A 121,896-nucleotide genomic window follows, 5' to 3' on the forward strand; every position below is an offset into this window, starting at 1 on the left:
TGTACCTCATACAGAGCAGGTTCAGATAGTGTGCCGTTCTTCCCCTCCCTGGCCACGTTCTTCACAGAATATCATGTCAAAGATAGTCACACGAGACACAAGGTGAGCCTCATCTGGAGGACCTCTGGCGTGGCAGCCTTGGCCTTCTCCAGCAGGTCTAGGAGTGTGACCATTGGACTGGGCCTGCTGCAGTTTGAGAACTTGGTTTACACGCCCTTCCTGAGGACGCGACACTCATCTGTTGGCACTGGCTTTTACTTGTAGTACTTAGAGTTCACGCTTTCAGAAAACCCCACATAGACAATGGAGTCTTAAGTGAATTTAGGCCCTGTGCTTACTTAAGCAGGATTTCCTTCATTTTCTCACCCACACTGAAACGTTGCACTTCCGTCCTGGCTACTCTCAGCACCCAGCAAGCTCATCTGCCACTTACTATGTTGGCATCTGCTCCTAGAGAAGAAACTAAGCTTGATCTTGAAGCTTGAAGAGTTCAATTCTGGATCACTTACCTAATTCTAGCACAGTTGCTCAACAGCCACTAGCATTTGAAGTCTCCATTCAAAGAATCATCAATACATCCCTAACCTCTGATCAAATTCTCAGTTCTTCTGGGCTGGACTAACTCTGTTTTTAAGGCATAAAATCTATTGGTCTGAGATAATTTGAGTATTAACTTTGGATGGCCATTCCATCTTTATCCAAGATTTGACTTTTACCCAATAAGCTTTTGGCCCCTGAGACCCATTCCCGGGGCTCAGTAAAGTCCTCAGGGTAGAGGGACAGCCCACCCTTACCCCCAAGAGCTGTTACACTAGCGCTCCACACACATGCAGAGTCCCCTGCCAGGGCCACGTGACTAGCAATCCTAATTGTTTTATTGTCTCTATTACCTCGACATTGCTTATCACAAATCAAGTCATGTAGCTGGAACTGATATCTAACTCTGGAGATTTCCAAGTGCCAGATGCCCCCAAGCCACTACATCATACGAGGATTGCTTGCAAAGCTGTCCCGCTGTCTATGGCAGTCATCAGCTGTGAGTTATTAACTCAGTCAATCTGTCAAACCTAGACCTGAAAGTCCCCTTGGTGAACCAGCTTGTCGTCTTTCCTAAGCCAGGTCCGAACTACATGGAAACTACTAGAGCCAGGTTGAGGTAGAAGATCTTTCACCCACACGCACGCACATACGCACACACACGCACACGCGCACGCACACGCACATGCATACACATGCACGCACACACATGCACACACGCACACACGCACACGCCCGCATGCACACACACACACGCACACACACACACAGACACACACACCCCTGCATATACTTATAACTCCCCAAATGCCAAAGCTTGTGTTTTCATGGCCTTTGCTCAGACTTGTCACCCAGTGTCCTTCCTTTATCAGGAACCTGTCTGGGGACAGGAAGAGAAGGATGCTTTCCTGTCCTTCAGTCCTCTTCACTGGCAGCCACTCAGACTGACATCCTGTGAGCCCCTTGGTGTTTCCTTCTGATCTACTCAACAGACTTGGGAGTTAGAAGTCCTAGGAAAATGTTCCCCTGGTCCTGCAGTCTTTAAGGTTCATTCCATGGCTGAGAACAGTAGGTCACACAGTCCCAACACACCTTCCCGCCCCAACACTTCTTGTATTGCAAAATTTCTGTGTGTGTGTGTGTGTGTGTGTGTGTGTGTGTGTGTGTGTGTGTGAGAGAGAGAGAGAGAGAGAGAGAGAGAGAGAGAGAGAGAGAGAGAGAGAGAGAGAGAGAGGGAGAGGAGGTTGGTGTTGGGTGTCTCCCTCAATTGCTTCTCCACCGTTTTGACACAGAAGTCTCACTGAGGCCAGGGCTCACTGATTTGACTAGATTGCCTGCTGGAAGAGCTGACTAGCAGTCCCAGGTATCCTCCTGTCTCTGTCTTCCCAGTGCTGGGATTACAGGTGCATAGTGCTGTGCCTGCTTCTCACGTGGGTGTGGAGGGTCTACGCTCACCTGCACAGCAAGCACGTCACCACACGGAGCCACCCCCTAGCCTCCTCATTCCACAATCTTTGAACATCTCTTAGAAGTGACTGGGCTTGCCCTTCAATACCGTCGGGACAGTTGTGGAGTTAACACAAACAGTCAAGGTTTAATAGTATATGACTGTGTTATGAAAGGCCCCAGCAGCTGACTGCTGAGGCTCACCATTTTGATGGCAAACCTCAAAAATAACACTGAATGTAGTTGGTAAACAAATCTGTGAGCTCTTGGGAGGCCAAATATCATCAACAGTCTTTTGCAATTTGTTGGATTAGGGACAGACATCTGAAAAGTGTTGATATTTACGTAGATGAAACACAATACTCTAAGGGGATTATACTGTATCATGGTAAAAATAAAATGTCTAGTCACCATATTGTAAATTTAATTCCAACCAAAATTCTTATAAAGCCTTTTGGAGAAAGAGGACACGGTACATAAACATTTTTAAATTCAGCTGTTCTCCAGAGGCCAAACTCCAAAATACAGGAAATCTCCTTCAGCTGCTGGAAAGATAATGTCCCATTTGAGTCACATTTAAGTAACTTGAAGTAAACCATCAACTCCTTGGGAGCTAATACTCCAATGTTCATAGAAACCAGTCTACATGCCAGTATTAGACAGATGGCCACAGTTGGGGCGGGTGCCCCTGGTTCTACTTGACAGTGAAACCTCAGTCTTCAGCTTACTCTGCACATTGTAGACCTTCCAAAAAATTGCTAAAGCTTTGACCTTGGAATTCTGATATACCTCAAAGCAAACCTTAAACTTTTTGAGAATCTCACACATTATTTCATATTTACATTATTTTTACCCTTCTGTCTCCCCCTCCAACTCCTCCCATTCCCCATTCCCTCTCAAATCCACGACTTCTATAATTATTATTGATACATAAATACACACAAAACCCTACTGTGACCATTTAGTGTTTCTTATATGTACATATGTTTAAAGCTGACCACTTGGTATTGGATAGCCTATCTCTGGAAAAGAACTGATTCCCTTTCATGGTAGCCTTTGATTTCTTATAGCTCTTCATCTAGAGATGGGGTGTTGTGACATTTTTTTTCCATTCACATTGGAATGTCAACCAGTGTTGTCATTATTCGGGTCGTGTTTAGGCAACCATATTGTTGAAATTTCCTGACACTGCATCCCTGTCATGTCTAGAAGACACTATCTATCAGAGGAATCCTGGTCCTCTGGCTCTTCCAATCTTTCCTTCCCCTCTTCAGTGATGCTCCCTGAGCCTTAGCTGCAGAGGTTGGGTAGTGTAGAGCCCAGTCGGGGCTGAGCATCCCCACAATCACTTATTCTCTGCATTTGATCAGTTGTAGATCTTGGTAACAGCGTCTGCTGCAAGTGAAGCTTCTTTGATAAGCAATGAGAACTACTCTTGTCTATGGGTGTAAGGATAGTCATTTAGAATATAGTACAGAGTGTATTGATTTACGAAGATGAGAGAATGGTTTCCAAAACAAACTTCAAGACAGTGGCACAGTGCTTCTGCAAATCTTGAACAAGATTTGGATTTCCATCATCTTTCCCTTTAAACTCCCCTGAAGCTGATGAGGATCAACTTCAAGATCAGATATTTTATGCATTAAGCTTGCACTGTTTTTAAAATTTTCAGTTTGTATGTCTGTGTAAGTATATACCACATGTGTGTGCAGTACCTATGCAGGCCAGAAGAGGGCATGAACTTTCCTGGATTTGGGGTTTTTAGGCAGTTAACCACCAGATGTAGATGCTAGGAGCAGAGCAAAGATCCTCTGGAAGAGATGCAAGTGTTCTTAACCACTGAGCCATCTCTCTCCAGACCCAAGATACTTCTAACTTTCAATCCTATGATGCTTTTAACACCATGATGATGAAAGCACAGAGAGTTAAGACAGACTAGGTATAGGCAAATCATAGTGTGCTAAAGGACACAAAGGTTTAAATAGACAAGACAAACGTATTTGGAGATCTGCTATGTGACATGGTGGCTATAGTTAATAATAAGGCACAGCAGACTTGGAAATTGCCAACAGTAGATTTTAAATGTTCTCATCACAGAAAAGACAGCTGTGCATGATGGTGAATGTATTAATTAGCCTGATCAATTTATTGCACAGTAAATGCATATATCAACACCATGTGTGCATGAAATAAATGAAGGTTAGACAGACAGATGACAGATAAATGAATAGACAGACAGACAGACAGAAAGACAGAAAATGAGTTCATGTTTTCCTAATAGCTTTGAATTCTTTAGAGATAAAAGCAGTCTTCGAGAAAAAAAATGATCTTTTACTCTTGGATTTTTCCCCCTTCTGTGCCTTTTCCAGGCTTTCAAATCCTTTCCCTTGGTTGCAGTCATTGAACTTTCCAAATATCAGACCTACGTATAAATTTCAGGAAAGAGCCAAACGCTGCAGCATTGAGAATAACTTCAACAAGTTCTTAAATTCTTAAAGATTCTTTTGGGTGCTGTTTGTGAATCAGTTGGGTTTCTGCACCTGGCATCCGGCCTGGTTAGTGTATGCGTGCACACGTGTGTGTGTGTGTGTGTGTGTGTGTGTGTGTGTGTGTGTGTGTGTGTGTGTTGTTGTTGTTGTTGTTGTTGTTGTTGTTGTTCCAAGACTGACAATGGAGTTGGGCCTTGGTTGGGAGGACGGGGTCCACATGCAGCTGGCCGAAGTGGACCAAGAGAGATAGATGACACACAAGAGGAAGGAGGAGGGGCCAAGGGATGCGCAGGCCTTTCGGGTGGTGAAGTGTGGAGAGGAGAGGTTGCTGGTCTTTTTCTCGGTCGCTCTGTGGATCTATCAGGGTTCACCCTAATATCTGACTCCTGACCACTTATTTATTTATTTATTTATTTATTTATTTATTTATTTATTTATTTGTTTTTTTTTCGAGACAGGGTTTCTCTGTGTAGTTTTGGTGCCTGTCCTGGATCTCACTCTGTAGACCAGGCTGGCCTCGAACTCACAGAGATCCTCTTGGCTCTGCCTCCCGAGTGTTGGGATTAAAGGTGTGCGCCACCACCACCCAGCACTTATTTTATTAATAAAACAATAAAAAAAGCTACTTCATTTCTCCTCTACTGCTACCTGCTGGTTGTAGATATGCAATGGTAATTTCCAGAGCAGGCCATGTAATCTCTCTCTCTCTCTCTCTCTCTCTCTCTCTGTGTGTGTGTGTGTGTGTGTGTGTGTGTGTGTGTGTGTGTGTGTGTGTGTGTACATTGCCTGTATGAGTAGACATAAATGTGAGTGCATGAGGAAGCTAGAGGTCAATGTTGGGGGTCTTCCTCAATCACTCTCTACCTTACCATCTTTTGAGACAGTGTCTCACTGAACATAGAACTCATCAAGTGGGTAGGTTAGTTGGTCAATGAGCCTCAGGGTTCTGTGTCCCTGGCACTGGATTATAGACTTGCACTGTGGAAACCAGGGCTTAGTTATACATGGGTTCTAGGGATCCCAACCAGGTCCTCTTGCTTGCATAGCAAGTGCATTACCAACTGAATTGTCCCAGCAGTGTCTATCAATTACATTTGTGAGGTAGGACTCTGCAAAGATTCTCAACCCTGGCTATGTATTAAGATCATATGAGATATTTGCAAATGTTGATGGTCAAGTCCCACTCTAGAGATCTGATTTGTTCTGGTTTGGGAAGGGTCATTGGTATTAGTCTGAAAAGCTCGTGAAAAAATTCTAATATGCAGCTAGGCTTGAGTCTACTGATCTCAGCGATCAGCTCTCACTAGAACACATAATGTGAAGCTAAATGCAACTGTGAACTGTGAAAAATCTGCATTCAACTGTTCCATATCTAGACCAGGCCTCCAATTCATTTCATGCTCTTAATACAACCCACTTCAACTCAATGTGATTTTTATGGCTTAAGAAAAACTGAAATCAATTATTTTCTCTGCAAGCTTTCAGGATTTTCCTCATGACTAAACAGGAATCGGCCTAAACTAAGTCAATGCTATTATTTTATCACATTTCATATTATAAAAACAAATCCTAAAAATAAAATGAACTATGAAAAATGTATAATTTAAAAGGTGGGTTTTCGTTTCACATTAATATTCTTATAAACTTAGCATTCCTTTGCCATGAGTTCTAAGATAAAGAGACCAGAGGCCTGCTTTCTTAGGAGATGGAATGAAAAGGCAATTTATTTGAGATTTGATTTCTGTCCAGTCTTGAGGAAAACTGAAAATTCTCAGAAAAAGAACATATTATAAGCTTCTCTCTCTCTCTCTCTCTCTCTCTCTCTCTCTCTCTCTCTCTCTCTCTCCTCTCTCCCCGTTGTGTGTAAATTATATGCATTTTCACATATAACATTACAAATGAGTAGGGAACGGGGTTGATTTTCTTGGAAGTGAGTTTTAAAAGATGATTCAAAGAACACCAGTTAAAAGAGGCAAGTATTACCTCGGTGTTGCCAAGAGACTCCCACAAGTCTGTAGGTCAGGAAGCTTACCCTTCCAATGCCAATCAAATGAACATGTGACATGCTTGTCCTCGGACATCCAATCAAATGAACATGTGACATGCTTGTCCTCGGACATCCTCAGGATTGCTGGCGTGCTTCTTATCTTGTTGGCACAGGATGCTGGAGTCTTTCCAGCAGCAGCTGCACCTGAGAGGCTCTATGACCTGATAGGGTCCCAATGTTAAGGAAACTGTGTGCTCTTTCTTAGAGGAAAAAAAATCCCAAACAAACCTCACCAAAAGCCAAAACAAATAAGCAGAAGACATACCTAGTGTCAGTTTGGGTGGTTTTCCCCCCCCTCTTCCTTTGAATTTAAAATGTATAAGCACATACACACACACACACACACACACACACACACACACACAAAATCCACATGATTTCTAAGGAGTAATGATTTCTCAGTGTTATGTGTGATGAAAGAGTATTGTCCCTTTCTATTGGGCAAAATCCCCCACCCTTTTAAATAATAGAATATAATCCATTTGTTGAGTAGAGGATCTAAAATTTATTGACATTAAAAAGATTCCTAATAGCCAGGAGGTGGTGGCGCATGTCTTTAATCCCAGCACTTGGGAGGCAGAGGCAGGCAGATCTCTATGAGTTTGAGGCCAGTCTGGTCTATAAAGCAAGTTCTAGGACAGCTAAGACTTACACAGAAAAACCTTGTCTCAAAAAATTAAAAAAGGAGAAATGTAGTTTTCAAAAAATTAAAAATGAAACTTTCAAATAACCCAGCCATCCTGCTGCTAGGCACACAGCCAAAAGAAATTAAGTCACTATGTCAAAGAGACAGCTGCATGTCCATATGCATCAACACACTATTAACAACAGCCTAGAAATGGATATACCTAAGTGCCCATCAGCTGGTGACTGTGTAAAGAAAACATGGTACAAAATGAAATACTTATTCAGCTGTGCAGAAGAATGAAATCGTTTGTGGCAGCATAGGTCACCGTGTTAAGTCAAACAAGCTGGACACAGAAAGGCATGCTGCATGATTTCACTTGTGTTGAATCTGAGAAAGCAGGCTTCACAGCAGTTGAGAGTAGAATGGTGGGTACCAGACACTGGGAGGGAGGAGAGGAGAGGAAGAGGAGAGGGGGCTCAGGAATGAGATCTAGGCTACAGTCAGAGGGGATTAGGAAGCTCTTGGCACTGTGTATTGAACATTTCAAACAGCTAGAAGAAAGGATTTTGGAAAGATATTACCACAAAGAATTGATAAATGTTTGAGATGATAACTACATTGATTTAAACATTATACAAGGTATAACACATATTGACCATCATATAGTTGCTTTTTAATATTTATAACTTTTGTATCTTTGTGTGTCAATTAAAAACCTAAACACAAGGAAATATGAGAAAGAAGAACAGGTTCAGTTTCTTTTATTCTTATTGCCCAATTTCAAATTGGAAAATACTGTGCACTCAATTTTTCCTATGGCTGAAGAAATGAATTGCAAAATGAGAGATGTGATGTTGAAAGAATTTGCAAACACCCCCCCCACTCACTCAGCCTCTTGCCCTTGTTTGATCTAGAAGATTAAATTATTGTCCTGTGAAATTGCAAATATTGTAATGTTGAATTTAACCAACATTCTAAATCTGATCGTTCGGAAGAGAGATAGGCAGGGATGATGTGATTTTAAATTTCCTGTTAAAATTATTTTATACATGGAAGGAAATCATTTTAGTGCCCTCTAATATTGAAGAGTAAACACCTGGTACACAATTCCTGATTGGTGTTGGTATCAACCAAAAATGCATCACTTAAATGCATCAGTGCACCTGGGTTCTATTTAAGACTAAGTAGGATTACTCACAGAGACCCAGTGTACTGAATTTAAGTATCACCAAATTGTTTGAGAGGGAGAGCTAAATTTGGAGAGCAGGATTAAGGCTCAGAGAGAGGGTGATTTAGTGAACCTGCCAGAACTCACAGTGAGTCACCCAGGAGGATTGGACTAAATCTAGATGTTGGCTTACAGGTCACCAATATCTCATTAGATTGAACTCATTGACGACATTACCTTCTTTGTAATTCTTTTCATAAATGTTATCCTCTGCTTTTTTTTCCCAATGCCTTGCCTTTTCCAGGCAGTGCACTTCAATTATTTGAATGTTAAATTCCAGAGCTATTGACATCCAAAGGATGTTGCTAGGGAATGTCTAATCCATTCCAATTACCTTGCAGACATGTAGCAAAATTATGAAGTGAAAAATATTTGGGGCATTTATAAGAGTTCTACATATGGGACTGCTATTTCTCAGGACAAAAACAAGTTATTCAAGAGATTACATTTGTCAGAAAACGAAAGCCAAGACCGTTCTGGCAACAGCAACCACAATTCAGCAAGACTCTGGAGCTCAGAAACAACAGCAAATTCACAAAAAGTTATGATGTTGTCTGTCTGTTAAATGCATTTAAAATTTTTTGTTTGTAATAGGGCTCCATTTAGTCCAGGCTAGCCTCAAATGTGCTATGTAGTCAAGGCTGGCCTTGAATTCCTATTCCACTTGACTCTATCTTCTATGTGCTGGGATTATAGGCACATGCCACCATGCCCTGCACATTTAAATTTTTTGGATGATTAATTTAAAATGTCTGCATTTAACCCAGGGTACACTTGATTTTCATTTGAGTACATGAATAAATTTTAAAATAATGATATGCTAAGCAGTAAGCAGTATGCATGTTGTTGAAAGAATTATTTTCAACTCAGAAGGTCACACCATAAAAATTCTCTAAAAATTTGGCAGAAAACGTAGCCACGCACAGCAATATGGAAAACAGACCCATTGTAACCACTATGATAGTATTATTGGTATTTATTACCAGCACGAGAGCTCCATGAGAGCAGCAGTCTGATTCTTCCATCCATCGCTAATTGCTCCAGTGTGCTGACTATTACCTAGGAGGCAAGAGGTGGTAGAAACACATGTGAAGTTAATGGCTTCCCTTAGATATCAGAACTCACCAAAACTAAGGTATGAAGAATTCATCCTGGATAAATAATGAGCATTTAGTGCTTAGATTTTATTTCCAACTTTAGGTAGAGGTTGATCATCAATTTGGAAATCAGAAAGGGACTTTTTGATCTTCTTCTCCTCCTCCTCCTCCTCCTCCTCCTCCTCCTCCTCCTCCTCCTCCTCCTCCTCCTCCTCCTCCTCCTCCTCCTCCTCCTCCTCCTCCTCCTCCTCCTCCTCCTCCTCCTCCTCCTCCTCCTCCTCCTCCTCCTCCTCCCCCCCTCCTCCTTCTTATTTATGTGTGTACCATATGTGTATAGTTGCCTCTGGTGGCCAGAAGGGGGCGCTGGATCTCCTGGACCTGGAGTTAGGAGGTTGTAAGTCCAGTATGGGTACTGGAAACTGGATCCTCTTCAAAAACAGCAAGCATTCTTATCCACCGAGCCATTTCTCCAGCCCCTAAGAAGGGTTTTAGCTTTGATGTTGACTTGTGTTTTCTAAATCTTTAGACTGTTTGCAGCCAGGAGCTTGTGCTTCTTGACAACTTTCAAAACCAGAAATTACAGTGTTCAGAAGGGTCATGTTTCTGTATGTCTTCAGTGTGGTTTGTACATAGCAGGTATGCAGGTCTGCACTGGGGACTGACAAGTTATAGCCACAGCTTTCTATTTTTCTGGGCATGTGTACATCTGGGAAAGGATTGACATAAGGACTGAACAGATAGACATACTGTTATTCAAGTACTGCTGCAATGATTAAGTTTGGTTTTATTTCCAGACCTGAGGGAAAAGCAGTTAGCATATGGAAAATTTCTGGGCAATTCCTCCCAGCTTCCAGTCATTTTCAAATGAAACACGATCTGCATGATTTCTCATATAGTTCTATGCTAGTTTCATACATACTGTGACAGGATACAATGTTTGCTAAGCATTTTAATACAAGGACCCTTGAGGGACCATGTAGGTTGATGGTCATTGGCTAAACTTGTGCCATGCTGGCACTTCATAGGCAGGACTTACCACAGGGCTGAATTCTCACAAGGGGGCAGCAGAGAGAGTTGGCAATCAGGGAGAGGGGAAGGCTGCACAGAGTGCTTTCAGATTCCTCACGCCAAGTTCCTCAAACACTCTTCACAGTTCAGACTTTCAACTCTTCTTTTTCAAGTAGGGCTCTTCATGTCCAGAGCCTCGGGACCCAGAACTTTCCTATCGAAGAAGACTTTTGCTTTTTCAGAGTACAAACCACTACCACATGACCAAGGGTCTCCCTGAAGGTACGTTTGTGCTTTAAAATTGGGTGACATCTTGACTAGTTGCCATTACTGATAAATAAGAGTATGTGTGGAAGTGCCGCTTGGGCTAGGAAGTGGCTCGGAAGGGAAGTGCTTGCCACACAACCTTGAAGCACTGAAGTCGCATCAGAGCCATGCAAAGCCAGGTGGAGTCATGCCTCTGTAATGCTAGTGCTTTTCCAGGGAGATGGGAGGTGTAAGCAAGAAGCCTGCAGTCCAGCTAGCCTGGGCCACACAGCAGGGAACAAGAGGCCCTGCCTCAAACAAGGTAGAAGGTGAGGACCAACACCTGAGGTTTCCCTCAGCACGTGCTAATACCGAGATTCACTTCCAGACCCCCGAATCCATAGTCAGAGCATTTGATTGTTCCATTTTGTGGAGGACAGTATAGTATAGGTCATATAATTTCCGTACTGGAGGTCTAGCTTTCAGTTCTTGACTTGCTTAGGGGCATAACGGTGACTAATGATGAGGTAAAATCGAAGCCTCTATTCTAAAACTTTCTGATGTAATGATAGATTATGCTGTGTACTAAAGGGCTCAGAGAAATCAGCAACAGACTTAGAACCTGGGAGGAAGAAGCAGGGAAATATCAGTAAGGACATGAGAGAATGAACCCAAGCAGCAACAGAATTTGGAGATGTATGAATGGAATTAAAATAAAAATTCACTATGAAGCAAACACTCTGGAACTATCTTTTCCTAAAGACCCCAGGAGACATATTTCTAGAGACATTATTTGCAGGTAGGTCCTTTCCCCCAGCTTCCATTTGTCAGTTGAATTAAGGAAATAAATGGCCCTGTAAGTCACGAGTCATCTTGTTCTTTTCCACGTGCAACAATGGGTAGATTAATAATTTTAGAAGTTATTAGATACTAACCTAGAAAGAGGAAGAAAGACAACTTTGCAGAGGGAAGGCAGCAGGCTCAGAAAAGCATCTTGGCTTCATGCTGCCCTCAGAGAAAGCAAAGCAAGTGTGACCTCTGCTGATGTCAGCAAAAGTGATGTGCCAACTACCCAAACGGGACTGAGTGACATGAGCCAGGGCTTCTCCTCTTTGGGGTGGGGTCAGGCAAACTCTCCGAGCTTAAGGGAATTCACGTTAGGATACTTCCTCTTGTGGCTCACAGTAAGCCATGTGTTCTTTCCACCCTTTCAGAGGACCCCGAGGTCAGTCGCCAGCACCCGTATTCGATGGCTCACAACTTCCTTTAATTCCAGGCTCAGGGGAATTGGATGCCCTCTTCTGGCCTCCTCTGGCACCTTATGTACATGATCATATAAACTCCCCCAGCCCACACATACACACAACACATAAAAATATCTTTAAGAAGATACTGCCTCTCAGCGTTTTATAGAGGAGATATGTTCACACAGATGTATATTCTTGGTAATTGTTGCAGCCACCTGGCTTTGTGTGATCCTCTGCAAAGAGACCTCTGCCTAATGTGTGTCGAGGCATGGAGTCAGCTCAGTCAACCATGTGTCCTAGGCAAATCATTTTATTTGTTCCAAACTTAGATTCCCTTACAGTAAAATGCAAACAGTTTTACCTCCACCTCCGTAAACCTTGGGAGCCGCATAGAAACGGTGCTCTGAGCTTTGCATGCTTCCTGCCTGCCTTTCCATTCCCACACATGTCAGGCATCTTCTTAGTGCCAGGTAAGCCTTCTCTGCATCAGGCGGTGTCTTAGCTCATTGGCAAGCTCTCTTTCTCCCAATTCCTGAATCACTTGTAGTTTATAGGATGCATCTAAGCACTTTGAATGTGTTCTTTCTTATGTTACATAATGCTTGTCTCATAATTAGTCATGTCTCTCTGAGTGGAGTTAGAAAGAAAGGGCTCAGAGTTACCTTAAAAGAATGCATTATCGGCCGGGTGGTGGTGGCGGCGGCGGCGGCGCACGCCTTTAATCCCAGCACTCGGGAGGCAGAGGCAGGCGGATCTCTGTGAGTTCGAGGCCAGCCTGGGCTACCAAGTGAGTTCCAGGAAAGGTGCAAAGCTACACAGAGAAACCCTGTCTTGAAAAACAAAACAAAACAAAACAAAACAAAATGCATTATCACTTTTCAAAAAAGTGCTCCACCCCCACCCCGCCCTCATTTACCGATGCAGTAATTGGGTCCAAACTGTGAATGTTCCAGGTCAGGAAGACACTAAGGGGCAGCTCAGTGGGACCCAAGCAGTCCATGAACTTGGCAGATAAGTGAGTGGGGTTGACTCTGTGACGTGGAGACAATGACCCAACCTCTGACCTCTCTGAGCTTTGGTTTTCTCTTCTGTAAAGTGGTGTTAACATTATTCACCTCGAAAGTCAAGAGAAAATGGAAAAAAATGATATTTAAAACTTTTTTGTTAGTCCAGTAGATGCTTGAAAAGACTCCTATCCCTAGAGGCTCTGATGTACAAGGCTCCAAGAACCCATCTGTCTGTGTGACATGAACAGAAGGCCTGCCTAATGGACCTGAGTGTACCAGAGTGATTCCTTTGAATGATGCTGCAGGGTGGAGCTGTAACATCCTTTTCGCTTTTGCTGAATAGGCACTTATCATTATTCTTAGCATGATTCAAGAATCTTCAGTGTAAAAGTGATCGAAATATGGCTTTCCAAATCACAAAGGGCCTACAGGTTTTCTTGGAATAACAAATATAGCTAACCTTCCACATCTAAGGGTTCCACATCTGTGCAACTACAAATAGAAAGTATTTGGGGAAAAATTATGTCTGTATTGAACACAGTCAATTTTTTTCATATTGTTGTTCTCTAACAAGACAGTGTAACTGTGTACACAGCATTGACATTAAATTAAGTATTATAGTGACCTAGAGAAGATTCAAAACATCTGTGTGTAGGCTATATGTAAATGCTGCATTGTTCTATATAAGGAACTTGAGCATCTTGGATTTGGGTGTTTCCTGGGGATCCTGGAACCAGTTCCACATGGATGAGAGGCAAAGAAATTGATACAGAAACATAGACAGGGCAATCAGTTCTGCCTGGACAGAGAAGCACGACATTTGAGCTGACTCTTGGGTCCAGTGTTTGCCAAGTAAATAAATCCTGAATTGAAAATGTTCTCAGCATGGCAATGACGTTCCCTGTATTTTTCCTTTCATACCTATCACAGAGAGTTCATAGAGAGTTCTAGAGTTCTCTATGGCCTGTACTCTTCAATCCAGCAAGCTGGGAGAAAGGAGCTGCAGGGAAGAGGTTGTAAGTATGCAAATCCTTTGATGATCATGACTAATGTGTGACTCTCCAACAGCCAACGTGAGCTCTGTGAAGGAGGCCTCCTCCTCAGACAGTTGGTGACACTAGTGTCAGGCCTGTGTATACAGCACAGCAACTAGAGACTCCATCAAAATGTTCACAGCACTAATAAATCCTCAGCCCTGCTTGAGCAGGGCTTATGTAAGCTGGGAGAAAAATTGGCAGAGTCCCTCCAGTTTCGCACACTTTGTTTGGAAGTGTGAGATATTAATTAAAGAAAAATTAGATGACAGCATTCAGCCTGGTGACAGCATCGTGCCAACCATCTGCGGTGGTGGAGACCAGTTTCTTCCTGAGCTCCTGTCCTTGCCTGGGAGCCCCCACCTTCTCCACTTAGCTCATGCCAGGGCTTCTGGTTTCTTAAGGAGAACTCTGAAGATCTTCTAACTGCAGTGTTAAGTGTGTGGTAAGATAGCAGGACTGGAAGATAGCTTGAGAGAATTGAAAATCCGATTTGCATGTTTCTTTCCCTTGGAGTGCAGGAAAATCTTAGTGGTTGTAAGTGTGCAAAACTGAAGTAACAGTCAGGTTTCTCAGCGGCTCCTAGAGCAGCAGCTCTCAACCTGTACGTCTCAACCCCTCTGGGAATTGAAGAACCCTCTCACAGGGGCCGCCTAAGACCATTGGAAAACACAGATGTTTACGATACAATTAATAACAATAGCAAAACTGCAGTTATGAAGTAGCAATGAAAGTAACTTTATGCGTGGGGGTCACACAGCATGAGGAACTGTATTAAAGGTCCACAGCATTAGGACGTTAAGAACTGCTCTCCTAGAGGAATGCTTCCAAGGAGGCACCTGGCAACTGCAGCACTTTGCCTACTGTCAGTGGTGCCCAGCTTTGGAGGAGCAGAGGAATCCATTATCTCAGGAACTCCTTTTGTGCTCTTCCTGCTTTCTCTGTGGTGTAGCTCTGTGCATCTTACATGTAGCCTCTGAAGGTCCTTCTCCTCCTCCTCCTCTTCCTCCCCTCCTCCTCCTCCTCCTCCTCTTTTTCCTCCTTCTCTCTCTCTCTCTCTCTCTCTCTCTCTCTCTCTCTCTCTCTCTCTCTCTCGGTATATCTGTGTGTGACTGTATGTCTATGTGTCTGTGTGTGTTGTGTGCATGCAGGTACAGGTGTGTGTATGAGTGTATGTGTGTGCATGTCTATTTGTCTGTGTATCTGTTTGTATATGCAGGTTTGTATATGCAGATACAGGTGTGTATGTGTGTGTGTATGTATGTATGTGTGTGTGTGCATGTCTGTTTGTCTATGTGTCTGTTTGTATATGCAGGTACAGATGTGTGTGTAGATGAATGGTCTTATTAAATAAGAAACACAGAGTCAACTGCAGAGTTAAAAGCCCAAGAGGTCAGAGCAAGAGCTAAGAGCTAAAAACCCTTTCTTACCCTTTATTGCTGCTGCTGTCCTCCTTAGCAAGAGAACTACTTCCTGTGTATCTGTCTTTTTATTGACTTTCTGTTCTGTCTTCTCGTTGGTTGTAAATCCAACCACATGACCTCCTTGTTACTGTCTGTCTATACAGATCTCCAGGTCTCTATGGTTGGTACTTGGATTAAAGGCTTGTGTCACCATGCTGGCTGTGTCCTTGAACACACAGACTCTGCCTGCCCTGTGATCAGATTAAGGGCTTGTGCTACCACTGCCAGACTTCTGCTAAATGGCTTGCTATTAGCTCTGACCCCCAGGCAACTTTATTAACATACAAATAAAATCACATTTCAGCACAAATAAAATATCACCATATGTGTGTGTGTGTGTGTGTGTGTGTGTGTGTGTGTGTGTGTGTGTGCATGTCTGTTTGTCTATGTGTCTGTTTGTACATGCAGGTACAGGTATGTGTGTGAGTGTGTGTAGGCCAGGAGATAACCTTGGACATTATTTGACTTTTTTTTTTGGTTTTCAAAACAGGGTTTCTCTGTGTAGCCCTGGCTATCCTGGAACTTGTTCTGTAGACCAGGCTGGCCTGGAACTCAGAGATCCACCTGCCTCTGCCTTCTGAGTGCTGGGCTTAAAGGTGCATGCCAGCATACCTAGTGACCATTTGCCTTTTTAAAGGCAGCATCTCTTATTGACCTGGAGCTCACCAAGTGGCTAGCGAGCTGGCCAGGAAGTTCCAAGGATCTGCCTGTCCTCAGGGGCCCAGTGGTGAGACTGGGGAATTCACATGACCACACCCAGCACTTTTATTTTTTCAGATGGGTTCTAGGGCTGGAACTGAAGTCCTCATACTTCCAGGGAGCTCTGCACCGACCGACTTGCTTCCCAGTCCTTTCTCGTCATCTTCTGTCATCCGGCAGCTCTAACTTGACACTTGTGTAGACATTTGTACCTATTCCAGAGCAGTCTTCCCACAGGACCCCTGGTCAATGGGGTTGATTTTATTTTTTTAATTTTATTTTAATCCCCCCCACCCCCAACCCCCGCCAGATTTACTTTTGTGTACATTGGTGCCTTGCCTGCATGTATGTCTGTGTGAGGGCACCGTACCCTTTGTAACTGGAGTTATAGACAGTTGTGAACTGTCATGTGGGTGCTGGGAATTGAACCCAGGTCCTCTAGAAGAGTAGCCAGTGATCTTAACCGCTGAGCTGTCTCCCCAGCCCTGGTTAATTTTACTTTAAGATGCAGTGAGTAAGAACTATTGCCTATAAAGGAGTAAAAGATTCTTATGAAGCAAGTAGACAACTGTCTCTTACACAGGGATGCCTTTTCCAGGTCCCTTCAGGATGCTTGAAACATTCTCTGCCCCTACAGTTAGCATTTGTGTGGCTGTGCACACAATTTGGCCTATGCTAGAATATCAAGTCAATTCTACTCATTCCTTATGAAATGAAATCCCTCTCTCAGGCACTCTTCAAATTTACCCTGCCTATGAAGCTTTTCCAGAACCAACCACAGAGGAGTAGTCTTTACATCTTTTGCACTTCTAACCCTGAATTTGGATTGAGGAGTCAGACTCGGCTCCTAGTTAGGTATGGATGAGTTTGTCTTAGCATATGTATGGACGAGGTTTACAGAGTTAGAATCCATATTACTCTCCCCCCACCCCCAGAACAGCCTAACACTTTTGTCCCTGGAGATGTGTTAGCTGCCAATTAACTGACTGTCACACAGAACCAGGCCCATGTAAAACACATAAACATGTCACAAAGGCGTTGGTAAAGTTCTTGTATTTGAAGTAAAACATATTTTTTTTTATTTTCCTGGATAAAATGTCAGAAGATGAATTTGTTACTGAGACAAGAGGTATATAAGAAAGTTGAGCCACTGTAGGCAAGCCTTGGGAAGTGCACGGCACGTCTCTTCCCGTCTACAGCCCCTCCTCTGTGCATCATCCATTTCAGTGATCTTTCACCTCCTCTTCCATGGGTCTTCCAGTGAGAAGAGTCAGGCTGTGGTCTCCAAATCCCGTTTGTCTGGTTTGATTCCAGCTCTGCCATGCTCTCACCAGCTATGACCTTGAGTAAGTTACTTCACTTCTCTGTGCTTCTGGGGCAGTCAGTCTTGACTTCACAGACCTGTTGTAGGTTTGGGTAGAGTGTGTGGATAGTGCCCTGTGTGCAGAGGCACCCAACAGTGTGAGTCATGATTAGCACTCTGTTTATGGGGGTCTCCTCCCTTTCTGAACTCCTCTGCTACCACACAGTGTGGCAATTTGTAGTTTCTAATTATTCCTAAAGGTAGCTTTATCCCTAGTCATATTTCTGGTGTTCTCTTCTATCATTTAAGAAACAAGAGGCCAAGAGGCAAACACACGGCAATGCCATCACCATCACCCTGCACCATCAAGGCAACCGAGCCCCAAATCAGCATCCCACAGCACCCTGTGTCAAACACGGATGGCCAGCGTGTAGCTAAGCCTCTCACACCATGCACACACTTGGGTCTTAGCATGTGTACAGCTGTAACAAGCCCCAATGTCAGTTTTGTAAGTCCATACTTCAACAAAGAAGAGCAAAGACTGTCAGAAAATGTTAAAGATTTTGGAACGACTATGATTAACAAAATCGAAACCTAAACTTACACCTTGGTGCTTCTCAAATGAAACTGACATTAGCCCCAAGACCATGGTCACTCATTTCACTGTGGTCCGCAATTCCTTGGAGAGTTGTAGACACTGTGGCTTCCTGTTGTTGTAAAAACTCCCAAGTGTGCTGCCAACTCCGCAGAAACTCACTAATTGTTGAGAAAACAGCTTATGTGGAAAAGCCTATAGCTTGGTTTTCAAGTTAATTATAGGATACCAGGGCAAGAAAGAAGCAAGGAAAAAGAAAAGCCAGTGTTACTAGGGCTATGGATGTGAATATTTTATTTGAAAATATCAAAATTAAATCATGTTTAATTAGTACTTAACACGAATTGTAGTGGTTTCTTCTGTTAGCATGTGCTTATCAAGCATTTGCTATAAGCTGTTCACTGTATTTATGGGCTGGTAATATGGTGATGAATAAAATATAATTGTTCTCCTCTTGGGACATAAGATAGGGAAAGTCTGTCTGCTAGAACCTTCTATGATAGAAAATGTCTCTTTCAGTGCTGTCCAATGTTATAGCCAATTACCATGTAAGGTTATCAAATACCCAAAATGTGACTAGTGTTTTTGAAAAGGAATTTTAAATTTATTTAATTTTACCTAATATAAAGCCAAATAGCACACATAGCTGGTAGCTACCATATGAAGCAGGTCAGTCCCAGGGCCAGCACTGTGAGTGCGAAGTTTCTAAGAGCCATCCAGTCAGAGTGACTTGGAGAAGGGCCCCAAGGTCCTGTGGGATTGTTGATCATTTGACAAAGATTTCATTGACTCAGACATTTTAAAGAACTTTCTCAATAAAACACATGTGTTGCTTAGCCACAAATCCAACTTCACCAAAGAACCCTGATTTGATCCAGCTGAGTGTGAAAGCCTCAAGGCCTGTTTATGACTTTACATTCCTCTCATCCTCCCAAGGGAAGGTCACTTGGCACATGCCCCGAAGGGAGGAGGGCAGAATGCTGGCTTAACCACTTCTAACTCCCCACCTGTCTCCATTCCCTGGCATACATGGGCACATATACTACACACAAACATGTGAATGTATGGTAATCTGCCCTCCACACAGAAAAGAATGCCTTCCTGGAATGCAGAAATGTCAACAGCTTTGAGTATGATTGCATGGACTTGGCCTTGCACATTCACCCTCTTTCATAACTAGCTGTTCTTTGGAATTCGTTCTGAATAGTTTGCATCCTCAGCTGAGAGAACCAAATGGAAACCTCTAGATACCCCTGAGGTCTGTTCTGGAGACCTGAGGCACCCAGTAGGAAGTGGAGAGGCAGTACTCCAATGTCCCACTGAGAAAAAGGCATGGGTTGGGAAGTTACGGGTCCAGCATAGAGCTGAGTGTACCCTCAGTAAGTCATTCCACGTTTCTGAGCTCCGACTTCTTCATCAGCCAGACTAAAGAGCCACATCAGATTCAGGCTTGTTCTAGGTTCCTTCCCATTGCGATGATCAAACACTTTAACCAAAGCAATTTAGGGAGGAAAGGATTTATTTTAGTATTCAGGTTACAGTTCATCACTGGGGAAAGCCTGGGCAAAAACATAAGGCAGAAATGTAAATGGACGGTTCTCTCCCACCAGCCAGCTCTTGAATAACCACTCAGAGGTTTAATATTACTTACAAGAGCTTGGCCATTAGCTCAGGCTTGTTACTAACTAACTCTTACACTTAAATTAACTCATAATTCTTATCTATGTTTAGCCACATGGCTCACAACTTGTTACCTCATTTTCTACACATCCTGCTTGCTAGGCAGCTGGCTAGCATCTCCCAGAATCTGCCCTTCTCCTTCCTTCCTTAGTTTGGTTGTCCTACCCATACCAGTCCCACTTCCTACCTGGCTACCAGCCAATCAGCTTTATTATTAACAATAAGAATAATGCATATTCATAGTGTATATAAAGATTGTTCCATAGCACAGAAACCATGGAGGAACCACTGCTTGTGGCTCGCTCACAAGCTATGCTTTCCTACATAGCCCAGGATCACATGCCTAGGGAATGGTGCTGCCACAGTGGGCTGGGCCCTCCCACACCAATGAACAATTAGGACAGCCCCTAAAGACACACTCACATTTGTAGCTAGAGTTTTCCTGCCTGGCCCACAGTCAGGACAAATCTCTCTCACCTGCCAGTCCCACAGTCGCTCAGACCCGACCAAGTAAACACAGAGACTTACATTGCTTACAGACTGTATGGCCATGGCAGGCTTCTTGCTAACTGTTCTTATATCTTAAATTAATCCATTTCTATAAATATATACCTTGCCATGTGGCTCGTGGCTTACCGGCATCTTCACAAGCTGCTTGTCATGGTGGCGGCTGGCAGTGTCTCCCTCACTCAGCTTCCTGTTCTCTCAATTCTCCTCTCTGTTAGTCCTGCCTATACTTCCTGCCAGGCCACTGGCCAATCAGTGTTTTATTTATTGACCAATCAGAGCATTTGACACAAGACCATCCCACAGCACACATTAGACCAACTTATCCCTCAACTGGGACTCTCTTCTCAGGTGACGCTGAGCTATGTCACATTGGCAGGACAAGGCCAGAGGTGAGACAGCCAAGATTGGCTCCAGCCGTTTCTATGTTCTCCTTTATTGTCTAAATTAATCCAGGAGAGGGCCATCTTTCCCAGGGTCAACTGGACCAGGCTCTTCGCAGCATCAGTCATAGTCATCTACTTGAAATGGGGTCAAAATGGACATCAATAAAAAAGATCACAGGCGAGTTTTTCACTGAGACTGTCTGTGCACGTGTCTGTGGGTAGCAGGGAGTATGAGGAAGGTACAATTCCCTCGGGTGAACTTGTGTAACACAAGGTACAGCCTTGGTCAGGCCTGGCCTGACGGCTTTCCCAGGCACCTCTCCACAATTCTTGGCTGTGTTCTCACCTGGATGACAGAAAAGGACAAATATCTCCATTCCTAGGTCTGGAGTTTTCCTTGGGGTCACTGCTGTTCTTAGGAGGAAGAAGTGACATTGCGGCTGCTCCCAGCTCTGGGGAAGGGGGGCACAGAGGACGTGAGGACCTGGACTCTGAGGAACAGCACAGTGAACGGTGAAGGCTGGGTTCTGCTGTCTGCCCCAGCCACCAGCAGCACATACCTCAGCCCAGTCAGGAAGGTTGCTTCCTCCAGGCCCTGGTTCAGCTGCTCTCCACAGACAGGAAGCAGGGGGAGGAGCTGCTTTCTTCAGGCTCCTGTTGGAGGTGGGTGGGGTGACCACCAATTGTCACTCTAAAAACTGCCAAAAGCTAGGTCCTTTCCTCAGAGAGTTCACATTCTGCACGCTCCTGCAGACTCACGAGCCTCTCCATGGATTTTCCAGGATGATACAACATGGACCTGTGTTCCTCAGTCAAATAATCCCCAGGAGTGCCATCAGGGTGCAGAGAAGCTCCCAGAGTGTGGTCCTCACAACAAGCCACCCCCATCCTGTGTCAGGAGGCAAGTTCTGGGGTTGGGGGAGGGTGGCAGGCTGACAGTGGTGGGGGGGACCAGTAGTCCTGTATGCTTTGTCCCAGCATTGCTGTGAGCTGAATGGATGATGGACTCCTGGGTCCTCAGATTCCTCTTTGCCTCCTCGAGGGCACATAGGGATGGGAGGATACCTGGATTTCAGAGCCCAGGAATCCATCCCGAAGGTGGTTTCAGGCAGTTTTACCTTGATGGGTATTTATTTTCTCACTGAAGTGGCTTCATTTCTTATTTATGAGATTTGAAATATTCATGTATATACACTTAATTATTTTCCATGTTTCATACACATATATACATTTTATACTGGCAACAATCTGGATAACAGAAAATGAAATGTATTGAATGTCTCCTCCGAGTGCCAAAGGTCTTTTCTAATCTAAACCCACACACAAGGCAGAGGTCAGGGAATTTCCTTTCTAAACCTGGTCTAGATTCTTAGTCCTGCCCCAACAGCTACAGAACTCAGAGTCATGAAGACTGAATATCACTGAACTTTCAAAGCTTTCCTTTTCTTTCCACGTGAAAGGACAGCCTGCTGAGATGGATTTTCTAACATCCCCTTACCCCACTTTGCACCAACATTCCCCAAGTTGATTAGTGTTCAGCTGACTGCTCCTGCTTTCCTGATTATTAAAAGGACTTTGATCCTTTTGACATCACAGAACTAATTTGGTAATAAGCCATCCAATTAAGAACATATACACATAGTTTCCTGTTTATTTTTAGAGTGAGCAGCACCAAACTTCCTCAGCTTCCAAAATAGTTACTGTATCTTTAAGAAAGCAGGTACACCTGAGACAGAGGTCACTCTGCCTCATCTGATGACCCCTGGGCTGCTGAGTCACAGGAAGTGTCTGGAGGATAACCACAGACTTTCATCTCTCTTGCCTCCCTGGAATGAGTAATTCTAACTGGATATTCCTAACAAAGAAGCAATTGTGACCTCAGAAAGCACACAGTGCTATTAATTAGACCAGAGATTTACTCAATCGATGTCTGCCCTGTCTGAGGCAAAGTCTCAGATAATAAGGCCTCCCATTTTTATCTCTGTTCCTTAGTCATTATCCCATGTGACCTCAATGCAACAGTCAAAGAGGGGCCAATGACCCCCATTGTTAAGGCAGTACAGTGACTCAAAGTAGGACGCAGCCTTGTCTCCAACCGCAGGACCACGCATGATCCAGGGTTCCATCCTTCTTCAGCTGTCATGGGCCTGAGGCAGCAGACTCTCCAGTTACTTCCTTCTGGCTCTTTTTGATGGCCGGACTCCTCTTTGGTGTCCTCTCCAGTCCTGGCAAATCCTGCTGGACAGGCTCCACCAAGTGGTATTTTAAGGGGCACGTGCAGGCGGAAGCATGGAACTTCTCTGAATTGGGGATCCGGCCAATGGAGAGTTTCACTTTCTAAGACATAAGACAGGAGATAATTAAATGACTGGAGATTATCCTTAGGAGCCCATCCTTCATATCCCTTGAATCTGTTCTTGAAGGAAATCCTGTGATGAGCTATGATGAGCCAAAGGCAGCCGCGGATGATCTGCACATTCTGGTGGAACATGGACTTCAAAGTTCTGACATCCATAGGCCCAAGCCTCTAGGCAGGTTCCAAAAAGTGCTGATGACCCACTGTGCTGGCTAGTATTATGTTAACTTGACACAAGCTAGAGTCATTTTGGAAGAAGGAACTTCAGTTAGGAAATGCCCCCCATTAGATCGGCCTGTGGACAAGTCTGTGGTGCATTTTCTTGATTGATAATTGATGTGCAAGAGCCCAGCTCACTGTCGGGGGTGACATCCCAGGGCTAATGGTTCTGGGTGCTATAGAAAGCAGGATGCATAAGCCATGAGGAGAAACCTTGTAAACAGCATTCCTCCATGGCCTCTGACTCAGTTCCTGCCCTCGCTTTCTTTGGTATGGAAGTATAAGAGAAATAAACTTTCTGTCCCAAGTTGTTTTGGTCATGGTGTTTTATCGCAGCAATAGACATCAAACTAAGACACCACAGGGATCCAGTTGCTCCAAGAGCTCTAGCTGTAGAAATCCAGAGGAGACTGCCATCCAGGAAAGCCCCAGACGAAAGTCGAAGGAAATGGAAACTTGACGTTTCTCTTGCAGATCATTGTTTCTTATCCCTCTAAACACACACACACACACACACACACACACACACACACACACACACCACACACACACACACACACACCATACACACACACACTCACACCATACACCACACATACACACACACACACACCACACACACCACACACACCACACACACACACACACCACACACACTCACACCACACCACACACACACACACACACACACGCACGCACGCACACACATACTACCTCCTCTGCCTCTAAAAAGGTGTCACACTGCTCTCACTGTCTCTAGCCCAGCCCTATGCCAGCCTCCCATTTCTCTCCACTGTGGCTAAAGTAGATGTGATTGGCTCAGACTTGTCAGACAGAGGAGATGCTGTTGCTCCCACATATCCTCTTCCAACTTATGTTTCCTTTCAAGAACCAGGTGTTCGAATCTTAAAAGAGGATTGGCTGTCTGTTTTCACATAAAAGAAGTCAGGAGTGTTGAGGAGGAAGGAAAATTTTCTGTTCCTCCAGATCGGTGCTTCTCAACTTTCATAATGCTGTGACCCTTTAATACAGTTACTTCCTCATGTTGTGGTGACCCCCAACCATAGAATTATTTTTATAACTGTAATTTTGCTACTGTTATGAATGGTAATGTAAATATCTAATATGTGGGTTATCTGATGATACGACCCCTGTGTAAAGGTTATTCAACCCACAGTGGGGTTGAGACCTACAGGCTACAAACCACTGCTCTAAATAACCACGTGGTGGGTGTTGCTAGTGGTCAGTACTATGCAGGAGTTGTTCTCAGGCGATCGAGGAAGACAGCAGGAGCTCAGGAGAGGCGCCGTCTAGAGCAGCGGTCATGACGAAGCATCGGCAGCCCACCCAGGTGGAGTTTAGATGCGTGTCCAGTCAAAACTCTTTTCTCGATTGCTGGGCACGTGTGTGTTTTGAGTCAAAATAATAGTAACTTCTGGAAGGTGCACATGGTTTAACCTTTTGGCCATAGGGTGGACCTTTGGCAAATGCCATGAATTATAAGTTACCAGATTATTGGACTAGGTCCCTCAACCAACATCTTCTCTACCACACAAACTCATATCAAGGATTGAACTCTTGAGCCAAACACTGCCTGGCTTTCCTCAGAAGACTGATCTATTCTCCCTCTACACTTTCTGTTCACACCTCACTGTATTCTAAGAAGTGCCTACAATACTCGTTTTACCCACTAATCAGTGAGCTACTTAAGTGCAAGCTGAGGCCACTTTGTAGTCTTAGAACATTACGCAGTATCCAGTATAGAGTAGAAGGATGTTCAGTAATAGTGAGGGAGCAAGTGAAAGAATGAACCCTGGTTGGGCCACTAACTTTGTGTAGCTTTGTGTCTACTTTAGTCACATGCCTGATTGGTCTTACCCTTTCAGATAATAGCAATAATAACAATTTATCCCACTGGCAGGCTTATTGAGTGATGAAGAACAGATGATAGATAACCACAGACTCCCAGGGCCAGAAGAGGGGTCTTTAGTATTGTGGTGGCAGAAATTTCAAGTCAAGGCTCTATGTTTTCTGAGATGTTAACTGGGTGGTCCAGTCTGTAGATGCATCTGTGTTATAGAAGATGAACGCGAATGTCCCCCAACTGAAGTGAACGTGGTGAGCCCTTCCTTCCCTTTCTCCCTAGTCACAGCCCAGAAATCCAAGAAGTACAGTTTGAAAGCTGTAGGAAAGAACAAGTCCTTCTTCTGCTCCTCACTCCAGAGAGAAGAAGCTAAACACAGAGAAGGCAGTGACCTTCCCAAGGTCATCGGGCTAGAAATCAAAGTGGGCTTAGAAGGAATTAACAGCATGAAAACTGTACTAGCCAGGGAGGGCATTTAAATGCGGGTAACCCTTTAAAATCAGATGCTCAGTGTCAAACCACATAGGATGCTGGTTTTTAATAATAACTCCATGCAGAAGACATAGTGTTGTCAGGCTTTAGATGAGAAAATCGACATTCAGAAAAGTGAGCCTCTCAAAGTCACATGGCCCATGCAGGTAGAAGTAAACTCACTGTGTTGAGCACATAATCTGTGCCAGGGACATTGCAAGCATGTTACAGCACATTATATCATTTGATTCTTCAACAACTGGTGCAATCAGTGTCCCTAATTTTACAGAAAAGCAAGACACAGACTGCTTAAAGGGGCTACCTACAGTCCACAAGCCAGTTTGAGTCATGGGAGCTCTTTCTGCACCTCACAGCACCTGAGTCAGAGGCCAGAGCCCTCTCTCCTGGCCTAGTGCTTTCTCCAATAGCCCTTGAAACAGAAGATGGAATTTCACTCATGTTTTGAGGAGTTCCCAGACCCTGATGCTGTTCCCTCCCACACCGACTTGGTCTGGCCAGGGTTGGTCCACAGGACTCACCTCCTTCTGGATACACCGGGTAAGAAACAAGGACACCTCCTCCAGGCTTTGGGGCTTCAGGTCATTCACGGCCAAGATATGATCTCCATGGCAGAATAAGCACCCTAGTCGGGGAGGGCCTTCCCACCGAGCCACACTGCAGTGGGGATACAGCATCCAAGAGGAGAATGAGATGGAGCTCATTGGCTCACTGGGGGGGCAGGAACGGGGCCTGTGGGATCATCTCACTCTGTGCCCCACACTGGGAGTCAATCATCTCCTTCTGTTTGGACTAACTTCCTCCCAGCCCACCCTCCCTCCCAAACTTTGCTCCAAGCAAACCACCTTCGCAAGGCCTTGCCAAGTCCAGTCCCTTGGTTGGCTTGTCATTAATCTCTCCTGTCCCAGGACTTATAATTATGCATGTTGGGAATACTTTCATTGTAGTTCTGAGTAAGATGTACTTTTTATATTTACTTATTCATGTGGCTACCTTTTTATCTGGCTTTGTGACCCTGGGAGTACAGAACTACCTTTTTGTCTCCTTAGTTAGTGTTTAAAAATTTATAACTCCATAGTTACAGAAAACAGGATGCTCGATAAATGTCTGCCAGAGAGAGTACACAGTCCTGCACAGTGAATATCTTGTGAGTGAATAAGCGAACGGACACATGTATAAGCTTGGTCACAAACAAGCCCACAGGCTGAGCAGGTGTTTACAAGTCTTAGGATGCAAAAATTTGGGGAAAATGGAAAGTTACGGCATTAAGGCATTTTCTTTATATTAAAGAATTATCTTATAAAAATTCAATCTTCCCCCAAAATGAATTAAACAGGTTTATTTATTTTGAGATGGGAGAGGGGAGAGGGTCTCCTTATGTAGCTAAAGCTGGCCTTAAACCTGCTATAAAGCTCAGGCTGGCCTAGAACTCTATTCTAGGGAACTAGGATTACTGGCCTGTGCCAATATTCCCAGTCACAGTTTAAGAGGATGTAGAATCAGATAAATAGTAATTATGTAAAAAAAAAATCTGCCACACAGACTTTTGTGTTAGTGTTTTGGAATGGAAGTTTTGACTGGGGTATGGGAATCTTAGGCCCTCATATGCATCTTTTAGACCCTATTAACTCTCTCTCTTGCTTCATTCATTAAATATTCGCTCTGTGGTGCCTGGGAACGGCACCCTGACATCTATTCCTCTTTGAAGAATCAGAAAGATCCTCATCCCTGGCCCTTTTGGTCCCCCTCGAAAGTTGACCTTCCATATAACAATAATCTTTTGGCCTCCAAGCCCTCTCTGTGGCAACACTGTAGCCGTAGTCCTCGTCAACTTTGTCAAATACAGTGTTTCAGAATAAGGGTGTCCCTCCATCTTCGACCTGTTCATTTGGTATCATCCACGGCTCCACCTACCATATCCGTCCTGCTGCTTCTACCAGAGCAAGATAGTTGAAGGCATCCGGGGGAGAGAGGAACACGTTCAGAGTCTCCACTTGGCTCTCATCAGGGACGTTGCTGGGACAGAAGACATCTGTATAAGTCACATCAAACAGCCAACTGTCCCTGGCTCTGAACTATCCTTTCAGAGTATATTTCTGGCCTTCTGTTCCTGAGATGACATTTTCCAGCTAAAGCTTGTTCAAAACATATGAAGGAAGAAATATGGATCTAAGGTACTGAAAGCTATTCATTGCATCCTTCCCTGCCCTCTTGACTGTGGTTGACAGACAGTGAGGAAAGAGGCCGAAGTGGACTAAGTGGGTTTATAACCATCTCCATCAGGTCAATTTGCATATATGCCTTCTGGAAATTATTCCATATAAGAGGACATGGAAAGCAGCTAAAATTCCAACTATCTTGTCAAGTGCCTTGTCAAGTGACATCACCTAGGGTCTACTTTCCTCTTCTCATCTGCTCAGTACCTCAGGAGGCTTGCCTGCCCACATGATGCTAATTCAAGAGGCTGGTGATGCACGCTGATGCTGGATCAGCGTGGTCCAGGTTCTATGGCCCGAAAGGCTGGCCAAGGAAAAAGTGTCAAAACAGTTGGAAAAGCCACCCCCATCCCTGGGGACGACTCTTCCTCCAACTCTATCTTGCCTGCCCAGGTCACAACATCAGTGGCACAGAGAATGGTCACAGCATCGATGACACAGAGAGAAGCCTGTCAGATTTGAGGCTGACTTGGAGATTCTGAAGAACTACTTTGAAATTTGAATATTAAGTGTATTTAAGGCATCTGTCTTGCTCTTGGGGCCCACAAAGTTTTAGGAATCAGAGCTTTACTTGAGTAATATAGACAATTTCACAACAGTTAGTGAGGCGGACCCCTTTTTGTCAGCTGCAGTTTGTGCTTCCGGATCAGCAGGTGAAAGGCACAGATCACTTCCTGTGCCATGTTCTTGCCGGAGAGGCCCCTGCTCTGGAGTCTCCAGAGAACTCTGGGGTTCAGCTTGGCAACCAGCGGATGCAGAGGTTGATTCTTTGAAGAAACTGGAGTAGAAGACGTTAAACAAAGGTCTATTTAAGCACACACAGTAACAGCTTTCTACTCTGCTGTCAAATATGAGCATCTAACAGCCATAAGAAGATGAACAAAGTCCTGAAGTGTGGTTGATATATTGTGCACCCCAATAAACCTATCTGGGGGTCAGAGAACAGAATGGCCACCATATTAAACATAGAGGTTAGGCAGTGGTAGCACATGCCTTTAATCCTAGCATTCCAGAGGCAGAGATCTGTCTGGATCTCTGTGAGTTCAAAGCCACACTGGAAACGGCCAGGCATGGTAACAAGAGCCTTTAATCTCATGAAGTGATGGCAGGAAGCAGGTGTGAAAACCAGGAACTAGAGCCTGGTTAAGCTTTTAGGCTTTTGAGCAGCAGTTCAGCTGAGACCCATTCAGATGAGGACACAGAAGTTTCCAGTTTGAGGAAACAAGACCAGCTGAGGAGTTGACCAGGTGAGGTTAGCTGTGGCTTGTTCTGCTTCTCTGATCTTCCAGTGTTCACCCCAATACCTGGCTCCAGGTTTGATTTTATTAATAAGAACTTTTAAGATTCCTGATACACTGAAGTGTATTCAACTACCAGAACCCCGCCAGAGGCAGAGTCAAACTGAACAAGCTTTCTAAAAACGGACTTGGAATCGAAATAACCCTTTACAGGGTTGAGAGGAAACAGGGTGAGAGTGTGAGACACATAAAAGCAAAAACCAGAAGACTTCTGAAGACAGAAGCGTCCCAGATGTCACATGTGGCTCTCTGTGGGTGAAGAAACCATGGCCACATTTCCTTCTCTTAAGTCACACGTTGAGCCCCCTTCACCTGAGCATCTGAAGTCTAAACTCTGAGGGAGAATAGGATGCTGCAAGTGGACAGGTGCACCATCCAGCTTTCTTTCCTAAACAAAGTAAATTTCAAACATTTTTACATAAGATTATCATCAGGTTTAGTATATAAGATATGTATAAAAATATGAATCATGCATGTATTTCATGTTTAGATGAGTTCTGTTCCCCATAAGATCTCATTATGGATATGCAGATATTCCAAAAACTAAAAAAAAAAATATTCTGAAACCAGAAACACTTATAATCCGAACATTACAGATAAAGGACATCCAATCTGAATCAATCAATGTGTAGAATGGCGTTTTGGTGATGTTTCTGTAGCAATTTGGCAAAAATGAACTGGGGGCCAGAGAGACGGCTCGGTGGGTAAAGAGTTTGCCATGTAAGCAGTAGGACCTCAGTTTGGATCTCCAGAGCCACATAAGGCCGGACGTGGTAGCGTACCTCTGCAATCCCAGTGCTTCTGTGGCAAGATGGGGTATGGGAAATCCTAGGAAGCTCACGGGCCAGCTTGCGTGGCATATGCAGTGGTAAACACCAGGAAACGCTGGTTCAAACAAAGCAGAAGACGAAGACCAACACCCAACGTTGTCCTCTGACCTCTGCATGTGCTGTATGGCTCATGTCAACACCACACACACATACATATATACACACACACACACATATATATATATATATATTACATCATTCATATATACATATGTATATGTATGTATGTATACCCTCACACACAAGTTAACACAGTGAATTGGTGGTAATTTTTCTATTACAAATAGTTAGCGAAAGGCAGTATTTAGAGGGCAGTTACACTCACCAGGATCTCATTGACATGTAATTGCTCTCAGATTTCTTGGAACCTTGATCTGGACTATTGGAGTCAATGGAGTCAACAGAATCATCGGAATCAGCAATGCTCTTTAGCTAAAGGCAAAAAGCACATCTGTAAGGATACAGGTCTGCAGCTGGCCAGGCCCCTCCTCACCTCACACTGTTCTGTATCTGGAATAACACATCTTCCATTGAAAGGATAGCAGTTCTTCAGAGAATATCAAAGGGCCTTAACCACAGGAGACTGAACCACCACAGTTTCTGGTAGATTTTGAAGCTCGGTTTTCCCTTCCTGGGAGCCTTTGTGTCCCATTCCAGACACACGTATTCTATTGGGAAGCTTTGAGTTTTCCTTTCTGCTTCATTCCTAGCCATTTAATGCCATGAGCCTTTTCCCCAGGTGGTTGACTCTACGAATCATGGAAGCCGATTGGGCCAAAGACTAGACAGAGTGGTTGTAAGCAACCACTGACAGACACTTCCTCTCTAGCTGGCCACTGACTTCTAATTGGAGCACTGCCTTCCAGCCAAGCCAGCCTTCTGCACAGCTGTCTCCTCACCAAAGGCTCTCTTCCAGACCTCACGTTCATGCAGTCTTTTTTGCCTGTGACACCCTTTTCTTCTCTTGCCCAGTGAAGTCCTGTTGTTACCCCACATTCCTGAATCACCTCAGCCCTCCTGACAACTTTTGTACAGTTTCATCTCCTTCCCCGGACGCCATATTCCAAAGAGTGTCTACAGCCCATCCTTTCTACACACCTGATTGATTGGTTGTCCCCAGACACCATATTCCACAGAGTGTCTACAGCCCATTCTTTCTACATACCTAATTGGTTGGTTGTCTCAGAGAACACTAGTGTGTAATTATTCTTGGAGAAAGAACATGTTCTATGCTTAAGAAACCATGGGCAATGCCTTGTGCTATCTACTTGGTTACTTACAATGCAGGACTACATACCAAGGGCTCTGAGAACTTTGCTGTGATGTACAGCTTGTTTCAACCACTTGTAATTTAGTACTTCCATAACCAATTTGACTGCAGCCTGCGTCTTTAAGTAATATTGTCACCATCTAGTAGAAACCCCCAATTTTGGGGGTGATGCTAGTATGCTCCCATCATTCTCCCCTCCTGTCATTCCAGTCCACATTCTATGTCCATGTCTACCACAGAGATAACGTCTTGGTCAACATGGCTAAAAGTCAATTCATGTTTCGCCACTTCTCAACTTAGAAGCCGTCTCTGTCCCTATGCTGCTCACAGAGTGAACTCAACTGTAGCTAGAGTTTTCCTGCCTGGCCCACAGTCAGGACAAATCTCTATCACCTACCAGTCCCACGGCCACTCAGAGATTTGTCCAGACTGTGGGCCAGGCAGGAAAACTCTAGCTACAAATGGCATCCAACGTGGTGGCAAGAGTTTCCACCTAAAAACTAAAAAAAAGATTCTAAAACGGAGCTAAAAACAGTTCCTAATTGTCTCTCTCAAATGAGCGGCAGCTGCCGGTTTGAGCTACTGGTGGGTTCCTAGCTTGCGTGCTCGACCTGCAGTATGGCGGGAATGAGGCCTCTGCAAGTGGCACATTAAGCTGCGTGGTGGATTTAGCCTTTGCAGGTACAAAACAAAAAAAGAGGTTTCTGGACTACACGCTGCTTGGCTAAAAGCATAGACCCACGATAGCTCCCAGAGCTGGTGGTAAACGAACCACCGCCCTGTTGGGAAGCTGGGGTGGGCGGAGTCAACAGCCACAGCTGCTGCAGTTTAAAGCAATATATTCACAATAAGACAGATTCAGATGTAATAGTTTACAATGTGTGTAAAAAATACGTAGGCTTGAAAGAGACAAAAAAGGTGATATATACAGTTATATAAACAAATAAATAGTTTTAAAAAATAAAGTCTTTAAAGAGACAGTAAAATTAATATAAAAATAAGCCACGTAAGATGAATATCACACAGAGAATCTGGATTGTGTTGTCTTTGGGATTCTTAACTGCAGAGAGATATTTGATTGTAAAAGAAGCTGAGTTAAGCCAATATGTATATTTTAAAGATACCTTGACTTCAAAATTTGGATATAAGGATATGTTACTTTGGAAAGGAGACTCTGCTTTTGTTCCCACAGAAAGCCAGAGGCTATGGATTTGTTCCAGATTAAGATACATCAGGTTTGACCAGCCAAGACCCCCTGAAAGGTTTCCGATGACACCATGGCCCAGATGATCCAACATCCAGAACGGTTTGAAGACGACTGGCTCAGACAATACAGCCTCATGGACTACTCCATGATCCTAAAATTTTCTTTGTGTCCCCATAAGATACAGCGCCCCCCTCCAGCAGGAAGTAGTAAGAGAAGCTACGCCCAAATTCCCAAATTATATGTAATTTTACTTTGTTAAGGTTAAAACCTTCCTTTTTGAAAAAAAAAGGGGAAGTGCTGTGCGATGTTCTGTATGGCAAATGTGTTGCTGATTGGTCAATAAATGAAACACTGATTGGCCATTGGCTAGGCAGGAAGTGTAGGCGGGACAAGGAGGAGAATAAAGCTGGGAAGTAGAAGGCTGAGTCAGAGAGACATTGCCAGCTGCCACGATGACAAACAGCATGTGAAGATGCCGGTAAGTCACGAGCCATGTGGCAAGGTATAGATTAATGGAAATGGATTAATTTAAGCTGTAAGAACAGTTAGCAAGAAGCCTGCCACGGCCATACAGTTTGTAACCAGTATAAGTCTCTGTGTTTACTTGGTCGGGTCTGAGCGTCTGTGGGACTGTCAGGTGAGAGAGATTTGTCCAGACTGTGGGCCAGGCAGGAAAACTCTAGCTACACTCAACTTGGAATTAAGTGCCCATCATGGGCTGGCTCTATTTTTCTGTTAAATTTCTACTCTACCATTCACACACTCTGCACTGTGGCCTACCTGAGCAGTTCCCCAGACCTGAAGCCTGCTTTGACTCAAGTGGAAAGAAAAATCTACCCTGTATCTGGTGATCCTGGACCACTCTGTGCCTCTTTGTGTCGCATTATCTTTGGTAACTGAGACTGTGGGCTCTGAAATACGAGGACGATGAAGCTCATCACTGTAGCCACCACGCTGAGCATAGTGCAGTGTCTAGCACTCAGAAGGCTTCCAGTTATCAATAGGCTGCTCCATATACACCCACAGCTGGTTACCCACTGACTTTCACTCTTTTTCTTTCGGTCCAGAAAAGAGAAAGACTACTAAATTCTAAATTTTATCCACCCAGTGCTCAAACATCCTCTCCTCTGTAGAACTTTCTCTGGTCTTCGGCTTGAAAACCAGTTCCTTCTTCCCACCACTGGTACAACCCAGGCATCGTATACGCTCATGTCTTGTGCTATGGTTGGCTCCTATTCAAGTGCCAGCACCATGAGCAAGCCCCCTGTCTCTGCCAGGCTTACCTTTGTGCCCTCCTGATCTCAGCCTATTGTCCCAGCAGCAGTGTGTGGCCGAGGCTCGGCAGACATGTAGAAGGAATGATTGGGGTGGTGGGAGGACTTACTTCTGAAAGGATGCTTCGAGGAGTGAGATAGTAATTCTCTTCTTCCGTATCTTGAGTGGGTTCTGAGGAGAAATCGTGTTCATTATGAGGATGAGCTTGCCTGAATCCTTGAAGGTTTTTTTGTATCAAATGCTGAAAAAGGAAGACACAGAAGGAATTAATGAGTTCCTTCCTTTCTTCCAATAGAATTAAACTAATACTTTCTAGAAAAACTATAATATGTTAGTTGGGTTGACAAGATCGGAGGCTGTTTCACTATGACATGCAGAAGCCCACACAAACTGAACTTGCCTCTTCAATTTGGGTCACCTCTAAAGATGTGAATGCATAAGCATAGTTAATATTTGAAATTTTTCTCTACTGTGGAGAGTTACAACTCAGAACAAGAAGTTTTCTACTGTGGGTGGTGTGGTTAGGCACGGAGCTTTGTCATGATGTCCCCACCCCATCTCTTCCCAGTCATCTCTCAGCAGCTTCTGGGGAGGTAATTAGTCTGGAGTCATTGAACCTCCTCCTTCTGGCTCAGGATTCCCCTTTTGTGTTTCGCCTTGTCTGTTTCCACAGCAGTGCAATTAGGTAGTGTTGGCTACACGACAGTATGAATTATAGGCTTCAAGGTGATGTAGATGCAAGCAATTAATTATTGCCTTCCCTCCCCAGCTGACACCATATACTCACTAATGTAGCTGCTCTGCATAGCATAAGAACTGGTATGAGTGCAATTTAATCACTCCAAGAACAATGCTGGATGGCAGGGGGCTTCCATAAGACCCTGAATGTTTGCTAGGAATTCCATGGAAGGTAGCGCTCTCTCTCTCTCTCTCTCTCTCTCTCTCTCTCTCTCTCTCTCTCTCTCTCTTTGGGGGGGGGAGGGAGAAAGAGAGAGCACACCATAACTAGTGATAGTTCAACTTCCCAGGTTTTTTTTTTCTCTCATGGGGGTGTGCAAAAGCAAGACATAGTCAATGGAAACTGCTTTGCAGATTTTGAACTTTAGCCTTTGTGTGGGCTACCAATAAGGGTATGCTAACTTTCTTTTAAGTATGATGGCAGCAGTGAGCCACAGCTCCGGGACAGCCCTGCAATCTTGGTGGTGGTGGTGGTGGTGGGGGACAGCGGGCCCTGCACAGTGTGCTGTGCTGCTAAGCTGTGATGTTCAGAAAGGCGGGTACATTACATGCACTTTCAACTCATGCTGCATTCCATTTATGAGTTTGTCAGGATATGACCCCACCGAGAAGCCCACAAGCATCTAGATAAACTTAAGTCATGTCCATTTTTCTAGCTCAAAGCTCACTGCCATGGTATGACTGTCCCTCTCCAAAACACGTATTGAAATCTGAATGCCATTTTTACAGCAGTGGGTAGAACTTCCTGTGTTCCTGAATGTCGCGTCTGAGAGGCATTGCCCTCTGCCTTGCCTGCCTGCCCGCCTGTCACTTGATGACCAGCAAGAAGGCCCCCACCAGATGAGAATCCTCGACATTGAGCTTCACAACTTTCAGAGCTGTGGAAACCAATTGCTGTCGTTTAGAAACTCATAGTGTACTATGGGATTCTGTTGTAGTTGCTGAAGATGGAGCCTGGAGCCCGATTATGCTGAGTCGGGAGTGAAGGGTTCCCAATGTACCAGCAACATCAACAACAAAACCCAGCAAGATACATGTGGTCTTTAACTTGAGAGGGTTGAAAAAAATATTACTTGATTTCAATAAATAATGGGAAAAGGCAAAAGCAACCAGTAAGGCTCCTCTTGGGGAAAAGGATTCATCATGAATGGAAGCTTTGTTCAAGGTCAGCCTGCCTGCCCTTGTCTCAGACCACTGGTTTTGCTCACTGAATGGCTGAGATGAGGTGTTGGTCCTGGTGGTGCTGATATGCTGAAAAAGCTTTTACAATGTTGGAGAACTACCAGCTAGATAAAGTGGGAGCCCCGCCTCATCGCGTGTGCGTGGTACCCGCAGAGGGAAGGATGCCAGTGGTGGCGTCTCTAGCGGATGAAGTAATAGACGTGCAGGAAACAAATGACCCAGCTCATTTGTTGATAAAAGCCGAATCTAGAATCAGCGAGTCCAGGAAGGGGAGGGCACGGTGGTTCTGTGGCCTTCCAGGGGCAGGCATGCTATTTTACTTCCCCAGACAGATTGCATGAGGAGTGAAGAGGACAGACACACAGACTGAGAAGCCAGACTGATGGATGAGTGAAGGGAAGCAGGAAGAAACTTCACCTTGCCCGAGGGCACGGACAGCACAACAGGAAACCAAGGGGAATTGGGGACCTTTGTGCCGTGTGCGGAAGGAGGAGAGGAATCCGAGTCTGTCAAGAGCATCCAAACTGAATGAAAATCTTTAGTCAGCTAGGCAAGTGGTAAAGCCTACCTGTAGAATAAATAGGAAATGAGTAAATATGCTGTGTGTGTGTGTGTGTGTGTGTGTGCGCGCGCACTTGGGTGTGCACAAATGTGAAGGTCAGAGGACAACCTCAGGTGTGAACTGCTGTGGATATCACTCTGTATAAATAAAATGCTGATTGGCCAGTAGCCAGGCAGGAAGTATAGGTGGGACAAGCAGAGAAGAGAATTCTGGGAACAGGAAGGCTGAGTCAGGAGACCCCTGCCCGCTGTCCAGGGAGCAGCATGTGACAGGCACACAGGTAAAGCCACGGAACATGTGGCAACATATAGATGAACAGAAATGGGCTGAGTTTAAGTGTAAGAGCTAGTCAGTGGTAGGCCTGAGCTAATGGCTGAGCGGTTTTAAATAACATTAGCCTGTGTGTGTTTATTTGGGTCTGAATGGCTGCAGGACCGGCAGGTGAGAGAGATTTGTCCTGACCATGGGCCAGGCAGGACTGGAGAAAACTGCAGCTGCAGTGAACCTTAGCAGCATTCACCTTGTTTGTTTCTCCTGCCCACCGGCCTGGAACTCACCAAGCAGGCCAGGCTGACGGGCCAGTGCAGCCCAAAGACACACCTGTGTCTGCCTCCTCGGCACTGGAGTTATAATGTGCACCACCACATGAGTCCCAGGGCATCAAAGCCGGCCTTGTGCCTACAGGGCAAACGCCGCTCTGACGGAGCTGCCTCCTCAGCCCCAGAAATGATGAGAAAGACGGGCAAGGTCAATGCCTGCTGCTAGCCAGTGGCGCTATTCAGCAATGGCCGACTCCCTGCTGCGGTGCCCTGATGTAGTAGGGGGAGGTTTTGATTACCACGTCTGGAAGGCTGGCCCTTGGTAATGGCAGGCTGATAACCTCCGGAGCACTGCAGAGGCCAAAGAAAGGACTGGGGTCGGAAACTGGCCTTCTGTCACCCAGGGAAGGCTGCTCCTGCTTGGAAAAAAGTCATTCTGTAGTTAGAGTGCGATTGCTCCCCTATTGCTGTCAGCCCCCCACTGCCACCTGGGCTCCCTGGGCTCCAGGGGCTCTCCAAGGCTTTGACTGGGCTGCTCATTGGCCAGTGTCACATCTCTAAGACGAGGGCTGATCTTGCCAGTGCAGCTTCCTCCAGCTCCTAAGTCCCCAAAGACACCCAGCCTGGCCTTAACAGGCACCCTGAGGGCTCCCCAGAGTCTTCTCCACCGCGCCTCTCCTCACACCCTGCTGCTTCTGCTCTGAATCTGTAGGAGGCACAGCTTGATCTCTCCTTCTCTTTGGCATTTGCTACAAGCATGGGACAACCTGGAAAATACATTCATAAATGTAGCTACAGCCCAGTTCCCTCCGTGACAGTCTGTAAGCAAGGATGGGGGAAATTCACAAAGCCCCTTCTGAAGTCAATTAAAAACCTTCAGCTGCTTACCTGACACAAGAGACATTGCATTAAAATGCAAGGCAGGTGAAAACAATGTTTGATAGATGCCTCCCCAGACTTAGTCATTCAAAGGGGAGCTGGTTATGTACCCAGAATCACAATGGTGGAAAAATAGTATACTTCAAGCTACTAGGAAAAATTGCCGCCATTAACGTTCACTCCCCCTACTGCAACAATGACAATGTAATTACAAAACACAAAAGTATTTTTCCTTTTGTTAATTGTGAAAATAACAAGGGCATATGTTTCCTCGCTTATTTATTCCTTGTATTGACACCAGTTGCTAAGGAGAAAGAAAGGGCCACTACTGTTTCTAAGGAAAGAGGGCTGAGTTCAGGTGCCCTGGAGCGTCATTAGGGACATAGTTACCTGTGAATTCTGATGAGCTGTTTTCACACCCCGGCAATATGCTGACATGAAGGACACCCACTCTCTGATCTTCTCCCTGGGGTAGGAACAGAGTTTCAGCTGGCGTCGTCGACACAATCGCTCCCACATTCATTCTGAACCCAGTGGATTCTCTGGTTACACTCGGAACAGCTTTGGGATTGGTTGCCCACAAAATAGAACTCTTTTCCCCAGTAGTTTGAACGGTTCACTGCTCCCCCGCTGTCTCTGCATCTGCACCGCTGAATGAACCCTCATGACATCTCCAGTAGGGAAACTCAGAAATAACGGCGGCAACATGGGGTACAGGGCCTGTCAGCGCCTCGTCCATACCCTCCAGTCTCCTCCGCCCCTCTCAGGAAATGCATCTTTAGGAAGAGTGCTGTAGTGGTTATTTTTTTGTCAACTTGATACAAGCTCAGGTCATCTAGGAAGAGGGAAACTCAACAGGAAATTCCGCCATCAGATGGACCTGTAGGCAAGTCTGTGTGGGTATTTTCTTGATTAAATATCAATGTATTGGGCCCAGTCGACTGTGGGCTGTGCCGGCCCTGGGCAGATGGGCCTGGGTGCTGTAAGAAAGCAGGCTGAGCAAGCCAGTGAGTAGCTCTCCACATTCACGGCCTCTGCATCAGTTCCTCCTCCAGTTCCTGCCTCAGGTTCCTACTCCGACTTCCCCTAATGAGGGACTGTAATCAGGACTTCCCTCAGGAGTCACTTTTTGTCGGTGTTTTCTCAGGCAGACGGAGAAGTGAACAAAGGCATGTGTGTCTGAGTGAACGGACACGTTCCCCACCATCTCTACTGTTGCTTTCTGTGACAATTTAAAAGAAAACTTTGCAGCTTTGGGTCAACCTGAGATAGAGTAAGGCTGCAGCTTGGCTCCAGCCTCAGGCACCTCCTCCCACACTACACTGTCTCTCGCTGGTAGATAAGCGGGTGTGAGAATCCTTGGGCACTCCTGCTGGCAACAGAAGCCTCTGAAAACCCACAGAAGCCTTGAAGGTGAGCACGTCCCCTCACTGCAGCTCCTACAGGTGTTTCTGGTCATGTTGTTTTTCACAGAAGGCATCTGGGCGATAGCGTGCTTTGTGACCCTCTCCTCATCTACCATGTCCTAGTTCTGGCTCCTGGTCCTCAGATGTCACCTATGTTTCTAGAAAGGGACTGTTTGCAGAGATAACTGGTTAAGTTGAGATCACAATGGACTAGCAGTACCTCCTAAACGAGTAAGACTGGTATCTGTGATAAAGGAGAGAAATTTGACCCAGAGGTACATGCATATGTGAAATGCCATGTGGAAGGTAGGGTTGGCTGTTGGAGCCAAGGGACCGCCAGCAGTTCCGAGAGAGAGGTTTGAAAAGAGCCTTCCTTCCACAGTGCTTCCCGGGAGTGGCCATGTCTGCACCTTGTTGCTGAGGCCCAGCCTTCAGAACAGTGGGGTTATCAACCTCTGTTGTTTTAAACACCGTTATAACACTCGTAGGCAGCTAGCATAATGATTCTTAAAACTATTTTAAAAGCCAGAGAGGAAGCTTCGTTGGCACTTGACATGCGGCCGTGAAGATCTGAATTTAATCCCTACAGAAAAGCCAGGCATGGTGGAGTGTTTGCAACACCAGCTGAGGAGGCAGAGGCAGGCAGATCCTGCAGCTCTTTGGCAAGCCAGCCTAATGCAAGACCAGTGAGGGACCCTGTGTCAAAAATCAAAGTGGACAGCTCCTGAGGAATGACAGCCAAAGTGTCCTCTGGCCTCCACATGCACACACATGTGTGCACACACTCACATGTGCAGCCACACACATGCACACACTCACATGTGCAACCACACACACATATGCACACATGTGCACACACACTCACATGTACACACATACACATATAGCCACACACATATGCACATACACATGCACACACACTCACATGTGCAACCACACACATATGCACACACACATGCACACACACACACACACACAACCATTTTAGCACACAAAGAAGACTGCTGCTTTGCATGTTCAGTCCGTTCTCTATTTACCTCCTGTTTATTGTCTACAGGTTATAATGCTTTTCTCCACACACAGCACGCGACACATTGTCATCTCACTGCTCACCTGTCATGGCCAATGAGGAAGTAGTCCCTGTTCACGGTTCTGATGGACATCACCTCCTCAGGGTGGCATTTGAACATCCTCTGCACAGACTGCATCTTCTCCTGGCTGTTGATACCGACTTCTATGGTGGTGCTTCTGTGACAGACACAAAGCATCGGAGCTGATACAGAGAGCAACTCAAGATAACAACAGACTCCTGTTTTAAATCAGGAACGAAACTGAAGATTTCATTGACCCACATTTTAAAGACTGTCTAGTTCACGTCATAAATCTCATTTGAATTCTTTCTGTTTTAGAAGATAACTCTGGATCTGGTTCATCAGTAATTGAAAATACTGTTCTGCTTGAAGTTCAATCCAGAACTTTCTACTTGGGTTGGATCCCCGAGTCCATAAATCACTATATTTTGCAATATTTCTGGTACATGATTTCTTCAGAAAAGACAAAGAATACTTTATCTAAATATTTCTTAAACTCTGCTTTGGCTCTATGAAATTGGATTTCAGGAGCTCTATCTCATCAAAAAACTAAGTGAGACAAAGCCCTCAACCAAATGCTTAGGAATTAGAAATTCACCAGCTATAACATACAATATGAAGTAACTACTTCACTTTTACCCATAGCACTCATTACTTCAGTTCTTTTAGAGACACAATGCTCTAGCAGGTCTGAGGCTTTTGGTCAGATGCTCAGGGTTAAGTTTCTGTGCGGCTTGTTTAGCGTCTGACTTGGGCACATTTGCAGTTGTGCAGGTTTCCTGGTTTGGATACACACCGATCGAGTTCGATGGAGCCTCGATGTTGATGGTCTTTGTAATAGGAAAGACTCAGGCCCTTTCCCCCGTTCTGGGACAGGATAAAAAGGCGCTTTTTCCAGGAGGTCTGAAAAATGAAAAGGGGGTTGGGGATTTAGCTCAGTGGTAGAGCGCTTGCCTAGCAAGCACAAGCCTGGGTTCAATCCTCAGCTAAAAAAAAAAAAAAGAAAAGAAAAAGAAAAAAAAGAAAAGGTTTTGCTGTTCCATTAACTCAGAAGAGCAGGGACTTTTTTTCACATGCTCCTGAGGCTGGTGGGAGGCTGGTTAAACCAGTGATCACTTACTGCAGAGAAGAAGAGCTGAGGAGGCGGAGACTTAATGAAGTAATCTTGTTTGTGGGCTTCACTTTCATAATCAAATGTAAATTGTTTGCCTAATAAAAGAAAGTGAAGAGGATTCAATTTGTTCTCTCATAAATTTCAGAAAAGAACAGCTTCCTTTGGAAAACATTGTTTAACTTCAAATTATTCAGTCATTCAAAAGAACACACACAATAGCTGCTTCCCCAACCCCCACCCCCAAACCCCAACAAAAAACCAAGTGAGGAACAGGGCCATCATTTGGATGTGGGTCACTCAGCACACCTGCCGGACTCCACTTCTGCAGTCTGGCCCTGGGTCCCTAGGTGTGAGCAAAGGGTTGTTTCCTTTCTCATTTCAACAATGAGGTAACCTGTGAATCACCTTTTGACACAGCGAATCAAAGCAGAACCAGTCTGGTGAAAAGAGGCAGGAGGCACTTTTCTCTTTGTTGTGGGAAGAGGGGGTGTGGCCACAGAGAGGGAAGTTCAGTAGAGAGGCCTCATCAACGTGCCGGGTACCACAGTCTCAGCTGCTCTATTACACAACCCGGCCTCCATTTTCACCCAGCAGGCTTTGAGCCTTTGGTAAGGTCTGTCTTTTCTGAACCCAAAGGCAAACCAGACTTACAGCCTGTGATGTGAGAGTAAAATGTGCCCTTAACCACAATTTTAACAGCACCGTTTTCCTAACAGAGAGTAACAGCCTTTTGTATAGACAGTTTAGAAACTACAAAATCATCATCATCATCATCATCATCATCATCATAATAATAATAACTGACTTTAATTCCAGGAATTACAACCAAACAGTTAATATTTAGGATCCTCTTTATGGCTTCTGCCACCCCAGTTTCCACATCAGGTATTTCTGTTTTTATTTGTTAAACTGTGTGTGTGTGCGCACATGCTCCTCCTTCTCACATACCAGGACTATTGATCTACACATGTGTGTGCCACAGAAGGATCAGAAAAGATTAGAGCACCCACCTAGGACAAAAAAAATGCCTATTCCTTCCAGCTCTGCTGGAAAAGGTTGTAATTCATGGGACTGAGGACTGTGCCAGACCCACCTAACAAATCATAAAGGCAAGTCTAGAAGATCAAGTTGTTTCCAAGAAACTTAAGATTTACAAGAATAAAAAAATATTCAGTCCCAATAAGGTAAAATTTGCAATGTCTGGCAAGCGGTCAAAGGCACTAGGCAATCAGAAGAGGCAGACAGAAGTGACAATGTAATAACTAATAACTAATCAATCAAGGCAGACCTTGAACTGGCACCGTCTTAGACATGCCAGAGATTTGCCGAGACATCTACTGCTATTGTCAAATCCTGGGAGATCCATGAGTTAGAAAGACCCAAAATGAACTCCGAGAGACGAAAACAATCTTGAGGCAGGGGGGTTTACACCAGGGGCTGTGAGAGAAAATGGAACACTACAGAAGTGTACCCAAACTCATAGCAATAGGGAGTATCAAAACAAGCAAAGTAAACAAAAGCCCAAAGCATGAAGAGAGAGCCCACGCACCAGGGACAGTCTCAAGTGGTCTGATACCCAAGCAGCTGGAATCCCTTAAAAAAGGGGGGGGGGGTAAAAAATTTTTTTGAAGAAACAATTCTAAAAGTTTTACAAACTTAAAACTATAAACCAAAACCCAATCAATTCAATGAACCTCATGAAACACAAGACACGGGAAAGGAAACACACCCCAAGTTCCTCAAAATCAAGATGCTCAAAACCATGTCACCAGAGAAACATCTCAAAATCAGGCAGTGGAGAAAAGACCGTCCATACATAGCAAGGATAAGCAACAAAATGCTCTGTTTCTTTTTAAAATTCTATTCACGTGTATGAGTGGTTCGCCTGCCTACATGTCTGTGTACCACATGCACGTCTGGTGCCAGAGAGGGCCGGAAGGGGGTGTCGTATGCCCTGAAAGTGGAGTTACAGATGGTTGTGAGCCTCCATGTGGGTGCTGGCAACCACACCTGGGTCCTTCGGAAGAACAGTCAATGCTCTTCACTGCTTGGCCATCTCTCCAGCCATAACTGCTTGATTTCTTATTACAAATATAAACAAGAAAATGCAGAGCATTATACACACCGAAGAAATGCTGCCATTCAAAGTTCTATAAGCAGCAAATACATCTTTTAAATATGGAAGCAATTTGAAGATATTTTCAGATATGCAAATTTTGAAAGAGTTTCATCATCAGGAAGCTTCCATTATCAGAAATGATGCTAATGAAAATCCCTTAGAATGTACCAGAGGCATGCAGAACACCGATGGAGACTACAGTCCTTCAGAATGTGTCAGAGGCATGCAGAACTGGAAACTACAAGGCTAAATGTGTGAGGTGATTTTTCTTATTATTTAAAGCACTCAATAATTCAACTAGCTAAACAAAAATAGCAATGCATTGTGCAGATTATAATGGTGTGTGAATAATGTGAATTCCAATAACAGGCCAGGGAATAAAAATGAGATTACATCTCTGTAATGAGCCTGGATTATTTGTGAACCAATCTACCATTACTTGGGGTTAGACTGTTATATGTTTAAAAATATATAAACACGAAAGTAACATTAAATATAGTATTTAATATAGGCTAAAATAATATAGCACAGTTTAATAAGCTAATAAGAGATGCAGTAAAATTAAAAGTGCTCAATTAACTCAAAAGAAAGCAGAAAAGGTGGTGTGTGTGTGTGTGTGTGTGGAGGGGGTGGATGGCAAATGAGGAAAATAGAAAACAGCAATATGGTACTGTCAAGCCTGAACACAACAGTCACATAAAATTTAAATAGTCCAGACATCTGAATTAAAAGGAAGTTGTCAAATTGGATAAAATAGCAAAATCCAACTCTATGCTGCCTCTAAGAACCACGTAAGTGTAAGAGGCACAAGTAAAAGAAAAAAAATGATGCATGTCTTAGGGATTCCATTGCTGTGATAAAACACCAGGAGCGAGAGCACCCTGGGGAGGGGAGAGTCTGTTCAGCTTCTCCCTCAGGTCACACTCCATCACTGAGCAAGTTCAGGGCAAGAGCTCCAGGCACGAACCTGGAGGCAGGAACTGAAGCAGAAGCCATGGAGGATGCTGCTTACAGGCTTGCTCCTCATGGCTTGCTTAGACTCTTCTTATACAAGTCAAGGCCATCTGCCCAGGGTTGGCACCACCCACAATGGGCTGGGCCCTCCCACATCAATCATTAGCAAGAAAATGTCCCCAGCAGGCTAATATGGACGGGGCATTCTCTCAACTGAGTTTCCTTCTCAGATGGCTCTACTCCCCGTAAAGTAGAAAACAAACAAACAAACAAACAAAATCCTAGGCAGCATAATACACCGTGTTAGCCCAAGTCATTAGAAAGCGGAGTAGCTATGGTATATCATGCAGACTCCAAAGCAAGGAATAGTACCAGAAATCAAAGAAGGTCATCTTATAATAATATAGGAGTCAATTAATCCCAAGAAGATATAATAACAGTAAACATGTATGTACCCAGTAACAGAGCTTCAAACATGAAGCAAAACCTAACAAAATTACAAGGAAAAATAGGCACATTCAAAATGAAAGGCGCCCTCCCCCTTGCTCCTCACCACCTGAGGCAGGCGGGGGGAGCTGACCCAGCTCCCCACCAACTGCAACATTCTGGAGAGTGGGCCCTGGACCTCATTTGGGCAGCACAGTAGAGCTGACCCCGTTGACAGGGGTATGGGTGAACCCACCTGGGAACATGAGTGTGGAAGATCTGGCGTTGCCCCTCATCTGCCATATGGTGGCATGGGCAAGGGAGAGGTGCCCTCCTCACCCTACCTCTCACTGCCCGGGGCAGGTGGAAGAGCCGGCCCTGAGGTCATGAGAGAGAGAGCTGGCCCTGCCTCTCACCAGCGGCAGCACTCAGGAGAGTGGCCCCTGCACCTCATCTGGGCAACACAGTAGAGCTGGCCCTGGTGGCATAGGTGTGGGTGAGCCAGCCCTAAGGGCATGAGAGCAGGAGAACTGGCCCCGCCCCTTGCTGCGTATTGCATTGGGTGAGCTAGCCAGGGCAGCATTGGAGAGCTCACCCTGGTGGTGAGGATGAGGGAGAGCTGGTGAGCTGACCAACCCAGCAACCACCCAAGCCCAGAACCATGAGTTAGCCCATCCAACATCTACCCCATCTATGATCTGCTGGAGCACCTGAAGGGACTGGTCCTGCAGACCCAAAGCTTCAGGATCTCCATGACACAGGACAACAACAGGATATCCAAAAGGAGTCCCAGTGATGGCCCAGTATTAATAGTGTAGCAGAAACCAGAGGCCTTGAAACAGACCAATGACTCATTGCAATGAACACTTGCTAGTAAAGATGAATGGACTAAAGGGCAGACACTACAGCTTCCATGATGAGATTTTTCTTTTTCTTTTCTTTTAAATTTTATTCTGTTTTATCTTGGGGGTGGTTGGTTACAAGGGCAGAGGGCAGATGCGAAGGGATGGGGAGATGAATGGAATCGAGATGTATGATGCGAAATCTGCAAAGAAAAATTAGAAACAAAAACAAAATGGCAGTCACCGGTTTAGAAAGCTTTCAGTAACAGAGAAAACACATAAGGGAAAAATCAGTCAGGATACAGCAGCTCGAGCAACAGCACCAATGGCTTAACCTGGTTGGCATTTATAGAGCACAGCGGCAGACTGGCTGGTCCTGTTCTCCTGTGCACAGCATAACTCTTCGTGACAGAAACTTCGGTCAACTAGAAAGAGAAGGAAGTTCCTTCAACCAAATCCAAGATATCTACTTTTGTTTTAGATCTGTAAATAACACTAAAGACTACGACCTTTTCTCTAAGCTTATGGGCAAGAGAAAAATGTTCGCATTTACCCAATGCAGAGCAGTTGAGCATGCATCTGAACTGGAAAGAAGTAAAACTATCTTTACAGGTGACATGATCTACCATGATTTCCTGTGGTAGAATCTAAGAGGTAATGAACAAATTCAGTGGTAAGTAGAGTCACTATACAACATCTCTCATATTTCTATAAAGTGGCAACAGATAATCTGAAAGTGAAAATAAAGTATTTCCATTTATCATAGAACCTCCCCAAACAAAACACATAAAGATAAATTTAACCAAAGTGGTGAAAGACTAATATACTGAAATTTACTAGAATTTAAGACAAGATAAATAAATGGAAATCATCCCATTCCCACATTCATGTATTGAAATACAATATTTTTAATAATGACATATTAGAAATTACCCCAAAAACAATCTACAGATTCAATGCAATTTTTTAATCTGAATTCTAATGCATTTTTCATAAATGGAAAAGCTCATTCATACTATCATGCAGATTTCTCAATAGCCTTGAATAGCCAAAACAATGTTGAAAAGTAAAGAGTATTCAGCTCTCCAAAACAAACAACACCAAGCCTTACAGAGTTGGAGAGATGGCTCAGTAGTTAAGAGCACTTGTTGCTCTTGCAGAGGACCCAAGTTTAATTCACAGTGCCTACATGGCAGCTCACAACTGGCTGTAACTCCAATTTCTGGGAATCCAATACTCATGTCTGGCTTCCCTGTGTACCAGGCATGCACAAGATGCACATACGTGCACTGGGTATGCACATGGTGTATATACAGACATGCTAGCAAAACACTCATATACATAAAAGAAATATGAATATATTTTTTAAAAAGAATCTTTCTACAAACCTGTAAGAATCAAGAGCATGGTATGAAGACAGACACACAGACCAAGCTAAAAAATGGAGAATCCAGAAATAAACCCACATATCAGTAGCCAAGGCCATTCCATGGACAGAGTACCATGTCTGTCCTTCACAAAACCCTCCTAGAATCACTGTGCATTCACACACAAAACACTGAAGTTGGGCTCTACAAACCATTAAGTTGGTTCAGCGAATGAGAATGGGAGAAGACACTTGTCTGTGTCAGTGGCAGACAGCTGGCTGACATGCACTCGGGGTGGGAGAGCGGAGAGGAACTGCTTTCTGGATAAGGACTGTTATTCTAGAGTGATGAGGATGTGTTAGAATTAGGTAGATGCTGTGATGTACAGCATTGTGGATGTGCTACATCTCACTAAACTGTGCACTTTTCCTTAAATATGTTGCAAAGTTAAAGGAAGGTTAAGGCCGTAGCTCAGAGGTTGAGTGCCTACCTAGCATGTGAATAGTTCTGAGTTAATCCCTCGCATCACACACACACACACACACACACACACACACACACACACATTAAATGCTCTAAAGTTAAGGTAAGTGTGATCACATACAGGTTTTTCACAAATGTTTATGGCAGTTTTACTTATGATAAAGACTGGAAGCAAGCCAGTTCGCTGTAGGTCAATGGACTAATGAATTGTGATAGACCTATGCACAGGAATACTACTTAGGAATGAAAAAGAAACAAACTACTTATATATGCAACAAAATAGGTGAATCTCAAACATTTATATTTAGTGTCAAACTAGTTTCTGGGAATACAGCTCAGTTGGCAAAGTGGTTGTGTGTAGACGAATTGCTAAACAGTCTTATTAATAAAAAGCCAGAGCTAGATATTAGGGTGAAAGCCAAGAGATCAGGGAATAGGACAAGTCACAGCCAACCTCACCTCACCAACTCCTCAGCTTCCAGAGAGAGTTACTTCCTGTATACCCACCCCTATATGTCCTTTCTGTCCCTGCCATCTCACTTCCTTTCTCCATCCAGCTACATCACTTCCTCTTTCTGTCCAGCTCTGTCACTTCCTGTCTGTCTGTACAGACCTCCAGACCTCTATGGTTAACTAGTGTTGGAATTTAAGGCATGTGCCACCATGCCTGGCTCTGTTCCCAGTGTGGCCTTGAACTCAGAGATCCAGATGGATCTCTGACTCCCAAATGCTGGGATTAAAGGTATGTGCTATCCTTGCCTGACTTCTGTGTTTAATATAGTGGCTGGCTTTTCCCTCTGATTCTCAAATAAGCTTTATTAGGCTGAATAATATATTTGGGGGACACAATATATCACCACATGTTTGCCTAGTATGCATGAAGCCCTGAGTTCAATCCCCAGCGTCATATCAATGAAGCATTGCTGTGGGATGGTCTGTATGTCAAATGTGTTGCTGATTGGTCAGTAAATAAATCACTGATTGGTCCGTGGCCAGGCAGGAAGTATAGGCGGGACAAGGAGGAGAATAGAGCTGGGAGTGGAAGGCTGAGTGGGAGACACTGCCAGCCGCCATCAGGACAAGGAAGATGTAAAGTACCGGTAAGCCACGAGCCACGTGGCAAGGTATAGATTAATAGAAATGGATTAATTTAAGCTGTAAGAACAGTTAGCAAGAAGCCTGCCACGGCCATACAGTTTGTAACCAATATAAGTGTCTGTGTTTACTTGGTCGGGTCTGAGTGGCTATGGGACTGGCGGATGAGAGAGTTTGTCCTGACTGTGGGTCAGGCAGGAAAACTCCAGCTACAAATGGCGTCCAACGTGGTGGCAAGAGTTTCCACCTAAAACCTGAGAAAAAAGATTCTAAAACGGAGCTAAAAACAGTTCCTAATTGTCTCTCTCAAATGAGCGGCAGCTGCCGGTTTGAGCTACTGGCGGGTTGCTGGCGTGCGCGCTCGACCTGCAGTATGGCGGGAATGAAGTCTCTGCAAATGGCACATTAAGCTGCATTGTGGATTTAGCCTTTGCTAGTACAAAACAAAAAAAGAGGTTTCTGAGCTACATGCTGCTTGGATAAAAGCATAGACCCACGATAGCTCCCAGAGCTGGCGGTAAGCATACCGCCGCCATGTTGGGAAGCTGAGGTGGGCGGAGCCAGCAGCCACAGCTGCTGCAGCTTAAAGCAACAGATTCATAATAAGACAGATTCAGATGTAATAGTTTAAAATGTGTGTAAAATATACGTAGGCTTAAAAGAGACAAAAAAGGTGATATATACAGTATAGAAACAAATACATGGTTTTAAAAAAAAATAAAGTCTTTAAAGAGACAGTAAAATTAATATAAAAAATAAGCCACGTAGAGATGACTATTACACAGAGAGTCTGGATTGTGTTGTCTTTGGGATTCTTAACTACAGAGAGATATTTGATTGTAAAGGAAGCTGAGTTAAACCAGTATGTATATTTTAAAGATACTTTGACTTCAAAATTTGGATGTAAGGATATGTTGCTTTGGAAAAGAGTCTCTTTTGTTTCCACAGAAAGCAAGAGGCTATGGATTTGTTCCAGAGTAAGATACATCAGGTTTGACCAGCCAAGACCCCCTGAAAGGTCTCCGATGACACCATGGCCCAGATGATCCAACATCCAGAACCGTCTCAAGGCAACTGGCTCAGATGATACAGCCTCACGGACTACTCCATGATCCTAAAATTTTCTTTGTTTCCCCAGAAGATACAGCACCCCCCTCCAGCAGGAAGTAGTAAGAGAAGCTACGCCCAAATTCCCAAATACTCCAAGCTGACTTTGGAGATGTGTAAAGGTTAAAACTTTCCTTTTTAAGAAAAGAAAAGGGGAGGTGCTGTGGGATGGTCTGTATGTCAAATGTGTTGCTGATTGGTCAGTAAATAAATCACTGATTGGTCCGTGGCCAGGCAGGAAGTATAGGCGGGACAAGGAGGAGAATAGAGCTGGGAGTGGAAGGCTGAGTGGGAGACACTGCCAGCCGCCATCAGGACAAGGAAGATGTAAAGTACCGGTAAGCCACAAGCCACGTGGCAAGGTATAGATTAATAGAAATGGATTAATTTAAGCTGTAAGAACAGTTAACAAGAAGCCTGCCACGGCCATACAGTTTGAAACCAATATAAGTGTCTCTGTTTACTTGATCGGGTTTGAGCGGCTTGGGACTGGCGGGTGAGAGAGATTTGTCCTGACTGTGGGCCAGGCAGGAAAACTCTAGCAACAAAGCATGGTGGTACATGTATGTGATGCTGGGGAGGTGGAGGCAGGAGGATCAGGAGGCTGTTTGAGGCCAGCCTGGACTACATGAGACCCTGTCTCCAAAGAAAAAGAAAGAAGGAAGAACCCAAAGCGTATTTGTAATTTATGATTTTATTTATGTAAAATTCTAGAATAACAAATTAGCTTTATATAGAGAGAAAGGAGATCTGTGGTTGCCTAGGAAACGCCACATGTATGGCAGAGAGGGAGGCAGGGTTGATTGTCACGCTCATTATCTGCACTGAGGTGATAGTTTGGGGTATTTATTTATTTATTTATTTAAATTTGACAATATTTGGAATTTAACCTAAGGCATCATGAATGCTAGGCAAGTGTTCTACTATGGTCTACAGTCCCACTTTATGGTATTTCTACAGGGCAAACCTTATCTAATTGTAGATTTAAACACAGGGACCTATTGTATGTCAATTATGCCTCTAAATATTTCTAAAATATCAAAAGCATTTGAAAAAAGCTAAACATAGTTCTACAGTATGACCCAGCCGCTCTACTCCTAAGTAAATTAAAAGAATATAAATGAAAACACTTGATGCCAACCTCTGGGCTCCACTTGTACGTGTGTGTGTGTGCATATATGCACACATCCACACAAACATGTACATACATGACACACACATGTACTGTATGTGCATATATATGTATATGCATATACATTTGTATATAAACACAGATGTTCATATGATCTTTTCATGATAAAGACGGAAAACACCCTAATGTTTCCAGATGGTGAGTGAACCACCCAGTTATGACACACCCATACAATGGAAAAGGGGAAAGGGACCAAGACAATGCCATGGCTGAATATCAATTATGAATTAGAGAATTATGCTGCATAGAAGAAACCAGATGACAGTGTCTACTGTGTGTCCACATTTTTGCAAAACTCTAGCAAACAGAGTGACCGAGAGCCAGGCCATGGGACAAAGGACTGGGTGCTGAAGAGAAGGATTACAACAAGGCATAGGAAAAGTTGAGCATGAGGGAGACATTCACTGTCTTGACTGTGGTAAAGCTTGCCCAGGTGAGTAGGTCTACTGAAACTTACCAGACTATTCACCTCAAATAGATGCATGAATAAACCACAGCAAAGCTGGTAATGGTAAGCCAGCCTAAAATGCACAATCATGCCAAGTCTGTGCTCAAAATACTCTAGTCAGAGGATATGGTGGTATTTTATTTGTACTGAAATGTGATTTTAATTGTATGTTAATAAATAAAGTTGCCTGGGGGTCAGAGCTATTAGAGCCATAGCAAAAGCTGGGCATTGGTGGTGCACGCCTTTAATCCCAGCACTTGGTAGGCAGAGCTAGGTAGATCTCTGTGTGTTCAAGGATACAGCCAGCACTGGAGACACATGCCTTTAATCTCAATACCAACCATAGAAGACCTGGAGGTCTATACAGACAGGCAGTGACGAGGCAGTCATGTGGTTGGTTTTACAACCAATGAGAAGGCAGAACAGAAAGTCTATATAAAGACAAACAGACAAGAAGTAGGTCTCTTTCGGAGAGGTCTCTTGGCTGAAGAGGCTAACTGCAGCAGGCGGGTAAGGCTCTTAGCTCTGATCTCTTGGCTTTCTTCTTTGCATTGGTTCTGTGTTTCTTATTTAATAAGACAATTGGTTACATCTACAAGAGGAGGCCAAGGTCTGGCATCCTCAACCTCCCTTGTCCCCCATCCTACCATATGGCACCATTCTGCTCCGACACATCCTGCCTCTGTACCACTCCCATGCTTTGGGTCTCACCATCTCTTCTGATGAGATGTGTTTCCTTTTCTTGGAGGGAACTCATGCCTGGTACTAGAACTCTAGCCAACCACCTGGGGCTAGCGAGGCCATGCATCTTAGAAGGGAACCTCCACCGTAATTCCTAACTACATGCTAAAACATACCCTTGTTCCCACAGACAAGTAGAACCTTTCACTGAGGAAGCCTTCCTTTACAGCAAATGGAGAGCATTACAGAAAGCCACACCTGGATCCAATGAGAGATCAATGGGCTGTGGCAACCTCAGCCCCAGTAGGTACATCTATAACATAACTCCTACACCTAAGGCTCAGGAAACATACAGGGAGAAGGGGCAGAAAGATGGTAAGAGCCAGAGGACCAGGAGGTCTACTGTGAAACTGTCTCCTAGAAATGGCAGCTTAAGTAAGACCCAAACAATGGCAGTATCAAAAGACTTGCTAATCCTGAAGGGGGACATCTCATGGAGTATCACCCCAATACAAAGAACCACAAGTAACTAATGATTGCTGAGAGAAGGAGAATTAGCATCTCACAGGGATGAGCCCCTTAACTGGCTACCCACCAAAAAGGGATCAGCCCTGAAAGTATATACACATAAACAACAAACATAGACTCAGCAGTTGTATGTATTTATATGTTTGTGCATCTGTGTGTGTGCATGTCATATGTATGTGTGTGTATGTATGTGTGCATGTCATATGTATGTGTGTGTGCATGCATGTTTTATAACACTAATAAATCAAAAAAAAAGCGGCCGTCAGTTAGAGAAGGGGTGAGGGAGAGCCTAAGAGGGAACAAAGGGAAGTGGGGGAAGTGATATGATTACATTTTAATTAAAAATATGTAAAAAAATTTTATATCTCAGCTCCCCAAAGCCCTTTCCACAGAGGACTGGGAAGACAGTTCAGTGTCTACTACCTAAGTACGAGGACCCAAGCGTGGATCCCCAGGACCCATGCAAGGCAGGTGTGGTGCCATGCATTTTAACCTCAGCACTGGGGGTGGAGAGGCAGAGAAGAGCAGATCTCTGGAGCTCATTGGCTGGTTAGCTGAGCTGAATCACTGGGCTTCAGGTTGAGTAAAAGACCCTGACTTAAGCAATAAGGTGGAGAATGATAAGGAAGACACTCAACATTCCACATATACACACATCCACCTGAACACATATATACACCAGACATATATATATACACATATATATATATACAAATAAAATTTTAAAAAGTAAGCACACATGATAAGATGCAGCTCAAACAACTTCTTCATAAGACTTCTCTGGATTCCCATTCCCTCAGCCTTCCCTCCAGTTTCCACAGCGCTTTGTTCATATTCCATGGTTACACTGTGGCCCGATTATATGTGCCGAGCTAAAGTTCTCCATACAGCTACTCGCCCATGTTTCTTCCAATTTCTCAGTAGATTATAAGTTCCTCGAGCACAATGACTCATCTCAACAGATCCCCACAACCTGAAGCACACAGTTAGGGGCAATGGCTTTGTAAACATTTTAGAGTTGAATGGGATGATTTGTTTTCAAGTGGCTACATCCTAAATTTGGCTGTTTTAGCCACTTTCCTGGAGTGAATTATGCGAGTGTATAAGCAATGTGTACTGAGTGTTTGCACAATGTGTACTGAACTGTCCCTCCTAATAAGCCCTAACAGGCGACTTAGGCAGCTTAAGTGAGAATTTTATGCAAAATTAAGGGAATATATCCTAGTCTTAACTGGGTTGTAATTTATTAAAGGCACTGTCTCCAAGATACAAGTGGAACACTGAGCCAATGAAAATCAGAAAATGCTAAATTTCTAGATAATTCAACTTTTACAAATAGTAAGTGAATCCAACAACCTCTACTTTCTCTAGCCCGAGAGTCACTGTCCCAGAATCATATCTGTCATCCCTACAAAACAGACACTGATGTCTGTGTCCTGGGTGACCAGATGGACCTTGTTCATCATTTTTGGTGGAAAGATGTTTCCTTCTGACATTGCACCCCTTAGGTACCTGGACTCTTTGGAGGTCTGGCTTCCATCTGGATGGCTCTTCTTACCTGTCATAAGAGGGTTAAACAGAAGTTAGCCTCCAGCTCTTGTCAGTGGCCACAGTGACTAACTATGGCGCCATCAGAAGTCATGACAGGCCTCACCAATTCTGGTTCTTGCCTTTTCTGTCTGTATTATGTATATGGAGTCCTCAGGTGATATCCAACTTGTTTTTGAGACAGGGTCTCTCATTGGCCTGGAGCTCACCTGACTGGCCAGCAGGCTCCAGGAGTCTGCCTATTTCTGCCTCCCCTACTGCTATTACAAGCACGTGCCACCACATCCCACCTTTCAGTGTGGATTCTGTGGAGAGAAGTCAGATCCTCATGGTTGAGCTGCAAACCCTTTACTGACTGAGCCAGTCTCTCAACTCTAGATCTGAGTGGCTGAGAACCACTGATTAGGGGACTGAGAGGTGGAAGGGATTTCCACAGGGTGAGGGCTGCAGGCCTGATGGGGGCTTGAGAACTAGGACTGTGTCTATGGCCAACCTCTACCTTGAATTAGTAACACCTCAAAATGGAAGGCCCTGAAAAAGGAGGCACCAGGGAGTCTGGGGCAATCAGGGAAGAAGGTAGAGGGCCGTTTCCATCCCTCTGTCCTGGTGTTACTGCTCCTTTCCTGACCTTTGTCCTTAATTACCATCAGCCCATTCAATCCTTGCCTTTGCTGGTGTGAGAGTTTCCCTGGCTATTCAATCTCTCTCTCTCTCTCCCTCTCCCTCTCTCTCTCTCTCTCTCTCTCTCTCTCTCTCTCTCCCTCTCCCTCTCCCTCTCCCTCTCCCTCTCCCTCTCCCTCTCCCCTCTCCCTCTCCCTCTCCCTCTCCCTCTCTCCCTCTCCCTCTCCCTCTCCCTCTCCCTCTCCCTCTCTCTCTCTCTCTCTCTCTCTCTCTCTCTCTCTCTCTCTCTCTCTCTCTCTCTCTCTCTCTCTCACACACACACACACACACACACACACACACACACCCCTCTCCCCACCCCCCACTCTCCCCAACCCCCCACCCCCCGGGCAGGAGGAGCTTTTCCCCTCTTGAGGTGTCCTGAGTAGGAGCATAGGTGATCATCTCAGCGAATCACAACCTTTCTGGGCCATCTTAGGGCATAGTTGAAGAACTGGCACCCTTGGCCCTCACCTGGTGTGATGGGCACATTTCTTTGGATGGAATGCCGAGCTAGAGAGCCCAAAGGCCTTTGCTCCTTTGAAGAACAGCTTTGTACAAGAACTCACAAGATACCCTGCTTAATACTTTACCCTCCATTCCAAAGGCACAAATAATTAGAAATTATAATGAGCATTTTCAAATTACCCTTGAGAATTTTGTGTCAAAAGCATGACTTTCTGGCCACATCTGTAATTCCAACACTCGAGAAGTAGAGGCAGGAAGATCACATTCCAAGGATAGCCTCAGTTACATTGTGAGTTTGAGGCTAGCCAAGACTAATTTGAAATTCTATTTTTTAATAAATACCCTGGGCTTCTTTTCATTGTGAGAATGTCACTGCCTAGAGAAGTCATTAAGAAGAAGTGCTTTTCAACACACCCTTCCTTTCCTCTGGCCTCCGCACGAGAGACTTAGCCGTCCATGCATGCAGTGGTTAGCCTGGCGAGTGACGGTGCATGGAACGTGGATCCTGCAGCTCTTCAAGGGAGACCGGTTGTGAGCAACACATTTTAAAGCAATGTGTTTACTGAAAAATGTTTGGAGGCTGTTCTTTGAAAAAAAATTTTTTTGTTTTTCCTGATAAAAATACGCAATTGTTTTTAAAGCCCCTGTTGTCTGTAAAGGGGAGGGATAAAATCTTCCCAATAACACTAGTCTGAGAACATCCTGATGCTTCACAGTTTGTACAGAATCCATGTTTAATCCTTCCCCAGCACCAGAGCTCTGAGTAAAGCCAGGGAGCGTGCAAGCACCCCAGGCACTGAGCCCTGAAGGTACTTACTCCAGGCACTGAGTACTGAAGGCACTTACCCCAGGCACTGAGACCTGAAGGTACTTATACATTTGCATACTTTGTGACTTGGGGTCTCAGAACTACCTTGTTCTGAGGGGGCTTATTTCACAAATGGAAACCTCCAAAACGTTCCCCTGGGTAGAACTCACATGGATGCTCATGGATATTTCCAATGACATCCACTTTCCTTGTGCACTGTGCATGGCGAAGTCCAATGATACTCATCTAGCCCTATGATACCCATGAAGGGCTCTGATGCTGCTGATGGGGACTGCTCTTCTGTCTTCTCCCCACCCACCACAAGAGGACACAACAGATAAAGCTGTAGGGTGTGATGGCTTGGTATGCTAGCTGTGGAGTCTGGGTTTAAATATCTTCCCCATCAATAAGGAAAGATGGGATTTTCAATCCAGTACAGTAGTACAGTACCTTTCCAAGCCTCCACTCCCAGAATTGCTGTGAGCTTCCGTGGAACCAATCTTATTAAGAGCATATCATAGGTGTTCAGTTACCAGGAACACTAGCTACCTAATCCCGTCTGTCTCGAATAGTCTATGGTTGTATGCTTGTTAATAATTGCTAGCATTTATGGGAAACATAGTACATTCCAGATACTTATAAACAGTGTGCACTCAGATCCTCATCACAACACTAAAGCTTAAATTATTTTTATGATGCTGTAACATCCAGCCACAAACAAGGTAACACTTATTAGAAAGACTAAGCAACTTGTCTTTGCAGAATTAAGAATTCAGAAAAGGAGCCAAAATTCTAACTTGAAAATTGACCTTCAGGATTGTGTACTTCTGGCTATTCAAGAAAGGAGAATGTGAGGGGTATGGTGGCATATGGCTTTAACCCCAGCACTTGGTAGGTGGAGGCAGGGAGATCTCTATGAGTTCTAGGGCAGCCAGGGCTACATAGTGAGACCCTATCTAAAAAATAATAAAGAATGGAGAATGTAATCTTTTTATAGTTTTTCTTATACTCCTTGTCACTGGCCCCAAATAAACAGACAAGCCCCATACCTATGCATACCTTTTCAATTTAGCTCTTTGATCTCATTCAGAAAGCTCTCTCATTTGTTCCGTGACCTACTTATTGTCATGGAAGTTGGCATTTGATAAGCATGATGCCAAGAGGTCCTCTTTCCCTCTGGTCCTATAGCCTAAGAAAATTATAAAGAAAAAGCCTAAAATATCAAGACTTCTCAAATTGGATAATTCCAATTTGCAATTGCTCAATTGTGAAAAAACTCCCAGATCACCATAACCTTGAGAGTCCAAACCCGTCACAGAGCAGCAGTACTTACCAGGTCACTGGGCTGTTCTCTGTACGTGCTGGCCTCACGGCTCCGGCACTCCTGACGTTTACTCTGAGCGCTGGAGTGAGGGTGAGGGTTAAGTACAGGCTCTGTGTGAAATGTGAATCAGCAGGAAGTTCTCCACAGGCCTTGGGAAGATTTTACTTTTGTACCAAACGCCAATGGAAGTCGGTGCTCAGGGGAAGTCCTGGGCTTTCATTCTTCTTGTGGTTTGGCATGGAACTGCACCTGAAGGTACAGGTATCTAGGGGAAAAAAAGCAAACAAATTTTAAAAATTCCTGTAAGACTTTGGACCGTAGTAACAATGACTCTTATTGAGGACAATGCCAACCTAGCCTTGACCTTCTGCAGTGACTACCACTGAAACAACCCTCTGCTTCCCACCCAGCCGTATCTTAGCAACACATCTTCCTGAGGCAGGATTGCTTTGTACCCGGTGAGGAAACAAAAGCCTGGCTTCTCTAACACAGTCGTTCCTTCAAGTGTTTCCAGGAAGATTGGCTCATTCATGCATGCTGGAGCAGTTCTGTCGGTGTGGTGAGGGGCTAGGCATGATGTCCAGCACATGGCCTCTTCAAAGCAGGAAGCTTACATAAACAGTGGCCATTTGACAAGCGCAGTGGTATTGGCCAGCTGAGGGGCTTGCCTGTATTTTAATTCATACTTCAGAAAGTTAGAGGAGATGGCAGAGTGCTAATGAGTTAGCGTGTTACATCACCTTTAGAAATGAAAGTTCGGTGTCTTTGGCACCCTCACAGACGTGGCTCAGCTACCATCAGCTTTGATATATTCACGCTGTAGCCTTTCAGACTTCAAATTTTGTTCTTCATTGGCAAAAATAGGATGGCTAATTCTTTCATTTTTCCTTTGAGCCAAGGTCTCGTTGTTTCTGAGGCCAGCCTGGAACTCACTAGGTAGTCAAGGCTGGTTTTGAACTGAGTCTGAGATTATAGGAAGGTGTAACCATGCCCAGCTTTGGGATAGATAATTCTGACTTCATAGAATCTTTCCCAAGAAAATAAGACTTCAGATACAAAAAAGCAGCCAGCACAGTGCTGGGTAGCCTTCAGCCAAAGTTCTTTCTCTGTTGTTTAACTTTTACACCTATAGAGGGTGTGGGTCTTGTTGGTTCCTTATTTGGCCACTCTTGGGCTCCAGGCATGCAGAAGCGATTGATTTGTTCACCTGCTGCACAGAACTTGCTTTGCTTGTTTTAGGAGAAACCATTTCTTGAAATGTATTTCCTGAGATAAAATCAGCCTTGGACCTGGATGCACTCTGTAGCTCCACGGTGGATCTTTGTCCAGATCTTACTAGTTCCTAGCGCCTTAAGCAGTTCCTCAAAAACTGTGCTGGTCTCCCCTAGCAACCACAGAGCTACTGACCGCCTGTCGCTGATAGCAAGACCTAACTGAGGGAAAGGGGAATTACTTTACAATCTGTAATTCCTTTATGACAATCAAACAGATGGCAGACTCGTGAACTTTCCATCTCCTGTCTGTCTGCTCGTTCACCCACCCATCCCACTGCGTTCCAGTCTTTGTTCTTATTTCCCAATAATCGTACACAACTTTTCAGGGAAGATGCTTAGTATATCCCACAGGTGCCTAAGAAAGCCACTTATACTGTAGATGCAACCTGTAAAACTGAAAATGATGTCTGCTGCTGACATCCAATAACAACCCTGTGAGAAATCCGTACACATGCCACGAGACAGAAGCGTGGTTTTCCTCATTAATCATCGCCAACAATGTGGGCGAGACTGTCAACCAAATATCTTTGCAAGTAAGCAATTTCTTTAAAATTTCAGACAATCAATTTGCTAATTTCATGATGGGACTCTGTCATGAGACCGCTCTTTAACTTCCTGTTCCTCCCTCACCAAATCAGAGCTGAATAGTGTGTGCTACATGACAATACCTAGTGTTTATTGGGGATTTTTAATTCACTTAGCATATCATTTAATCTCAACAATTTTGTAGGGTAGGAATGATGACCTGTTAATTTAAAAAAGAGGGAACTATAATTTAGAGATGAAATAGCTTGCTGAAGGCCATACAGCCAGGGACAGAAATTAAACTCCAGTCTCTGCGGACCCTGTGGCTCGCATGTCCTCCCTTGTAATCTATGAGACCTAAGTTGGGACCAGTTATTCTGGGCTCTCATCTTGCTCTGATACCGACTGGCCAGGGTAACCACATAGGTTGCCATCTCTCTGATCCTCAGGATTTCATTTCTGTCCTTGTTCAAAGCACTCCATGTACCCATTCAGGCCACAGCATGATTTTGTCCTTGGTTCAAAGCCAAGGGCTCATCAGTGTACAGGCGGACCAGCCACATGTTGTATGCTCATTGTCTGTGTGGATAGGACATCCATGTTGATGTCACCAGGAAGTGGTGACATCAATCACACTGCAGGCAATCTTTACTGTATCTCTTTTCTTGGACAAATAATTAAAAGAAGCAAGGCAAAGAAAAGGCTCTACACACAAAACAATAATAATGAGGGTGTCCTAGAGACAGTGTAAAAATGACTCCAGTGAAAAAATCCATTTCCTCTCCCATTTGATGTCCACATCACCATCTTTGTGAAGACAAAGAAATTGGTGATATGAAGCATTTTCATGATTTTATGAGTCCCATGACTGGACTGATGGGCATTGTGGGTAGGACTGTTTCTAATTGCACATTTTAAAAAATCACAATGGCCTATAACTTATTTGTCAGACATCATGCAGGATGTCTGGATGAAGTGGTCCAGAGTCAGTCTGATGAGTTGGTGATATTCTGACACTTGTTTTGTGGTTCTGATTGTTTTGGTTATGGTTGTCTGCCATATTTATCATGTTTTCACAAGAAAGCAGCCAAGCCCCAGGGAAGGGATGGGGGAAATGAGAATCCCTGTTAAGTGCTTTTTACATCAGGGAGGAGCGGAGGAGGATTTCTCGTTACATTTTATTGGACTGGTCATGTCACCTCAAGGCCAGTCTCAGAACCAAGAGGAAATGGAGTCTTCTTGGCTTGGGCCGATCACGGTTCTTTCCACTCCAGGAAGGCAGGGATGGCAGTTGTGCAACAGGCACAGGCCTAGCCTCCTCTCTGGGAAGCCGAAGCAAAGCCTTTCCCCTGAGCTCCATGCTCTGGCTATGGTGGTCTTCCTCCACTCTGTTTCCACTCTGTAGCTTACTCTTCCCTAAATTCCTCCTCTACTAACTCCTGCTCATCTTCCAGATCTTGCTCATGCCTCCCTTCTCAGAGACCTTTTCTCTCTCTCAGGCAAGGCCAGGATCAAAGGACACCATCTGGTCCGGTGCAAACTTGGAAGCACATTTCACTACTCATCATTTTGTATTCATTTGTCTGATCATGTAATCAATGACCGGCTCATCCTCCACCGGATTGTACAATCCACTGAGACGAACACTGTGTGTTTCTGCTGACCAGTCTTCCCATAGCTAGCTGTAGTGTCTACCACACTCCACTCATGACGGTGTGCCTGCTGTATGCCAGTTACTGAATTATGGATATACAGATACTGAAAAGATGAGCATCTTTGGAGAAGTCATCATCGGGCCAGGAAACTAATATCACAGTGACAGCATCCATATCTCCTTTCCTCCCTCCCCCGATGGCCACCTTGAAATGACCTACTCCTGTGTGACCCTCTGTTTCTCAACTGCACCTGCCTAGCTTTGCTGCTCTTCTCATTAGCTCATGTCAAACCAATCGTCTCTTTATCGTCTCTGAGGCCTCAGGATTCTCCACCTTCCTCATTCCTTCGGCATATCAGCTATGCTGACTGACCTTTTATAGCTGAAGCTGGCATTTCCTCACCTCCTGCAAAAGTTGATGAGCTAGGCTGGGCTTTGCACAAGAAGACCACTGAAGGGGTGGGGTGAGCATGCAGCAGACCCTGGCACTGTCCTTCCCCTGGTTGGTGACATATAGAGAGCCTGGATGAAGGATTTTGCTCAAAAAGGAAATGGCAGTTGACCATCCTTGTTGAAGTCCTCTTCACTTTGTTGCTAGGTTGCTCTCATCTGGTTCTAATCCACACTGGTCGGTTTTCCTGGTTTCGTTCATTTTCTTCTCTATCCATGTGAAATCCTCATATTTCAGAACCCTCAGAGGTCCTTCAGAGATGTCCTTCCTCTGCCTCTCCCAAGGCAAGAAGCATTGTAGGTACATAGAGGTTCACAACGGTAAGTGGTAAGGTTTAGATCTGTCTGATGTGTTCCAGAGCAGATATGGGAAATTCATGGGGGCGGGTGCCTCCATTCTGGGCTAGCATTTGCTAGGGAGATGCCACAAAAGAACAAAAGAGCCAAGGAGTTAAGTATACTTACAAAAGGGCGCTCAAGTGATGACCCACGGAGTCAAAGGGATATAAAGAGATAAATGGATAAAGGAACTGAGAAGGGAGTCCTTGGGGTGGAAGTCCTGGTGAGGTCAGAGACTGACGGTCCAAGCTGGCTGGAAGAAGGGTGGTTCTCGGGAAGAACAAGTTTGAGTAATCTTCAAGGCCGAGCAATGTGCCCAGGAGGGTGGTAGATGGTGTGCAAGGCCCGGACTCGCCCACTCCAGAGCAGAGCAACTGCAGGATCAGGGAGCTGAGAAGTGCAGAGGTCAGTGACGACGAGAAGGTCGAGGAACTGAGTGAGGACTAAGGTGTTTCACCCTCCAGATGGGTGTCCAGACAATGGAACAAAATCCTTTTGAAGTTTCTAAAAAGAGTTTTTTTTTCTTGTTTGTTTGTTTGTTTCCTAATATGGTTGTGACTCAGCCTTGCTTGTGGCCTATAAAGGATTTAGAAACAGAAAAACACAATAAAGGTAACAATCTCCTCCCCCTGAAACACCACACACACACACACACACACACACACACACACACACACACACACACACACAAGCACACACTTTTATATTGGATTCATTTGTAAAAGCAAAGACAGATTGCAAAAGATTGCAAAGAGGACTCTTAGATCCAGAGTGCTGAAGTCATGTTTTTCTTTATTTTAAAATGACATTTCGGTCCATGTAGGGGGAGATAAAGGATGAAGATAGGCAAAAAAGGTGAACCAAAGATTCCAGACTCAGGAGACACTATGGTAGTGATGCTAGGAAGCAGGGGGAAGGTTAGGAGGGAGGATAAGAGGAAGAGGCAGGAGGGATGCTAGGAGGCAGGAGGGATGCTAGGAGGGAGGAGGGATGCTAAGAGGCAGGAGGGATGCTAGGAGGGAGGAGGGATGCTAGGAGGGAGGAGGGATGCTAAGAGGCAGGAGGGATGCTAGGAGGCAGGAGGGATGCTAGGAGGGAGGAGGGATGCTAGGAGGGAGGATAAGAGGGAGAGGCAGGAGGGATGCTAGGAGGCAGGAGGGATGCTAGGAGGCAGGAGGGATGCTAGAAGGGAGGAGGGATGCTAGGAGGGAGGAGGGATGCTAGGAGGCAGGAGGGATGATAGGAGGGATGCTAGGAGAGAGGAGGGATGCTAGGAGGGAGGAGGGATGCTAGGAGGCAGGAGGGATGCTAGGAGGTGGGAGGGATGCTAAGAGGGAGGAGGGATGCTAGGAGGCAGGAGGGATCCCAGGAAGCTTCTTCTTTTACTCCCTTCCTTTCTCTTACCCTAAATCTTTATACTGTCTGTCATTGTGGCTGGCTTGAGCTGTGAGGACTTGGTGGACAAGGAAAGGGGCAGTACAGTTCACAGTACAGAAGACAGAGGGAGAGAGGAGGCGGAAGACCCCAGGAGTAGTGGTCTCCGCACAGAAACGTACTTTTTATTGCCCACTACACTGTCCAGGATGTAAAATGACTTCTGGCCCCTGTGAGTCAATGATGGGGCTTTCCTGCTGCTTAGGGTGTGAGTAGCCCAACTGTTAGCTTCAAACATGACAGAACTGGCCATCTTTCATTTCCTGAACCCACAGAAGAGAAAGGAGGCTGTATATAAACTTACATGTATCATAAATTGGAGGAATCAAAACCCTGTAAAATCAGATTATACTCCAGTTGGTATTATGCTTTTGTTCTTCTGTCTTTTTGTATCAGGAAATGTGCTGTTTTTTTTTTTTTAATGTTTTAATCTCTTTCAAGCTCTGTTCTAGTCTACTTCCTGTTGCTGTGATAAACACCATGACCTAAAGCAACTTGGGGAGGAAAGGGTTTATTTCAGCTTACAGGTCACAATCCATTATTGAGAGAAGTGGAGACAGGAAGTCAAGCAGGATCTGAAGAAGAACCCACAGAGAAATGCTGCCCACTGTCTTGCTACCAGGCTTAAATTCAGCTACCTTTCTTATATAATAGCTCAGGCCTACCTGCCTAGGAATGGTACCACCTATAGTGGGCTGGGCCCTCCTCCATTAATTTAGCAATCAAGAAAATGCCCACAGGCCAATCTGAAGGAAGTAATTTCTCAGCTGAGGGTCTCTCTTCCCAAGTATGTCAGGTTGACAACCAAAATTAGCCACCATAATCTCTTATTTCAGTTGATTACATTAAAAAGGAGAAATATTTAATTTCAACATTTATTGGTGTCAATTGGATAGCAGGTACTGGGGGGACAGAAAAAGAAATTAGAGATACAACCTGCTATTGGTGGATATGAGGGGTACAGCATGTGTGGAAATAAACAGTATGTTTGTCAGGATCAGTAGGCTGGGTGGACGTGGAATAGAGTTGCTAAGAGGGGTATTTACAGAGATGTCAATTAGGTTAAGGGAAGCCAGTCAGGCGTGGTGAAATGCCAGGGCCCACTAGCTGCAAGCCTTTACCATATCTAGGTCTGGTGAAATCAGAGGGAAGGGTTACCAGATTGTGAGATTTGTAGCCATGGAAGCAGCACCACACTGCTGCAACAGAGGCTCTGGAAAAGTCCAACATCACTGTCAAAACCACGAGCAGGGTGGAGAAAGTGGAGGTAGGTGGGGATGGGGAGGGATGGGGAGAAGTCAGTAAAGGAGCTGGCACATGGGAAGAGACAGAGTGTGACATCAGATAGAAGCAATGTTTAGGGAGGAGGTCAGCCATGTCCTCTGCCATCAAAAGGATGACTGAGACGCATCACCTGGATTTGGCAAGACGAAGGTCCTAGCTACTTTAGAACTGTTTGTGAAGGGTGGTGACATCATAGTCTGATTGGAGTGGGTGACGAAAGACTCATCTACCTTCTGAGAGTCATGGAGGATGGGAGGAAAGAGCAAAGGACAGCACAGTGCTTCTGGACGGTCAAATGAAGAGATCTAGAGGGGGCATGGTCTGGGGGAGGCAAATGCTGGGGTTAGTTCATCTAGGAGTAAAAGCTGGGGTGTTTCTACACTGCCTCCTGCCAATCATCAGGAAAAAGCAATTCACTGGCACAGGTAACTTTTTGACTTTGGAAGCCACTGGTATTCCCAGGCAAAACCACAAATCCGCTGACAGAGGGTCAAAGGGCACTGACTGTTGCGTTTGGCTGTCTCATCACCAAGAACAACTGCAAAAAGGAGTTTTAACTGGGCACATGAGTATCCTGTACTCAGAGCTTGGAGGGTAAGGAAGTCAGTATAACAGGGGCTTAATATTCTACACTCAACCAACATTTTTGAGAATGAGGAAGCCAAAATATATGCTAGGCCAAATAATAGTTCCCTCCTCAAAGAAGTTTGCATTCACAGTCTCCAGAACTCAGGAATATGTTGCTTTATATGGCCAAAGGGGAATTCAAAAACATAAACTGAGGGTCTGGAGATGTAAAAAGGGGCCAGGCTTATTCAGCTAGACATGACTGGCATGGGTAAGGGAGACATTGTGCTGGAGACCGAAGACTGGGTGGCTAGGAGCCAGGGAATGTGGGCGTCCTCTAGAACATGGAAAGGGGCATAGATTCTTCTTTGGAGTCTATTGAAGGACCCTACCCTGCAGATGACTTGGTTTTATACATCTGACATTCAAAACCAAGAGCACATCTGTGTATTTTAACTTACTAAATTTGGTAGTGCGATTGGAAACTTATGAGGAGAGTGGATATGAAATAGGTTAATGGAAGACCTATCATGGAAACTACTGAGTACCTCAAACATTTGTAACTTGCGGAAATACTGACTTTTGTTCTGTGCACTCTTACTTCCCACAGACATGACAGAGACAGCAGGAACCAGCACCATTCCATCTACTTGTGTAGCCAGATGCCTAGGAGGTATCTTCTGTGAGATGGACTTTGCAGATAATGCATAACTCTCTGTGATGATGATGGCCTTATGCGTACATACCCCATGCTCACTGTGTTGTGTACATTAACTCTGCAAAGCTTTATACATCAGTCACACTTCAATATGAAGAAAGACAAAAGCACAAATCCGAGTGATGATCGCTCCTCCCGCAGGAGCTACGCTCCATTCCATCCTCTTCATTCTCACAACAACCGGACTTCTGCCTCCACATTTTTATTGCCTGATATGTTTGCTGGCGAGTCTTCTGCGGCACCACAGTAGATCTACTCCCCTGCTCAGGTATCTCTAAGGGTTTCCCATTTCAGCGCAGTGAAACCCAGTGTGCTCACATGGCTGAAAGGCTTGCACAATCTGTCAAGGACCCGTTCATCATTATTCCTGGAACACTTTCTTGCTGTTTCTCACATAGGCCTGGCGGAAGCTGCCTCAAGGTCTCTGCACTTACAGCTTGCTCTGCCTCCCTCCCCCACCCCACCCTCTGCTCAGATGTTAATCTCCCCAGAGAAGCCTTTTCCCACCCATTCTTGCCTAGCATCCTACTTCATTGTTTATGGGCTCCATATCTTACTGATCTTGCTACTCAATGCTTCCTGGTACATAAAATTGTATTAACTATCAGTGTTCTTGACAAACATACAAATTCTTCCAGGGCTAAGACTGTTTTATTTCCTGCTATATCCCCAGTAACAGAAGAGTACTTCGCATATAATTCAAGAAATACTTGATTTAATACACACATACACAGACAGGTCACTACAAATATGGTCATTTCAAGTGTCATGGATAGTTAAGGACAAATGGAGACTCCTCATAGAGCTATGGTTTGCTGAGAACATGGCTGGGTAAATTTTTATGTAACCACCCACATCTGTCTTTATTCCTGAAAGAGAAATTGGTCTTCAGCCCCCACAAGCCTTGTCAAGCCGGAAAAGAAATTAGGAGCTACTGTGATTTCGTTGAAAGTAAACCCTCCAACACAACAATTTTCAGTCACAAATTGGTCTTTTCTGTACGCTCAAATGAGGGTGAACTTTGTTTGCACTGGGTGTGGGCTGTAGGGACATGGCCCATGAACTACAGCATTCCTTACCTTGTGCTCATATCCAAATCTGTTTGCAGAGTGGTCATGCTGCTTGGCCCTTGTTTCTATTAGTTACTTTCCTCATAGTGTGGACAAAATACCTCACAAAGACAACATCAGGGGTTATTTGGGCTCACAGTTTGGGGGTGAAGTCTATCACTGCGGGAAGATGTGGGGAAGCAGGAACATAAGGGCTCCACTGTGTCCTGTCAGGTGCTTAGACGGTTAGCTTTCTCCTCCTTATCAGTTGGAGATCCCTGGTGTCAAATGGTGCTGCTCACATTAAGGGTGTTGTCTGTCCACCTAGATGAATGTAGTCTAGAAAATCCCTTATGGACATGCTCAGACGGGTGGCTTCTTGGCAGTTCTGGCTCCGGTCAAGTTGACCATCAGTATTAGCCATCACACCTAGGTTTGATAAGATGACACTTTTTTTGATTAAAATATAATTATATCATTTCCCCTTTCCCCTTTCTCCTCCCAACTTCTCCGGTACACTTCCTGCTCTCGATAAAATCCACGGCTTCCGGCCCTCTTTCCTTTAGTGGATGTTTAGTCTGTATAATGTCACTTGTACGTTTATGATTTCAGGGTTGACCACTGGGATTGGATAACAAGTTTTCCCTCCTCCCAGCATTCCTTGGCTGCTTGTAGTTCTTTGTCTATGGTTGAGACCCCTCAAGATCTTCCCTTTCCATGTTAGCTTGTCTTTTGGTTTCATCCTTGTTCAGACAGCCATGTTGTTGATACTTCATGAGTGTAGCCTCCCTGACCTTTCTAGGAGACTCAGTCTCAGCAGACACCCTGCTCCTCTGGCTCTTACCATCTTTCCGCCCCCTCTTCCCCAATGTTCCTGAGCCTCAGGTACAGGAGTTGTGATTTCTAAAATAGTGATGATGATGATGATGATGATGATGATGGTGATGAAGCTAATTGAAGAGGTCCACTTTAACAAATTTCCTCTGCCCCCTTTCTTCTCTTATCTCCCTTTATCCAGACTCTCTGAAGGTGAGGCCTTCTTCAGGTTCCACTTTCCCATCTATTCAACTCACCCTTTTCCCCAGGTGTCCACCTCCACTGCAGGGACTGAACAACACAGACTCCTGAGCCCAGCCTCAGCCTCCGCTGGGATGAAGTGCTTCAACACCAGGGCTCTCTGGTGGTTCTAAGGCATCCACAGTAGAGAGCCGTCACATCTAGTCCCTCTCCTTACTACGGTCTACAGAGGCCTCACTAGACATGTTCATCCATCTCCTGAGCTCCACAAAAATTGGTCTTTTGCTTGATGAGTCAGAATTTTCACAAGAACACCCACCAAAGGAAATGGGTCCTTACTGATTGTATACTTCTGTGGAGTCTGAAAAGCTTTTTTTTTCTTTGCAAGTTATTTCCCTGGCTCCTCCCAACAGTCTTGTGAGACAACAATGTTAGAACAACGTTCTGCAGCATTAGCGCCAGGGCTACCAGATTCTTCTACAAATGCAGAAACAAATCAGTAACAACAGTAATTTAAAAAAAAAAATAGCCACACCAAAGGAGGAGGAGCACGGAATGTTCCATACAGTATTTGGTGGGTACTTACACTAAAATAAAATTTTATCTAAAATTCAAATTTGGTGTTGACCTGACAGAAAGAGCTTCTCCAAAAATGTTGAAGCTGTTTTGGAAGTGAATCTTGCAATGGAATTATGCTTGCACAGGAAACCACGGATGTGTTTAGGGAAGCAAAGGAGATACGAAGAAATGCTGAGAGCTGCATAAGCATCATGAAACAGCTAGCTTTGTCGGGAGAGCCAAACACAAAGGGCATCCTCCCAGGCTGGAGTGCAAGGTGTGATTCCTCTGTGCAGAGCGGCAGTTCTGGTGTCCTCTATGATAGTTCCTGACTTCAGAAATATACACACGAGCCCCCGGCCATGTGCATGTTGTTGTTGTTGACACAATCTAACTTTGACAAAAGGGACACCATATGGATTATGACAACTTTTTCCCTAGGCATCCTGGAAACTCTAGAGGTGGTCTCCTCTTCCACAGCTCAGGCAAGTGGCATATGCCCTTCTCTTGCTCCAGAGCCCTTCTTTCCTATGCATGGACAATTATTATCCTTAGAGAGTGCATCTTCTGTATATCAAAATCCATTCATACCCCTTACTCCTACCCTCTTTCCCAAGATCCTTTCTGTGTCATACATTATCATAGGATCAGGCATAAACACATTTATTGGGTGCTTCCTGTATTCTATGCATTGTGCTGTGTGTTTTGTCTCATTATTTCATTTACTCTTTACAAGACCCTTGGAGAGAGGTGGGAAGCAGAACAATTTCTATTCTAAGATGGAAAATAGGTTTGGAATGGTTGAGTCCTTTGGGTTACCTAACATGGGAGCAGTGGAGTTGGGACTGGAAGCTAAGGCTGTTTGACACCATGGCCTTTCTTAGCTTTATAGTAGGAGGAAAAGGGGATGACACCAACAGGCACGTAACTTTACTAGTCCAGTCTTATACTTTGCTCGGCTTGGCTTTCTGAAGCTCCCGGGCTCTGAAACAACCACTGAGTAGACCTCCATTCCATGTGGGTGGCTTAGGAGATTAAATGTGTTATCAATATAGCAATCCTTAAGATGTACACATATTCTTGGAAACCTTATTTTTAAACCATGAAAAAGAGCGTCACCACAAAGCTTTTGAAGAAAGACATTGCAGTCACTGCCAGCATGCTAAACTCTAAATTAACCCAGGCACAGTGTTCTTTAAACACATTTGCTGAAGCTGAGGGGCAAATCATTTATAGTTGATTCTGGGTAACGGGCCATCACTCTGTACTGAGAAGCTGTTTTCTGTGTCCTGTATCTTTCCCAGCATAAGCTGCTCTTTGTGCTTTATGTAAATATTTGTGTAATTCATGCATGCTCAAGGAGAAAGCCGGCATCCTCATGCCAAGCAAAATCGCAACTAGCAACCCAAAAGCAAAAGAATTTGTCTGTTCCATCTTGGTAGTTAAAAACTCTGAGTACTTAACGCAGCTGGAGGAGCAGGGTAATCTGCAGGAGCTGTTCCCAAGCGTCTAAGAACAGGTTCGATACCTCCAGAAAAAACGCTTGAGGATGACTTGTTCCCTTCCCTGCTTAGCATTAATCTAGTTAATGTGAACTGTGAAAAGCATTGCAGAAAAAAGAAATCCCTTACAAAACATCAGTGATGGGCCCGAAGAGATGGCTCATGGTGGGTGGCTTCTAACTGCTAGTAACTCCAGCTCCAGAGGCTCCAACACCCTCTTCTGGCCTCCCTCAGGACCCACACTCAAGTGCACACATTCCCCTACCACATACACATAATTAAAAATTAAAAACACGCCGGGCGGTGGTGGCGCACGCCTTTAATCCCAGCACTCGGGAGGCAGAGGCAGGCGGATCTCTGTGAGTTCGAGGCCAGCCTGGGCTACCAAGTGAGTTCCAGGAAAGGCGCAAAGCTACACAGAGAAACCCTGTCTCGAAAAACCAATAAAAAAAATTAAAAACATTTAACTGTCAATATGTACTGTGGAAACGCGTGTCTAGCAGTACCTATCAAAGGGATTTATTCCAGAGGCAAGAGAGGCAGATGTCCCTGGGCTAACCTGTTGAAGGCTGCTGGTTCGGGTCTCTCTTACACTTCACAGCCTTCCACAATATGTTGCCTTGAGCTTAAAATTCCTAGGTAGACTCTCAAAATTCCTTGGCAAGGGCACTCCAGCCCTGAGCGCATCAATCCTCTGACTCCTTTGCCAGTCGGTCTGGGGAGAGGATGCGTGTTAGTTACCTTCCTCACTGCTGTATAAACACACCTGAGGAGCAACTGAAGAAGGGGAAAGTGTCCTCGGCTCACTATCTTCATCCACCATGGCAGAAAAAGCAGGGAGGGGTTCACAGCGGCAGGAACACACAGCGGGTCCCGTCAACTTGGCACCTCGGAAAGCACACAGCCAGCCAGTGTCTTACCTTAAAGGTCAGCTCCTGGTGCCCCTGCTGCTAGCTAGACTTCATGCCCTAAAGGTTCCACAGCCTTCTGGAGCAGCACCGCTCACTGGATGCCAGGTGTTCAAATACACGTGTCTGTGGGGCATTTCACATTCAAACCACAACCCAACAGACAGACAGGTCCACAAACAGCCACCACACGGCGCTTTGATAGTCCTTTCTAGCTGTTTAACTTCGGCTTTGCTGGGACTAGTGCAGATGTTCAGGGAAGCCTTTTGGTAACCATAGGTAGTCTGCTGTTCCCAGAGTGCTGAATCAGAAACTCCAGCTGGAGTGGTTAAACAGATTCCTGGTTTTCATCCTAGACCTTCTGAACTGCAGTGGAGTAGGGAGGCTAAGGAACGGCTTCATAAGCCAGTCCTAAGGATGTTCAGAGATCCCAAAGCTTGGGGATCACCGAAGGAGTCATCTACCTGCTGCCCCAACCTCCACTACCCTCATTCCCTCCATTTTGCTGGCAGCTAGAATGGAAAGCATTTCTTCTAGCAACCTGTCTCAGTCCCAGGCAGAGGGGCAGCCCCCATTTGTATTTAGATTTGTTATATTTGCATTCATTGTATTATATACACACATCTCTCCCAGCCAGTTTACTGGGTGATTTGCTTATCTTTTCTGGGGTGAGCATCATTTCTTGGTCACATTTGAAAGCACCCAATGTAACATAACATTTGGCAGTGAGTTGGGGTTCATTAAATGTTCGCTCCATCAGTCAGTCCCTGCACTTCTGGAAGACTGCAGTTTGACAACACAGATTAAAGAACATGGGCAATTAAGAGGTTTGGGGCAGAGAAAGTAAGTGGATGGTCCATCTTGAGTCTCACATCATTGGGATTATTTCCACCACCACCACCACCACCACCACCACCACCACCACCACCACCACCACCACTACCTCCACCACCACCTCCACCACCACCTCCAACATCTTCATATCATCACTATCTTTGACGTCTACTACTTATTGATCTTGGAGCAAGCATCTCATGAACCCCTCCACTTACATCATTTCATCTTCCTATGGCCTTCTCACACGGATGAGACTGTCCACTTACATCATTTCATCTTCCTATGGCCTTCTCACACAGATGATGAAACTGGAGGGTTACATGAGTATCACGAGGTCAAATGGCACAAATGGAGTCTGATCTTGGACTGAACTCAGTCTAATTTTTAAGCATTTCAATGCTTTTCTGCTTAAAAAGCAAAAAAAGGATGATGATTGCTGACTGAGATATGTCTTAAACACCTGAAGCTAAAACTAACAATGTAGACCAAACCCACCCTGTCATCAATGCTTTCTTCTCCTGCTCCTCCATAAACCTCATGCTATCCGCCCAGGTCAGACCATCAAAGCTCGAGAAGTCCTCGGTGTTGTGTACCTGAGGCTACAACCCTTCCAAATTCATACTCCACTGACACTGTTTGACTTTAAATGCCTGAAACAAATTTACTGAAAACCGTGGTAGCATAAATACTTATAAAACCAAATAATCTAAAACTAATGCCAAAGGCAGCTCATCGTATTGGACCATTGTATTTTCAGATGTTGATCACATACTACAGAAGGCTCTTCATGCATGGATCTACAAGCTAATGGAGTTTCTCTGTCCACATCAGTGGTGAAGTGTTGGCTGGGACTTCCCAAATAATGTCTTTAGTGTGTTTGTGTTCATGATTTATGAATCCAACCAAAATAATGACTTAATATCTGATCCAAAACAAACTCCTGAGGTCTATCAAGAAAGCAAGCATTCTGTGACCCGAGGGCACACCAGTAAGGAGAGAGAATACATGTCTGGGTAGGCTCCAAGGGCAGAATGGGAGGGAGTGGAGGAACAAGCTTCCAGGCTTCAGTGCACAACTCTTGCCGCCAGTGAAAACATGCAATGCAACACCCCCTTCCTATTTCTGAAGACATCTCAAAGTCTACATTCACATGTACAGATGTGTTGAGAGCATACGCGTGATCCTACTGTAACACTCAGCAAATGCTTTAGAATGGAGAAGAGATGAAAAGCTTATAGTATACAGGCCATGGGGGGATGTGTTATGGCTTAAGTGTGACTTCCAAAGCTCGTATACTGGAAGCTTAATTTCCAAATCCATATGCTGATGGTATTTGGAGGTAGGGACTTCGGCTTCTCTAGTTGCTGTGGTAAAATTCCTGACAGAAGCAATTGAAGAAAGCAAGATGGTTGGTTTTGACTGTCAACTTGACACACTAGAGAGTCACTGAGAAAGGAGTTTCCACGTGGGATGACCTTGATGAGATTGGCTCATGGATATGTCTGTTGGGGTGGATTACCTTTATGTTAATTAAGGTGGGATGACTTTCCCACTGTGGATAGAAAAAGATTTTTTTGAACTGCATAAGAGTGAGCGAAAAAGCCAGCTGAGTACTAGCACACATTATTCCACTGCTTTCTGCTCTTGACTGTGGATATGTGACTGTTGCTTCAAGTTCCTGTAGCCTTGACTTCCACAAAATGAAGGTCAGTACCCTGAAATTATGAGCCAGATGAACCTTTCTTCCTTAAATTGCTTTAGTCAGGGTATTTTAACTTTATCATAACAACAGGAAAGTAAACAACAGGATTTATTTTAACTTACAATTTGAGGGTATACAGTCTATCATGACAGGAAAGGCATGGAGACAGGGGTCTGGGATGGCTAGCACATAACATCAGCAGTCAGAAAGAGAGAGAGGAACACTGTTACTCAGCCAGCCTGCTCCTTTGTTCCTCTAAGTCCACGGGACAATTCCAAATCCAGTTAGGCTGACAGTGAAGATATCGAGAGAGGCTTATGTTTCAGTGTCGAGGAAAACAACTATGTGATCTTTCAAGTTGATGAGCACATAGATCTAAATCCAAACTCTTACTGAAGGTGAGACAATCTTGGAAGTATCCCTGAGAAGCTGGGACACTGCTCTTTGCCCTCCTGGCTCACTTCAGCCAGTCCTTTCCACTTAAGCATTTGCAGATCCAACCAAGCAAAGATCAAACATGTCTGATAAAGTTGCATCTGTACCCGACATGAGCAGACGGTTTCTCTCATCCTTCTCCAACATAATATTGTAGTATGACATCTGCAGAGCATTCACATTATATCATGTTATAAATAATCTAGAGATGACTTAAAATATATAGGAGGGGATAGGCAGATGGCTCAGCAGGTATAGCCCCTGGTCCACAAGCACGCTTGGAGTTCAGATTCCCAGCATCCAAGTAAATGCTGGGTAAGATGACAGCCTGTCTGTGACTTTACTGCCTGGAAGGCTGGCTAGCTAGTCTACTAGATGACACAGTAAGCTCCAGGTTCAGGTGAGAAACCCTGCCTCTGTGATAGAGGAAGACTTGAGCTGACAGTCTCGGGCCTGTGTGCACACTTGCCCACACATGGGCACCCATACATACACAAACATGCACAAATATACAAATATAGAGAAATAAAAATATATGGGGGGGATATGCACAAGCTTATGTGCAAATACAATGTCACTTGATGGAATGTGAGCATCCACGGATCTTGGTATCCTGGAGGTAGGTCCTGGAACTAGTTCCCATGGATACTTACAGCCATGGCAACAAAGACCAACTGCTGCTGTAAATTGATGACCGCCACAGCTGCTCACCTAGCCCACTGGTTTTTGGGAAAGGTCCCAAAAGATGAAACACTGGTGGGAAGGGTATGCACCCAGGATACCAGCAGGCAACCCTCGGTGATCAGAGAACCTGCCAGTGAAATATGACAGGTGATGAGCTGCAAGGGCAGACGAAAGGTCAGTCAGAGCCTGTGACCTTTCAGGAAATGCCACATCCTTCTCACAGAGGACTTCATCTGCCTGAGGTTTTAAATGACACATATATAACAAATCCCACCACTTTATCTTGAAATCTGTTTTAAGCAATTCATAAACATAATGGGCTTATGATGGTTTACAGAAATGTACTCAGGAATAGAGCTGAGGACAATCTGTGAATATATAAATAGCCAACTGCTTAAATAGGCTGGTGGCACCCCAAGGAAGAACAGGCAGGAATCCAGATCTGCGTGCATGATGCCCACGGACGCCACACAGAACGCTGCCTCCCTCGTAATACCACAGTCAGACTCATGTGCTGAAGACAGTGCTCTCTCTGATACTCCTGCAAGGAAAGCCTGGGCTCTGTGTACCAATGAGAACTGGGAAGGGATACTCACAGGACTGGATTCGGTTGCCTCCCAGCAGCTTGCATCTGCTGGTCAGAATATAAAAGGCTAAGAACTAGCAGGAAAAGATGCTTGCTAGAGAAGCCTGGCAACCGGAGCTTGATCCTTGGACCCCAGAGAAAGGTGGAAGGAGAGAATGGAGCCCACAGAGCTCTCCTCTGGCAGCCACATGCACATCATGGCATGTGTACAACTCTCACACTAATAGAAAAGGTCTAGCCACAGAGCTATGAATGAACTCGGGCCCACGTGGAAGAGGATCTCTGATCTTGATAAGCAAACTGTCTCTGTGAGTGCCCAAGAATAAAGACGCTTCCCTAACAGGGTTTAAGGAATATCAAGTATGGTCTGCAAATCCCTGAGCGAAATGCCTGGAACCTCAAGTGTTTCAGATTTCGGAACTTTAGCTCTGGGATCATTTATATAGATTTTATTGGTTGGGTATCCTTAATCCAAAGTATCTCACATCTGAGACTTTCTAATCACACGAAACCATTTCAGAACATTTTGGATGCTAGGTGCTCACAACTTGTAATACCCACTGTTTGCAACCTATACACGCAGGGGTCACTTTTCTCTTGCTGTGATAAAATAACCATGACCAAAAGCCACTCAAGGAAGAAAGGGTTCACTTTACCTTCTGGTTTGGGTGGGGGGGAAAGTGAGCAAGTTACAGACCCCCAAAACTGGCTCCCTAGGGCATACTTCTTTTAGCAAGACTCTGCCTGCTAAAGGTTCCAGAACCTCCCCATCAGCACCAACCAGGGACCAGGGGTTTAAATACACGAATCTCTGGGGCCATTTTTTCATTCAAACTACAACACTTGGAAAATTAAAAATAAATGAACTCAACTGTTTCGGAGACCCAAGAGGTGTCTCTGCAGCGAGAAGGGAAAAGTCTGTGCTAACAGTGGACATGAAGAAGGACAGGCATTAAAGCCCAAAGCAGCCACCAATTCAACGTCACTTATGCGCATATGGAGAATGTCACACAGAAAATGAAATAGAATCCAGAGAGCCAATCAGATGCAGAGAATCTGGATACAGAATAAGGTACAAGAGAAGCAAGCCTGGTAGTTGTGATGCACAATGGAACATGGGGATTCAGAACTGTCTCCACTTGTGAGAGCACTGGCCCATTTCTCACTGTTATTTCACATACTTATGAATACAACTACAGGTGCATAATTTCATTTTAGAAACAAGCTTGTGTTTTAATAATTTGTATAAAGAAGGTTTTGGTCCATTAAAATAAATAAATAAACGAAGCTGAGCACTTGGGATCACTTCTTCCCCTTTGGCAGAACTTATAACGTACCCTAGGCCAATAGGGCTTTTACCCCAAGCCTTACATGCTTGGGCATCTTGATTTCTACACTAGCCCACCATTGCTTACAACAGCCTGTGGATTCTGGGAACCGGAGGGCAGACACTTGAGTCATGGTCTCTACTTAAACTGGGACCATCTGGTGTAGTTTTGATGACAGGGACCAGGGGGCAAGTCTAACAAACTGGTGTTAAACGATTTTCTTTGTGGGAAGTCTACTCTTACAATGGTGATTTTTTTTTTCCAAATTAACAGGAGGTTGCCCTGTTTGGACCGCTTTACAGGTTAATTAACCCTTTTATGAAACATTTTGACCTCTAAGTGATTATATACTTACTGTGCTCTAGCTTCCGAATAAATAATGTTTGTACTTTGTATGGAGCAAGGCCATTCTCACCCTGTTTCCTAATTCCTTCTTCTTCTTTTTTTATGTTTTCTAATTTCTAACTGCTCTAAATAACTTCAAGAAGAAAGCAGCCTGGGCCAGTTAGGAGTTACTAAATCACATTTTAATCAATAAATACGAACATTTGTTAACCACTTATTAGGTGGAAAAAAATAGGAATGCATAACAAATTCCAAAGAAAACACCTTGAAAAGAAAGTGCTAAGATCTTTGCCCTAAGCTTCGTAGAATCAGAGGTAACAAAAAATTATTCAGAAAAAAAAATCTTGGAATAATTGAAAGAATTCCAGATGTATTTGAAATACAAAAACATTACTTGGCACATGAAGTGGAAACAGATTATTATTTAGCACCTGTGTGGATGATCTGACAAACCAGTGAACAGATGAACAGCTGCCTACAAGAGACTTAGTTATTTAAGTTCACATTATGGGCCAAGCTCACACCCCTACTCCCCAGCTCAACAGGCCCTGCTCTGCTCTGTACCGCAGGGCATCTCAGGGGCCTCACTAGCTGCTTCCAGGTACCTTGGACTGGTGAGGTGCTGGTGAAGGATACGAGAACAGGCCTGGGGATGTCTTGGCGTCTGACTCAGCTCTGGCTTAGTTTCCATCTCAGACAGCAGCTTTGTCCTTGGCATGGCTCCATTTACCACAACCCTCCATGGTCTTTGCTCCTAGGAGGCAGCGCTACCACAGTTCTTACTGATGAACAGGGAACCAACCTCCTCTCACAGCCTCACAGTCACACATGAGGTAACAGATTTCTACTGCTTGGCTCTTTTTCTTAATTACCCGCTTAACTGAGTTCCCTGTATTGATGCTTCTCCATTGAAACACCTTAGAAGGGCTTGTTTTCTGGATTAGGTCCTGCATACTAGAGTACTCACTGTTTTCTCACTTCCCTGGGAAGGCCTGCAAAGGAATCTGTCCTAAGTCAATGAAAACAACCACTTTACACAGCAGCCACCTTTTCCAGGAGAGGCCAACGAGTATCTCAGCTGTATTTGTTTGTCAAGAACTGGAATCCTCTTTGCCTAGCTCAACTAAGACTTTGACTTTCCATTAATGCCACCACCAATGAGTCTTGTTCAGAGGTCATTTTCATAGCATGCACTCAATGTGATGACCAGGTAAAAGAAATACGAACAGGAAATTAACCTTAAAAGGAAAGTATGAAGCCATCAATGAACAAAATTATTTAAAAAAAAAAAAAAAGAAGAAAGTCTAGAAACCCAGAATATCAGACATTACCAGGAAACTTCCTTCCTGCTCAATCAATATACTTTCCTTAAATTAAAATCTCTAACATTTCTGGATATTTTGAGAGCATCAAAATGATAAACATAACAATTGGATTCATCAATGAGTGATTGCAGGTTCTCAGCTGGAAGGGACGGTCACCGGCCGAAGTAGAGCTCTTTGGTGAGCATGGAGACCATGCAAGGGATCTGCTTCTTCTCATTGAAGCGGGCATCTTCAGACTGGGACTCGAAGTGCCTGGCCACCCTGTCATTCACCCTGGTCAGGATCTGCATGATCTCCAGGTCTTTGCCATGCTCATTCAGGATGGAGCAGAGAGCCTGCACAAACCAGGAACCTTTTCCTGGGTTCCTCCATGAGTAATAGCCTTCAGCCAGAGATGGAAGGGGAGAGGGGGGAGAGGGAGAGAGGGAGGGGGAGAGAGAGAGAGAGAGAGAGAGAGAGAGAGAGAGAGAGAGAGAGAGAGAGAGAGAATCCATTAGCCAACCTGTTAGCTGTCACCCACTGGGAAGAATGGTCTCTCAGCACTGGGGGCCTGGGTGTTTGGAGATTATCTCCCTCTCTTCTGCACCAAAGTCAGCGATGAGAAAGTTATGTTGAGAGCACACATCTCAGGTGTGAAGCACTACATGAAGATGCTCAGAATGCTTTGGGTATTCCAGCACAGAAACCAGTAACAGATGGTGTCACTAAAGGCCAGTGATGGTAGATATTGCCAGAGATCTCCTGTGTCTGAGATCATTGAGATACCCAACAGAGAGTGAGTTATGTGGAGAGTCCCCTAAGGGAAGGTGAAGGACACTTTACAGTTTTGCATCACCTCTCCACCCTTTTGGAATGAGTGCTACTTTCTAGCCCAAGCCCAGAGAACAGAGTTATAAGGGCCGCAGAGATTTCTGAGGTGTGTATTTACTGTCAGGAGACACAGAATGAGGGTAAAGTCTGTTGAAAAAATGTACAGGCAAGTGCTGCTGGCTGCTTTAGGGGCAGAGGCAGGGGAGGCTATTGATCTAGGATGGCAGGCGCTGTCAGGCAAGAAGTGTGTGTCTCATGGACCATACAAGTCTCTGGAAAAGAAAGCTGACTCTCGTGGATTTTCCTGGGCCCTGACCTAAACATCTTAAAAGGAACATCCTAGCAGACCTAGGTGCTGAGGAAAGAACACCTGACATGGAAGAGCAGGTCCCGGGAACCCAGGACCTCACAACAGCAGCTAGCTTTAGTCACCTGAACAATGCAGAGGTCCACTGGACTCGGATCCCTGACCATGGCGCCCTCCTTCTGTGACTTCCTGCCATCTTTAACTCTAAGGGAATCTAAAATTGCTTCTTGCAAATGGGAAAGCCGGTGAGGAAATCGGAAGATCAAGCTCCCCACAGCACTTAGCATGGCTGGTGGAGAACTCACACCTGCATGTTTGAATGGTTACCTGGGAACCCCTAAAGGATAGAGGTCAGAGGACACAGGCCGAGAGTCAGTCCATGCCCAGCCTCACCGGGTCACCATGAAGAATGAGATCCGCAACAACACAATAACATGAGGAATTTCATTCATTATCCTGGGACAGACATACTGGTGAAAGGATAGCCTTGGTTGTGATGCTAAAAAGTCCATGGTGTAGTCTAGTGTCTTAGTCTGAGCAGTGAAGCTACCGATCTGTGGCCCCTTCACCGGGGACAGGGAAGAGTGCATGCCTCTCAATGACAGCAAGAGCCAACGCAAAGCTGCATTCAGTTCACATGATTAGTTGTGTTGATGCTTCATCCTCTCCTGACAACTGGTCCAGGTCCAGTCAGATGAGAACTGGAGCAGCATCACTGTCATCCTTATCACCTAGTTACAGTCTAAGGTTCAATCAGCAGTGGGCACACAGTAGTAAGCTATAGTCAAAAGTGTCCTTAGGATTCTTGTCCGCACTGAACACATTGGCAACTACCAGCCCAAGCCAGGAGCTGGACGGTGCAGTCACAACAATACATTCGTCTGTAGACAGGGTCTCATTCAATACAGTGGCCTGGTAAGGATGCATCTATCATCTCCCTGGGCTTATGCTTGACCTTTGACCTCTAGGGGCTCCAAGGTAACCATTTCAAAGTACAGATGCCATCATCCTATGACTCTTTGACCTGAAAACAGTTTCCTTTCATTTCTTTATCAGGGCAAAGTTCAGACTGCTCGGCAGCCCTCGCAGCCCACAACAGTCTCCTCTGTGTGCTGTCACGGCTTGACCTTTCTGTGCAGCCACGTGTCCAGATATGGACTTAACTGTGCCCCATCCCCACCCTGGAGTTCACATGTTGAGGTTCCAGCCTCCATTGTGATAGCTTTCGTGGAATCAAGTTAACAAGGTCAGAAGGGCAGGTCCCTGACCTAACAGGATTAGTGTCTATGAGAAGATACGCCAGAGCACTTCCTCTTGCGTTTTCTCTGCCATGGGAGGAAGAAGGAAGGCCATTTGTGAAGCAGGAATAGAGTCCTTTTCTGAGACCAGTAGGTCATGAAATAGACGTCTGCTGACCTAAGCCAGCTGCCATATCTATGACCCATCTAGTCTCCGGTCTAGCAAGGACACCGGGCCATTTGACCTAGAAGGGAGCGATAACTGAATTCTGGGGTCAGCTATGGCATTACCATGTAGGAAAGCCTTCCTTATTGGCCCCTATAGAGGAGTTTGCCCTCTTCCTTGAGTTCTCCCAGACTTGGCTTTGAGCATCTACAACTCCACATGACATTTGCCAATCCTCGCACTGCCAACCTCCCAAGAGCAGAAGACCAGTGTATTTTCTATCTCATAGAGTGCTAACAAGTGTGATGTTAGCATCCTCACCAAATCCATCCGTAGATCCTGCAGAGCTGGGGTTTTTACTGATACACTGATCATTTATCGTAACTAACACCATGCCTTTGCAAACTACTACAGTGGGGAATTCTGACTCAGTGAGGGTCTATGCCCAACAAAGAAAAGCTTTGTACTGATCACTCAGGCAAACACGGGGCTTGTTAAACTATGAGAAGCCACACGCATTCTGGGCATTGTGTGGTACCTGCCATGTCCACAGCATAAGGGATCCTGGTCTGAGACACAATACAGAGCATCTGGGTACTGAAATTTGACCCTGGACACATTTCTGAAGCTCACTCAAGTTTAATTAATTTTTCAACTGCAAAAGCAACACTGACTTTCTTCATTACCTACACAATTATTATAAGGATGATGGGGGGAGATGGTTTATAATTATTTAAAATGACATAATTCTTATAATAACATAGCTACTTATATGTATAATTATTGCTTATTGTGAAAGTCTTGCAATTATTATTAATCCTAGTAAGTAACACAAATGGAGAGAATCCCACTTTCCGAGGGAGAGAAATGAAATCTGTGGTAGGCAGATAATGGCCCTCAAAGATGGACACACCTAACTCTGGAACCTGCGACTTGGTTACCCTACATGACAAAAAGGACTTTTCAGATGCCATTAAAATGATATGCTCGAGACAAGAAATGGTCCTGGATTGGCCAGGCAGACCCAGTTCCAGAGAGTGGAAGAAGGATGAGGGGAAAGAATGTGTATGTGGAGAGGGTAGAGAAAAGATGGGGAGTGAGGGAGGTAGGGACAGAGGCCAGGGCAGAGAGATGGGAGGTTTCTGCTTTTTGTGGGAGAAAGCCCCAAGGGATACAGGAGGTTCCAACATGCTAGGAAAAAGAGGAGACAGGTTTCCTCTGAGCTTCCAGCAGAGAAGCAGCCCTGCCAATTCACTTTGGGATTCTCACCTCTAGAACATCAAGAAGACATGTTTATGTGACTTGAGTCATTTTGTCTGTAGGAAAGACTGGACATCTGTTATCCTAAGTGATTGCACATGACAAGTGCTTCAGAACATCTGTATAGGCTTGACTGGTTGAACAACGTTTTCTTCTTTATGTGTGTGTTGTATGCATGTGTACATGTGTACCTGCTTGTGTGCACCTGTGTGCAGGCACCTGGGTCCATGCTGGGTGTCTTCCTCTATTGATCTACACTAATTATTATTTATTCAGTGAATTCTGTCACTGAATTCGGAGCTTCCCAACTCAGCTAGAGTGGCAGGCCAGGGAGCCCTCGGGTACTCCTTTGTCTACACACCCAGTGCTGGGATTACAGGCATACATTGCTATGTCTGGCTTTTATATGGAGGCTGGGAATTCAGCCTTGGGTCCTCATGCTTGAACTGCAAGCAGCTTACCCAGAGCCACATTTCTAATAAGGAAATGTGACATCTGAAATGCTCCAGAATCCAAACTTTAGAGCAGGATACTGCCACTGTTTCAAATTTTGAAACGTTTTGAGTTAGGGGTGCCAAAACTGTAATTAATTACTGTAGGAGACTATTCCAGCCCTCACGCCTGAATGCTGATGGAGGAACATGGATTGGTAAGGTCAGCAGACAGCGGACGGGGTACCTGGAACCGTGGAGTAAGCGAAGAGAAAGTCAGCTTCCACCGGGATCTTGTACCGGGGATTAGCATCGGTGTCGGTGTCGTTGATAGGCCCGGAGTCGGCCTGGATCCCGTTATCGAGCTCCGTCCCTCGGCAAGCCTAAAGCATATCAGAGTAGAGATCAGACTTGGGCTGGAACCAGAACTGCTCATGCTGTTCCCCGCTGTGCCCCAGGAGCTCGGTGGCCAGCTGATGAAGAGATAAACACCCGCTTTGAGTCAAATTACAAAGCAAAGCACAGCGATGCCGTCCAGAAAGGAAGAAAGTCCCTGTGCCAACCACTTCCAGGCAGAAAGCCCCAGCCCCAATCTGCATACCCCACAGAAACACAACACCCCTGGCACTATGGCGTCGCTCCCTGCTCCCGACCCTTTGCAAGGTGGCTTTGCAAGGCACCTGAATGAAGAACAGTTTGGGTTTCTCTAACAGGGTTTTGCATCGATCCCCCCTAAAATGAGCCGTCAGATCCTTTATCGGCGTCACACCATCTTTCCCGTAGATTAGATTCTCCTCTCCGTGGCTCAGCAGGACGCAGGCGAAGCAGGCTGAGTTGCTGTGGTCCTCCTGGGAGGCTGCAGGAAAGCAAGACCAACACTGAAGGCTCCAGGGCCGGGGCTCCAGAAACAGCTGACAATTTGGGGTCGGGGGAGAGCATGCTATCCCCTTTTCAAAGGGCCAGGCTGGGCCACCTCCCCAAAGAGACTGCGGACTGCTGGGGAGAATTCTAGAATATCTCTCAGACAGAACCCAGGCACCCAAACAGCGACTAAAGGACACCGAGGAGCAGAGGAATATGGCAGTCCTGTGGCTGATTCTGTGATGCCAGGTTTAGTTAACCTCTATTTTCTTGTCTGTCTATAAAAACGATGTGGTTAGGGTAGCTATTAAATGAGTTCCTATTTATTTATTTATTGGACACTGGGTCTCACTGTGTAGCCCTGGCTGGCCTGGAACTTGCTATGTAGACTAGGCTGGTCTTGAACTCAGCCTGCCTCTGCTTCCTGAGTGCTGGGATTAAAGGCCTGCTCCACCAAACCCAGCTACAGTTACTATGAGATACATAAGAAGCATTATGAAAGTATTAAAGAAAAGAAACGTTAGGCCAAGCAGAATAAGCCAGTCATAAAAAGGGCAAATGCTGTAGGATTCCACTCTGGTGAGATACCCAAATAGGAAGGAGGGTGTCAGTGGCCGGGGGAGGGGAACAGTGAGTGGTTAATAGATGGGTTGCTGCCGGGCGGTGGTGGCGCACACCTTTAATCCAAGCACTCGGGAGGCAGAGGCAGGCAGATCTCTGTGAGTTCGAGGCCAGCCTGGTCTACAGAGCGAGATCCAGGACAGGCACCAAAACTACACACAGAAACCCTGTCTCCAAAAACCAAAAACCAAAAAAAAAAAAAAAAAAAAAAAAAGAAAGAAAGAAAGAAAGAAAAAATAGGTTGCTTTGGTTATGGAAGATGAAAAGAATTCTCAAAGTGACTGCTTAACTCCACTGAACTGCTCTCTTTAAATTGATTAAAACAGTGACTTTGCATTACATGTAACTTATCACAATAGAAAACAGAATATATATCGAAGGACTCTAAGCCGGCATGCCACAGATACACATGCATATCCGTGTCTACTATTGCGCTAGTCACAGTAGCCACGGAACAGGACTAGCTCACCAACAGAAATCAGATAAGGAAAGCAGGGTCCACAAGCACAACCGAGTTTAGTACAGCCATAAAGAAAACGGAAATCATGACACCTGTGGGGAAATGAACAGAACCAGACACCACTGCGCCAAGTGAAATTAGCTAGCCTCCAACACAAAGACCCTGCGCTGTCTCGGGTGTAGGGAACCTAGTCATAAAAGTATGCAAGCATATACGTGTGTGCTTAGATATGTGTGTATGTAGGTTATAGACAGGGGATCATGAGAGGGAGCAGAGACGTTAATAGGGAGGGGACAGTGGAATACATGGGATAAGAAGGCAGGAAGAGAGGGGCCGGGGACACTGGAATGGAGTGGGGGTAGCAAATGAGAACAAAGCATAATGACACAACATATGAAACCCATTATTTTGGACGCTAAACTAGAGAGTTAATAGAAAAAAAAACCAGATGGCTGTCAATACGGGAATTAGGAAAGGAATCCCAGAGCACACTCAGCTGACTGGCTTGGCTTCAGCTTATCTATGGCCATGACACTAACAATCTACTAGCTAATACCAAATTAGCCATGGGGGGAAAAGATTTAAAATTTCAGAGATACTGCCTATGTGTTGGCATTAATCTAGGTGCTTTAGAATCATATATATATAAAGATTTATTTTATATTTAATTCTGTGTGTGTGTGTGTGTGTGTGTGTGTGTGTGCTCAGCACATGAGTACAGGTGCCTGCAGAGGCCAGAAGAGGGCATCTGATTCTCTGGAGCTGGAGTCCTAGGTGGTTCTGAGCCACCAACATGGGAGCTGGGAACACACTCAGGCCCTCTGCAAGCGCAGTGTACACTCCTCACCACTGAGCCATCTCTCTGGCCCCAAGTGGTCAACTAAAAGGAAAGTAAGAAAGGCTACACAAAATCTTTCTTTTTCAGATACGTAGTTAAGAAAAGCTGAGCCCTCTGCTGTCTGTAGGTCCCTGTCTAGTAACAGGTAGGATTCTAGTTTCAGATACTTGCCCCAAGTGTGACAGAACCCCCATGGCATCCTTTAAGGCACGTCCAACCATGGCTGTGGACAGCATTGCTGCAGGACAGCTGTGAACTCAGACTCAATGCAAAGTGGGAAACTTACCTAAAACATTATGATTCTTCTAGGATTCATTTTGTAACTCTACATGGTCCATGAGAATGAACTCTGCAGATGCCAATGTCATGTCACAATGTTAAAAGGCCTGGTATATAGTAAACGCATCTCTCCTGGAGATGGGCATAAACTTTATAAAGTCTGGTCTGGTCCCTACCTTACTCTCCAGTCTCTCTCTCACCCTTTCCAAAGTCCATCCACACAATTACAATGTGGCGAATCTACAGCCAACATTACAGAGCCCAGATCCTGCTCCTCTTGGCCCCAGGGTAGGACAGACAAGGGCAGTTCATGCCCACTCACCCTGTCTAAGCAGGTCTTGCATCTTTGCACAAGAGCAGTCATTGTAGACAACCACATCAAAACCCAGGCTTCGGAAGCACTTGAAGAGGGCCTCCGCATCTTTGTCCGTCCCATTCCGGACGTCCATACCTGTGGGGGTAAAGCAAGGAGTGGGGTGAGCAATGTCGAGGGCAGGCTCTGGTCAGAGCAGGGGCTGAGCTGCACTCCGGCACCAGTGCCTGGAGCAGAAAACACCTTCCAACGTTACAGCTTAAATGTACAAGGGAGACTAGAGGCATACTCAAGAGGAGGGACTCATCCTCCACACAAGATGAGCTTCCATGGTGACCTGAAACCATACGGGTCTTGTGGTGGCCAGTACTGGCTGCCAATGCCACATGGTCTAGAATCACCCAATTAAACAGGCCATTTTATCACAGCTATAAGAAAAGAAACTGACAGGCTCCTCGATTCTTAGTCTCTAAGCTACAGCACACGGCCTAACACAGAAAATTCTCTGCAGCTCTCCTGGACATGGAGTCCTGCTGCAGAGGTATTAGCTTAGTGGCTCTCTGATGAATGTCTGGTGTAACGTGGAAAATGTGAGAGCATCAGGAGAGGCTGGCCCAGCCCCAGCACCCACCTGTCACTTTGTCAAAGTTCTTGTTGTTTATGATGATACATTTTCCCATCTTCTCGAAATCCATGTTATACAGGTACGTGGGCACTCGGTCCCGGGTGGTCTTGACTGGGCATGTAGAGGCATTTCTCTTCTTTTTCCTTGGGTTACAAAAGTCAGTCAGAGGCTGCAGAAGCAGTCTGGGCAGCTGGGTTCTCAGGGAAGCCATGGAATTTGTGAAGAGAAGACCCATGGCGGACAGACAGCTCTGTTTAACTGTCTTGTTTAAATGGAATAAGGCTCCAGGATAAATTTCAGTGGATGTCAGAAAATGCAAATCATAGCCACAATGTGCCTCCCAGAGTGGCCACAGTGTGAAAAATGGATGGTCATTTTTGGATCTGCCATGAATTTGCGGGGCTGGTGAGGACCTATCAGGGTGTCCACTGTGTACCAAATGTACACAAACCTCACAGCAGAACAACTGCCTGGAGTTAGGCAAAGGTTTACTGAAAGACAGGGCCACACTGTTCATCATGCCCCAGAAAGGAAATATCCCACAGTTCTGTTTACAGTAAGTGGCTGAAATGAGGAATATTCATGTAGCAGAGTAAAAGAGAGACTGAATGAACCAAGACAGCATGAAGCACATGAACGGAAATCATAAATGGAACAGAGCACAGAGCCAACACACAAAGGACTGCACACAGACTTCAGCGCCTCATTCTAAGCCCGGAGAGCTTCTGATACCAGAGGACCATAAAGACTAACCGATTTTCAAATAAAGAAACCGGGATGCCAACCGGATGAGTGCATGTGTGCTCACCTGTGTGTGCCTGCAGATGCCGCCAATGTCAGGTGTCTTCCCTCTACCACTTTTCACCTTGGTTTTTTGTTTGGTTTTTCGAGATGGAGTCTCTCCATGAAGGTGGAGCTCACCATTTCAGCTAGCCTGGCTGGCCAGTGAGCTGCCTGGCCCACCTGTCTCAACCCTGACTGGTGCTTGGATTACAGACTTGGGTTACAGTGCTGCCATGTCTAACTTTTATGTGGATGCAGGGGACCAGAACCCAGGTCCGCAAGCTTGCACAGCAAGCTCTTTACCCACTGAGCCATCTCTTATACCCCATGCTTTCTTTTTTTTTCTATGTATTGGTGGTGGTTATAGACATATGTCAACAAAAGTTTACATGTGTAGACACCTTTTTGTGTGGATGAATATTTTAATGGCACTTATGTTAATGGGGGAGGGGGGAGGAACAGCAATTTTTAAAAGAACTGTTTTTAAAAGAATTGTTCTGCCCCCCACCCCCAACTACTATGGTTCTATTAGGCAAGCATACAGGCACTGTGGTGATAGCATGGACATCATGGGGGAGGGCAGAGGACCCAATGGGCCCTGAGAGGAAGAAGAGGAAGAAGAGTCCGAATGGGACTCAAGAGATGGGGCCGTACTGGTCTCCTCTCCAACGTGAGCTTCAGGGGGACAAGAGTTTCATCTGATCTGAAAATCACCGAATCCCCCACACCTGTAATGATGCCTGCCAGGTAATGTGCTGAGCAAATACTTCGTATACAGCTCTCCCCAAAGACAGCAGAGACAAAGGATCGGTGAAAACCTAGCTGGTACTTGATAAATGTGACTTCAAGGTCAGTGTCCTGGAGTTTTCCTGGACTCTTTGCCATGGTAGTTTCTCAGCATCTCTGAAAGGATGTGTTCTCTCTCTCTTCCCCACTCCTCCTGTGGTCCAGACTGTAGATGAGTTCAGCATCTCTAACTGCTGATTCTTTCCTGTTCCTGCGCTTGAGTGCGTCTCCATCCTCCACTTTTTACAAGGTCACGTTTATTCCATGGTACTATTTCATTTTAAAGACTGTCACCCAGAAGCTGATCTCTGCTTCCTCTTTTGTCTATCCATGCCTGTTCTGCCTCATCTTCCTCTCATTAGACAACAGGGCTATGGAACACTGGGTTTGGGGTAGGTAGAGCTCTGGTCTCTCTGCTGGTGGCCAGAGTGCCAACTTCCTTTCCTATTAAATGGAGCTAAGTCACATCTAGTAGGTACAGCCCATTTGCATTAGTCAGGGCTCTCTAGAGGAACAGAACCGACATAAAGAATATGCGTTAAAGGAGGCTTTATTAGACGGCTGACATGAGGCAGCTGGAGGAGTCCAACAATGACTGTGTCACACAACTGATGTAGAGAACTTAGTTGTCACTCAGTGCATGAGCTGCTGCTGGAGACCTGGGTATTCTTAGAGAGCTGCTACTCCCCAGTCCACACTGGGAGCCTGAAAGCACTGGTTCCAATATCCACAAAGGAATCTTCATCATCAGAAAAGGGGCAAAGGAACTCCGCAGTGAGAGAAAAGGATGAAGGGGCCATGGTGAGCAACTTTACTTCTGCATCCTTTCTATATCGGTGCCACACGATGCTGCAGCTCAGATGGGATGGGGATTCCCACTTCACTCACAGCAATCACAACAGCTCCTCACAGAGGTTCGATGACCAGTGATACTTGGTGGCCACAAGCCAACATTTAAAACCACCCACCCACCACTGTGAAAGGGAGACAAGGTGGCTTGAGTCTACCCACAGAGTGTTTCTGGGTGTAAGCCAAGTGAGGTTCTTTACATTCAAGGACATGCCCCAGGGGCAGGAGTAGAATTCATTTTCTCACCACCTTCTCAGTGGTCCTACAGATGGTGTTCCCTGTGTGCATTAAAATACAGATGCACAGCCCCTACCCCAGGAACATTCTGGTGTTCAGAAGATGTGTGGGAGGTGGGCAGGGGTACAATGCCATTTTATAGGTATCACTAACAACAAGTAACAGTTGTCAGTGCCCATGGAGCGTGCTAAAAGTCCCAGCTGCACTTCCTCACTGACTCTTTTTTTTTTTTTTTTTTTTTTTTTTTTTTTTTGTTTTTCGAGACAGGGTTTCTCTGTGTAGCTTTGCGCCTTTCCTGGTACTCACTTGGTAGCCCAGGCTGGCCTCGAACTCACAGAGATCCGCCTGGCTCTGCCTCCCGAGTGCTGGGATTAAAGGCGTGCGCCACCACCGCCCGGCCTCCTCACTGACTCTTAATTCAATCATAGAGGTTGGTGGATACCACCATGATTCCATTTAAAGGCAGATGACGAAGGCTGGAGTGTTTACCTGGCTGTCTTGGGGAAGAGTGAGCACACAGGGGCCATGTCCAAGCGTGTGGCCTTCAGATCTGCACTCACTGGACGATGGTGACCCTCAGATGGAAAGAAGCAGAGACAGGCTTCTAGATAAAGCAACTGTGACGAGTTACCTGTTCTCAGAGAGGTCATCTGTGGTTTGAGCCTCAGGACTGCCAACGTGGTGTGCAGATGACCCTTGGACAGAGTCCACTAATTCCAGCTCCCAGGCCCCACAGCTGGATCAAGCTGGCTTGGGGAAAATGGAGGTGCGGAGGTTTGATTTTCTCGGTGGTAAATGCAGCCCTTCTTATCACTTAGGATTGTGAAAGTGCTTTGAAACCTACCAAGTTCAAAACGGACACAGCCTTCTTCTTGTTAGCACCTGCCACCTATGGGCCAGGAGCATCATAGATCAGTGCACATTCCCAAGGCCAAGTGCAAGTTCAAGTTCAGATCCGAAACAACCTCCTGGTGTGTGCTTTCTCCACACAGTGACCTCTCTGAGCAAACACGGCCTTTGATGTTGAAATCCAGGACAGGACTCACTCATCTCTCAACCTACTTCTGCGGAAGCTGGTGCATAATCCATGACCTTTCTTAAACCAGGTCTCCTAACTCAGTTAACCTCTCAACAAAGGCAGCTCTGGGACTGGCTTTATCTAGCATTTTCTGTGACTCCTTGGAAAAGACCAGAATGGGAAGAGAATGAGAGGAAGCTCAAGGCAGAATAGAAACCTCATCATTTCAAGCTCACTTTAGAGCACAATTCCTGCACCCTATCGCTGACTGAAGGCCATCCAAGGACTGTGACAGTAGCAGGATGCCCGCAGGCTGGAGAACACACTTCATTCAGGACAACCCTTGAATAGGCACAGTTCTATTTCTGTCTTCTGTGGTGAGAATTCCTATGTTGAGGGGCTAATGAGATGGTCCAGCAGATAAAAAGTGACCTGAGTTGGATCCCTGGACTCCACACAATGGGAAGGAAAAACTGACTCCAGCAAGCTGTCCTCTGATCTCCACACATAGGCCATGGCATGTGCATGCATGTGTACATGTGTGCATGCATGCACAGGTGCCCCCCATACATTAAATGTAATGTAAAATCCCCAACAATCTCTAGGATGGCAGCCATGTCCCAAACACACTGTGGCTCTTACATTATAGCTGTCATTAGTTCATCCCCATTATGAGCAAAACAAAACCAGGAAGCATCTTTTTATAAGAAAAAAGGGTAGGAGAGAAAGGGAAATCAAGGCCTCTGCTTCCGTAAGAATAGAACCTGCAATGGTAACTCATTATTTAAAAAGTAGTTATTAATTTATTTGATTAAAAAAAGGGAACAAGACTGGGGAATAAAAACACACATACTGTAAAGACAATGAAGCACGGTCACAAAAAGTACCTAAAAATTGAATTGCAAATAATGTACAGTTCTCATCCCTAGTAAATATCCCAGAAGGGTGGTAGGGACAATTTCCCTCCCCAAACCTGCCCCTAAATTGAACTCCTCAAAAATTTTAAAAATTATAATTATTAATGTGTGTGTGTGTGTGTGTGTGTGTGTGTGTGTGCGCGCACACACACACACATGCACGCACATGCCATGGCATACCTGTGGAGGTCAGTTTGTAGGAACTGGTTTTCTCCTCCCATGTTTCTCAGGGATTGAACTCAGGTCATCAGGTTTAGTGGCAAAAAACTTTACCCACTGAGCCAGATGGGTATGAGCTATCAGCTATGAACTTGTATTTTTCAAAATGAGCCCAAATCTCCTCCTCTTGCTACTCTGGGTCAGTCACTATCAATGGTTCCTTGTAACTCAAAATAGCTTTCAAGCTGTTCAAGCCAGGTCTGCCCAGGCCACAGATGTATACCAGAGGTGATTATCCATGCAGTTCCATCAAATTTACCTTCCTAAGAAGAGCCAGCGTGGGGCATGCAAATTCTGAAATCAGCTTGCAGCACAGAGCAGAGAAACAAGGAAAAGGAGGAAGTGACTACAGAGAAGTCATCAGGAATGAGCCAGGAGAAGAGGAGAGAGACACCCAGGATTTGCTGCACACAATGATGTCTCCATGAACGAGTGGGACAGTCACCTGCCATCTAACAGCTCTGCAGTTTGGGGCACCCTTTTCTCTGGAGTTCTCTCCCTTTCACACCGTTATCCCTTAGAACTGTGGGGATAGTGGCCACATTGGTACAAATTAATTGCTCAGCCTATCCCCTGACCATTTAGTGACAGTCGCAGGGTCAGTCTCTCACAAGTGGTTAAAAGGACAATTTTCAGTGATCATGTTTGAGCATGTGGCCTGAGAAGACAAGAAGACGGGCTGGCTGAGAGAGGGCAGAGCAAAGGCAGAGGGAAGATGAGTCAAGGTGAGGATGGGGAGGTGTTGCAGGATACTTATTTGCACTGTAAAGATGTGTCTCTGCCTAAGACACCTTCTGATTGGTTTAATCAAAAGCTGAATGACCAATAGCTAGGCAGGAGAATATAAGCAGAACTTCGGGCCAGAGAGAGAACTCTGGGAAGAAGAAACATGGGTTTCGCCAGCTGAATTGGAGCAAGTTGGATGTGCCACATTCTGAGGAAAGGTAAAAGCCACATGGCAGAACATAGACTCATAGAAGCCGGTTAATTTGAGTTACAAGAGCTAATTGGGGACACGGCTATGCTATAGGCCAAGATTTCATAATTAAGAAGTCTCTGTGTTGTTATCTGGATGCTGGTGATCAAGATAATTCAACAAGAAAGCTGGCTACATCTGACGTCTGGTGTCCAGCATATAAATCTACATAAGGCCTGAAAAAGCTGAAAAAAAAAAAAAAGTTCCCAAGTTCCCAGTATGCTTGGTGCTTGTGGTACACAGAGGCGCTGCTCTTTAAAGAGGCCCTGCTACCTACCAAGCACTTGAGTGGGGTTTATGAGCAGCAGGTAGTGGAAGACTAGGTAGAAACTCCTGCAGCAGTGTGAACGCAGAACCCCCAGGCCAGGGCTGTGGGAATGAGGCTCCACTCTCACCAACCTGAAGGGGGCGGAGCTGTCACCAGGCCATGTGCTAAGCGGAGCCACGCATTGGAGGGCCTAGCCACAGCTTAGCAGTTTAAGGTTTGGCTCATGCAGTCAGAGAAGGCTGTAGATGTACAAAAAAGTGCATAGATGCTGAAGAAAAAAAGAATATGGATATACAGTCATAGAAGAATAAATAGTTTGAAAATAATGAAGTAAAGCCTTTAAAGAGAAAGTAATATAAAAAGAAAAAGCCACATAAAGATGAGAAATACACAGGGTGTCTGGATCCTGTGCTGTGGGATGTTCTGTATGGCAAATGTGTTGCTGATTAGTCAATAAATAAAACACTGACTGGCCATTGGCTAGGCAGGAAGTGTAGGCGGGACAAGGAGGAGAATAAAGCTGGGAAGTGGAAGGCTGAGTCAGAGAGACACTGCCAGTCTCCACAATGAGAAACAGCATGTGAAGATGCCGGTAAGCCACGAGCCATGTGGCAAGGTATAGATTAATGGAAATGGATTAATTTAAGCTGTAAGAACAGTTAGCAAGAAGCCTGCCACGGCCATACAGTTTGTAACCAATATAAGTCTCTGTATTTACTTGGTTGGGTCTGATGGCTGTAGGACTGTCAGGTGAGAGAGATTTGCCCTGACTGTGGGCCAGGCAGGAAAACTCTAGCAACAAATGGCGTCCAACGTGGTGGCAAGTGTTTCCACCTAAAACCTGAGAAAAAAGATTCTAAAATGGAGCTAAAAACAGTTCCTAATTGTCTCTCTCAAATGAGCGGCAGCTGCCGGTTTGAGCTACTGGTGGGTTCCTGGAGTGTGGACTCGACCTGTAGTATGGCGGGAATGAGGCCTCTGCAAGTTGCACATTAAGCTGTGTGGTGGATTTAGTCTTTGCAGGTACAAAACAAAAAAAGAGGTTTCTGGGCTACATGCTGCTTGTCTAAAAGCATAGACCCACGATAGCTCCTAGAGCTGGTGGTAAACCACCGCCATGTTGGGAAGCTGAGGTGGGTGGCGCCAGCAGCCACAGCTGCTGCAGTTTAAAGCAATAGATTCACAATAAGACAGATTCAGATGTAATAGTTTACAATGTGTGTAAAAGATAGATAGGCTTGAAAGAGACAAAAAAGGTGATATATAGAGTTATAGAAACAAATACATAGTTTTAAAAAATAAAGTTTTTAAAGAGACAGTAAAATTAATATAAAAAATAAGCCACGTAAAGATGAATATTACACAGAGAATCTGGATTGTGTTGTCTTTGGGATTTTTAACTGCAGAAAAACATTTGATTGTAAAAATTGTTGAGTTATTTCAAAATGTATATTTTAAAGGTACCTTGACTTCAAAATTTGGACATAAGGATATGTTGCTTTGGAAAGGAAACTCTGCTTTTGTTCCTACAGAAAGCCAGAGGCTATGGATTTGTTCCAGATTAAGATACATCAGGTTTGACCAGCCAAGACCCCCTGAAAGGTTTCCGATGACACCATGGCCCAGATGATCCAACATCCAGAATGGTTTCAAGGCAACTGGCTCAGATGATACAGCCTCACGGACTACTCCATGATCCTAAAATTTTCTTTGTGTCAGCATAAGATACAGCACCCCCCTCCAGCAGGAAGTAGTAAGAGAAGCTACGCCCAAATTCCCAAATTATATGTAATTTTACTTTGTTAAGGTTAAAACCTTCCTTTTTGAAAAAAAAAGGGGGGGAAGTGCTGTGGGATGGTCTGTATGGCAAATGTGTTGCTGATTAGTCAATAAATAAAACACTGATTGGCCATTGGCTAGGCAGGAAGTGTAGGCGGGACAAGGAGGAGAATAAAGCTGGGAAGTGGAAGGCTGAGTCAGAGAGACACTGCCAGCCGCCATGATGACAAACAGCATGAGAATATGCCGGTAAGCCACGAGCCACGTGGCAAGGTATAGATTTATAGAAATGGATTAATTTAAGCTGTAAGAACAGTTAGCAAGAAGCCTGCCACGGCCATACAGTTTGTAACCAATATAAGTCTCTGTGTTTACTTGGTTGGGTCTGAGCGGCTGTGGGACTGGCAGGTGAGAGAGATTTGTCCTGACTGTGGGCCAGGCAGGAAAACTCAAGCAACAATCCTGTATGGTGTTTTGTCCACTTTAAATTTTTTAAATGCTAATGAACAAAAAAACAATAGCTGCTGAGAGACTTATTTTTGGAAACTGCTAAATTAAACCAACCTATATATTTTTAAAATGTCCTAACTTTGGAATGAAAGTCAGAAAATGTGTTGCATTGGGGGAGAGGTCTTTCTTTTGTTTCCACAGGAAACAAAAAGTTATGGATTTCCTCAAAATTAATAAAGGCCAGATTTGATTGGGGAGACATTCTGAAAATCTTGGCTATAGACATAAAGAAAAAAAAGTAAGAACAATTACAGGACAGGTGACGTGTAAGCTGATCCCTTAACATAGGAACAGCTCTGAGACTGGATGAAACATGATAAATCTTGTTGACTACAGAGTACTCATGACTTATTACATGCCATCCTTTTATATGGCATGGACAGAGCTTTGGTTTATACAGTCCAAACAGGCTTGCCTTTTATCTGCTCAAATATAGAACAAAAAAAAATCATCTTTAGCTGACTTGTATACACTGCACATTCCATACTTGTGTTAATGCAAGTATGGAATTATATTATATATAATTATATTATATATATAATGAAGATTATATATTATATATATATATAATATATATAAATCTTTAAAAGTTTGTGTGTTTTCAAGAAAAAAAGGGGAGGGGGGAACAAGACACCAATAAGGACAAGTAGCCCAGATGATCCAGCCTATTAGAATGCCTCTGTTGCAGTTTCCTCAAAATTCTGCATCCTGAACAACTTCAAAGCTGCTAGCTGAGATGATCCAGCCTCACAGACTACTCCAGCCAGGATTTCGGATAAGCCCAGCACTTTTACATTACAGAGATTGGACAACAAATGATATAGTTAGATCTCCTAGGACTTGAATTTTCCCAGGGTCCCCTAAAGATGCCATCACCCTCAGACAACAGGAAGCAGTTTAGGGAACATGACACTCACATTCCAAAGAGGTGGGTGGGTGGTTTTTGGTTGTTCAATGGGTTATATATGTCTGTCATCATTTAGGGTGTTTGGTTGCAAATTGTTACTGGTCATAGTAAGGGAGGACACTAAACAAAGCAGAATAGATTCAGGGATCTCATTCTGAAAAGAAAATAGGGAGGATATAGGAATGATAGGGAAAAAAAGGTAATTATTGAATCTACTTTTAAACTAAAAAAAAAAGAGCAAATACTAACCTCAAATTTTTTCACATAGGTATGGATTTTTGCATATTGATATAAATTTAAGGGTATTTTTGTTTTAACATATTATATGTATGTTTCTACTCTTGTTTAAAGTATTATACCTATGAAGTTCATTTTAAAACATAATGTAAAGTTCTATTCCTTAAAGGCCATTATTACAAACTCTTTATGATAATTAAGAAATGTAGGTTAGTAGTTAGTCATCTATAACAATCAAACTTACAGTCATGTAGATATGTTTTCAAGGTCAAACATATTTTAGATAGATAGATGGTCTTCAAACACTTCAGAGACCTACAGGATATGGCATTTAAGATGTTTTAATAACATAAGGCTTTTCATGACAGTGAGACACATCTGCTCCTGACAGCACCAATCTACTTCAAAAAAGGATGGTGGGCATCAAAGAACCTTCTGGGGTCTTTGATGGAGTTGAAGACTAGATAGTTACAGTTTTATAGTTTCCATTGTTACCAAATTCAGAAAAAAAACTTACATAAGAGATGTAAAGTTTATAAGGTTAAGAAACATAAAAGTTTAAATTGTTTATCAAGAAAATGTTTTAGGTACTAAAAAGATATTTTTAGGATGGTAATACAAGTTATGATAGAAAGTGATTTAGGAATAAAACTTTGAACTTACCAAGATAGGATAGCTAATACAGTACTTTTTTTTTTGGTTTTTTCGAGGCAGGGTTTCGCTGTGTAGCTTTGCGCCTTTCCTGGAACTCACTTGGTAGTCCAGGCTGGCCTCGAACTCACAGAGATCCGCCTGCCTCTGCCTCCCGAGTGCTGGGATTAAAGGCGTGCGCCACCACCGCCCGGCAAGTACTTTCTTTGAACTTGCCAAATACACATGTATTGGACATTGTGAATGTAATTATTACCTGATAATTATTCTTATTGTATATATTTTTACTTTGTTAAAGTTAAAAACCTTTCCTTTTTATTGAGACAAAAAGGGGGAAATGCTGTGGGATACTCTTTTTGTACATTGTGAAGATGTGTCTTTGCTAAAGTACCTTCTTATTGATTTAATAAAGAGATGAATGGCCAAAAGCTCGGCAGGAGAGGATAGGTGGGATTTCTGGGGAGAGAGAGGAAGAGGAGGAGTCGTCTAGGCACACAGATATGGCCAGCAGACTTGGAGTAAGTGGGACATGTCATACTGAGAAAAGGTAAAAGCCATGTGGCAGAACATAGATTAACAGAGACAGGTTAATTTAAGTTGTAAGAGCTAGTTGGGAAAAAGCCTAAGCTAAGGCCAAGCTTTTATAATTAATATTAAGTCTCCGTGTCGTTATTTGCAGGCTGGCGACCCTGTCGAGAAAATACTACTACAGGGAGGAGAGTGGGTGACATATAAGCCCAAGACTCCTACAGCTTCAGTGTTCCCTTAAAATAATGACCAGGGGGCTGTAGAGATGCTCAGTGGTTAAGGGTACTTGCTGTTCTGGAGGACCCAACTTTGGTTCCCAATACCTAAGTCAGGTGGCTCACAATCCATCTGTACCTTCCATTCCAGGGAATCTGATGCCCTCTTCTGGACTACACATGTATAATCACACAGACATACATGCATACACATAAATAAAAACAAACAAAATTTTAAAAGATGAATCAGGTCTCAACATGCAGCATGAAACTCCATTCCAGGTTTCCCAAAGGCCTCTGTGGTTTTCTTTCTGTCTTCTGGTCCTGTTCAGTGTTCTCATTCACATGCTCAGGCCTTCAGTGACAGCTCACGAGGCTCTCAGAGCACAGCAAGAGCCACAAGAGCCACAGTGGGCCATGCCTTGTCCAGCTGCCTACCTGCCTCTGCACACACAACTCCTAGCATTTGCCACTGGCTCAGGTAGGACCCTGAAGGCCCGAGACGTGCCATCTCCCAATCTGATGCCTTGTTACCTCCTTACTGGCCACTAGGGTCTAGACACGCTCTCCTGCTCTCTTCTTCCAAGTGAATTTTAAACAACTAAGAACAAACCAAAGATAAATCCATGTTTGTCCCTGCCCAGGGCTATCCAGTGGGTTCCTGTTGCTGAGAAAGATGCTAACATCCTGGTCACCACCACACATATGGCTGAGCCACATCCCACCTCACTTTTTCTTTCTCCTAATCATCCCACTCCAGAAAACCATGAACTTGTCCAGCCTGCGCCTACCACAGGCTCTTGCCATCACTCTTCCCTCTGCCTGGCATCTCATGGTACCAGAGATCCTTCACGTCCCTAGGGCCACCAACCCCTCTTCCACCCACCATTCTGGATCTTGTCTCTGTTTTAGTGTGTCCCTGGCACATGACCTGACCTCAATTACAGAGCCACCATCTGTCCTGCTAGAGGGCAAACACATCTCTCTCTCTCTCTCTCTCTCTCTCTCTCTCTCTCTCTCTCTCTCTCCCTCCCCCACCCCACCTCTCCCTCTCTGGATTCATGGTCTCCATATGTTGCCTAGGCTGGCTCTGAACTTCTGGGCTCATCGAAGTACCTGGCTGAGGGTAAACCTAATTTAGGTAAACCTAAAAGACTAATTGCCTGGTGCCTCCAGCTTGACTGGGTAGGCACCCTGTTCACCTGTCAGCCACTTCAGGTGAGCTGAGGGAGGGGCAATGGAAGCCTCCCACCCCAAGGTCACATGTCTGAAGGGAACTGACTTCAGCAATGGGGATGTTTTGGGAGTTCTGGTGAGCCAGAGACAGCTGTTTCTCTTGGGTCTTTTCTCTGTGTTTAGAATTTCAAGCCACTTGGAAAAGTTTTCCGACCTTTCAGATGTTTCCCTCCCAACCCTTTCTCTTTTCCATCTATTTTGAACCTCTGGGGCAGGAGGTCATTAGGAGCTTCCAAGCAGGCAAAAACATCTTCACTTGGTACCGTGCCCACATGCAGCCAGCAGGGCAGGCACGTGTCCATTGGTTGGCTCAACCTCATCTATGCATGCATGTATGCTTGTGCAGCACACATGTGGAGTGCCTATGGAGGCCACAGAGGGAATTGGATTCCCAGAATTAGTTACAGATGGCTGTGAACTGCCATGTGGGCATGGGAATAGAACCCAGGTCCTCTGGAAAAGTAGCCAGTGCTCTTAGCTGCTGAACCAGCCCCAGAGAGAGAACCTTAAATCACAATCACACCTTCTGCAAAGAATGAGGATGCTCCCATGTGGACCAGTACCAGCAACAGGCATCGAGCAACGATCAAAACAGAGGCACAAAGAGCCACATGCTCCCTTGCAAGGAGGATGAGAGGAGAAGAAGGTATTTTTAGATTGGTTGGTTCATATCTGCAAAAGATTCTTGAAGACAGTGTTATAGAGACATCCACAGATTCTGGGGTTAGACTGATGACTTGAGTCTCTGCTTTACCATGGAGGTGTGTGATCATGGGCACAAGCTGCTCCTCTCCCTCTGCTTCAATCCTTCCCTTTGTAAAGCGGAGGGAAACAGCTTCTAGCTGAGAGTCTGCAGACAAATTAATATCCACAAAAGTGTGTTATGTGGTTAGAAATGTCACGATCATTTTTAGTGTTACTGTGATTTATCATTAAAAGTGTCTAGCTATGCTGTGGCATCAAGAAAAGACACTGTTTCCACGATCCTGGTGGCTATCCATACTCTCAGGTGGGGCAGAACCCCAGCATGCTGCTCTGTATGATTACCTCCCTACATGGCCTCCCAACATTCAGCCCCAGTCCTCTGCTGCCAAGGTCTTCTGGGAGGTGCTTCTCAGCAGCCACATGGATGAATTTCACAAGTGAAGTCCCCCAGCGCTGACAGCAAACTGAACATTAGGTCACTTTACTATTACAGTCAAAAGAGACCCAGGACACGCCACTGCTGATGTCATCTCTCAGTCCTCCTGGTATTTAATATACCATCCCTAGTCCTAATGGCTAAAAGGGAGCCACCTGCTACTGCACATCAGCAGCTGTAGCCAAGCAGATCACTGGACAGACAGGTGTCATTGGACAGCAGGCTCTTGGGACTCCTGGAGACTGTGCTAATTAATTAGCTCCCCGCAGGAGGCAGCAGGTCCCCGGAAGGGACAGGGAAGGAATAAGAAGCTTTGAAAGATCCATATTAGGGACTCTGTCAGCTGGCCATCACCCCTAGAGACAGGGCTGTCTGAATATGGCTGTATTTCTTGCCCCAAGTTCTTACAGGTTTTCTGTATGAGGAGCTAGAACATGAGGGCTGCAGTTACAAGGGCCCCACAGAGTCCCAAAGTCGGTCAAGGGGCAAGAGTCTCTCTGAATCTGACAAAGGGTAGAGACAGCACAGGAACAAGCCCAGGGACTTGTCTTATGAGCAAATGCATGACTATCTCTGTAGCCTCAGGCTTCACAGTCAATCAGCAGTCATTGTCCCATGAAGTCTTGAGAGAGACAAAGACACAGCATAACACTGGCCATGGGCTTTCCTTTGCCTTTGGAAGGGTGGGCATGTGCTGGCACTCACCCAGGCATGATCTTATGGACGCTACAGGTCTATGTCTGGTGGCTTCCTTCACTGCATTCCACCTTTGTGTGTGTGTCTTGCATTGAACCTGGAGCTTGCTCTTTCGGCTGGTTGACCAGCAAGCCCAAGGGATATCTGCCTATTTCCACCCCCTAGTGCTGTGATTACCAACACAACCAATGTCCCTAGATTTTATCTTATTATTTATTTATTAATTATTTATTTTGTTTTTCAAGACAGGGTTTCTCTGTGTAGCCCTGGCTGTCCTACACTCACTCTGTAGACCAGGCTGGCCTTGAACTCAGAGATCTGCCTGACTCTGCCTCCCGAGTGCTGGGTCAAAGGCGTGCACCACCACTGCCTGGCTAGCCCTAGATTTTACACAGATGCTGGGGATTCGAATTCAGGCCCTCAGGCTGAGCAGAGGCACTTCACCCACTTCTCTAGGTCTATGCCCATCACACACACACACCCTCTCCATCTCTCTCTCTCTCTCTCTCTCTCTCTCTCTCTCTCTCACACACACACACACACACACACACACTCTTGACCTCTCTCTCACACACACCCCCTCTCCACCTCTTCCCCCCCCACACACACCCTCTCCACCTCTTCCTCTCTCTCACACACACCTTCTCCACCTCTTCCTCTCTCTTTCACACACACCCTCTCAACCTCTACACACACACACACACACACACACACACACACACACACACACACACACCCTCTCCACCTCTTCCTCTCCCTGTGTTAGTTCTCTGCTGATAAAGCTAACCTTTCTCTTTGCCCCTTTTACATGCAGAAGACCTTCCCCAGGAACACAGAATTCGTGTTTGAAGGCTGTCATACTTAAGAGCAAAATCCAGGATAAAACAGACTAGTGAATTAAAAGTTCTAAATCCTCTTAAAAGCTTGAGTGTTCCACAATTGGCTGCAGATTAAAAAAAAATAAATCTGGCCACTAAATCACTGTACTTAGGGCCAGACATTGGAGACCACAACAGAGAACATCCTGGTGAAATGACTGACCAAGTGTGCTAAAGGATGTGTTTGGAAGGACAAATCACACTGGAGACACACACACACACACACACACACACACACACACACACACACACACACACACAAAAGGACGGACGGACAGACGGACGCAACTGCCTAACCAGCCTTCGTCTTGGTGCTGACTTCCCCACTGACATAGCCAAGCACTACTTTCTTCTTAGCCCGGATAGCCGCAGTGCCCTTCCAGGAACAGATAACACCAGTACTGATTACCAGGAAGGGACAGGATTAGCCTGGCTTCTCAAGCAGAAAGCCATTTCTCGAAGCCTCAGATTTCAGTGTGAGGACAACTCAGTCATCTTCATGACTTAAAAAAAAAAAAAAAGAAGAAGAAGACAATAAAAACCCTGCAGGTTATTTCTATAAAAGGGACAGCGTGAAGAAGCTCCAGCAACTGTTACCAGACAACATTATGGGATCCAAAGAGTATTCTGCCGACTTGACTAGGAACTGGAAAGCTCAGAGCACAACGGACTTTGACAATCCACTCTGGGTGCCAGTATAATTTTCCCCACCACTGGAGAGGATAAATACAGGTTTTATCCTCTTACAGATCCCCTGAGCTGCTCAAAATGTGAATTATGCCTTTCTACATTTGGAAGGGAATATAAGCACACAAACCCATGCCTATTTATTTTCTAAAGTGCCTCCCTGAATAGGATTCCCAGTAGCCCAGTCCTGCAGACATTCCTGGGCACACAGTAAACAGCACCAGGCACTCAGCTCCCTGCTGCTGTTGTATTTGGAACCAGGGCTCTGGCTTTTGTAGCCACTTTGTCTAAATATTTTGGGGATGATTCATTCATGGTTTGAACATTCCAACAGAGGGCATCCCCACAGTCTTTTCCACACCACAGTAGAGGCAGGCCAGGGTGCTGAAAGGGGGGAGCAGAGAGGTACCTGGTATCCCCGTCAGGAAGCAGTCCCCTCTGCAGCAACACCACACTTCCCCCTGAGACCACTGGGAGTGAGTTGCCTTCTTCTCGGTAGTAGTAAAAACTCAACATGCTTGGAGCTCAGCTGGCGACAGGAGGCTGCCACAGGCCAAAGCCCTGAAGGCCTGGGACTGAATCAGCAGTGGCCCGCCCGCTGGAGTTTTCCATAGGACATTCAAGCTGGGGCTGGGAAGGTCACACTGGCCTCTGGCTTCCCTGCTGACAGGCAGAAATGACCAGCCTCCACACTGAGGCCCCCATCCCATCCCATCCCATCCCAGCGACAGCTCCCTATGGACAGAGTGAGAAGTACTGGATCCAAAGGGGAAGAAAGGGGGACTTCCACAAACATGCAGCCAGCAGACCATCTTCAAGAATGATGAGCGATGCATGATGGCTGAGCAAAGGGCTGAGTGTCAACAGAATATAGCATGGCACAGCTCTGTGAAAAGACTAAGCACGTATGCCTGCCCAAGCATGTTCACACACACACCACAGCCTGTCCACCCCAGTGCCAGTCTACAACAGGCTGTGAACAACACAATCTGTAAAACTGAATACGTTTGTAAATGTGCAAAAATAGGCAGTGAGCTCTGGGGGAACCCGCAGTCCAGGCTCATGAGGTTGGCACTTCCTTCCAAAGGTAGTCAGGGGAGGATAAGAATTAACAGACACTTCTAAGGGTTTACAAAGTCCCTTCATTTTCAGGGGAGGCAGGCTGCCAGGGATCTTGCATAAAGGAATGGTCCAGAAGCCATCATGTATCCCAGTCTCAACTGTCCAAATGCAACTGGGAAAATGCAGACAGGGAAGGACCCAAAGGCACAGCTCCTCCAGGGCTTGGCAGAGGGCTGCAAACACTGACAGGGGAGCTGGTGAGGGGTGGTGGCCACACTGTCCCTGTGGCCACCTGCCATCCTCAGCTGTGAACAAGACAATCAGCTCTTTACAACTTTCTCTCACTTTGCAAAATACAGACACAAGGTAGCAATGTGAGTTTCCAAGAGCGAAAAGGGAAGACACATCCCTTTTCTTTTCTCCAAACGTTAGCCTCCACATGTCTCCTTCCTTCCTTCCTCCTGACTAAAAAAGGACGGGAAGACAGACCGCTGACAATCAAAGTCATCAAAAGACTTAAGGAAAAGTCATTCAAAGGAAGAAACAGGCTAAAGTGACAGCATGGTTTCCGGTCCCTCAGGTGGTGAGTGGAGACCAGGCCAGGATCTGGACACAGGAGACCCTACCCAACCTCCGTGGGCATTTACATGAGGCCAATTCAGCATCAAATCCTTATGACTTTAAACAAACCTGGGAAGCAGGCACCCAGCATGGAAAGGTTTGTATACTGAAAACTAAACGCTGTGGATACAATTTAATGTTCCTATCTCAGTCCTGGCCTCTCTGGATCAACGGGTGCCCTGCCTTCGCGGGAACACTTTCCAGCTTGATTTAGCATTCTTTGAAACAGGGGTGGGGTGGGGTGTGATTTGGTGTCTTCTTTCTTGTCTATTAATTCCCAAGCATCATTCCCTCTGAACATCCCTCCTTCTCCCCTGAGTGAAAGGCAGCCACCTGATCTTTCTTAAAATTACACAAGCAACACATTTTGAAACAGGGAGCTGTTTATATATAACACACTAGTGGAGAAACCCAAACTACAGGCTGGGAAGGGAATTATAACCAAGTGGCATTTATTAAACACTCCCCAGGAGACGGACGGAGGCTGGAAAAGCCATATGACTGGAGCCAGCAGAAAGGGGGGTGGTTATCAGATTCTGAGGCAGCCTTTGCTCCTCTTCCACGGGGAGCTGGATGGGCACCGGGACCCTCAGCAGGGACCTGTGAAGGCCCGGAGAAGCCGGGGGATTGACACTGTGTGCAGTCTGGTGGCAACTTTGCTGTGTCTTCTTGAATTCTGCCTCGTGTGGACCTCGTGCAAGCTCTGCAGGTGACGTGTTGGAATACAATGTTTTCCAGGGGTGGGCAGGCTGCTCTAAGGTCTGGGCCTCCAATGAGCTTTCAGTACTCAGGCCACTGACACCATCCCAAGCCTATCTGGTGGCTTCCACCCACTTTTCCGGGCAGAACCTGCACTGCATGGCCTGACCTTTTCCATCTTGCCTGCCCTCCAGCGCCCCCTGGCGATTGCTTGAAAACTAAAATTCCAGTTCCTCTGGCCTTCCCCAGCCTCTCACAGCTCCTAGCCTACAGCTCAGCAATTAGATTTTACCTTCTGTGGCTATGCCCAAGCATTTCAGAAAAACTTAACTCATGGCCAGGACAGAGACTACATGGTTCACACAGACAGCAGCTGACCGGCTCTAGCCCCTCAAGAGTCACTGCTGCATCCAGAGAGGGCTCCCTTCACGACCCTCAGGGCACTATGGTCATACTGACTTCTTCTTGGGAGCTTAAAAGCCACACTTAACAAGACTTAAAGCCATATTCTGTATTTTTCTTTTTGTGTTTTTCTATGTTTCAATAAATGCTTTTCAATAATCAGAAACATAGAAAAACATTCTAATAGATAAACTTGAAGTAAAGGACAGTTCAGATTATTCAGAACCAGTGACACAGAAATCGAATATAAAACAATGCGGTTCTGCCATCTAGTGGCCACAATGCAAAAATCCAAAAGGATGTGAAGGCCTTAACCCTGGGGCCAAAGTCCCATCCAGGCATTTAGGGGAAAGGAGGTTTCTCCCCTCAGCTCTGACCCTGCGAATCTTTCCAACCTTCCAGAGAAGGTGAGTGGGTAATTTGGTTCTTAATCAGGGACAGTTGTGGGGTGATACTGCCTCCTGCTACTGCCCTACCTGATGATGAGCACCTGAGATGAGGGATGATCTAGCTGATGATGAGCACCTGAGATAAGGGATGCATGGGGAGAGAAGGCCCTTGCCTTGTGTGGCCAGAGATATCCCGAGGGGCCAACCACACTCCCAGAGCACCTGCACTTCCAGTGATGACTGGCCACCAAGTTCCCTGATACTGCTGACAGAGAAGGTAGGAAGGAATCCTTGTACCTCCAGAGTATGCAGGGTAGAGGCAGCCTCCTCATCCAGGCACACAGAGGTCTCCACAGTTACATTTTAGCAGAAAAGACTCAGGTTAAAGTGAAAGGCATAAGGAGACCAGTGAATACTAGACACTCTGCTTCAAATCACTCTATCATCCATCTATCATCCATCCATCTATCATCCATCCGTCCTGGCTTGAATGAGAACGGCCCCCATAGTCTCATATGTTTGAATACTTGGTCCCCAGTTGGTAGAACTGTTTGGGAACAATTAGGAAGTGTGGTCTTGTTGGAGGTGTGTCACTGGGGGCGGGTGGTGAGGTTCAAAAGTCCATGCCATTCCCAGTTAGGTCTCTTTTTGCTTCGTGGTTGTTATTTGAACATGTGAGCTCTCAGCCACTGCTCCAGCACCATGCCTGCCTGCTGTCATGTTCCCAGGCATGATGGTCATGGACTCTACTACACTTTGGAACTGTATGTCCCAATAAACTCTTTCTTCTGTAAGTTGCCCTGGTCATAGTTTCTCTTCAAAGCAATAGAAAAGTCACTAAGGCACCACTATGTATCTATCATCAGTCTACAACCTTTCTGTACCTTTCACCTACCATTATCAATCACTGATCCTTCCCCTCCCCCTCCTCCTCCTCCTCCCTCCCTCCCTCCCTTCCTCCCTCCCTCCCTCCCTCCCTCTCTCTCTGGGGTCCAGCTGCCACTGTCCTCACACTGTTTCTTGTCTTGTGCCTTTACTTCTACTTGGTCACAAAAGCTGTCGAGTCTCACCTAACAGGCACTCTGATTTGGGCTCCCCTGCCCCACCTGCCCCACTTCCCCTCCATCTACCAGGCATGTCCAGCCTTCTGACATTTTAACACAACCTTATTACCTACAAAGTTCATGCTCAGAACCATGCAGTCCAATGGAGTTACAAAAAACGTCTCCAACAAAAACAAAACTCAGTGTTTTCAGTACGTTTACAATTCCGTGCTGGGCCACCTCATAGATATTCTTAACCACATGTGCCTGGTGTGCTGCACACACCTGACTGCACACAATGGTCGCAGTCCAGCTGGCCGCCTTCCTTGAAGCACACCTCCTCTGCAATCATGTACAGCCTGGGGCTCGAGCCGTGGCTGATCAAATCGCCCTATTGGGAAAGCCCTGTAATGTCTTCCATGTTCTTTAGGACTGATTTAAAATGACCTCAGTTATCTGTTTAGCTCTATCTACCCTCTCCTGCCTCTTTAGAGGCAGCCCTAGGATGACCTTGCTTCCCACTGCAGCCCCAAGGCACACACAGAACCTAAGAGATAAGGCAGAACAGTGATCCAGGGTGAGAGCTGGTTTGAGAGGCAAACAGTAGCCTCAAATCCTCACTCAGCCTTTGATAAACTATGGAACCCAGAGCTAACACCTGTGATCCCAGGATCTGGGAGGTTGAGGCAGGAGGAATGAAATTTAGGGGCCAGCCTGGGCTACATGGCAAGACCATCTCAAAAATCAAAAACCAAACTATGGCACATTTTGCAAGGGACTTCCCTGATCCCTGTCACTCTATCAACATTTAGCACGTAAGTAGAGTAAGATAATGAATTATGGGAGCTGAAGTGGGTACTTTTAAAGCCAGGGAAACTTTAATAGATGAAAAAAAAACTTTTCATCTTAGGTTCAGAAAAAAAAAAGAAAAAAGTCTGAACATTAAGGACATGCTACAAATCCTAACTGCATTTTATTTAGAAGGATTTCTTCCTGGTAGGCAGCTAGTGTTTTATTTAACACCCAGTTCTTGGAGTCACAATCCCCTTTATGGGGTTGTGTAATTGAGTATGAGGGCCAGGAAAATTTTGTCCATAGTAGAAAGTTTCTAACATGCAGACCAGAAAATGATGAAAAGTCAAAAGCATAATGACTCCCAGGAGCTTTGGGCAGTGTCCACCCATCTGTGTCTCGAGAGTGTGTCTTTGCACTGTGTACGCAGACAAAAGCCAATGAATACTGCCAAGACACGTCAGCTCCGGTTCAAGACCACCGAGCGTTATGGACGGCAATATAACGAATGGAAACACAATGGTTTAACTGAAGAAAACACACGTCACATTTTTGCTTACTCTCAGGCAGGTGTGGCGGGGCATGACTTTAATCCCAGCACTCCTAGAGGCAGAAGCAGGTAGATCTCTCTGAGTTCAAGGCCATTATGATCTACCCAGCAAGTTCCAGGACAGCCAAGGCTACATTGAAAGACCCTGTCACAAACAAACAACAAACCCAATAAAACCAAACAATACAAAGTAAAAAGTTTCTTACTCTCATTTTTTCAGAAAAGAATCAAATTCATGTATTTTAGGCTAGTTTGTGTTGGAACGTTCATAACTGCTATGTGACTTACCGTTTGGAGTTTCACAAAAGACTTTTTAGTTTGGGATCAGGACAGAATTTACAATCATTTCTACAACTGCCCTCCATGTACTTTGGCCATTTTGTACTACACTTACAAAGCGTGGCATTTGCAGCCTTGAGAATTTTTAAATCAACATACCAGCTGGGTCAAACTCTGAAGACCAAAAGGTACTGAATATCAAATATTCAGCTGAGATTTCTTTGTTGTTGTTGTTTGGTTTATTTAGAGACAGGGTTTCTCCGTGTAGCCCCGGCTGTGCTAGAACCATGTAGACCTGGCTGGCCTCTTCAGGGATCTGCCCTTCTGCCTCCAGAGTACTGGGATTAAAGGTGTGAGCCACCACACCTGGCTCAACTGATGCTTCTTAATGTAAAAATAATCAAGAACATGTATCTCATGAATGCACAAATTTATTCCCAGCTTTGATAAGGTCACATGCATGTCAGTGCTTATCAAAAATTTCTTTTAATGCATGAGTGCGGGTATGTGCATATGTGTCCAGGTGAATGTGGGGGGTGTGTGTGTATGTGTGTGTGTGTGTGTGTGTGTGTGTGTGTGTGTGTGTGTGTGTGTGCACAGAAGCCATGTTTCTCAGGATCCATCCACCCTGGTTTCTGAGACAGGGCCTCCCACTATTCTGTAACTCACTAGTAGGCTAGTGTGGCTGGCCAGTGAGCCCCAGGAATCTGCCTGTCTACACCTCTCTAGACCTGGGACTGGAAGTGCGTGACAACATACCCGGAAAACCCTAATTAACATGGACTTCCTCCTGGGAGGTGGTAATTTACACGGGTCCTCACGACAGAACTCAGGTCAGCATGCCTGTGTGGTACGCATTGCAGTAACTGAGCTGTCTCCAGCCTTGTATGAAATTTTTTGATGATTTATTATTAGTAAGCATTTGATTTTTATATACCTACATGAATATATATGTACACACACACACACACACACACACACACACACACACACGGACGGACGGACGGACGGACGGAGGCACATAAAAATTTCTTGGGTCATGAATGGAGAGACTTTAAGAAGCATTGATTTAAAGAGCCAGATGCCTAAAGAAGGCTGAGAAAATAAACAAATGTTCCTCAAACTAGGAGAATATGACATTAGATCATCATTCATTGTAGCTAAGAACTGTTTAATAATTCAACAGTCTTATACTCCATGTAACAAAATCAGCATTTAAGAAAAACAGCACGCAATTTAGATACCATGCAAGGACACCAAAGCGTTCACTTCGATAACACAAACTCTGATGTTGACATCAGCCATGTACTGACGAGGGACAGGCACCAGAACCAGGTTACCTAAGCTCGCTCACTTGCCAAAGGTAGAGGGGCGTACCACAGACTACATCTAATTTTGCAAAACACCAGGGCTTATGCCAAGGTCTAGGTCTTCAAGCAGAATTCTCAATCTTCCCAAAGGCCATTTGCTTTAAGCAAATACATGATCAGACCCTCAACTTCCATTTGTGTGGGTCCCCCAAACCTTGTCTACATGATGCCACATCCTTCCCCCCTTCCCCATCCTCCCATCTCCACTGTGTATCTGACAGAACCATTCTTGGATGCTGCAGAAGGCCCAAGTCACCTAACAAGGGGTCGAGTGGGGTTTCTTGTTAAATATGAGAAGACTTACATGTAGGTTGTACCAAGCCCAATTATACACTGAAAAACACCCTGAAGAAATCCATTCATTTATGTTTCAGAATGGAATGTGTGGTGATATTTTGTTTGTGCTTTAACAAATAAAGCTTGCCTGGAGATCAGAGTGTGGAGCTAGCCACTAGAGGCCTGGCAGTGGTGGCACACACCTTTAATCCCAGCACTTGGGATCTCATGCCTTTGATCCCAGTACTTGGAAAGCACATGCCTTTAATTCCAACACTTGGGAGGAGAAAATGGGAAGTGATGTGGCTGGTCAGAGAGAGGAAGTGATAATGTGGGGTGGAGACAGGAGCTTGGCCCTCTCAGTCTGAGGATTCCTAGAGGTAATAGGTCTTTCTAGTGGCTGGCTGCTCTGCTTCTCTGATCTTTCAGCATTTACCCTGATATCTGACTCGGGTTTTTAGTATTAAGACCAGTTAGGATTTGTGCTACGGGAATGGGACGGTGTCTTAACAACATTGCATCATTCAGCCTTACTATTCCCAGCCATTTCCTCATGGTAGTCTCAGGAGGGTGGGGCAAGCACTGACACAGAGCTGGGCTCCATGCTCTTTCCTTCCCTCCCGACTTCCCACATCTATCCAATTATAACTTCGAATTCATGAAGCTTGTCATAGTATGCTGTGGTGATTTCAAATAAAATGGCCCCCAAAGGGAATGCCACACAAGGGGGTGTGGCCTTGTTGGAGGAAGTATGTCACTGTGGGGGTGGGCTTTGAGGTCTCATATATGTTCAAGCCACACCCAGTGAGACAGTTCACTTCCTGTTGCCTGCAGATCAAGATGCGGAACTCTCAGCTCTTTCTTCAGCACCATGTCTGCCTGCACGCCACCCGCCATGATAATGGACTAAACCTCTGAACTGTCAGCCACCCCATGGTCATGATCATGGTGTCTCTTCACAGCAATAGAAACACTAACTAAGACATATGCCTAATAAGACATTTACTAAATGAAAATGGTTTCAGAACTCTACTGAGAGAAAGCCACTGTGATGTGGGTAACTGCTTGACAAGCTGGCTTTGCAAACTATTTTACACAGGGCCTGTGCACCTGAAGAAGTGATGTTAGCAACTTGGAGGTCCTAATGCAGTAATATGCATACATATATTACAAAGAGTAGTTTCGAATGTTTACTAATGCCTCTTTTCCTAACACTTTGAGCTACACAGATTGGCCTGTAAGTAAAAGGCAAGGAAGTCTTGGAAACAACTGGCGGGGGGGGGGGGGGGGGGGGGGGGGGGAGGTTCTGCAACAGACTTCTAATAGCCTTCCTAGAAACTGGGGGAGGAGGGTCCCCAAAGGTTGAACAAGTCAGGTAATTTCCAATTCTTTACTTTGAACATGAGGGAGCACCTAACTGAGTTGTCATTTTTGGTACAAAGCTCAAAGGAATTCAAGAATTAAGTGACATTACTATCCCAATGTTCTTCCATCCCATAAATTTATTCATGAGTCTTACATATCTAAAAATGGAAAATAAGCAAGAGGTACTGACTTTCTCATCCCAGCACTGAGGATGTTTCTTCATTTATTAAGAACATTTTTAAAGCCTGCAAATTCAGGATAATTTGCAATTTCCACTTATTTTGATGAGTAACAAGGTAATAATGCTAATGACTATTTATTTAGAGAAACTGAATTGGAAACAGGAACTTAGCTGAGGGTGAATTCCTTTCAATACTCAAGAAAATTTGAAGACGCCTTCAAATGCACACAATGTACACATAAATGCATAGATAGTGTGCACAGCTGCATGCTGGGGTGAGGACAGAAGATGTCTTCAAATGCACACAATGTACACATAAATGCATAGATAGTGTGCACAGCTGCATGCTGGGGTGAGGACAGAAGATGTCTTCAAATGCACACAATGTGCACATAAATGCATAGATAGTGTGCACAGCTGCATGCTGGGGTGAGGACAGAAGATGTCTTCAAATGCACACAATGTACACATAAATGCATAGATAGTGTGCACAGCTGCATGCTGGGGTGAGGACAGAAGATGTCTTCAAATGCACACAATGTACACATAAATGCATGATAGTGTGCACAGCTGCATGCTGGGGTGAGGACAGATGTCTTCAAATGCACACAATGTACACATAAATGCATGATAGTGTGCACAGCTGCATGCTGGGGTGAGGACAGATGTCTTCAAATGCACACAATGTACACATAAATGCATGATAGTGTGCACAGCTGCATGCTGGGGTGAGGACAGATGTCTTCAAATGCACACAATGTGCACATAAATGCATAGATAGTGTGCACAGCTGCATGCTGGGGTGAGGACAGAAGATGTCTTCAAATGCACACAATGTGCACATGAATGCATGGATAGTGTGCACAGCTGCTTGCTGGGATGAGGACAGAAGATGTCTTCAAATGCACACAATGTACACATGAACGCATGGATAGTGTGTACAGCTGTATGCTGGGGTGAGAACAGAAGATGTCTTCAAATGCACACAATGTGCACATGAATGCATGGATAGTGTGCACAGCTGTATGCTGGGGTGAGGACTGGAAGACTTTCAAGTAAGTAAATCTGAGAGAATAATATGGAAGGGAAGAGAGGATAAAAAAGGGTAACTTTAAGAGGAAAAAAATAAGATAAAAATTCTGCCGCCAAAGTGTTGTTTATACTCTTGAATGAATAAGGACAGCTAAAAAGCCACTTCCTGTCTAGACTCCATTGGAGGCGCTTAAATACAAGATGCTTAAGTGTCACTGGTTACCACACTATTTCCTTTCATATCTTCCAAGTACAACACTCCAAAGACCCTACTGACCGATAAACAGTTCCTGTTTGTCTTTCATTCCAACACTCAAAAGTGAAACAGTACATCCTTCGCAAGTGTCTTAAGAAAGGATTCATGTCACCTTAAACTGTCCAAGGGAGCATGTGGTGTTACAATGTGACATTAAACACTTGAAGGCCACTGCTCTAAGAGGCTTTCTCTGCAAATGGGTTAACCTGGGTCGATTCTGGCTCTGGAAAGTTCCCAGGAGCTGCAGCTGTATTCTCTCTCATGCCAGTGGATTATTCTCAGATGACAACCACTGAAATTCAAGCCTGCTGTGGTGGGGTTCTACTTTTCTGCATCCTACCTGGCATGGTATGACCGGAAGCTGCCTCTGGAGGGTTGCGGTGTGGGGACAGGAAGCCCATGAGTCAGCTCTTCCCTTCCTGAGCACCAACTGGAGTCCAACCTCAGCCAGCGTGCCCTTTGCTGCCTGTGTCTAGTGGGAGAGGCTTGGGAAGCACGGTGGTCCCTTCTCACCACTGATGGGTGCCCAAACCAACGGCAATACCAAATCCTATTGCCCTGTGCCTTTTCCACCACAATGAAGTCACCATGCACAGTGGACAGCGTCCTAGCAAGTCTCCTTTCTCTACAATTTCTCGAAAGACGATTCGTTCTTTTTTCCCTTTTCCATTTTGTGCATGTATGTGTGTGCATGTTTACATGTGTGGGTACATGGGTGTGGTAGCAGATGCAAGCTGGTGTGTGTTTGTGTATACTGAGGCCCTAGGTTGAAGTCAGGAATTACACTCAGTGGCTCTCCACCTTCAATGAGGCAGGATTTCTCAACCAAACCCAGAGCTCACAATGTGGCTAGTCTCACCGGTCAGCTCAATCTGTGGATTCCCGTCTCTGCCGCACAAGGCTGGAAGTATGGGCAGGCCACCACCCACGCTATAAGCAGTATTCACATGAGTTCTGGGAATTTGAATTCTGGTCCTCAGGCTTGCATGGGGGCATCTCCCCAGCCCCCCCCCCCCCCCCCCCCCCCCGCAAGATCCTCTCTTATAGCAGAGTTCAGCAACTTGAGTACAGGTTTTTGTTTCCTTACTGGCTGAGAGCTCTCCCTTAGAAAGATCTCAGTGTGCACCCTCCTTTGGGCATGCTGGAATCTCCAGCATCAAGAACTGGGCCTTTGGAGGTATTACCAAATAAAACAGGGGTGATCCAAACACAGCACTGTCACACCCCAAGTGACAACCAAGATGTGACTAACAGGTGAGCAGTGTCCACATCCTGAACAGAGACAACATGGCGGGGATGGGAAAGCGGGGTGACGCGAGGCCCCATCACACCACACACAACCACCGCTGTGCAACTCAAACCAGTGAGCCGCTCACTGCTGGAGTCCTTCCAGCGTTTTCGGACCACAGCTGATGAGAAGGTGAAGTGGGGATTACTGCTGACCCTCACACGTCCCTGATCTAAAGAGGGTGCAAGGTGCCTCTGCTCCCCTGTACCCCTCCTTTTAAATGTTTTTAAAACTAGAATTGTGTACATGTGGAGGTCAGAGGACAGCTTGGGGAAAATCGGTTCTTTCCACCATGTGGGTTCAGGGGACAAACTGGTCAGTCATCAGGCCTGGCAGCAACCGCCTCTACCCTCCAGGCCGTCTTGCTGGCCCACCCCTCCTTCTAAGTAGAAAATACACCACAAACCCGTTAGGTGAGTGTTGCCGGTACTGTCTCAACACTACCATGTTATTGACCCATCATAAAATAAGTGATGAAACCCCTTCGTGCCTCAGTTTCCCTAACTGCCAAATGGCATTAATGATGGAACCATCTCCCTGAAACATATATGGATTAAAAGCGATAATATCAATAATAAATGAAGATGTGATTACTCACACATGTCAGATGTAGACCACGAAGTGAGCTCAGGAAGGCAGGCCCTGAGCAGGGGTGGCACCAGTTTCACCCAAGGAGCAAGTGATTTTGGTACCTGTTATTCCTAGAACCTGAATTCTGCCCTTCAGCCATGCTCCTTACCAACTATCGTCAGCAGCCCTCACCTTGCTCTGCAAGACTCCCCTGATGAGAGCAGCCTTTCATTCCTGGGAATTACCCCTCAAACACAGCTGGTGAGCAGGAAGCCCCCAAAGGTGCTGCCCTTATTGGACCTGCCTAAGCAAGAGGGTCCCTACTGTTACCTAGAGTCTATGCAGGCCTCCCCCACTCAACACACACACATAAACACAAACCTCCTTTCATGAATGTCCCCTGCCCACAGGTGGGTGGAGACAGCAGGTGTGAATTAGGCCCACAAGGTGGAGGGTGATGAGCGCGGCCAAGAAGAAAACGTACCAGAGAATCGATGAGATAATGGAGGAGCGGTCTGGCTTCGCATCAACTCCATCTTCACTTGAAGAATCCACTTCTTCCAGCTCCGCAACACAGTTCTGATCATCTGCCATCTGGGAGGAAAATGAAACCAGAGAAACAGGGATGTAAAATGGCACCACTGCCTTGTGATGCGTGTGTGCTCAGGTGTGTGCAAGTGAGCATGCGTGTGTGTGCCTGTGCATGTGGAGGCCACAAGTCAACCTTGGGTGTCATTCCCTAGGCACCGTCCCCTTGTTTTCTGAGATAGGTTCCCTCACTGGCCTGGATCTCCCCAATTAGGGTAGTCGGGCTGGTGAGTGAGCCCCAAAGATCCACCAGCCTCTGCCCCCCAAGTGCTGGGATAACAACTGTGTGCCACAGCTCCTGGCTTTGTATGTGGGTTTTAGGAAACAAATTTAGGTCTTCACACTTGAGCACCTGTAGCCCTCTGCTTTTGGGTATTTTTAAATGGCACTCTCTAGGTGATACAGTTCTTAATGAATTAAACCTAGGGGTGAGCAGTCTTGCACACTTAAGCTCCAGAGTTCCTGCACCATCAATGTAAGAGTGTAATAAAACACACCAGTGCCAAGTGTATGGCAGGCCTCCTTCCAGGGACCAAGTAACGGAAGACCCTGACCTCGCAGCTTCTACTCCAGCACCCGTGGCTTTTGCTAAACGTTTGGTGCATACGATAAACTGTGCAAAGTCTGTCATGGTTCACACCAATCAAGAAGTCCCCCTAAATTCCTGGCCGGTCACTCAGCACACTTCAAAGACAGCACTAACTCTGAGGCACAGAGCTCTCTTCACTACGGGTGGCTTTACATGATCTACCCAAGTGGATTTCCATTGAATGATTTTCCTGCTTAAGGATCTTCAAGAGGACTGGAGAGACGGCTCATCGGTTGAGAGCACTGGCTGTTCTTCCAGAGAACCCGGGTTCAATTCCCAGCACCCATCTGTCTGTAACTCCAGTTCCAGGGCTTCTGACAAACAGACATACATGTAAGCAAAACACTAATGCACATAAAATAAAAATAAATTAAAAAAAAAAGAATCTTCAAGAGGCCGAAGGGGATAGTGCAGTAAGATGCAAGGATGAGGACCTGAGTTTGATCCCAGCATGGTGGCATGCACTTGCAACCCCAGCCCCAGGGATGCAGACATGTGGCCTAGCTGAACCCTGAGTTCCAGGCCAATGAGAGAAGACCCTGTCTCCAAAAGAGAAAAAAAAAAAAAGTTGGCAGACTCCTGAGAAATGACACCTGAAGGTGATATTTGGCCTATATTCACACATGCACACACACACACACACACACACACACACACACACACACACACACACCCCACACATCTTCAAGTGAGCCTCACTATTTAAAAATTCATTTTTAAATTCATCTCCTTGGATTTTAAGGCCCTTCACAACCTAGGGCAGGCGTCAGTAGACTGACCCACTCGTTGACAGGAGTAAAGTCTGTTCATTTATGTACCATCTCTGCTTGCTCTCTCTCTGTGAGCAGACACATGTTTACTACCTGGCTGTTTATCCCATGCTCACTGCCTACTTGGCTCTTGTTCTCATCATTTATTTGTGTCTGCTAATTGCTTGGCTCCCGCAGGACAATATAAACTCATTGTGGTAGAGGCATCTGGCACACAGAAGGTGCTTATTAAATAAATATTAATTGAGTGGAAGGCTGGAAGAAATGAACACCCCCATGGGAAGAGAATTAGCTAAACAAGATACAGCTGGTCCAGGGAGCGTCCATATTGGAATCACTGTTCACAAATCAAACCCTGTTTCATTCTGCAAGAAAAGATAAGGGATTCACTTTCAGCAAGCAAAGGAAACCAGTAAAACTTCAGATTTTATCTGGTCTCAGACCTGAGCATGTTCACCAGAAAGCCTCAGCCTTCAGGGGAAGTGTGTGCACACCTGTCAGGGCTAGGGTATGTCCACCTGGTAGGAAAAGAAGGTGTTTTTACATAAAGAAGGTGGTCATATCTGTTTTACAGAGTATCTTGTGTTCCAGGATGTGACAACAAGTGACATCCGGAGATGGAGATCCAGCCTAGAGAGGGTTCCATGGAGGCCAAGAAACAGCTTTGTGGACTTTAGCTCTGAAGTGTCACCATGGAGTTACTTTCCAGCAAATGACAGGGAGACAGGAGGAAACAGACAGAGGACAGAAGGGGAGGGGAGGGGAGGGGGAGGGGAGGGGAGGGGGAGGGGAGGGGAGGGGAGGGGAGGGGGAGGGGAGGGGAGGGGAGGGGGAGGGGAGGGGAGGGGAGGGGGGAGGGGAGGGGAGAGGCTTGGCTTGGCTTCCGGGCAGTGGAGAAGGAACCTTGGACACACCCACAATGGCCAGAAGAAATCAGACGTGCACCATCTCTCTTTGCACATCACGAGGCTCCCCTCTACAGTGACGAACGGGTTTCTGGTCAGGACACAACCTGTCAGATCAGGACCCCAAATGTTTCTTAAGAGATTATGCCATCATAGGAGAAAAGCAGAGGCAGGACACTCAGAAGACACTCAGCAGTTTCCGGTCATCTTCACACAGACTTCTCTTCACTTCAAATGCACCATCATCAGCAAGGCACATGTTTGAGTATCTTCAAAATTAACAAGTCAAAGTTCTGTAAAAACCCACCAGAAAAAGACACTACCTTCAACGTGGTCTTAAGCCTTGACTCTTCTGCCAATTTTAATCTTAAAAGTAAACCTAAGATCCATAAAAGAGAGGAAGGAGTAAGGAAGAGGAGAGGGTGAGAGAGAGGGAGGATGTCCTTGTGAGTACAGGAGGTTCCAGCTCTCCTCCTGCCCTAGAACCGACAACTTTGGCCACTCCCCACAGACCAGAACACAGCCTGGAAGCGTAGGTGTCTACAGGGATTCCATCAAATTCTCAAAAGTGTACACAGCAGAGAGCCTAAGAGGGCAGTTTCATGTTCCCATCACCTGCCCTAGAAGGACAGAGCTAAATAAGACATTTTAACAGCAATGGAGGGATGAAGACAATGTATTATTTGTTACGTGGCTAATGCCCAAAATCAGAAGGAAGTCACACAACTGAACAGCAAAAACTAACTCAATTTTAAAACTGCACAAAAGATGTGGTTGGTTTGGATCTGGTGTGTCCTTTCCCTTAAAGGTCCCGAGCATCCTGCTGCTAGGGGGAGGCACTAGAACCCAAAGTGAGGCCTCGTGGGAAGCCTTCCAGTCACTCATGGATCCTCAGAAGAAATAGTGAGACCCACTTCCTCTTCCTTTTTACTTCCAAGCCATGACGTGAATACCCACCGTTATGACTTCAAAATGAAGTGCCCCCTCCAACAGACCCCTGTGCTGAATGCAGGCTTGGTCTCCAGCTGGTGGGGAGACGGAAGCTCCCTGAGGTGGGGCCTTGCTGGAGGAAATGGATCATTGGGATTGTTTCCCTGAAGGGTAGTGTGTGCCTGGACCCTCCCTGCTACCTTCTCTCTGCTTTCCGGCTGCCACAAGGAAAGCAGCTTTACTGAATCAAGAGTCCCATTGCTGTGGTGCTCTGCCTCATGTGGACTGAGACTTCTGAGCCAGGAGCCAAAACCACTCTAAAGCAGTGGTTCTCAACTTGGGGGTCATGACCCCTTTAGGGTTGTATATCAGATATCCTGCATATCAGATATTTATATTATGATTCCTAAGAGTAGCAACATTACAGTTATGAAGTAGAATGAAATAATTTTGTGGTTGGGGTCACCACAACATGAGGAACTGTATTCAAGGGTGGCAGCATTAGGAAGGTTGAGAACCACTGCTCTAAAGGGAAGCTCTCTTTAAGGTGTCCTCTGAGGTACTGATCACCGAGGAAAAACTGACCAATATGTACCAGGATGTACCACGTCAGCACAGGTCCCACAGCAACAGGCCCAGTTAATCATGGGCTGGAGCCTCCAAGGTGGTGAGCCAGAGCAAACTACGTCTAAGCTGATCACTGCAGGTTATTTGTTACACGAACAACAGAAAGCTCATAAACACAGGCCTGAAGACCTAAGAAGGGACCCACTCCTAGCTGAGGAGCTACTGACTGCTAGGGAGGGAGTCAGTTGACCTGAGGTACAGACTCCGCCCCATCGGACGGCCTCACACCCATGTACAAATGGTCAGCACTAACTGTATTCAGCCAGACTTCCTTCCACCACATCCTCTTCACAATGCCCACACCTTCTGCTGGAGGCCTGTGGTGGTTTGCATAAAAATGGCCCCCATAGGTTCCTAGGGAGTGGCACAATTAGGAGGTGTGGTCTGGCTGGAGCAGCTGTGGCCTTGTTGAAGGAAGTGTGTCATAGGGGGTGGGGGGAGGAGGTGGGGGGAGGGGGGTGGGGGAGGAGGTGGGAGATGGGGGGGTTGGGGGATGGGTTTTGAGTGTTCAAGCCAGGCCCAGTGTCTCACTCTCTTCCTGCTGCCTGCAGTCCATATGTAGAACCCTCAGCTGCCTCTCCAGCACCATGTCTGCCTGAGTCCCACCATGCTTCCTGCCATGATGACAATGGACTAAACCTCTGAACTATACACCAGGCCCCAATTAAATGCTTTCCTTTGTAAGAGTTGCCGCAGCATGGTCTCTTCACAGCAATAGAACCCTGACTAAGATAAGGCCTAAAGCATCTCCTGGGCTGCCGGGAGTGATCCACTTTGCCCCACCATACACTCTCATCAGCTGGATGCTCTGCCTGGCCACAGGCCCACAGCAACAGGGCAAGCAGACCAGACACTGACATGCCCAAAACCATGAGCCAAAAATCTATGTCTTCAGCCTTCCTGCTAACAACCTACATCAGCAACCGTGGACTTGGGACTCTTCAATCTGCACAGCTAAGCACACTCAGTGGCTTCCTTATTCCCATGGTGAGGCCAACTCTTGATTTTGACTCCTGGCTTTTTCCTCAAGCCCTTCCTGAAAGCCATCTCACCTTGGTTCTACTGTGCTGCCCGAGGGGTCTCCCCAGCAATACTTTTCTTGTATCTGCCCCCTTTTTCAGGAGCTGCAAAGAGGGGTCATTACAGTGACATTGCTTGCCCACTGTCAAGAGACATGAAATGTCTCTTTAAATGACTTACAATGTGTGATGCCCGCTGTTACAGTTTGGGTGTAGTTGGTCCCTCAGCGGTCCTGTGGTGGAAGACTAGTCCCCTACATGATGCCAAGAGATGGTGAGACTTAAGAGATGGGATCCAGCAGGAAGCCACCGGGGTGCTGCTCATGGAAGCTTATGGGGACCCTGTGTTAGTTCACAAGAGGTTGCTTAGAAAACAATATGTCCAGCCACTCCCCGGCTACTCCAAGTTCCTGTCTTACAATGTGGCTGCTCCTACTTGCAAGCACTCTGGCCTCTGGGCGGCCATCTCCCCGAGAGCTTTCCTAGACCGGCACTGATAGGCGAGCTGGCTAGTTTTTTATTGTCAATGTGACATCACCTAGAGTTACCCAGGAAGAGGAAGCCTCCGGTGAGGAGTTGCCCAGATCAGACTGGCCTGAGGCCATCTCTGTGGGGAATCTGTCTTGACTGGAAGGCCCAGCCCGCTGGGGGTGGCACCATCCGCTGGGGGTGGCACCATTCGTGGGCAGCTGGGTCTGGACTGTGTAAGAAAGCTGGCTGAGTGATAAGTAGTTTTCCTGCCTCCAGGTGCCTGCCCAGATTTCCCTCAGTGATGGACTGTGACCCGGAATAGTCGGATGAAATAAACCTTTTTCTTTCTAAGTTGCTTTTGGCCGTGGTGTTTATCACAGCAACAGAAAGCAGACTAGACATGTCGAAGCAAATCGTACCGAGGTGGGTCAGGATACTGCCTGAACTTCATTTTCGTGAGGAAACAGACCAGTTGTGCCTGCTTCCCGAGCGCAGTGACATCATACATACTCGCCTCTTGCTCATATATATTCTTCCCTAAGTGCTCAAAGTCCTGAGGCTGCCACCCTCCACACCAGTGTCACCTAAGGTTCACACGGCTAAGTAACCGGACTTTGCCCACATCCTGCAGAAGGCCGCACGGTGGCAGCTTATAAAGTTAGGCCTTAGCAGTATGGAGGGGGGTGTAAGGTCAGGCTGGCCAAACTCTGAAGACACAGCCTGTAAACAGAAAATCGGGGCCTCACCAGAGAGCCCGGTTCCAGAGAAGGACCCGGGAACTATTTCAGCATCGCCACCTGCACCTACAAGTAAACTTACTTTCCCATCAACAGGCAAGCTCAAGGAATGAAAGTCGGTGTCGCCTGGAGCCCACACCGTCCAGCGTCGTCACCTGCCAGAGCCCTGATGCAAGGGTCCCCCAACAAGGAAGCGTAGTTCACGCACACTTTGCTCTGGTCAAAGACCTGCGCACCCTAACTCCCTCCTTCCCAGGGCACAAGTCAGCCAGGTCCGCCCAAGGTTCCCATTGAACAGACCAGGCGCCTAAGCGGCCCGGCCGGACGAGGCCAAAACAACAATATCTACTGCCTTGCACCCGTTCTTCCTTCCCGTTACATCCGGAATGGCACCGGATGGGCTAGGAGGCCAAGGGAGGCCCAAGCCGAGCAATGCCAGCGATGGAGGGGCGTAGGGAGCCCCAGCCTCAGCCTGCCATGTTGTGCGAGCCTGCGGGAGGGAGGGAGGGGGACCCGGGGCGGGGACGCGCGGGAGGAGGAAGCACGCGGAAGAGGGGCGGGAAAGCCGCGGCGGGGGCCCAAGTTACCGTTCCCACGGTGGCCGGCGGGAGCCGACGGTGGCGTCCGATCCTCCGCGAGGGTCTAGGACAGCTTTAGGGAAAGTGAAAGCAAAAGTCCCGGAGCCCGAGGGGGAGGAGCGGGCGGGGCAGACGCGGGCCGGGCGGGGCTGCGCGTAAACCGCAGGAAAGCTGGCTGCGCGCGGGAGAGCGCGCCCTGCGGAGCGCGCCGTGGGGAAAGCCCTTTCCGCCCGTGCCGGCTGCCCCGGGTCACCGCCTGATTTTTGGCGGCACGAGCTGCAAACCGCCCGGAGGCGCCACGTGCATCATCCCGCCCTCTGTGAGCTTTGGGCGACCCCTGCCACAGCACGGAGCGCCCGGTAGTGCGCTCCCTACAGAACTGGCAGGCCCCGGGCTCTACGAAGCTGCCCGCCAGAAAAGTGACCCCCGGCTACAATCTGCAAATCTGTCACGTGCTCTGAAAAGCTGTGTGTGCATGGTCCAGCTCTGCAAAGTTGGCGGCGACCATCACCCTAGGAGAGGGGCCCTGCTAATTGGAGCCACCCCTGCCCCTCACTGTCTACTGATGCGAAGTTCCCAGCGCTCACCTGAGAGCGTGCTAAGCCATTTGTAAACCGGTTAAAGTCAAGGATCCCACTGCTCCGCCGTCCCTGAGAGAGCGCAAATGGCAAAAGTGCCAATTGACCTAAATATCTGACGTGACCTCAGCGATGGGGCTCCTGTTTTCTCTAATGCAGTCAGCATCTCTTCCGGATACTATGCACCAAGTGTCGCCTAGGTATGGTGTCTTCCCAGACGTTGTTGAGGAGGGGGCCGCTAGGGCACTAACTTGTCTTAAGCAAGTCTCCACCTCCCAACCCCGGCTTGCATGTATATTGCATCAAAATCATTCATGTGTGCTCCCCTGTGCCAGGCACTATGTATGAGGAAGCAGACAGCGCGTTCCCACAGGTTCCTGTCCATGTTGCCTCTAAGGCGCGTACGCTCGTACATACATGCACACATCCCTACACACACACACACACAC

The 121,896-nt window shown here is 45.6% G+C and overlaps 2 protein-coding genes across 3 annotated transcripts; both read right to left on the reverse strand.

Annotated features, from left to right (window-relative positions):
* Window positions 1–19,420: 19,420 nt before the first annotated feature.
* Plekhs1 (pleckstrin homology domain containing S1) lies at window positions 19,421–57,487 on the reverse strand. Of its 2 annotated transcripts, none has more exons than XM_052762498.1 (13): window positions 57,242–57,487; window positions 53,937–53,982; window positions 41,189–41,277; window positions 40,865–40,971; window positions 40,091–40,225; window positions 37,962–38,037; window positions 36,992–37,108; window positions 33,781–33,912; window positions 30,245–30,351; window positions 28,405–28,569; window positions 27,490–27,591; window positions 26,097–26,232; window positions 19,421–22,984 (listed from the first exon to the last, which is right to left on the reverse strand). In XM_052762498.1, exons 2-13 carry the CDS (start codon window positions 53,962–53,964, stop codon window positions 22,787–22,789), a joined length of 1,392 nt encoding a protein of 463 aa, XP_052618458.1. In that variant the 5' UTR covers window positions 53,965–53,982; window positions 57,242–57,487; the 3' UTR covers window positions 19,421–22,786. The 2 variants fall into 2 exon arrangements, with proteins under 2 accessions (XP_052618458.1, XP_052618457.1); XM_052762497.1 differs by having other exon boundaries at window positions 36,992–37,111.
* A 19,105-nt stretch (window positions 57,488–76,592) lies between these two features.
* Window positions 76,593–121,625, reverse strand: Casp7 (caspase 7). The gene is made up of 7 exons (XM_052762504.1): window positions 120,879–121,625; window positions 114,140–114,249; window positions 85,969–86,105; window positions 85,347–85,475; window positions 82,646–82,821; window positions 82,213–82,348; window positions 76,593–78,135 (listed from the first exon to the last, which is right to left on the reverse strand). The coding sequence occupies exons 2-7, from the start codon at window positions 114,247–114,249 to the stop codon at window positions 77,906–77,908; spliced, it is 918 nt and encodes a 305-aa protein (XP_052618464.1). The 5' UTR covers window positions 120,879–121,625; the 3' UTR covers window positions 76,593–77,905.
* Window positions 121,626–121,896: the final 271 nt, after the last annotated feature.

The sequence above is a fragment of the Peromyscus californicus genome, unplaced genomic scaffold (genome assembly GCF_007827085.1).
Source record: "Peromyscus californicus insignis strain IS unplaced genomic scaffold, ASM782708v3 Scaffold_4__1_contigs__length_199733344, whole genome shotgun sequence".
NCBI lineage: Eukaryota > Metazoa > Chordata > Mammalia > Rodentia > Cricetidae > Peromyscus > Peromyscus californicus.

Coding starts and splice junctions, on each gene's coding strand:
- Plekhs1 (XM_052762497.1), bottom strand. CDS start 53,964: ATGGAAGCCAGACCTCCAAAGAGTCCAG. Junction 41,278..53,936: donor CAGACCTCCAAAGAGTCCAG/GTACCTAAGGGG, acceptor TTCTTTTATTAG/GCAAACAATTTACATTTGAT. Junction 40,972..41,188: donor CTCAGCTCTTCTTCTCTGCA/GTAAGTGATCAC, acceptor TTCATTTTTCAG/ACCTCCTGGAAAAAGCGCCT.
- Casp7 (XM_052762504.1), bottom strand. CDS start 114,249: ATGGCAGATGATCAGAACTGTGTTGCGGAGCTGGAAGAAGTGGATTCT. Junction 86,106..114,139: donor ATTATCTCATCGATTCTCTG/GTACGTTTTCTT, acceptor TTGTAACCCAAG/GAAAAAGAAGAGAAATGCCT. Junction 78,136..82,212: donor CGCTTACTCCACGGTTCCAG/GTACCCCGTCCG, acceptor CTCTGGCTGAAG/GCTATTACTCATGGAGGAAC.